At 43.3% G+C, this 144,179-nt stretch overlaps 1 pseudogene; it reads right to left on the bottom strand.

The window, feature by feature from the left end:
• Positions 1 to 52,810: 52,810 nt before the first annotated feature.
• Positions 52,811 to 133,816, bottom strand: LOC126184316 (AP-2 complex subunit mu-like; annotated as a pseudogene).
• Between the last annotated feature and the right edge of the window lie 10,363 nt (positions 133,817 to 144,179).

Genomic DNA, 144,179 nt, shown 5'->3' with positions numbered 1-144,179 from the left:
GCCGTGCAGGTGAGCGCCACAATCAGGACTGCATACGACCGAGGCACACAGGGCCAACACCCGGCATCATGGTGTTGGGAGCGATCTCCTACACTGGCCGAACACCACTGGTGATCGTCGAGGGGACACTGAATAGTGCACGGTACATCCAAACCGTCATCGAACCCATCGTTCTACCATTCCTAGACCGGCAAGGGAACTTGCTGTTCCAACAGGACAATGCACGTCCGCATGTATCCCGTGCCACCCAACGTGCTCTAGAAGGTGTAAGTCAACTACCCTGGCCAGCAAGATCTCCGGATCTGTCCCCCATTGAGCATGTTTGGGACTGGATGAAGCGTCGTCTCACGCAGTCTGCACGTCCAGCACGAACGCTGGTCCAACTGAGGCGCCAGGAGGAAATGGCATGGCAAGCCGTTCCACAGGACTACATCCAGCATCTCTACGATCGTCTCCATGGGAGAATAGCAGCCTGAATTGCTGCGAAAGGTGGATATACACTTACTAGTGCCGACATTGTGCATGCTCTGTTGCCTGTGTCTATGTGGCTGTGGTTCTGTCAGTGTGATCATGTGATGTATCTGACCCCAGGAATGTGTCAATAAAGTTTCCCCTTCCTGGGACAATGAATTCACGGTGTTCTTATTTCAATTTCCAGGAGTGTACTAGGTAATATATACATCACTCCATTGTTAATTTTACTTCTGAAAGCTTTTCTCCCCTGAGAGTGACATGGTGTGTTCCGTTTGTTATAAACTCTGCTATTGAATCACGACGTTGGTCTGATATTCCATAGTTCATTAGGCGTCAGTGTGGAACATCAACAAAAGTAAAATAAAGACAAAGGAATGTAGTCAGATTAATTGAGATGATTGTGTAGGTATTAGATTAGAAAATAAAACACAGAAAGTAGTAGAGGAGTTTTGCTGGGTGGGCAGTAAAGTAACTGACGATGGTCCAAGCAGAGAGGATGAAAAATGTAGACGGGCAATAGCAACAAAACAGTTTGTGAACAAGAGAAATATTTTATCACCTAATATAAATTTGTGTGTTTACAAGTCTTTTCTAAAGGTAATTGGCTGGCGCTTCGCCTCGTATGGAAGTGAAAGGTGGACGATACAGAATTCAGACATGAAGAGAATAGAAGCTTTTGAAATGTGGTACTGTAGAGGAATGCTGAAGATTAGATGGGAAGATCATGTAACTAAAAAGGAGGTACTGAATAGAATTGGGGAGGAAAGAAATTTGTGACAAAACTTCACTGAAATGAAGGATCGATTGATAGGACACGTTCTGAGAATTCAAAGGGTCGCCAATTTAGTACTGGAGGGAAGTGTGATGAGTGAAAATTGTTGATGGAGGCAGAAGTTTGAATTTAGTAAGCTGTTTGAATGGATTTAGGTTGCAGTAGATTTAGATTTGTAAAGACGAATTGACTTGCACAAGAACAAACTAAGGTCTAGATCTACATCAAACCATTCTTCGGACTGAAGACCACAACAACAGATGATTACCTTCGTTTCTTAGAAGGGTCCTAGCAAGTATTATGAGTTTTAACATGAAGACCCACAAGGAACAAAACAACCTTTCCGATGTAAATCCGAATGCGTACTGCGAACAACGATCACATGAAACTCTACTCGCACTCTTCCCAAACGCTATCCTCAGTGCCATGAACTAAGGAAAGGGGGTCGATTTGTTGTTACAACTTCCACTGCTTTGTCGCAAGCTTTTGCCAAACAATCACCGAAGTCTGCACCATCTGAGGCGTCTAGCTCTCTCAAAAATCAGTTTAGACTCGATGTAGTCAATATGTTTCCGTTTTCATTCGTCCTGAGGAATCTGCTCACGATAGGTTATCATACGCAATGGCAGACGCTGAAAGGACAGGTTATGCATCGTATAGCGGTGTTCCAAGTAGAGTAAACAAGCATATTGTTCCAGATCTCGCAGATTGACTATGTCGGGAACATCAGAGAAATTCTAGCTTATAAAGAAACTGAACGTGACAGAAAGGCGCTAACGTTGGTGCGAAGTATCCCGTCACGCACTGTAGAGTAATTCCTCTCGGGCGAGTACTGGTTTAACATGCAAAGGCAAGATATAGATTTCTTTACGGTGAGAAGCAATAATTCATTATAATGAAATATTTCAATCCCCTCCAAGAAAGAAAATCATCTCAAATGTGGACGGTCAAATTGAACCGTATTCGAGTGCATTGTCAGACATTCAATGCCTCAGTTATCAGAGAGCATCTGTATCACTGGTGAATGATCCTACGAGACTCAAAACTCCCTCGCGTCCGTTGCAGAGTACAGGTCTGTTGTGCCACTGACGAGTATGCAAACAACTGTGCACAGCAGCTAAGGTTTACAGGCATGCTAACTTATTGAGTACATACGATATTTTTAGCTTCTACCTTGCGAAAAGTCCCCATGACTACGTGATGTTTCGATGGACGGCGCACGCTTGCGAAATTTCCTGGCTGGACGTCCAACAACGAGCACGGATTCAGGAAAAAACACTCTTGAAGCAGAGTTTGCTTCATTCATGCACGACGTGTTCCATGCGACAGGTAAACGTGAACAAGTAATTTTAGTCTTCAAAGATTTCCAGTTCTGCGCTGAGAGTATTATGAAACCTTGTGGCAGACGCATTATAGGCGTCTCCCTTGATGGAACGACTTACGTCATACGATTCACGAAACACATCTAAACTAAAACTAAACTCCTCGCGAACAAGCCATAAAGGCCCAAATGCACCGACTAGCCCTCAGCCCACAGGCGTCATTGGATGCGGATATGGAGGGGCATGTGGTCAGCACACCGCTCTCCCGGCCGTATGTCAGTTTCCGAGACCGGAGCTGCTAGTTCTCAAACAAGTAGCTCCTCAGTTTGCCTCACAACGGCTGAGTGCACCACGCTTGTCAACAGCGTTTGGCAGACCGGATGGTCACCCATCCAAGTGCTAGCCCAGCCCGACAGCGCTTAACTTCGGTGATATAACGGGAACCGGTGTTACCACTGCAGTAAGGCCGTTGGCCCACGAAACACATCTAGGGGTGACAATTATTGAGCTATATGAAAAAAATACTTAAATTAGTTATGAACTACGGCGTGGACACACATTCTTCAAAAATGGTTCAAATGGATCTGAGCACTATGGGTCTTAACATCTATGGTCATCAGTCCCCTAGAACTTAGAACTACTTAAACCTAACTAACCGAAGGACATCACACAACACCCAGTCATCACCAGGCAGAGAAAATTCCTGACCTCGCCGGGAATCGAACCCGGGAACACATTCTTCGACGTGTAAACGTCACTATAGATATTCGGATTTAGGTTATGACATGTTCGATATATCTGCTATCATTGGCGATGATGTGGCACAGACGAATAGCGAAACACTGCATGACCCGCTAAAGTATCGGAATACCGAATCTGTCGTTGACCTCCCGAATGGCCGTTGTTAACTCAGCAATGTTTTGGGGCTGTTTCTGTACCCCTTGTCTCTAATACAGCCCCACAAAAAGGAGTCGCATGTGTTGAGATCCGGAGAATTTGGCGGCCAATCGAGGCCCATGCCATTTGCCTCTGGGTACCCCTGAGCCGGAATGCGGTCCCCAAAGTGCTCTTCCAGAATATCACTCTCCTGCTTCGATGGGGTCGAGTTCCGTCTTGCGTGATCCACATGTTGTCGAAATCAGGGTCACTTTGGATAACGGTGATTAAATCATCTTCCAAAACCTTCACGTGCCGTTCGGTAGTCACCATGCCATTAAGGAATATCGTACTGATTATTCTGTGACTGGGCACTGCATACCTCAGTCACCAGTTGAGGGTGAAGAGACTTCTCGATGGTGAAATGCAGGTTCTCAGTCCCCCAAATGCGCTAATTTTGATCATTGACGAAGCCATACAAATGAAAGTGGGCTTTGTCGCTAAACCAAACCATACTAATTCCCATCATGTCCCGCGGCCAACTGTGCAGTTTAAACGTCCTTACGCAAACCGTTCAGAAGATATGATGATTTTACTTTATATAGTTCAATAGTTGTCAACATGTAACATGTACCTGAAGATCAGACAGTATTTTCTTGAAATCGACTGTACCCCTCCCACCGGAGGTTCGAGTCCTCCCTCGGACATGTGTGTGTGTGTGTGTGTGTGTGTGTGTGTGTGTGTGTGTGGTGTTCTTAGCATAAGTTAGTTTAAGTAGTGTGTAAGTCTAAGGACTGATGACCTCAGCATTTCGATCCCTTACGAATTCACACACATTTGAACTAAAAAATACAGCTATAAGTAAACTGACTTTCCTTGGAATAAATAAATAATACTTTTGGCAACTTTGTGCTCTCATCAAGAATATTCTTAGCTCAGAAAAGCGCGGTCAGACTGATCAGCGGCGTCAGTTCGGGAACTTCGTGTAGGCTGTTGTTCAGGTCTCTTGAGAGTCTAGCTTTGCCATCCCTGTATTATGTAACTGCCGATATGTTGTAGGAAATTGTAATGTCTATTTTTATAGGAAACAGACAAACATGGTCTGTATCACTTCTTTTATTACTGACTGTCGCTTCCAATTTGCGCTACAGATCATCCTCAGGTCTAGTTGGAACAGGATAAAGAGGCAAGAAAAAAGTGTGACATTCAATCATTACCATCAGAGGCTGCACAATTAACAACAAAATATTGTGAGAACCCACACACATCTGGCGCTGCAAAATTCATTTCGTCAATTAACGTAAAATATGTAGGCCTTTTAGCTTACAGTAATGGTCGTCAGTATATCTGTATACTTCTTCAATGAAATCAAGGCCCATTCTTAAACTTGTATTTTATCGTATGGAAGACTCAAACTACGCTATTTAGACGTTTGTTAATTTGCACTATCTTTTAAAGTAAACTGTGAATTTTCTTTTACTTTTGCTTACATCTGTTTTTATCTTTAAGTGTATGACGTATCACACACATGAAAACGAAAATTCTGTAAGGTTGTTTCTACATGTGTTTTTATTTTTGACTGTATGATGTATCATGCGGAAATCTGTTTCATGATCATGTCTTTTAGTCCTTGATTTCATTATTTATTTTATGATGGAGGAATCTCTTTCACGCTATTCTAAAACACTAGCCTGTAACATGTGCACATGTCATACATGTCATACAAAAAAATTTTTGCTGTGACATACGCACAGGTCACGTGATTATACAAAGTTATTGCCCCACCCACAGTTGTGTAGTAGTAGTATACCTTTATTCATCTGTAGATCTCTTTTTACAAGGATATTAGACATGTCAAAGTATTTAAAAGTTTAGACCAAATTAAAACAAGCTAATTCGTATACACATACATCTACAGACTTCTAGTTAGAGACAATCATTAGATTTACTCCTGGTATACAATACATTTTTAGAAATGACTCATTAAATAACGTAATGGCACACTGTTCACTCATATCTCACTATCAGTCACTGCAACAACTATATACACATTGTGTCACGACACTTCACTCACCTACACGCACGCACGCACGCACGCACGCGCGCGCACGCACACACACACACACACACACACACACACACACACACACACACTGGTGATATCTGGGCCGTCTTCTGTACCGCAACTTCCCATTTTCTATCCAGAAAAACCGATTCTGCCTCCCTCTATAATGAGTGAGATATTGAGCTCAGATAGAGGACGAGATGTTAGTATTGTGCTATGCATAGCTTGGAGGTAAGTTTTTCCATAAAAGGAAAAAAGAAGGAAAAACAGTGTGAAAGTGTTATGTGGCATGTTGGATGTTTTATAATCACTATTATTATTTATTTGTATTACTTTTTTTACCAAACCCCTACTCCGTTCTATCTAAGTAATCCTTCAATGTATAAAATATATTGCATAGCAGGTACTTTTTAGTTGCTTTTTTAAATGAATGTATTTTTGCAATTTCTTTAATCTCTTTTGGTAATTTATTGTGCAGTTTTATTCCTTGGTAGAAAATGTTTGTTTGAGTTTTATGTTTATTTTTTCTTGGTAAATGCAAGTTGAGTCTAGCTCTTGTTCCAAGCTCATGGACAGAACTGTTTGTACAGTAATAACCAATGTTATTTCTGATGTGTACAACTGACTGGTAAATGTATTCACATGGAGCAGTTAAAATCCCCAGTGTTTTGAACAGATCTTTACAAAGATCTCGACTACTATTTTTGGGTATTATTTTTATGGCTTTTTCATGGAGTTTGAAAATTGTGTTCATATTTTGTGCATTTGTTCCCCAAACAAGAGTGCCATAGGTAAGAACTGAGTGTACTTATGAACAGTGTAATGATGGTTCAGTGGTGCCTACGTAGGGCTGAGCAGCCCCAAGAGGGGTTGCCGTCTGCTCATCAGAGAGGCAGAGGCTAGAGGAGCGACTACTCGGGGCCGAGGTCAGAAGCTAAGAGAGCGCGGAGCTGTTTCCAAGCCACCCTCGCCGCTCCAGGCCGCGTCCCCACGTGATCACACGATTAGTCTCTGATTGGAGGGTTGATTCCGGCAACGCGCCTTGCTAGTAGCGTACCCCCGTCAGCGCAACCAACCCGTGGGACTTGAGTCTGACCGAGGAACACGTGGCAGGAATGTGCCGACCATGGTCTTCCGGCCAGCACCTTCCACCACAGTATGCCTAAGCCGGCTACGGCCGAACATTGCGCATTGAAAATTTACTTAATAAAATTTTGTCGGCAATGATCCCTCTTGGAGGGGTCTCCTCCCTGCACAATAGTATGTAACTAAAAGACACTGCATGTTACACACTGATAAGATGCTAAGGGCGTAACATGCTGATGACATTCTGTTTGCAAGTATCTTGTGTGTTCACACCACTACAACTGAGGATCCATATTAATTCCTAGAAATTTTTCATTTGTTACACAGCCTATAGAGGTGCAATCTACATTTTATTTAACATTGTCATTTTCCCTCTTCAAACTGAAATTCATGGCATTAGTTTTCTTTATGTTCAATGTCACTTTACTGCTTGTTGACCAATCGTAAACTTCCTTGAGAGTTTCATTTGCTTTCTCTACAAGGAGTTCTCTTGTTTATATTCCTGTCGTCAGCGAAGAGAATTTTTTCACCATGAGGAACACTCCTGGGAAAGTCATTGATGTATATCAGGAATAGTATTGGTCCTAATATGCTACCTTGCAGAGCCACTATATTAATGTATTTTGGTTCTGATAAGTCTTTTACTAAATGTTTAGATCTATTTGAAGTATTTGGTATCTCTACTCTTTGTTCCATATCTGCTAGATATGATCGAAACCGGTCATTAGTTACCCCACTTATTCCTAATGCTTCTAATTTATGTAATAGAATCTTGTGGTCGACTGTATCACAGGCCTTAGAAAGGTCCAAAAAATGCCTGTGACACACTCGTCTTTGTCAAGAGCATCAAGTACAACTTTTGTGAATCTACTATGGCTGACTACATATTTTTGTCACTTTGGAAACCAAACTGTGATTCGCTTAAAAGATTGTATTTATTCAGGTAATTCATTAACCTGTCTTTCATAATTGCTTCTATAATTTTTGAGAATGGTGACAACATGGAAATGGGCCGGTAATTTTCTATGTCTTCTTTATTACCTTTCTTAAGCAAGGTACAGCTCTTGCCTGTCCTAACTACTCTGGAAATGTCCCTGATGTGAAGGATTCATTTATTATATTTGTTAAGGGGCTTTGTATAATCTCTATGCATTGTTTCAGTATACACATTGGTATTTCATCTAAGACAAGTGACATTATATTTTTTACTTTTTGAACAGTTTTATTGACTTCATTCTCTGTGGTTGGAAGTAACATCATTCATTATATTTAGTGGAACATTGTTTTTAGGAGTTATATTTGTTCTTAGGAATGTTTGCTGTAACTTCTCTGCAGTACTTGAAAAATGCTCGTTTATATAGTTTGCTAAGTGTTATGGATTATTTATTACCTTATCGCCCTCCCATAGCAATATATTATTCTGCGTTTGTTTGCCTCTCCCCGTTTCCTGTTTTATAACATCCCAGACAGCTTTGCTTTTATTCTCTGCATTATATATTATTTTGTCATTAAATGATTTTTTGCAGCAATCAGCACCTTCCTTTAGATCATTTTGTATCTATGATAGAAATTTAAGAATTCTGGATCATTGCGACTCTTTTTCATTGAACTGAGGTATTTAGGTGTTTGGAAGGACTTCTTAATACCTACTGTTATCCAACTGTTTTTGTGAGATGATGATACAGACATGCATACTTTTGGAAATGCCTTTTCAAAGTTCACTTTAAACAATGTGAAGAATTTAGAGAATTTCATATTCACATTGACTTCCTTATGCACTTCATTCCAGATTTGTTTTGCTAGTTCTTTTGAAAAATCTTTTATTGTGATTTCTGATAGATGTCGTATGTAGGCTTGTAATTTAGGGAATGATTTGCTGCCTGATTTTACTGTTATTATTTGATAGAGATGGTCTGATAGCCCAATATCTTTTACAGCTACATCACATTTTTCCCTGTCCATGTTTGTGGCCACATGGTCAATTACTGATGCAGTCATTGTAGTAACCCTTGTTGCACAATTGACCAATAGGGACACGACAAAAGTCTGAATGATATTTATGAGGGTGCTGCTGGATTCACTTATGATATTAGTGTTTTGTACTTGAGACTTTATCTAGAACTTCTTTTAGTTTATTGAAAAAAAGTATCCACACTACCACTGGGAGATCTACAAACACACAAAATAATTAATTTCTTGGTTGTATCAAGCCCTGTTAATTCAATGGGTGATACTTCAAAGTGTTTATCTTCAGTTACGGTACTGAGGTCATGTCTTGATTTGAACTGTGTTCATTTTCTGATATAAATGGATGATCCTCCACCTCTTCAAGCAGTTCTGCAGGAAGGGTTGGCCCTTTCATACAATGATAATACTACATGTTGGATTACTGTGTCTCTACACCAGTGCTCAAAAACACAAACTACTTTGCAGCTCAGACATTGGAGCTCAACTTCTAATTGTTGTATTTTATTTTTTATTGACTGCATGTTTTGATGGAGGGTTGTTAAGTCTTTGAAATGACCCATGTTACTCTTTCTAATGGTTTGTGTATGTTTCTTTGTGACACTGGTATGTGTGATATTTGGAGTGTTAAAACCTGTCTTGTGAGTGATTGTTTCAGTATTTTTTTTAAACTGCTCGAGATGATCTTTAGGCAGGGGAACCTGTCTGGATTTATCCTAAAAAAGACTCACTTTTCCTACCCATGACAACAGGTATTTGACTAAGTGTGGCCCAGTATCCACCTGCTAGTCTTTCATGAATTAGCTGTACCAATATTCCCTTGCAACCCCTGTTTAGGTGTAGGCCATGCCTAGCGAAAACCTATCTGTTGATAGTCCCAACGGGCACCAGAGATACATGAGAAAAGTTGGCTGCCCTCAGAGCCATCCCTAACCCCACACTGAGTATACTCACACCACCATCGAGGTGTGATCGATCATGCCATCGGAACAGCTCAACGAAGTGTACGTTGGTGCCATGAGTCAGGGAAGCTGTATTGTCCAGATCCCAACTATGTCATATGCCCCATCCCTGTCCAAACTGTTTCCCGCCCCACCCACTATCACTACATGGTCCTCTTTTGTAAAGTCCTTACATAAAGACCCTAAGTCCTCTGCCACATGCCTTAGCCCTGTATTTAGCTTGAAGATACTGGTGGCCTTGTAAGCTGCCCTTAAACTTTCCTGTACCTGAGAGCCTACACCTCTCCAATGGCTACTACCTAGCAGCAGCACTTTCTTCTTCTTAACACTTTACACATTCCTAGGCTCCCCGCCCCCCCCCCCCCCCCCCGCATGAACAATGAACCTTGCCGTTGGTGGGGAGGCTTGCGTGCCTAAATGATACAGATAGCTGTACCGTAGGTGCAACCACAACGGAGGGGCATATGTTGAGAGGCCAGACAAACGTGTGGTTCCTGCAGAGGGGCAGCAGCCTTTTCAGTAGTTGCAAGGGCAACAGTGTGGATGATTGACTGATCTGGCCTTGTAACACTAACCAAAATGGCCTTGCTGTTCTGGTACTGCGAACGGCTGAAAGCATGGGCATGCAGCTTTACTGTATGATTAAATGATGATGGCGTCCTCTTGGGTAAAATATTCCGGAAGTAAAATAGTCCTCCATCTCCGGGCGGGGACTACTCAAGAGGACGTCGTTATCAAGAGAAAGAAAACTGGCGTTCTACGGATCGGAGCGTGGAATGTCAGATCCCTTAATCGGGCAGGTAGGTTAGAAAATTTAAAAAGGGAAATGGATAGGTTAAAGTTAGATATAGTGGGAATTAGTGAAGTTTGGTGGCAGGAGGAACAAGACTTTTGGTCAGGTGAATACAGGGTTATAAATACAAAATCAAATAGGGGTGATGCAGGAATAGGTTTAATAATGAATAAAAAAAAATAGGAGTACAGGTAAGCTACTAGAAACAGCATAGTGAACGCATTATTGTGGTCAAGATAGACACGAAGCCCATGCCTACTACAGTAGTGCAAGTTTATATGCCAACTAGCTCTGCAGATGATTAAGAAACTGATGAAATGTATGATGAGATAAAAGAAATTATTCAGGTAGTGAAGGGAGACGAAAATTTAATAGTCATGGTTGACTGGAATTCGAGAGTAGGAAAAGGGAGAGAAGGAAACATAGTAGGTGAATATGGATTGGGGCTAAGAAATGAAAGAGGAAGCCGCCTGGTAGAATTCCGTGCAGAGCATAACTTAATCATAGCAAACACTTGGTTCAAGAATCATGAAAGGTTGTATACATGGAAGAACCCTGGAGATACTAAAAGGTATTAGATAGATTATATAATGGTAAGACAGAGATTTAGGCACTAGGTTTTAAATTGTAAGAAATTTCCAGGTGTAGATGTGGACTCTGACCACAATCTATTGGTTATGAACTGTAGATTAAAACTGAAGAAACTGCAAAACAAGTGGGAATTTAAGGAGATGGGACCTGGATAAACTGAAAGAACCAGAGGTTGTACAGAGTTTCAGGGAGACCATAAGGGAACAATTCACAGGAATGGGGGAAAGAAATACAGTAGAAGAAGAATGGGTAGCTTTGAGGGATGAAGTAGTGAAGGCAGCAGAGGATCAAATAGGTAAAAAGACGAGGGCTAGTAGAAACCCTTGGGTAACAGAAGAAATATTGAATTTAATTGATGAAAGGAGAAAATATAAAAATGCAGGCAAAAAGGAATACAAACGTCTCAAAAATTATATCGACAGGAAGTGCAAAATGGCTAAGCACAGATGGCTAGAGGACAAATGTAAGGATGTAGAGGCTTATCTCACTAGGGGTAAGATATATACTGCCTACAGGAAAATGAAAGAGACCTTTGGAGAAAAGAGAACCACTTGTATGAATATCAAGAGCTCAGATGGAAACCCAGTTCTAAGCAAAGAAGGGAAAGCAGAAAGGTGGAAGGAGTATATAGAGGGTCTATACAAGGGTGATGTACTTGAGGACAATATTATGGAAATGGAAGAGAATGTAGATGAAAATGAAATGGGAGATATGATACTGCGTGAAGAGTTTGACAGAGCACTGAAAGACCTGAGTCGAAACAAGGCCCCGGGAGTAAACAACATTCCATGAGAACTACTGACAGCCTTGGGAGAGCCAGTCCTGACTAAACTCTACCATCTGGTGAGCAAGATGTATGAGACAGGCGAAATACCCTCGGACTTCAAGAAGAATATAACAATTCCAATCCCAAAGAAAGCAGGTGTTGACAGATGTGAAAATTACCGAACAATCAGTTTAATAAGTCACAGCTGCAAAATACTAACGCGAATTCTTTACAGACGAATGGAAGAACTGGTAGAAGCCGACCTCGGGGAAGATCAGTTTGGATTCCGTAGAAGTGTTGGAACATGCGAGGCAATACTGACCCTACGACTGATCTTAGAAGCTAGATTAAGGAAAGGCAAACCTACGTTTCTAGCATTTGTAGACTTAGAGAAAGCTTTTGACAATGTTGACTGGAATACTCTCTTTCAAATTCTGAAGGTGGCAGGGGTAAAATACAGGGAGCGAAAGGCTATTTACAATTTGTACAGAAAACAGATGGCACTTATAAGAGTCAAGAGACATGAAAGGGAAGCAGTGGTTGGGAAGGGAGTGAGACAGGGTCGTAGCCTCTCCCCGATGTTATTCAATCTGTATATTGAGCAAGTAATTAAGGAAACGAAAGGAAAGTTCGGAGTAGGTATTAAAATCCATGGAGAAGAAATAAAAACTCTGCTGTTCGCTGATGACATTGTAATTCTGTCAGAGACAGCAAGGGACTTGGAAGGGCAGTTGAACGGAATGGACAGTGTCTTGAAAGGAGGGTATAAGATGAACATCAACAAAAGCAAAACGAGGATAATGGAATGTAGTCGAATTAAGTCGGGTGATGCTGAGGGAATCAGATCAGGAAATGAGACATTTAAAGTAGTAAAGGAGTTTTGCTATTTGGGGAGCAAAATAACTGATGATGGTCGAAGTAGAGAAGATATAAAACGTAGACTGGCAATGACAAGGAAAGCGTTTCTGAAGAAATGTCAGGAAGTCGTTTCTTAAAGTATTTGTATGGAGTGTAGCCATGTATGGAAGTGAAACGTGGACGACAAATACACTCCTGGAAATTGAAATAAGAACACCGTGAATTCATTGTCCCAGGAAGGGGAAACTTTATTGACACATTCCTGGGGTCAGATACATCACATGATCACACTGACAGAACCACAGGCACATAGACACAGGCAACAGAGCATGCACAATGTCGGCACTAGTACAGTGTATATCCACCTTTTGCAGCAATTCAGGCTGCTATTCTCCCATGGAGACGATCGTAGAGATGCTGGATGTAGTCCTGTGGAACGGCTTGCCATGCCATTTCCTCCTGGCGCCTCAGTTGGACCAGCGTTCGTGCTGGACGTGCAGACCGTGTGAGACGACGCTTCATCCAGTCCCAAACATGCTCAATGGGGGACAGATCCGGAGATCTTGCTGGCCAGGGTAGTTGACTTACACCTTCTAGAGCACGTTGGGTGGCACGGGATACATGCGGACGTGCATTGTCCTGTTGGAACAGCAAGTTCCCTTGCCGGTCTAGGAATGGTAGAACGATGGGTTCGATGACGGTTTGGATGTACCGTGCACTATTCAGTGTCGCCTCGACGATCACCAGTGGTGTACGGCCAGTGTAGGAGATCGCTCCCCACACCATGGTGCCGGGTGTTGGCCCTGTGTGCCTCGGTCGTATGCAGTCCTGATTGTGGCGCTCACCTGCACGGCGCCAAACACGCATACGACCATCATTGGCACCAAGGCAGAAGCGACTCTCATCGCTGAAGACGACACGTCTCCATTCGTCCCTCCATTCACGCCTGTCGCGACACCACTGGAGGCGGGCTGCACGATGTTGGGGCGTGAGCGGAAGACGGCCTAACGGTGTGCGGGACCGTAACCCAGCTTCATGGAGACGGTTGCGAATGGTCCTCGCCGATACCCCAGGAGCAACAGCGTCCCTAATTTGCTGGGAAGTGGCGGTGCGGTCCCCTACGGCACTGCGTAGGATCCTACGGTCTTGGCGTGCATCCGTGCGTCGCTGCGGTCCGGTCCAAGGTCGACGGGCACGTGCACCTTCCGCCGACCACTGGCGACATCATCGACGTACTGTGGAGACCTCACGCCCCACGTGTTGAGCAATTCGGCGGTACGTCCACCCGGCCTCCCGCATGCCCACTATACGCCCTCGCTCAAAGTCCGTCAACTGCACATACGGTTCACGTCCACGCTGTCGCGGCATGCTACCAGTGTTAAAGACTGCGATGGAGCTCCGTATGCCACGGCAAACTGGGTGACACTGACGGCGGCGGTGCACAAATGCTGCGCAGCTAGCGCCATTCGACGGCCAACACCGCGGTTCCTGGTGTGTCCGCTGTGCCGTGCGTGTGATCATTGCTTGTACAGCCCTCTCGCAGTGTCCGGAGCAACTATGGTGGGTCTGACACACCGGTGTCAATGTGTTCTTTTTTCCATTTCCAGGAGTGTAGTTTCGACAAGAAGAGAATAGAAGCTTTCGAAATGTGGTGCTAGAGAAGAATGCTGAAGATTAGATGGGTAGAACACATAACTAATGAGGAGGTATTGAATCGAACTGGGGAGAAGAGGAGCTTGTGGCACAACTTGACTAGAAGAAGGGATCGGTTGGTAGGACATGTTCAGAGACATCGAGGGATCACCAACTTAGTACTGGAGGGCAGCGTGGAGGATAAAAATCGTAGAGGGAGACAGAGATGAATACACTAAGCAGGTTCTGAAGGATGTAATCTGCAGTAGGTACTGGGAGATGAAGAAGCTTGCACAGGATAGAGTAGCATGGAGAGCTGCATCAAACCAGTCTCAGGACTGAAGACCACAACAACAACAAAAACAACAACAACAGGCTTGTTGGCCTTGGTTGAAGTGTGCTGCACATTTCCTCGTTCTACCTGAGATTCTTCTCCACTTAACTCTGGCAGTGGTAGATATCTGTTTTTGGTGTTGATGATAAAACTGTCAGATAGCGTTCTCTTTCTTCCTATCCTACCAGCAGCCTGTTTCCAACCACCCTCCTTCCCCCTATCTCCCTTGATCCTTATCAGTTTTTTCCTTGCTTCCTCCAACTGTGCCTGAAGGACACAGATTTTTCTTTCCTGTTCCCCAATCAAAATGTTCCTACTGCATACTCTACAGTTCCAGGAGAGAACCTCTTCTGTTTTCCCAACATTCTCCCCACTGCATCCCTCCCAGTGGAAATATTTCCTACAAGAATAGCAACAAATCCCTCTATTTACTACCCTATAACAGCTCCCACATTCCTCAGTCATGGTAATTTTCGAAAGAATAATTAAGTTTAAAGAATGTTTTAAATTTTTCAAGGACGTGAGACTGGCTGTATGTAAACAAAAAACGACACAAAGGTCTTATGTGGGGCTGTTGTTTCTGTACGGATTTAGAGATACAATGACGGAAGAATGAATTAGTAATTACTTTGCTTTCAGGGAATTTGCGCGATCATGCGTGTTTGGTCAGGTTTTTAGACGTTTATACCTCGGAAAATTTTGACCTAGAGCGTGTCTATCTAATTAATAAACAATACGAAATGTGTTAGTTAAATACGATTTAGAAACGTTTAATTACACTTTTGTTGTGACAATAGACACTGACAAAACTAGTAGCTGTCTTTTTTAACGAATTATGCTCTATCAAGAAAACTTTAACAGAATTTTGTGTGTTTATGTCACCCAAAATTTCGGGTTATGTCGCGATTATCGGGATTTCAGATAACATGATATTTTCGCAAGAACAAGCTCTGCTGCGACGCTAATACTCAGTTGTGTGACAAGAACGGACAATACAGCAAGTATACGAAACAAAGAAAATTTAAATTTGACACTATTTCCTCTTAAATAAGTTATTTTAACGGACTAAGAAGATACCTGTGATCTCACTTGGCGGCCATCTTGAATATGTCGTAAGTTCTTTTAGCAGACGAAGAAAATAAACACCTGTGGTCTAACTCGGCGGCCATCTTGAATATGCCATCTCGAACATGTATTTTACGACTGCTGACAAACCGCAATTTGAGGTTCCAGTTATGGTGGGTTGTTATAATATTTTATTGTTAATTGTGCAGGCTCTCATGGTACTGTTTGTAATGTCACATTTTTTTGTAATTTGTGTCATTGGTGCCTCTTTTTCCTGTTCCAACGAGACCTGAAGATGATTTGTAGCACAGATTGAAACCGGTAGTCAGTAATAAAAGAAATGATCCAGAGGGTGTTTATTTATTTGTCCCCCCTATTAGTCAACCGTAATATTACTGTAGCTGGGAGCGAGGGCGCTTCGGTCGGCTTATTGTGAGTTTTTAACGTGATATTTCACCAGCAAACGGAGATCTGCGGCATGATTCTCCTTATTGTCTCACGAGCTTTTGGCAGCGTGTGGGGCCGAAACCTGATTTACAGGCTTTTCACGTTGACTTGTCGAGCCACTTGGTGTACCCACTTGCTACGACCTTCATTTTGCGAGCTGGAGATGCCTCCTCAGCGAGTCGCCGTGTGCAGATGTGGTGCCATCTCTTTCCATCTGTCTGCCAACGCCTCATTGCTTCATGCCACGACGCGTCGCCGCTGTCATGTGTGCCAAAGGTTGATCTAACGGCTATTAGGTGGGTAGTTATAATGTTCTGGCTGATCAGTGTATGCACAACTGTCTTGAAACCATTCGCAGTGCGATACATTTTCCTTAGTCACTACTATAGTCGTATACTGTAACGTCTATGTGCATTTACTATAACTTCCACAGCAGGCCAAGTGCTGTTATATCGTGGCCGCGTAGTGCATTTGATGAACTGACTCATTCTGTTGGAGCTAAAATATCCATTGAGTGAGTACTACACAAAGAAACGAAATGCACTTGGATAACACTTCATTAATTATTGTGCGGGAATATGTGCACTATTTAGCAGGATTCATTTTAAATAAGCTTACAGCAGAACTGAAAAAAAAAGAATGATGAACCAAAGCACTCAGAACCAAGTTGCAAGCATTCCTTGTGGCACAATTTCCTCTTACTCCATATGGGAGTTCCTCCTAGCAGTGGTTGAGAACTTCTCTCTCTAATGTGTAATTTATTCGTATACTCTCTTACAATTCTTTACGTATTTTATTAATAGTTTAGTTTATAAATTTTCTAATCAGCGGTCTGTTAACTCTTTACTGACAGTTTTTCTATTCAAGTTGTCATGCAGCCTTCATACAGGTGATGAAGGATGTTTTTATTTTTGTATATAATGAAAAGACTGCTTGTTTATTATGTTTTTTATTTACTGGGATGGTATTGAGCACATTCTCGTCGTCAGCGGTCTTATATTTTACTTTGAAGCCGTCAGACAACGTTATCTGATGTTCTATTGAATTTAAATACTGAATGACCCAGAAGTCCGTTATCATTTGAAAATTCCGTAATTCATACGAAATGTAGGTAGAGGGGCAAAACTTGACACACATGCCTTGAAAGGCATGAGGTTTTATTGAAATGAAAAATGGATACACTTCGATATTTTACTTTCACAATGAGTATAATACTTGTTCCAAACTTATACTCACTGGCAGTAGTGATATAGCTGGTTTTCTCATTCCAGTAATGCAACTGCCATTTTGCAAAGACTGTTCCATACTAGTCTTAACTCACATCATCCATCCAGTTACACATGATCTCTCTAGATGCTTGCATGCTGAGGAGTTTAGCACTCCTTATTGGTGAATAGTAGATATGAGAGTGTTATGGTGATATAACAAATAATTAAGAAGTAGTAGTAGTAGTAGTAGTAGTAGTAGAAGAAGAAGAAGAAACATTTGAGTTGTGCATAATGGAGCTCCAGATGGAAGGAGTTTGAAACAATCTATGTAATTTTTAAATGAACACACCACCATTTGACTGTATCATTGTTTATTTAATTATGATCTAGGTTTTTGCCTTTTATGCCACTTACAAGTGAATGAGTTTTTCATTAACATGTATTGCGAGATATCAAGCTCAAAATTGGCCATAACATAAGAAAAATATTGGCTCTTCACGAAATGCCAGGTGTAGAATCTTCATCTGGTATAAAGATCAGGAAATACTGGAAGCATATCATATTCAGTATGACATTCTCCCACAATTATTTACCGATCTTTTTATAAGATGATGATTTTAAACATCTGGCATTTCGTGGGGATACGATATTTTTTTTATATTTATGATCAGTTTTGAGCTTGATATCAGGCAGTACAAATTGATGACATAAACTCAATCATTTAAAAATGGCATAAAGGGCTGGAATGTAGGTATGTTCACCTAAAAATTATTTTATGAGTGCTACACAGCAACATAAAAAAAATGTTTACTTTACGTAATAGTATGATGTGTTGATTTCATACACTACATCAATTCTCAGAAGGACAGATTATCCCCAGGGGGCCATAAATCAGTTAGTATAGCAATAGGTTAAGGGGAGGTTGTGGGTTCATAAATCAATCAAGTTTGAGCCTGAACGTTTACTTGTCCCTGAACGTATGTAACCCGTACAAACAAAATGGCTCAGAACACCATTTGACCTGCTACTCACCTGGAGTTATGGTCTGCGGTCCAATTTCGTATGACAGCAGAAGCACTTTTGTGGTTATCCCACGCATTCTGACTGCACATCTGTATCCAATCGAACACACATGGCACGTCATCACATGGCAACTCCGGCATAATCCACAGCCAGCATTAACTGTCCCTGCATTGACCAACCAAGATCAACAGACATGAAACTACATACCACAAACAGACATCAGGCACCTGTGCAACATACTGCATGCACATTTGCATGCTTCTGTTCAACATACTGGCGCTTACACCAGTTATAAATATAACAGGATTTCACATTCGCAATGCCTTATATAGCGCTTAAATTAACCTCTGGTCTTGCAATGTTAACCACTTAAATATGTTATCTAGACAAATGTATTCCCGAAATTTTTCCGTCAGTGTAATTTAGGATACACTATGAGCAGCCCTCTCAGATTGTTTGGTGATGATGCTGCCATTTACTGTCTAGTAAATTCATCAAGAGATCAAAGATATTGCAAAACGATTTGGGCAAGATATTTGTATTGGGCGAAAAGTGGCAACTGACTCTAAATAATGAAAAGTGTGACGTAACCCATATGAGTACTTAATGGTACCTATTAAATTTTGGTTACGTGACAAATCCCACGATTATAAGTTGTATGAAATCAACCAAATACCTAGGAACCTACGAAATACTTAAATTGGAACGATTACATAGATAATGTTATGGGGGAGGCGAACCAAAGGCTGCGTTTTATTGACAGAATGCTTAGAGGGTGTAACAAATCCACTAAAGAGAAGGGCAGTTCGTCTGTACTATAGTGAAATAGGGGAGAGACGGTCATGGATATGATACTCGAGTTGGGGAGGCAGTTATTAAAGCAAATACGTTTATCGTTTCGTCGAGATCTTTTCACGAAATTTCAGTCACCAACTTTCGCCTCCGTATGCAAAAATATTTGGTCGGCGCCTACCTAGATAGGGAGAAATAATCGTCGTCGTAAAAAAGAGAAATCAGAGCTCGAATGGAAAGATTTAAGTGATCGTTTTTGCCGTGCAATGTTCGAGAGTGGAACTGTAAAGAAATAATGTGAAAGTGGTTATATGAACCCTCTTTCAGGCATGTAACTGTAGACTTGCAGAGAATGGGCGCTTGGTGCAGGTATTGGCAGTCGGACTTCCCATAAAAAAATGGGACACATTGCACATAAATAAGCAGAAAGATCTATTATTGTATGACTAGCATTGCCTGGGTATGTATATATTCCAGTCTTCTGTTAGTCCATCTCCTCCTTCCCTATCTCCCTGTCCATCTGCTCCTCCCACATCTCACCATCCATCTGCTCCTCCCCCCATCTTTGCCCATCGCCTCCTTCCTCCACTAGTGCATCTCCTCTTCCCCTCTCTAAGTTCATCTCCCCATACCCTCTAAGTCAAATTCCTCCTCCATCCTCTCTCTGTCCAGCTCCCCCTTTCCCTCAGTCCGTCCATCTCATCCTCATTCCTTTCATGCCAATTCCCTATCTATATCTATGCCTATTCCCTATCTATATCTGTCCATCTTCTGTTTCCCTTCTCTCACCATCACCAAGTTATCATCCCGGCACCTATAGAAGGCTCGTCGTTCTTACACGCACAGTATTTCTTTCCAGATGTGTAGTAAGAAATACGTGTACCACACTTGGTTGAAAACGATCGAGGGGTTTAGGAGGAGCTTTTAACCCCCGGATTCGCCAGAGTATGCACATGTCACATGTATGTCACATACAAACTGAAGCGCCAAAGAAGCTGGTGTAGGCATGTTTATTCCAGTACAGATATATGTAAAAAGTTAGAATTCGGCGCTGCGGTCGGCAACGCCTATATTAAACAAGTGTCTGGCGCAGTTGTTAGATCGGTTACTGCTGCTACGGTGGCAGGTTATCAAGATTTAAGTGAGTTTGAACGTGGTGTTATAGTCGGCGAACGAGAGATGGGGCAAAGCACCTAAGAGGTAGCGATGAAGTGGGGATTTTCCTGTACGACCATTTCACGAGTTTACCGTGAATATCAAGAATCCGGTAAAACATCAAATCTTCGACATCGCTGCGGCCGGACAAAGATCCTGCAAGAACTGGACCAACGACGACTGAAGAGAATCATTCAGTGTGACGGAAGTGCAACCCTTCCGCAAATTGCTGCAGATTTCAATGCTCAGCAATCAACAAGAGTCAGCGTGTGAACCATTCAACGCAACATCATCGATATGGGCTTTTGAGCCGAACGCTCACTCGTGTACCCTTGATGACTGCTCGACACAAAGCCTTACGCCTCGCCTGGGCTCGTCAACATTGACATTGGACTGTTCATGACTGGCAACATGTTGCCTGGTCGGACGAGTCTCATTTCAAATTGTATCGAGCGGATGGACATGTACAGGTGTGGAGACAACAGCATGAATTCATGGGCCCAGCATGTCAGCAGGGGACTGTTGAAGCTGGTGGAGGCTCTGTAATGGCGTACGGCGTGTGCATTTGGGGTGATATGGAACCCCTGATACGTCTAGATACGAATCCGACAAGTGACATATATGTAAGCATCCTGTCTGATCACCTATATCCATTCATGTCTTTTGTGCATTCCGACGGACTTGAGCAATTCCAGCAGGACAATGCGGCACCCTACACGTCCAGAATTGCTAAAGAGTGGCTCCAGGAACACTCTTCTGAGCTTAAACACTTCCGCTGACCACCAAACGGCCCAGACATGAACATTATTGAGCATATCTGGGATGCCTTGCAACGTGCTGTTCAAAAGAGATCTCCACCTCATCGTACTCTTATACTCTTATGGATTTATGGACAGCCCTGCAAGATTCATGGTATCAATTCCCTCCAGCACTACTTCAGATATCGGTCGAGTCCATGCCGTGTTATGTTGTGGCAATTCTGCGTGTTCCCGGGAGTCCTACACAAAATTAGACAGGTGAACCAGTTTCTTTGGCTCTTTAGTGTATTTAACATGTTTCACATAAATTTCAACGAGAGAGATGGCGCAGACTGGACTCGCATTCTGGAGGACGGTGGTTAAACCGCGGTTCCGGCCATCCGGATTTAGGTTTAATCGCTTCAGGCAAATTCCGGAATGGTTCCTTTGAAAGAACACGGCCGACTTCTTTTTCCATCCTTCCCTAGTCCGATGGCACCGATGACCTCGTTGTTTGATCTTTCCCCCCAAATGAACCAACCAACCAACCATCACACATTTCACCTGTCTCTGTAGTGAGTTTAGCCCTACATTTTCTTTTCACGCAACTCAATCTATATGACGTCATATCGCCTGAACTAAGTGTTGTACAGCCCGCACCTCGTGGTCGTACGGTAGCGTTCTCGCTTCCCACGCCCGGGTTCCCGGGTTCGATTCCCGGCGGGGTCAGGGTTTTTCTCTGCCTCGTGATGGCTGGGTGTTGTGTGCTGTCCTTAGGTTAGTTAGGTTTAAGTAGTTCTAAGTTCTAGGGGACTGATGACCATAGATGTTAAGTCCCATAGTGCTCAGAGCCATTTGAACCAAGTTTTGTACAACGATATACACTGAGTTGTCAAAATTATGGGATACTGATATGCACATTTACAGATGGCAGTAGTATCGCGTGCACTAGGTATGAAAGGGCCGTGCATTGGCGAAGCTGTCATTTGTACTCAGGTGATTCATGCGAAAAGGTGTCCGTACTTTGTGAAGTAATAGACTCTGAGCGCGGAATGGTAGTTGGGAGCTAGACGCATGGGACATTCAGTTTCGGAAATCTTTAGTTAATTCAATATACCATAATCCACAGTGTCAAGAGTCTGCCGGGAATTCCAAATTTCAGGCATTACGTCTCATCACGGACAACGCAGAGGCCGACGGCCTTCACCTATCGGCCGAGAGTTGTCAGTGCTAACACTGCTTGAAATAACATCAGAAATCAATGTGGGAAGTACGACGAACGTACTCGTTAGGACAGGGTGGCGAATTTTCCGTTCATAGGATATAGTAGCAGACGACCGACACGAATGCATTTGCTAACAGCACGACATCACCTGCAGCGCCTCTGCTGGGCTCATGACCATGTCGGTTGGAGCCAAGACAACTGGAAAACCCTGGCCTGATCAGAGGAGTTCCGTTGGTAAGATTGATGGAAGGGTCCGAGTATAGCACAGATCCTACGGAGCGATGGACCCAAGTTGTCAACAAGGCACTGTGTAAACTGTTGGTGGCTCCGTAATGGTGTGGGCAGTGTTTGCATGGAATGAACGAGCCCTCTGGTCCCACTGAACCCATCATTGACTGGAAATTGTTGTGTTTGCCTCTTTTGACACAATTTGCAGGCATTCGTGGACTGCAAGATCCCAAACAACGACGGAATTTTTATGAATGACAGTGCACCATGTCACTGGTCCATAGCTGTTCTCGATTGGTTTGAAGAAAACTGGAGCGAATGATTTGGCCACTCAGATCGCCCAACATGAATCCCATCGAACATTTATGGGCCATAATCAAGAGGTCAGTTCGTGCACAAAATGCTGCACCGGTGACACCTTCGCAATTGTGGGCGGCTATAAAGGCAGCATTTGTGCAGCGGACTCACAACGACTTGTTGAGTCCATCCCACGTCGAGTTGCTGCACTACTCCAGTCATAAGGAAGTTCGACACGAAATTAGATCGCATCTCGTGACTTTTGTCACCTCAGCGTAATTTTGCATGTGCATTCAGTTGTGCAAGTGATTACTGTCTGCAAAGTGTCTCACGAATACCGTTTGTAGTAAAGAAGTAATAAATTAAAACGTCATACGCAGTGCGGCAAATTTACTGCATGGACAGCGACAGTACAGTAAGAGATATACTTTATTTTCTTTTCAGCGTTTTGTGGCGATTATCAGAGAGAAAAAGTTTCGTAAAGGTTTGAAATCAAGTGTAAAATTTTTTGCAAGTAAGGGGTCTCATTCTCAAATACTTAATGAATAAATTCTGGGAATTTGCAGGTCGAGAGCTACGCTTCTTTTTCACTCCTACTCCCACCTCTTTGAGAGGTTGGTGGTTCTTAAGCCCACAGCGATTCTTGCCAGACAGAAATGATATGTGTATTACTCTAAGTTGAATTCGGTCCAGTGACTTAGGAGATGGGGAACATACATAAAAACATATGTACATTTTAATAATATGTATGGATCACATGCCTGCAGACCAATCAGTTGAAGAATTCATATCCATTACATATCTGAGAGTATGCGCACAGATGCAAGACTGAGATTCATTGGAAGAATGCTCAGGAAGTGTAGTCCATCTATAATGGACCTACACTTCTGGTTAATTAAGTGCACCTAATATTCCCTGTTGTTTGGCAAAGGCATCTTCCGAAGAATATGTAAGTCCAGATAAGTGCAGATACAGTTAAAACTGAATCGTTATCGCGCGTCTACTTTTGCGCAATAACGATCGAAAGAAGTCTTGACAAGAAAGGTAAAAATAACAAACACGTAATGAAATTTGGAGTAAATAAACTAAATCTGTTATAATTTTTGATTGCAAGTTACTAAAGAACGGTAGCCAGCTCACAGTGTTAGTAAAAATTGTTCTATGATTATTGATTGGTTATAGCCTGTAATTACGAACTATTCACTGAATTGTGATCAGGCGGGAACTAAACCAAAAGCATTCAGTCGAGCTCAGTTGTAACAACACAGTTAATACTATTACTTAATCAGTGCACCAGCAAAATAATTTGCACTGAATACACGCATGTAAAGGTTAATTGTTTGGAAAACAGTCCGCATAATGAACACCTTTGCATTACTCACTGTAATGCTAACTGTTACTGGTTCTAGAAATGCAAATGTCGATAAATACTTGTTTGTTATTACAGTAAGTAATTTCAGGAAAGTTCGTAATGTTTCATTTAGCGCAGAATAAGCAGTTTTTCACTACGCTGTTACGTAATTTGCAAATGGGAGCAGAGTTTGCAATGCACACAAAAATATGAAATACATTATTGTGAAGTAATATTTTGTCAACATTCAATTAAGTTACGCTTTTACTCTTTTACTGTTAGTCATTATTCTTTAACTAGTTGTTCTACCAAGGAACAAAGTTCATTACTGTTAAATGAATGTTCTGGGTAGTTCTCAATTTTATAAATTGCACTTCTTTATCTTAGTTACCCAAATTAAATAAACTTATCACTTTCAACATTTTACTATTATTTCAGTGGTGGCATTCTCGGAATAAATAATTGTGATAGTATAGGATCATTTTAGGTATACAATTGAGATAAAGTGCATTTAAACTACATAACAGTTTCTGCACTCTGTTATTCACATAAGAAAAACTACTACGCTGGCTAGCCTCGTACAATCTAAAGATGAAACTGCGTCTTCGTTTGAGCACTTGCCGCTAACAACTCCCTCGGTCGACTAGTTCTGCACGACTACACGCTTATTCGTCCAGCGACAATACTCCTTACTTCAAACGCGTTGTTGGTCACTATACGCCAGCAGGCTTCTCTCACGAGGCTAGCGTTTTTACTACATAATATTTACAATATTCTTTTTTAATTAGTTCATCGGACTTAATTCACTGACATTTAATTATATGACAACATTAATAAAATAAAAAAGGCACATATGACAGAAATTATATCACAGTTCCATTTTGGATACAAAATTATATAGTCGAAAAAATATGTACTTCCTCGATTCACCGGCAGTTGGCCCAATTGAAGGAAGGTAATGTTGACTTCGGTGCTTGTGTTGACATGCGACTCATTGCTCTACAGTACTAGCATCAAGCACATCAGCACGTAGCATCAACAGGTTAGTGTTCATCACGAACGTGGTTTTGCAGTCAGTGCAATGTTTACAAATGCAGAGTTGGCAGATGCCCATTTGATGTATGGATTAGCACGGGGAAATAGCCGTGGCGCGGTACGTTTGTATCGAGACAGATTTCCAGAACGAAGGTGTCCTGACAGGAAGACGTTCGAAGCAAATTGATCGGCGTCTTAGGGAGCACGGAACATTCTAGCCTATGACTCGCGACTGGGGAAGACCTAGAACGACGAGGACATCTGCAATGGATGAGGCAATTCTTCGTGCAGTTGACGATAACCCCAATGTCAGCGTCAGAGAAGTTGCTGCTGTACAAGGTAACGTTGACCACGTCACGATATGGAGAGTGCTACGGGAGAACCAGTTGTTTCCGTACCGTGTACAGCGTGTGCAGGCACTATCAGCAGCTGATTGGCCTCCACGGGTACACTTCTGCGAATGGTTCATTCAACAATGTGTCAATCCTCATTTCAGTGCAAATGTTCTCTTTACGGATGAGGCTTCATTCCAACGTGATCGAACTGTAAATTTTCACAATCAACATGTGTAGGCTGACGAGAATCCACACGCAATTGTGCAATCACGTCATCAACACAGATTTCCTGTGAACGTTTGGGCAGGCATCGTTGGTGATGTCTTGATTGGGCCCCATGTTCTTCCACCTACGCTCAATGGAGCACGTTATCATGATTTCATACGGGATACTCTACCTGTGCTGCTAGAACATGTGCCTTTACAAGTACGACACTACATGTGGTTTATGCACGCTGGAGCTCCTGCACATTTCAGTCGAAGTGTTCGTACGCTTCTCAACAACAGATTCGGTGACCGATGGATTGGTAGAAGCGGACCAATTCCATGGCCTCCACGCTCTCCTGACCTCAACCCTCTTGACTTTCATTTATGGGGGCATTTTAAAGCTCTTGTCTACGCAACCCCGGTACCAAATGTAGACACTCTTCGTGCTCGTATTGTGGACGGCTGTGATACAATACGCCATTCTTCAGGTCTGCATCAGGGCATCAGGGATTCCATGCGACGGAGGGTGGATGCATGTATCCTCACTAACGGAGGACATTTTGAACATTTCCTGTAACAAAGTGTTTGAAGTCACGCTGGTACATTCTGTTGCTGTGTGTTTCCATTCCATATTTAATGTGATTTGAAGAGAAGTAATAAAATGAGCTCTAACATGGAAAGTAAGCGTTTCCGGAGACATGTCCAAATAACATTTTCTTTCTTTGTGTGTGAGGAATATTTCCTGAAAGTTTGGCCGTACCTTTTTGTAACACCCTGTATTGTCAAATATAGACTCAAGGAATCTTCCAAACAAGCAAAAAACACTGACTGAAATGGTTTACTTTACAATGGAATGGAATCAGAAAGCCTGTATAACTTTTCTGCTCTGTTTATGTCACAACCATCATGAAATATTCAGACGAAATTTGTTTGCATTTAAGGAGACATGCTCATGAAAATGATTTCAAAACTGTACAGTTTATGGGCATTATCATTTTCCGTTCATTCTAAAACTGAGGTTGAACGTAATGTTGCACAGAGGCCACGTCCATGTGTCATTTTGAAGTGCGTCAGAATAAGTGCTGCATTATTTTGTTCTTCTGTTCTTTCCGTCGTTAGTTACGGATCGTTAACACAGGTGTATTCTAGAAGACACTGACTGCTGAAACCAAAGTACAGGCATGTCTAGAAGGTTACGTTTCGAATGTCAACAAAGATCTGAGAATATATTATTTCGAAATTTCATACGAATGTGGTTTTGTAGTTGTTGTGTGTTGTTTTGTTTCTGTGTGTGTTTCGTGTGTTACAAATGCCAAGAGTAAAAGAAATTAAGCCCCAAACGAAAGTTTCGCTGCAACTAGTTCCCAACACGACCGAATAATACACATCAGTTGCTTCAAAAGTCACTCGCGGAAGCTGTCTCTCAGCAGTGCTTTTAGACGTAAACTTTCGCTTTCTGAATGTAATAAGAACAAGCCTAGTAGTATTGTGAGCAGCAATAACGACGGAAATGTTATTGTGAACCTAAATATGCTATCAAGACTTTTGAAGAGTGCTGTGAAATGTAAGTACTACAACTGTGAAGATGGTATTGACGTTTCTGAGGACATTTCAGCAAGAAAGGGTCTCTCAGGTCCGTTAGCGATTGCCTGTAACTCGTGTAAGATGCACAGCGATTCTATGACATCGCCAGTAACTGATAGTCGACATTACAGTGTAAATATTCAGCTTCCTTATGCAATGCAATTCATTGAAAGGGGAAGGAGAGCTGCCCAGACATTTTGGGCAGTGACAGATTTGCCTCCACCTGCACTGGAGTTTGACAGATACAATAAATTAATACATAATGCTTTATGTGGTGTATGTGAACATCCAATGAAAAGAGCAGCAGAAGAAGCAGTAGCCTTGTTTGAGAATACAGACATTGTAGCAGCATCTGATGGATCTTGGCAGAAGAGAAGTCATACTTCTCCGAATGGGGTTGTAACTGCCACATTTATTGAAAGTGGTAAGAAACTAGCTTATGAATGTCTAACAAAGCACTGCCAGGGATGCTCAAGTGAATTTATTGGCACCCATATTAGTGTAAAGAGCTTTGATGGCCCAAGTGGAAACATAGAAACGAAAGGAGCTCTAAACATTTTTAGAAGATTAGAGGCCAGTTGTGGTGTGAATACCTTGGAGATGGAGACTGTAAAGGACACACTACTGTTGTTAATGACAGACCATATGGGGCACTCTGACAGAAAAGATTGAATGTGTTGGGCATGTACAAAAGAGAATGGGAGCTCGGCTGAGAAAATTATGTAAAGGCTTTAGTGGAAAAAAGCTGTCAGACGGAAAACACATAGGTGGTCCACTTACAAGAAGTGAAATTGATTCTTTGACTCAATATTATGGACTAGCAATAAGGAGAAATGTAGGAGATTTGGAGAACACGAGACGAGCTGTTTGCCGGCCGGAGTGGCCATGCGGTTCTAGGCGCTACAGTCTGGAGCCGAGCGACCGCGACGGTCGCAGGTTCGAATCCTGCCTCGGGCATGGATGTGTGTGATGTCCTTAGGTTAGTTAGGTTTAATTAGTTCTAAGTTCTAGGCGACTGATGACCTCAGAAGTTAAGTCGCATGGTGCTCAGAGCCATTTGAAGACGAGCTGTTTGGGCAAAAAGGTTTCACAGAGTGTCAACAGATGAAACACAACAGCATGGTTTTTGTCCAAAAGTGTAAGTATTGGTTAAGCATTGCTACAGGCTTACAATATACCCACAAGAATTCCTTACCACTTGCTGTAATGGAGCCAATTAGGTCTATATATAGGGATCTGGCAAATAAAAATCTACTTAGGAAATTTACGCAGGGTTTCTCAGAATGCAAATGAAAGCTTCAACAGCTGTATATGGGAGATAATACCCGAAATTATTTATTAGGCTGACAGTGCTGAAGATTGGTGTAATGGATGAAATAATAACATTCAATGATGGTGCAATTTCAAGGATCAGTGTTATGAAGAAATTGAACATCCAGATGGGAAGGAATATGGCTTCAGCTCTAACTGCTATTGATAAGCGGCGGGTAACCGAAGCAGAGACAGCTGCAGAAGCAGCTACCAAGGAGTCAAGGATAAAGAAAAGAATGAAGTGAAAGAGTGAGGAGGATAAGGAAACAGGAGGACAACTGGAGTATGCAGCTGGAATGTTCTAAACAAGCATAGTGGTAACTTAATAAATCTGTAAGTCCGCTTTTGCGATTTACCTAAAACTTGAATTTTCATCATTCAAGTACACTTTTCTCCTAAATGACTGAAGCTCATCTCACAAAAATTGATACAGATATGTAGAATGACCTCCTCTACCTCCCTTGCCTACTATTTCCTGAAAAATTTATGACATGATGATGATGTTGATATTTGAGCTACATTTTGTAATATTTTTGTTGTAGTACAATAAATTACTTTTCTTTTTCACAGATCAGCACCAGCGAAGGAAACTGGAGGCATAAAACACTTATGTGAATGTTGTGTGTACTCTCCTTTTGCAAGCTGTGCAGTCAGCGGTTCAAAAGAAAATGGTACCACAGTGAAATAGGGCTCCATGTGTTACACTATTATAAATATTGTTATCAGTACCAAAATAAAATAAATATCTCAATGATTTTTGGGAAATGTTTTTACTAATGACCCTAATTGTGTGTAAGAATTTTGAACTATCTCTCATTTATAGATCAGTTGCACTATGAGGGTGAAGATAATGTTAAAAATGCAGCCCGTTCAGGGGCATGTCCCCTTAATATAGCACCCAACAGAAAATATCTTCTCACATAAACAGGCATATACTGAAGTAATATTACTACGTAAGTTATCCTTTAGTTCATCATTCTGTTGCAATTTCTGTTTCCTATCATACTCATCTTCGTTATTTAATTTACCATGAAAGTTAATAAAAGCAAATCAGGAAATTTATTCACACAGCACTGCTTTATCCATGTCCACATAAAAAATTATAATTACTAATGACATTTTTGACATTACATGGTTCACATATATGACATACTCTTTTTATAAACGCTTTCTTACAAATCTCTTTCCCCTGGAAATAGAAAACTGACTAATGGTGCATTACCTGGTACACTTATTCCTCAGCTTTAACTTTTTGCCTGCATGTTAACTATGCCCGGATGCACAGCTCTTCATATCTTGTTTCTTTCATTTTTTTGTTCCTGTTACTAGGTAAAAAACAACCTGTATGTGCCATTGCAAAAGTCCATCTATTTCAGTTTCATCTGCAAGTTAGATGAGAAACCTGAGCTCTTTTAAGTCACTAATTTGTATACAATATATGTTCTAAAAGTAATTGTTGTACGTTTAATGCTCTTGTCTGCTAAAGTAAGAATTTTTTAGTTATTGATCACTTGCAATTATTTACTGGTAGAGTAAACATCAATTGTTTCTCCTCTGGTAAGGTTTCATGTCCACAATGTTATCCATACGTAACCTTTTACCTGAATGAGGGTATGTCAGACAGAAAGCATTAAGGTGAGAAACGCTTTCAATTTTAAATGGTCCATTATAAATAAATTTGAATTTAGTGATTTCATTGTCTATCTAACTGCATTTTTCTTGAGTTTTCACCGGGACACTGTCCCCTATCCTTAATTTCATTGGTTTTAGATTAATATCGTGCCTTTAAATTCGCGCCTCAGTAGGTTTTCTCATATTTTCTCTCAATATCTCTTTTTTTGCACAGCGTCAAAGTCTTGTCGTGGTGTAAAATTAATCAGTCCTATTATACTCTTCGATTTATCACCCAATAATCCTATCAGATGTGAAGTCGGTGCTTTCGTGGGACACAGTGTTCATAATTTTTCCAATGTCAGCTACATATTTGCCTCACGCCCTACGGTTTATATGGCAATATTGCATGAAATATCTGAAATACCTATCCAATTCACGCATGTAAGGTTCTGAAGGGTTACTCGACAGGTAGTATGCCGATAAGTGAATAACCTTTCTGTTATTAATCAAAATATTATACGACTCCTCCTGTTCAGGAGATATACCCTAAACATTTTCCACTATAGTTGCAAATTAATCATAGGAGCGAGATATCATGTTGCTATTTCTAACATGATAACACTCGGACCCTTCATTTAACCCTTCATAAATAGCTAACGTAATTACACTTACCTTGTATCTTGAACATCAAACCTCCTACCAACATTATCAAAGCTTATTTCTGATTTACTTGCTCCCACAGAACATGCCATTATCTCTATCAATAATCACCTTCTGTTTCATCATCCAATCCATACCCACAGTACTTTCGGTACTCATTTGATACACCACCAAAAATTCATGCTCAGACGAAATGTTTTAATAGAAAATTGTATCAAGACTTAAAAGAGTCTTGATTGGTTTACTACAGACACCAGTATAGACACCAGAGATAGGATACTAATCCGTGTGCGACTATCGGTTAACACCTGAGTCTCTATTCCGTGTACTCCAATAGGTATCATACTCGTAATTTGTGCGCATCACTTCGATTCGCTACCTTTTTCTTGCCATTAAAGGTCTTGGTTCACTTCCAAATTACTCCACGAAACGTCATCTCGTCCAAACACGTTATCTGTTTTTTCTTTCAACCTTTCGCTGTTCCCTTCCTCCTTTTGATACCAAACATATTTTAATTTCGACGTAATTACCTATTGGTAGGTTCACTCCCCTCATCACTGTGCTGTGAGCGGACTATAGCTACCTTGACTTTGTATACATTGCAATCACTCGCGTCGCCCCCTAATTTCATTCGGCTGTCAGAAGCTATATATTCTTGCCGTAAGTTACTTTTTCGGGTGTCCGTTGAAATCGGCAGATTTCGAATGAATCGGTAATAGCACCAACAAAACTTCTCACCTGCACTTCACGTGTCCCATCCTCCTCATTATGTTCATGAATCTCACCAACATTACTGGGTATACACTCCTTAACTTCATCTACACTCCTGGAAATGGAAAAAAGAACACATTGACACCGGTGTGTCAGACCCACCATACTTGCTCCGGGGCGTGAGGTCTCCACAGTACATCGATGTTGTCGCCAGTGGTCGGCGGAAGGTGCACGTGCCCGTCGACCTGGGACCGGACCGCAGCGACGCACGGATGCACGCCAAGACCGTAGGATCCTACGCAGTGCCGTAGGGGACCGCACCGCCACTTCCCAGCAAATTAGGGACACTGTTGCTCCTGGGGTATCGGCGAGGACCATTCGCAACCGTCTCCATGAAGCTGGGCTACGGTCCCGCACACCGTTAGGCCGTCTTCCGCTCACGCCCCAACATCGTGCAGCCCGCCACCAGTGGTGTCGCGAAAGGCGTGAATGGAGGGACGAATGGAGACGTGTCGTCTTCAGCGATGAGAGTCGCTTCTGCCTTGGTGCCAATGATGGTCGTATGCGTGTTTGGCGCCGTGCAGGCGAGCGCCACAATCAGGACTGCATACGACCGAGGCACACAGGGCCAACACCCGGCATCATGGTGTGGGGAGCGATCTCCTACACTGGCCGTACACCACTGGTGATCGTCGAGGGGACACTGAATAGTGCACGGTACATCCAAACCGTCATCGAACCCATCGTTCTACCATTCCTAGACCGGCAAGGGAACTTGCTGTTCCAACAGGACAATGCACGTCCGCATGTATCCCGTGCCACCCAACGTGCTCTAGAAGGTGTAAGTCAACTACCCTGGCCAGCAAGATCTCCGGATCTGTCCCCCATTGAGCATGTTTGGGACTGGATGAAGCGTCGTCTCATGCGGTCTGCACGTCCAGCACAAACGCTGGTCCAACTGAGGCGCCAGGTGGAAATGGCATGGCAAGCCGTTCCACAGGACTACATCCAGCATCTCTACGATCGTCTCCATGGGAGAATAGCAGCCTGCATTGCTGCGAAAGGTGGATATACACTGTACTAGTGCCGACATTGTGCATGCTCTGTTGCCTGTGTCTATGTGCCTGTGGTTCTGTCAGTGTGATCATGTGATGTATCTGACCCCAGGAATGTGTCAATAAAGTTTCCCCTTCCTGGGACAATGAATTCACGGTGTTCTTATTTCAATTTCCAGGAGTGTATATTGCGCAACATATCTCAGGTTGCTCGTCTCCTTCGTCTCACACGCTTTATAACCCTCATTACTCTTCGCATTCTATATTCTCTTCCCATTCTCTTGATTACAATGTACTGTGCCCATTTGCAAACAAATAATATGCCTGGCCATATAATAAAAATGTTGCTGTTTATTCCTTACATTCTTGCCCACCGTTCTTCACATAATCACTTGTCGCTAACTACTCTCTCCGTTGGGTTGTTTTGGGGTAGGTGACCAGACAGTGAGGTCATCGGTCTCATCGGATTAGGGAAGGACGGGGAAGGAAATCAACCTTGCCCTTTCAAAGTAACCATCGCGGTACTTGCCTGGAGCGATTTAGGGAAATCACGGAAAACCTAAATGACTCTCTCCGTCGACTACTTCTTCCCAAGTACGCGCTTACGCGCCCAGCGATAATACTGCTTATTTCAAATGTGCTCTTTATCTGTATGCAATAGAAAACTTTTCTGATTATGCCATCGTTTTCATTACATCATAATTATAACATTTTTTAATTAGTTCTTTGGAATTAACTTTTTTAAATTTAATAATACGACAACATTAATAAAATAATAAAAGGTACATGTGACAGAAGTTACATAACAGTTCCATTATTATGTGAAAGCGAAACCCTCATTTTACGTATACTTGAGTATATCTTGTCAGTATGGGATCCGTACTAGATAGGATTGATAAAAGAAACAGAGACGATCGTAAGAAGAACAGCAGTTTTGGTCACAAGTCCGTTTAGTAAACGCAAAAGTGTCACAGATATACTCACCTAATTCCACTGGCAGACACTATAAGAGAGCCGTGAGTGTCATGATGTAGTTGCTTATAAAATTCCGAGAGCGTACGTTTCTAGAAGAGTCTACTGATTTATTGCTTTCTCCTATGTATATCTCGCTGGAAGACTAGGAATGTAAACTTAGAGAGACTCAAGCGCAGGCGGCGGATTACCAGGAATAGTTCTTTACGCTACTGGAACAGGAGAGGAGGGAGGAGACAGTGGTACACAAATTACGTTCCGTCACACGCCATAAGGCGGCTTACGGCGTATAGATGTAGATGTAGATGCCAAAATATTTTGTTACCTTCCAGTTACAGAGGCAGGAATCAACAACGAGATAAAGTAAAGAAAATGAGAGCGTCTACGTGTTTCACGAGAGAGAAACGGCAGGCTTATACCTTCAAAGTTATGTCCTGTAGCTTCTGCTAAGCACTCGCAGAGCAATTTCTTTGTGTATGGGTCCACAGCCTCAGTGTATTGTCTAAATGACGGAATCACTTTGCCACCGTAGGCTGTCAGTTTTATTCCTTTAACGCATGTGAGTTACGTTACTTGCCAGCTTCGGCCTTAGGCCATTACGAGATGTGTGCAATATAATACGTCAAGTACAGTGGATAACATTAGCCTTGCATATTACAACTGCTGTTTAAGTCACTCTCATGGCCTTGGTCGTATGCATGTCAACTTAATTTCTTTTTCTTTTTCCGTGACTCATCATATAACGAGAAAAAATTTTTTTTCTTAAGTTGAGACGCACATCACCAATACGATGTAAGTAATTTTAAAAACAATTGTCTTATACAAATACAAATTTATCCTCTAATATGTCTTACCTATTTACTGTACTTCTGGTGCTATATTGCAGTAATTTGGTAGTGGCTTAAGGTTCAAAGTGTTCAGTAATGTAATTTATATGAACGGTACATTTAAGGGATAAAACTGAGAACCTACATTAGTTAAATTGGTTACTTAATTGAGATTTGCCGACTAAATGTTTAGAAATAAAAAAGACATAGAAAGACATATGAGACTCTAGTGTTATAAAGTTTTTTCCGTTCTCTTTCAAATTCTAAAGGTGGCAGGGGTAAAATACAGGGAGCGAAAGGCTATTTACAATTTATACAGAAACCAGATGGCAGTTATAAAAGTCAAGGGACATGAAAGGGAAGTAGTGGTTGGGAAGGAAGTAAGACAGGTTTGTAGCCTCTCCCCGATGTTATTCAATCTGTATATTGAGCAAGCAGTAAAGGAAACAAAAGAAAAATTCGGAGTAGGTATTAAAATCCATGGGGAAGAAATAAAAACTTTGAGGTTCGTCGATGACATTGTAATTCTGTCAGAGACAGCAAAGGACTTGGAAGAGCAGCTGAACGGAATGGATGGTGTCTTGAAGGGAGGATATAAGATGAACATCAACGAAAGCAAAACGAGGATAATGGAATGTAGTCGAATTAAGTCGGGTGATGTTGAGGGTATTAGATTAGGAAATGAGACACTTAAAGTAGTAAAGGAGTTTTGCTATTTGGGGAGCAAAATAACTGATGATGGTCGAAGTAGAGAGGATATAAAATGTAGACTGGCAATGGCAAGGAAAGCGTTTCTGAAGAAGAGAAATTTGTTAACATCGAGTATAGATTTCAGATGTATGGAAGTGAAACATGGACGGTAAATAGTTTGGACAAGAAGAGAATAGAAGCTTTCGAAATGTGGTGCTACAGAAGAATGCTGAAGATTAGATGGGTAGATCACATAACTAATGAGGAAGCATTGAATAGGATTGGGGAGAAGAGAAGTTTGTGGCACAACTTTACCAGAAGAAGGGATCGGTTGGTAGGACATGTTCTGAGGCATCAAGGGATCACCAATTTAGTATTGGAGGGCAGCTTGGAGGGTAAAAATCGTAGAGGGAGACCAAGAGATGAATACACTAAGCAGATTCAGAAAGATGTAGGTTGCAGTAGGTACTGGGAGATGAAGAAGCTTGCACAGGATAGAGTAGCATGGAGAGCTGCATCAAACCAGTCTCAGGACTGAAGACCACAACAACAACAACATATACGTTTTATAAACAGATGCACTGCCAGCAAACTAGATGAGAGCTCTCAACATCTCTCTCATTGATGAGTTACGAGCATTGTGTTGCTCGGTAAAACTACCACAGTTTATCAGGTGCGGAGCCTGTTTTTGTTTCTTTGTAATGTGTTGTGGTCAACGACATACAGGCAATGCTGGGACGGAAATTTCCTTCTGCTGGAAGCAGTTAAGCAGCGAAGCACCGAAATTAGTTTCGCTTACAGCCATGCCATTAGTGACGTGACGCATTCATTCGTAATGGAAAAGTAGACGGAATTATCCAGTGCGCCGCGGGCTTGACGCAAAGCAGGAGCGAAAATTCCCTCTATTGCAGTTGGTAGCGACGTGGCAACGCATCACATCTACTGAAACGTCAGTCTATAGCTTCCATCCAAGATTTTGTGTTTTTTATGTTTCTTTACATTATTGTGTCCGAAACGCTTTCTTTAATTTGTACAATAAAGCGTTCCCCGTCAATATTTCTTATTTCTCGCCTTAAATAGTGTCAGACAATTGTTTTTATTGCCCAAGCGTAATACATCCCCGGGTGCTTTATTTTTAATTTGCTTTTACTCTTTAAGGTAAATCCATTGGCGAAAAAATTGTCGTATCTCATCGTAGTTGCTCACATTTGTCTCGTTGCTTCGTTTAGTGAACATTGTCAGTTTAATATTTTTGTACTGTTTTTTTCTGTTTGTTTGTTTAAACGAAGAAACGTCTAATTTTGAAGAGCAAACAGGTTGCCTTTCACCCCTCTGCTTGAAAAACACCTGTAGATGAGAAAAAAACAAAGTACGTAAATATTCTTGTAGCAGGTTCGTTTAGTAAACGCAAAAGTATCACAGGGATGCTCACCTCAAATCCAGCAGCAGATGCTGCAAGAGAGGCGTTGTGTATCACGATGCGGTTACTTATAAAGTTCCGAGAGCGTATACGAGGAGAGTCAACTGATATATTGCTCCCTCCTATGTTTACCTTGCGGAAAGACTAGGAATAAAAACTTAGAGACATTCAAGTTAATGCGGAGGCTTACCATCATCGTTCTTTACGCGAGTGGAACAGGAAAGTGGGAACTGACAGTCGTACACTCAGTACACTTCGCCACACAACGTAAGGTGGACTGAGAAGTCTAGACATAAACGTAGATGCCAAAATATTTTGTTACCTTCCAGTTACAGAGGCAGGAATGAACATCGAGATAAAGTAAGGAAAAAGAGAGACTCTACCGTGCTATTCGAGAGGGAAACGGTCGAGTTCTAATTTGAAAGCTCGCAATCGGACGAGAGTAAGCTTTAAATATAACGACGGACTTTGACAGACTTCTTTGTATACTTCTTCTGACTGCAAGCTTTTCCGTATGATAGCCGATTTTTTGTTAAACTGCTTCAAATTTTTGACGTAACAATGAACATTACTCTTCTGGTACGAAGGCATAATTATTTGCCAGCCAGTCGCGCTTTTCTAGGTATAAAGAATAGGAAAACTTTATTTTACATGTACTTAGAGTGAACTACTATACTATGACGAAAAAATATCCTTGGTGAGATACTAACGTCGTAATGGACTTCATTACAATAATAGTGAAGCGCATCGAGATAACAGTTGGCAAAGTACATTCTAAAACCACCAAATCAAATCTCATTACGGCTTTCACTAGCTTTTTACGGGGAGGGGAGGGGGTGGGGGTGGTCGGAAGAGATCATCTCGCAAACCAAGAGGACAAACCGTGCAACATATGATTACGGGAGAGCAGTTAAAAGATGTTAAACTTTTTCATGTAAGCTACAGAGCTCTGTGCGGCAATCCGCAATGTTATTCTCGCAGAACCTTCAGTGATATAATAGAAACAGTGGCACTAATGTCTCTTCTGCTGAAGGAGCGACTGCCTGATCCTGACTTATATTACAATCAGCTCGAACATTATGACCACCTACGTAATAGCCGGTGTGTCCACCTTTGGCACGGATAACAGGGGCAATCCGTCGTGGCATGGAAGCAATGAGGCCTTGGTAAGTCACTGGAGGGAGTCGGTACCACATCTGCACACTCACGTCACCTAATTCCCGTAAATTCCGGGGAGTGGGGCGATGAGCTCTGACGTCAAGATCAATCACACCACAAATGTGTTCGATTGGGTTCAGATATGATGAGTTGGAGGGGCAGCATATCAACTGGAACTCACCACTGTGTTCCTCGAACAACTCCGTCACACTTGTGGCCTTGTAACGTGATGAATTATCTTGTTGAAAGATGTCACTGCCGTCGGGAAACGAGATCTTCAAGAAAGGATGTACGTGAGCTGCAACCAGTGTACGATACCCCTTGGCCATTATGGTGCCTTGTATGAGCTCCACAGGAACCATGGATGACCACGTGAATGTTCCCCAGATCATAATGGACCCGCAGCCAGCCTGTCTCCGTCCCGCAGTACAGGTGTCAAGGAGTTGTTGCCTTGGATGACGACAGATTCGCGACCTCCCATCGGCATGATGAAGAAGCTATCGGGATACATCAGACGATGCAATGCTCTGACACTGCGCCAACGTCCAGTGCCGAGGGTCACGTTCCCATTTCAGTCGTAGGAGTTATATCGTGGGGTTCACATTGGCACATGCGGAGGTTAGTCGTTAGGAGTGTTTGGGGCACTGTGTGCTCAGACACACTTGTACTCCGCCCATCATTAAAGTCTGATGTTAATTTCGCCGCAATTCACCATCTGTTCTGTTTTACCAGTCTGCCCAGCGTACGACGTCCGACATCTGTAATGAGGGATGGCCGCCCAACCATACGACGTTGGGCCTTGTCTCACTTTGGTTTCTCCACGTGATGAAGACACGCGAAACAACATTCCTCGGAAACACGAGAAGTCGTATAGTTTCCGAAATGCTCGTGCCGAGCTTCTGGGCCATCAGAATCTGCCCTCAGTCAAACTCAGATAAATTGCGCGCCTTCCCTAGTCTACACATGGACAGCTACAAGCACTGGGTGTGTGTCTAACAGTCATTCCTCGCCAGGTGACGCTGCTATCGCCTGGACGGGTTTATATCGATAGTAGGTCGGTGATCATTATATTCTGGCCAGTGAAAGTAGTGGTACATAAATAAATGTTGTATTTATATTGATTACCAGTTTTCTAAGTTTATCACATGAAATTTACTCAATCTAAACCGTATTTAAGCCACGTGTTACCCAGAAAACGTGTTAGCTACAAATCAACTCATTCTGTCTAATCATTTCCCAAAGCTTAACATTTTTGTAATTCAGTTTGCACACCATTTCTGATTTTCTGCCTGAAATACTTATTCGAAAATATAAAAAATTACATTTCTGGGTTTCACTGTTTCAAGTTTTTAAAAAAGTTGGAAGATAAGCTTTTCAATTACGCAGGACTATCACCTGCTCCCTCCACTGATAAATTAGCCCGTTATTGACATGGAGGTACCATCCGTTGCTAGCAATTTGCAGCCGTCGGTACTGGAATCTGTCACAGACATTCAGAACCAATGTTCTAATCGAAATTACCATAAAAAAGTTTAGAGGGGTAGATTCTTGTTTTGGTGTTTCGACTGTGTTGCTCTTTAGGCACTTCCTCTGTTGGTGTAGTGCTGTCGCCGTACTGTAAACGCTGCCAAGTTGTATCATCAGCGGCCGGCCGGTGTGGCCGAGCGGTTCTAGGCGCTTCAGTCTGGAACCGCGCAACCGCTACGGTTGCAGGTTCGAATCCTGCCTCGAGCATGTATGTGTTAGGTTAGGTTAGTTAGGTTTAAGTAGTTCTAAGTTCTATGGGACTGATGACGCCGGCCGAAGTGGCCGTGCGGTTCTAGGCGCTGCAGTCTGGAACCGCGAGACCACTACGGTCGCAGGTTCGAATCCTGCCTCGGGCATGGATGTGTGTGTTGTCCTTAGGTTAGTCTAGTTCTAAGTTCTAGGGGACTAATAACCTCAGAAGTTGAGTCCCATAATGCTCAGAGCCATTTGAACCATTTTTTTGGGACTGATGACCTCAGATGTTAAGTCCCATAGTCCTCAGAGCCATTTGTACCATTTTTGTACCGTCAGCTAGCAATAATGCGCATATACCCACATACATGGGCTGGACAAAATATAAAAACAACGCGGAAGCTAATATTCTAGCCAATCTTGTGGATTCTACTGTTGTATTTGAATACGAACGGCATTTGTGCAAAGTTCTCAAGCCTTTGGAAGTGTCAGCCGTGGTCAGAACAGTGTTCAGTATACTTGTGGGTGCATGGCACTAAGGTGACAAAAGCCATGGGATAGGGATATGCACACATAAAGATGGCGGTGGTATTCCATACACAAGGTATACAAGAGCAGCGCACTGGCGGAGCTGTCATTTGTTCTCAGATGTGTCTTCTGGAAAGGTTTTCGACGAGATTGCGGTCGCATGATGGGAATTAACAGACTTTGAACGCGGTAAGGTAGATGTAGCTAGACGCCTGGGACATCCCATTTCGAAAGTCGTTAGGGAATTCAATATTCTGAGAACCACAGTGTCAAGAGCGTACCGAGAATACCAAATTTCAGGTATTACTTCTCACCACAGACAACGCAGTGACCGACGACCTTCACTGAAGACCGAGGCCAGCGGCGTTTGCGTAGAATTGTCTGTGTTAACAGACTAGCGACACTTCGTGAAATAACCGCAGGAATCTATGTGGGACGTACGACGAACATATCCGTTAGGACGGTGAGGGGGGGGGGATATGGGTTTAATGGTCTATGGCAGCAGACGACCGACGCGAGTGCCTTTACTACCAGCACATCGCCTGCAGCGCCTCTCTCGGGCTCGTAACCATATCGGTTGGTTCCTAGACGACTGGAAAACCGTCGCCTGGTCAAATGCGTCCCGATTACAGTTGGTAAAAGCTGATGTTAGGGTTAAAGTGTTGCGCAGACCTCACGAAGCCATGGACCCAAGTTGTCAACAAGGCACTGTACAGGCTGGTGAAGGCTCCGTAACGGTGAATGCTGTGTTTACATAGAATGTCCTATGCTCCAACTGAACTTATCACTGACTGGAAATGTGAGGCATCATGGCTCAGAATTTCTGCAGGGGATTTCCAACGACTTTTTGAGTCCATGCCACGTCGAATTGCTGTTCTATACCGGTCAAAAGAGGTCCGACATGATCTTTGGAGGTACCCCATGAGTTTTGTCACTTCAGTGTATGTCGAAGCTAAATGAATTCGAAAAAGGACAAATTTTCGGTGGTCGTATGGTGGATGCTTCACAAATAAGGGAATCGAAGATTTCGATCATTCAAGAGATTTACACCACATATAGGGAAAGAGAAAAACATCATCCGCTTGAAGGCAATGAAGCGTGTTGAGCAATCGTGACAGACGATCGTTGGAGATGATTGCGACAAAAACAAGAGGATGACAGCTGAAAAAGACACAGCAGAACTGGGGAAACACACAGCACGAGAAGAGCTACAAAAGCAGGCAATTGCGTTGTGAGGTGGAATTCCAAAACCACTCATCAGTGATGCAGATATCCGTAACTGAAAAACGTGGTGACGAAGCCATAAAAACAAGTACGGAGGAATGGAAGAAAGTCATTTGTTCATATGAGTCTTGTATCACACTGTTTCCAACTTCTGGCCGAATTTCAAAAATGGCTCTGAGCACTATGGGACTTAACATCTATGGTCATCAGTCCCCTAGAACGTAGAACTACTTAAACCTAACTAACCTAAGGACAGCACACAACACCCAGTCATCACGTCTGGCCGAATTTACGTCCCTAGGGTGAAACATGGTGAGGATTCCGTTATGATTTTGGTAGCCATATCGTGGTATTCCATGCGCCTCATAGTTACTCTGCATCCATTTACTGCCAAGAACTATGTAACCATTTTGGCTGATCAGGTCAATTCCATTGTAGGATGTTCGTTTCTCAATGGTGATGCTGTGTTGCAAGACGAGAGTGCCCAGTTCAAACAGATCCCATCGCCCATTGCTGATTTTGTGAGCGCTAGGGTGGATTGCCGCATCTTCTCTGGCCACAGCGGTCACCAGCTCTCAACATTGAGATTTTGTGGGCTACTTTGGAGAGAAGGTTGCGTGTTCGCTGTACGTGTCCACTATCGTTACCTGAAGCTTTCACTATTTTTCAGGAAGAATAATACCAGGGTTGGAGCTTTAATCGTGGCAACTATTTATTTACAGCTCTTACAAAATACATACGTGTTTCAAAGTTTTACTGACCTTCAAAGTAGTCACCAGCATTGCGTATAACCCGTTGCTAGCGATGTGGAAGTCGTAGGATACTCCCAACAGTGCCAGTTGTGTTGACAGTTCGAGAGGCGCGGTCTATTGCCCGACGAAATTGTAGCAGTTATGAAGCGAATTTCGTGAAGTGTCTCCTTCAGTTTAGAAATCGAGTTGAACTCACGAGGGCTTAGGTCAGGGGAGTGCAGCACTTAACAGCCCCATCAGTCAAACAAATCAGTAACAGCTTGCACTGTACGTGCTTGAGCATTGTCCTGCAAAATGATGGTCAGGTCCCGCAGAAAGTGTCATCACTTTTGTCTCTATGCTGTTCATTTTTGGAACACAACCTACGACCAGCTTAGAGACAGAAGTGATGACACTTTCTGCAGGACCTGACCATCATTTTGCAGGACAATGCTCAAGCACGTACAGTGCAAGCTGTTACTGATTTGTTTGACCGATGGGGATGCTACGTGCTATACCACCTACGGAACTCCCCTGACTTAAGCCCTCGTGAGTTCAACTCGATTTCTAAACTGAAGGAGACACTTCACGGCATTCGCTTCAGATCTGCTAGAAATTCGTCGGGCAATAGACCGCGCCGTTCGAACTGTCAACACAACTGGCACTGCTAAGAGTATGCTACGACTTCCACATCGCTCGCAACGGGTTGTACACAATGCTGGTGACTACTCTGAAGGTCAGTAAAACTTTGAAACACGTATCTATTTTGTACGAGCTGTAAATAAATAGTTGCCACTATTAAAGTTCCAACCAAATGGCTATGAACACTATGGGACGCAACATCTGAGGTCATTAGTCCCGTAGACTTAGAACTACTTAAACCTAACTAACCTGAGGACATCACACACATCCATGCCCAAGGCAGTATTCGAACCTGCGACCGTAGCAGCAGTGCAATTCCTGACTGAAGCTCCTATAACCGCTCGGCCACAACATCCGGATAAAGTTCCAACCCGCGTATATTATTCCTTTGAAAACCGTACAGGACCTCTACTTGTATTGTCGATTTTGAAGTGACTGGAAGCTGTTTTGAATGCCAACGTGTTTTCTGCAGCGTATTAGACACGCCAATGTGTTTTTGGTGTTTCCATATTTTTGTCCAACCCTTGTTAATTAGAAATTACATATATTGTTACTCATTATCTGAGCACCTGCCGGTAGACACAGCTACGGTTCTGCATCGTCACTTACTGAACGAAAAACGAGCGTACTGAGTACTGCAACAGCTGCTTCACTCGATTCTGGGCTTCCTAGCTGACAGAACTCAGTAAGTGAAGACCTTCAGATTTAAAAGTAATTTTGCTTCTACTTCAATGTAGCGTTACAGCGTCGTCAAGATTTGCACAAATGATGTAATGGATAACCGTGGCTCTTAGCGGGAGGATTTACGTTTATGGCGCATGTCGCCAGACTGTTAGATCACGGAGCAACTGCGTGCCGGAAGATAACCTGAGAATCGCAAACTGTCTCTGCAGACATCATAAACAAAAAATCGAGAAAGTGGATGTGTTATGAACAAAGTGATCCCTTCGAACAGGCCTCGGAGGACCCAACGGTACCCACCGACCGCCGTGTCATCATCAGCGGATAGACGTCACTGGATGCGGATGTGGACGGACTCGGGGTCAACACACCGCTCTCCCGATCGGTGTCAGTTTTCGCGAATGGAGTTGCTGCTTTTTAATGAAGCAGCTCCTTAAAAAGCCCCACAAGGGCCGAGTGCAGCCCGCTTGCCAACAGCGCTTAGCAAACCCAGACGGTCTCCCAGCCAAATACTAGCGCAGCCCGTCAGTACTTAACATCGGTGATCTAAGGGGAAAGGGTGTCACCAAGCCGTTGGCGATGAATAATATACACCAACGTAAAATAAAAGCAACCGATGAAAAATCACAACTAATTTTTTAACAGAAATAACGTATACGCCGCATTACGAATTAGTTTGAGTATGCGAGGGGCATAAAACAGGTTCTGCGAATACTAAATTTCGACGCATTTAATCCTTTTCATGTTTCATTCCATCAAGTACTTCATGGAAATGACTTTCAAAACAGATTATAGTTCTGCGAATGGCGTCTACGAAAGGCGCAAACTCGTGCTTCGTTCCTGTGAAAGACTTTGTTTGCAGATGATGGATCGTTGAAAAACTACGTGGAAAATATATCATCGTCGTATCCACAACGGGTCAGTTAAAAATCCACACTGGATGATAAAAGTGGATAAACAACGACCTAGGTCTGCCTAGATGTATTGCGGGTTTTTCAAGAATCGCACCGTTGAACTCTATTTTATTGATCTACAGTTCCTGGCAGGTATGCTACTCCAATTATTGGAAGACGTCCCAGAAAACTAGGAGATAGAGTTGGATCGATCGTTCGCAAAAGTCAGAGGCTTGCACGTCCACCACACTTAACACGTCTGATCTTTTATCTGAGGGAAAAATTAAAACAAGAGGTCTACAGGGAAACACCGACTGCTCCTAAAGACATGGAATGTTTTTAAATGCGAACACTTTATCTCAGGGTGTACCGCGGCTGTTATTGATATCGAATGAAACAACAAGTTTACTGCTACTAGTCACAGTTTATTTGTTTCCACAACAGCTTTTCCAAGGTTTGAACCTCCATCATTAGCTCTATTTATGCATAATATCGCAAGTGTGTTGTGTAATGACTTTGGCGTAACCTGTGGCACTGTCCAGTAAAGTAAGAGCGAAACACTATTTCAGAATATAGTTCTGTGGAGTTTTTTCACTAAGGAATAAACGTAAATGTAAATGTAAAAGTTAACTAAGTTAACTAAAATAGCGCCTTCAGTGGTCACACGTTTTTTCTCTGTAGTAACACATCTTATATAATTTAATTACGTATCAGTATGTTACTTCAAAATTTGCTTATTTATAACGTGTAATAGATGTAAGTTTAAAAAACCTAAAGCTCTGGCATAATCAAAATTTTACTCTTCTTCTGTCACTCCTTTCATCCTCTGTGTCTAAATCTCAACCTAACTGTTATTTACGTGCAAATATGACCAGTGTTGACAACGTAATCATTACATTTAATGTTTTCAACATTTCAGCTAATTACATAAATGGGTGCAAATTGAAAGTAATATAAAATTGAAGAAAGGATTTGTGTACCACAGGAAATATTCACACTAACATGCCTATTCATCTGTAGAACCAAAGATCTTCACAGTGTTTTAAGACCTGCTCCAAAATAATATTTTCGTTTTGCTATATGGTCTTCGAACTTTGAAATAGTGTTTACGACGTGTTGTGTGTTCTTTATATCTGTTAGCTTCTAGACGCCCTGTTTGTTTACGAATTTTGACGGTTTATGTATGATGCATTACTAGAGAGAAAGCAGCCTGTGACCACTGGAGAGACTATATTTTAGTTAATTTACTTTCAGATATACATTTACGTTCAGTCCTTAGTCAGAGACCTATACATAGCCATGTTGTGTTTTGTTTTTTTCTCTACTAAACAACACCAGAGTTTACCCCAAATTCTTAATACCCAATAAACTTGTTTCATTGGACATGAAATGACTTCTAACACGGGGCTTTGCCGCGGTATTGTCTGTGCAGAATCGCTTTATAGCATGTATCAGTGGGCAAAGTAAACATTTGATTACATATGGCACAATAGCGCTGAAGTTTCTGGGACCACTTGCATTGACGGCGGGACAGTGGTTTTTGACGCTGATACGAGGGGCGTTCAGTACGTAATGCAACACACCTTTTTCCCGGCCAGTTTCGGTTCAAAAATGCGGAATTCTTGTGGAACATCGCGGAATATTCTCGCTTCAGCCCAATAGTTTCATGAAGTTCCGATCTGTGGCGGAGCTATACGTAGCCTTCAGAATGGTGTCTGTAATGGAGGAGCGTTCCAAGCAGAGAGCTGTCATTGAGTCTCTTTTGGCGGAAAAAGAGAGTATCACAGATATTCATAGGCTCTTGAAGAATGTCTACGGAGACCTGGCAGTGAACTAAGGCTCGGTGAGCCGTTGGTCTAGGCGTCAACTGTGCCTCTAACAATGTTGGAACGTGCGGACCCTCTCATTAGAGGTGATTGACAGGTCACAGTCAAACGCCTCGCTAAGTAACTGGACGTCTCTGTTGGTAGTGCTGACACATTCATCCAGCAGTTAGGTATTCAAAGGTGTGTACTCGCTGGGTTCCTCGTCGTCAAACAGAAGACCATAAAGACCAACGAAGGACCATCTGTGCGGATTTGCTTGCGCGTTGCAAGGCTGATCGTGACAATTTTTTGTCGAACATCGTCACAGGCGATGGAATATGGGTTCATCACTTCCAGCCGGAAACAAAACAGCATCCGTGGAGTGGCGCCACACCACCTCTCCTTCGATGAAACAGTTCAAACCCTCAACCTCAGTCTGTAAAGTCACAGTGACTGTCTTCTGGGAGTCTGGAGGGGTTATTCTGTTTGATATCCTTCCTCCTGATGCAACGATCAACTCTGAGTATATTGTGATACCCTCAGAAAATTGAAGAAACGACTCCAGCATGTGCGTCGCCACAAAAACACACACCGACTTCTCCTTCATCATGACAACGCAAGGTGTCACAAATCTGCGCCCCCGAGAGGAGCTCACAAAATTTCGTTGGACGGTTCTCCATTATCCACCCTACAGCCCGAATCTCGCATCTTCTGACTTTCATCTGGTTGGCCTAATGAAGGATGTACTCTGCAGGAAGCAGTACACGGATGATGGTGAGATTATTGATGCAGCAGGACGGTGGCTCCGATGTCGACCTCTAGTGTGGTACCACGCTCTCACACAAGCCCTCCCATTAAGATGGTGAAGGGCCGTCGCACTGAATGGGGATTATGCTGAAAAATAGGTTTTGGTAGCCAAAAGAGTGCGGTGTAATATGGTGAACTGGAAACCTAAAGAAAACCAACCCGCTTTCAGAAAAAAAAGCTGCATTACTTTTTTAACAACCCCGAATCTTGATACTACACTGGCGTGCGAAACATAAGGATGAAAGGAGTCATCGTATGAATTTTCACTGCCAAGTAACATAGTTCGATGATACTTGGATCATACATAGAAGAAACTGCTACAGTGCAGTACAGAGGGTAACTGAAAGAAATACGCACGGATACGTAAACAAACGACACTTTTATTCAAAGACATAATTACACTGAAGTCACCGTTATTCGTGGTGGTCCCATGGACGTTACAAAAAGCGGGACCTTGCTGTAAATAGGGCGTGTGATACCACAGACAGCAATTCACGCTCAGTAACGTGCTCCCATACTGGCCACAAGGTTGGTAACGATTTCTGGTGGATGGACGTTCCATTCCTCCGACAGCGCAGTTAACGTCCGCTGGATGGTCGTTAGTACATGTAGACGTGCTGCAATACGTCTGCCGAAAGTACCCCAAACGTGCTTGACAAGATTCAGGTCGGGGGGAACGGGCAGGCCAGTTCATTCGCCGAATATCCTCTCGTTCAAGACCTCCAACAGCGCTATTCGATGCGGTCGCATATTAACATCCATAAAAATGAAGTCAGAAACGAATGCACCCCTCAATGAGTACAGATTCACAACAATTTTGACAAGTGAGTGCGTGATGTTCGAAGATCTGGAGGTCAGTAAGCCTATACAACATCATGCCTCCACAACCCTTAACACCTGTTTCACCAAAACGGTCATGTTCGACAATGTTCCTTGCCGCATCAAGTGTTCGTCCTGCGTTGCCGAACATGACTGTTTCGTTGGTCAAAGTGTTACGGTGTGTGGAGGCATAACGTTGCGTGGACATCTTCGAATACGGTACACTCACTGGTCACGTTATTGTGACACTGTTTCCCAATGAGCATCTTTTCAGGAATGCATTAAACCCTGACTTATTTTTAGGCTCTGTACCTCATTCGGTGAAACCGAAACCCTTATAAGATCACTTTGTTGTCTGTCTGTCTGTTCGATTGTTAAGACCTATTTTTCTCAGGAATGGGCAGAGCCGTCAAGTTGAAGTTTATGTCTAATACTAGGGTCTACGGCGCCTTGGCAGACCAAAAATATAAGCTTCTGAGTCAATGCAAACAAAATACACTGAAGCGGCAAAGAAACTGGTATAGGTATTCAGATACATAGATATGAAAACAGGCAGAATATGGCACTGCGGTCGACGACGACTATATGAGCCGACAAGTATCTGGCGCAGTTTTATTGCTGCTACAATGGCAGATTATCAAGATTTAAGCGAGTTTGATCGTGGTGTTATAGTCGGCGCACGAGCGATAGGATACAACATATTCAAGGTAGAGATGAAGTCGGAATTTTCCCGTACAACCATTTGACGAGTGTACCGTGAATATAAGGAATCAGGTAAAACATCAAATCTCCGACATCACTGCGGCCGGGAAACGATCCTTCAAGAACGGAACCAATGACGACTGAAAAGAATCATTCAACGTGACAGAAGTGCAGCCTTCCCGCAAATTGCTGCAGATTTCAGTGCGGGGCCATCAACAAATGTCGGCGTGCGACCCGTTCAACGAAACACCATCGATCTGGACCTTCGGAGCCGAAGGCCCACTCGTGAACCGTTGATGATTGCACGACACAAAGCTATACGCCTCGCTTGGGCCCTTTAATACCGACGTTGGACTGTTGATGACTGGAAACACGTTGCCCGGTCGGACGAGTCTCGTTTCAAATTGTATCGAGCGGATAGACTTGTACGGGTATGGAGACAACTTCATGAATCCATGTACCCAGCATGTCAGCAGGGACTATTCAAGATGGTGGAGGCTCTGTAATGTTGTGGGGGGGGGGGGTGCATTTGTAGTGATATGGGGCCCCTGATACGTCTAGATGGGCCTCTGACGGGTGACACGTATGTAAGCATCCTGTCTGATCAGCTGCATCCATTGGTGTCCATTGTGCACTCCGACGGACTTGAGCAATTCTAGCAGGACAATGCGGCATCTTACACGTCCAGAATTGCTACAGAGTGGTTCCAGGAACACTCTTCTGAGTTTAAACACTTCCGCTGGCCGCCAAACTGCCCAGACATGAACATTATTGAGCATATCTGGGATGCCTTGCAACGGGCTGTTCAGAAGAGATCTCTACCCCGACGTATTCTTACGTATTTATGGAGAGACCTGCAGGATTCATGGTGTCATTTTCCTCCAGCACTACTTCAGACATCAGTCGAGTCCATGCCACGTTGTGTTGCGGTACTTCTACGTGCTCGCGGGGGCCCACACTGGAACACCTGCCTTTTTGTACCAGTTTCTTTGGCTCTTCAGTGTATATGCCCATATATATTACATACACTGACGAGAGAAAAAAGCGCAATACTAAGGAGGAGCTGTGCGACATAAATAAAAGTTGGTAGGCGTGTTTCTATATCTGAAAGAGATGTCTATACAGACTTCGGACTAGTTGCATAGGAGTCGCGTTAGTAGTGCCACTATGCGAATAAAAATCAGGTTTTCGTTAAATAAATCCCATAGCGGATGTGAGCGTTAGTTACCTTTGAGACTGGACGTGGTGAGTTGATATTAGCTAAGAGCTCCTTTAAGGCTACAAAGACGCCATTATCAACATCTCACTGAGTTTGAACGAGGTCGTGTAACAGGGCTACGAGAAGCTGGATGTTGCTTATGCGATACAGCAGAAAGACTTCAAAGGAATGTAGTCACTGTGCAAAATAGCTGGCATCGGCGGCCACGAGGACATGCGGTCGCAAGACGACCAGACTCCAGACAGCGATTCACCATGTACATATCAGAGGTTATTATTTTGTGGAAAAAGAACTGTTTAATAATTCATACTGTACTGAGTGGACACAAAACAGCTGTCTCACATCAAGCTGATGCTCTTGATATAACTCATGAGGATTTTCAGAACTTCAATGTCGTTTCTTCTACGAGTTCACGTGCCTTAATAAATACAGCTAAGCTTCAGTTGAAAAAAGTGGTAAATAGTGAAACGAATGTCTCTAACTTCTCGTCATGGGCTCTCCTAATTCATGTAAAACTGATACGCCATGTGCCACAGCACAGTCCGAGGAGCTAGCCAGAGCATATATGATGAGACCCTGCCTTCCCGCTGGCCGGAGTGGCCTAGCTGTTCTAGGCGCTTCAGTCTGGAACCGCGCGACCACTACGGTCGCAGGTTCGAATCCTGCCTCGGGCATGGATGTGTGTGATGTTCTTAGGTTAGTTAGGTTTAAGTAGTTCTAAGTTCTAGGGGACTGATGACCTCAGAATTGGAGTCCCATAGTGCTCAGAGCCAGCTCTACAACGTACTCCCATGCTGGTCATTAGATTGGTAAGTAAGGTGTCAGGTCAGAGCGGTTTTCTGAACACAATTTCGACACTAAGCAGCTCAATAAGCTCAATAGGCTGTGGAGTGGAAGGGGTAGGCTAGAAATAGAACAGTGCATCACCATTGACTAACCCCTCATTTATTGAACACATAAGTCAGGTATTACCCAAAAGGAACAATCATTACAAATAATATTCTTTTCCTTTAAGTCACTCAAGCATTTAAACAGGCAAATAGCAATCATTTAACTGAAAGCCTTTTAAGAAAGCAAGACTAGAAATTTTGAACGATAAGTTAAAATTATAATTAAATAGGCTCTCACCGAGCACATGTTTTAAAACGAAATACTTTCTTTAAGGAACCAGCGATTAAAATTAATTACATAATCCTCAACAACCATATTACATCCAAGACATTTAAGATTAAACAGTAATATATAACATCAGAGAGCTGCAGTCCCAAGTTTTAAGCAGCACGTTTCAGGTGGACTGCACTGCAACAATACAATACAAGTCCCTCAGAGGATCTCCCCACACAGGAAGTTATTGCCGCGATCGACAAAATATCAACATCATTCCATGTACAGACCCAAAACAAACTAAAAGCTCTCTTAAATTTGGTACAGTTAATTCCCTTTCAACGTAACGTACATCACAAGTCTAGCCCTAGGACGGCCCCGACACCCCGCAATTTAGCACGCGAAAAACTACAGCGATGCACTCATCACGTATCCTTACAAAATCCAAGAACAGAGAGCCGGTTCCCCAATAGCGGAACATTTAACCACGCACAGCGTGCGGGTTTGCGGGATGCTGATCTCGTCCTTAACCTCAACACCAGTTCAAATTCTAGTCAGCCTACAATCTTGAACCACCATACACATTCCTTCAGTTACTTCATAGAAAGCCAATGTGATAGGCAAACAGACCATCATATGATAAAAGCTTAAGCAATTTCCTTACTAGACAACCCTTATGAATAGTAGCCGTAATTTTTTTTTAAACGTGAGCACACCCACAATCAAAAGACAAACAACGCCAATCATAAGGACAGCAGCACGTAAGCAAGTAGCAATGGTAACGTCTGCTTAGATTGGCTACAAATCAGCGCGTGATTTAACACACCAGGTAACAGTCTTTACAACATAACCATCAATACAATAGCAAATTACTCACACGTGTACTCCCCCCACGATTTCGATTCGCAAAGATATAGACAAAACGTGGAGAACTTATCAGTTAGACGAGCATAATGGTGCTCCCTCAGTTACCCCAAATAACTGACTCCCTTAGTTGCACAGCAAAGAACCAGACCTAATGAAACCACCACAGTTTTCGCCTCTAAATTGTCACTGTAGAAGTGAGACTCAATCACAAATGTAATTTTACATCACCAGTTCCCGTATAGTCAATACAAGCGCCTGATTTTCACCCGTTTATAACGGCAGTCAGCAACATCATACGGGAAAGAGCGTAGACACAAGCGCTTACCAATTCTCTTCTCCGTAAGCAGCCACCGCAACTCTCGGGAACCACTGGGACATCCAATGCAAAAAGCGTTACTCCTTCACACAAATTACAGGACGCCCGCTTCCCGCTGCTTGCTACGGCGCCTTCCGTTCAGAGCCAACTTGCATATCTCCATGCGATAGGTCCGGTCCCACACTTCCCACACTTGCTGCGTCAACCCGACAACCGTCTTCCACCACGTCCCGGAGCACCCCCCCCCCCCCCCCAGGACCACGCCTCGTTACTCCTCGCGTAGGCCCCAGAGGGCGCTGCTTACCGCCCTGACTGTGGCAGGAAAGAAACCACCAGACTGCCACTATCGATATGAGCCGCCACGGCTCAGTAAGGATTTCTTGTGACACGGCTTTCCGTTTCTCCACCAGTGCGGCGGACGGCTGTTGAATGGTCGTTGGTGCATATGAAAGTGCCTCAATACGTGTCCCTAACGCATTTAACAGGTGGTCGATAGGAATTAAATCAAGGGGACGGGAGGCCAGTCCATTTGTCGAAAACCTCTCGTTCCAAGAGCTCTTCCACCTGTGCAGTTTGATGCAGTCACGCATTGCTATCCATATGGAAACCGCCCAAGTGCGAGCAGAACTTGTGCTCTAAGGGTTCCGTACCAACATTATTATGAATATAGACAGTAATAATAATTTCGTGTCGTTCAATGGTCTGGTGCAAGTCTTTCTATTTGACGCCATTGAGGTGACCCGTGTATCCATAACCTACACTAGTTATCCAAACTGGGGAAAGGTATCGCTCATTTTAACGTGCAATAAGCAGTTTGAGTATTTATTGCAGTCCATCCAAGCTACTTATACAATTTTCTTTCATTACTGTTTCTGAACATTTACCCCACAACAAGCATTCTGAATTCATTAAACCATAGGTTTAGGTGCTAAAACATGTATGATATAACAATTACAGACCATATACGATGTTTAATCTTAGAACAGAACCAACGTTTATACATCTTACTGGTACCGGTACTTCATAAAATTCAGCTTTTTATGTTCTTTAGACGTAACATGTTTCAGAATGGGATGTATAATGTATTAAATTCATGCCACTTATTATTTGAGATATTTAATGAGAATTTTAGCGCCATGTTTCATACTACTTCATCTGTATCTAACCTATTTTATAACACTGTGATCTGAATAATTCAGCTATGGTTCAAACACTTTCAAATACAGAGCTCTGAAGCCAGAGGGAATGAACGGAACCTCAAAATTCAAGGATATAGGCCGTCATGACCATTTCCTGTTTGTATCAATTTCAAGAAGTTTTGTTTATGCCGATAATTGTGTTTCTTTCATAGCTGCCATTGTCTTGAACTGGCACACAATTGCATTTTTTGATGTCTTTTTACTCTGCCGTCCCTTCGAGGCAAATTAACTATAAATCTAATGTATTTAGGGATATTAGAATTTTAACTACCATCATCTGACTCAGAAGAGTAGGTCAGAGTTTTGATTTCAGAACAATTTTCTCCTCCATCCTGGTTCGTCCTGCTTCAATACAAGAGCAATAGCTCTAAATGACAATGAGATATTGTCCGTCGTACGGTACCTCATTATCTCCAGTTCTCCATGAGGTGGAATGACGCTGATGGAAGGTTCCGTTTCAGATTCTGATTACTAAGCACACTGATTAAACCTGACAGTCATCTGTGACAACTACAGGCTTTCCCCAACGTGTTGGGTCGTTACCACCTGCAGTCAGACCTTTTCCTTTGGCCTCCGTGACAATTTTATCGTTGATACTAAGTTTACATTCTGGCATACCTAACAGGCCAGATTTCATGAGTACTTTGCCAGCAACTTGTACCAACACTACCAGACCTTGTGATGACATCGGAAGAATAACTTATTAAGACACATCTAGGAACAGTTCATTCCTTCTATATATTATACCATCTCGGCACCTTCCAATCTGCAAGGAATTTATCTCTGCTTGTTCTTCCTTAGCCCTAGGTTTTACTCTTTATTGTGTAATGAATGTTTTCAGAACACCAGCATATGGCGATAATAGGTCAACCGTGAATTTACTTTCAAAATCTTTTCTTAAAGAATTTACTTTATTTACTAGCGATTCATCAAGAACATTAACACATTTAATCACACTAGGTGAGCGTGGAAGTAGTTGTGAAACGTCCCCTTTTGAAAAATTATACACGACTGTGCTTAAACTGACACATAATATTTTTTAGCGCAACGCAATCTGACTTTCAAAAATCCCTACAAAAGAATGGCCCTGACTAACATTAACCTATACCTTTCACAACTCACCAAAAATCTTCGTTACTCCAACTACTGCAATACAGTGAGCGCCACTACGGCCAGCTAAATAAAAGATTCAAACTACTGAAGGCACTAACTACTGATAGGCATAGTTAGCAAATGAAAGATTTTGATAGAGAACAAACAATGTATTTACCTTAATAGTATTGAAAAATCATAATATACATAGCAGTTCATGACATCCAGTCTTACAAATTTCACAACTCCGCCACCTCTCTCCCCACATCCGCCACTGCTGGCGGCTCACCTCCAACTGCGCAACGCTACACGCTGTTAACATCCAGCTGCCCAACACTACAATGGCGAGTATTACAACAATGCCAACCAGCCACTGACTACACACAGCACAGCCAGTGATTTTCATACAGAGCGCTACGTGGCGTTACCAATAACAAAACCCAAACAGCCTACTTACATAGCCCCCATGCTCCCCAAAAAAATTTTACAAATTGTTTTGGGCAGTGGCCAATAATGATTTGATAAAATTTTTCATAATTACAATAACAAAGATATCAAATGCACACACTTATTGATACAATGTTGGTCAAAAGCTAAAATTTTCTCACAGTCCGTAAAGACAGTCCTGATCATTCATCACAGTAGTAAGTACAGTTTTTTTCACAAAGTCTCATTAGTAAAAGAAAATACACATGGAAGTAGTGGATTTCCATGTAGTCTTGAAGAAGTAGTGTTGTCCTTCCAATGGAAAGACAGTGCTGACTCTTGACATGCAAACAGGTAATGGGCCACAACTGAGCAAACCCACAGCAGAGTCAGTCAAAGTTTTGAAGAATATTGGTAGGTAGGTCATCACAGAGTAGACCCACTGTAGTCCTGGTAGAGATTGTGGTATTGGTGGGCCACCAGAGGTGCAGACCCACTGCAGTCCTTGTAGAAATAATGGTATTGGTGAGTCAGCAAAGGTGTAGACCCACTGTAGTCCTTGTAGAAATAATGGTATTGGTGGGTCATCAAAGATGCAGACCCACTGTAGTCCTTGTAGAAATAATGGTACTGGTGGGCCATCAAAGATGCAGACCCACTGTACTCCTTGTAGGGATGGCCAGCAGCCATCTATTTGACTGTGCAGGTGCACAATCACCATTGAAGAAGAGTCTTTCGGATAATATAGCAAGTCCATGAACCACCACTTGTGCACTCACAAAATCTTTTTTCAAATGTCCTTCGAACCAGCAATGCTGTTATCCAGTCCCTTGCTGAATTATTAACACACGTGCAAACACTATCAGTCCCTACTTCTCACATATTGTCCATATACTATGACCAACAGCAACGTGTGCAGTGAAATGGAACTTACAAGTTAATAATGTGATGAACTGGTGTCAATTACAATTTTATAACATAAAAATACAATAACAAAGGTACAAAATACATCATTAAAAACATAATAATACAGATAACATTTGTAGTAATAGGGGCTTTACAAAAGAATAGAAATAAACATATAGATCAGTGTTACAGGAATTATGACATAAGTAAATACATAAAAGATCAGAATAATTATTGAAACATCAACTTCACACATGAGCATTAAAACAGAACAGAATTAATAATGTCTAACATCTTTACAAGGTAAATAACATATTATTAATGCAAATTATATTTGGGGATAACAGTGTTCCTCATCATAGCCATGAAGCTGAGTATTAGAAAAATTCTACAACATAAGTCTTATCAGATAAACATATAAAGACAGGAAGAACATAAATATACAAGGGTACACAAACACATAGTGGGATAACACAAGGAAAGGACAGGGTTTGTTTTTCTGCAGTATTTTGCAAACAAAACTTTCTTTACTTCTTGGAGATCTCCCATCATTCTTCATTATTTCCAAAAAGTCATATATATACCTGCTTACTGTACTTTTCTCGTATAACCTCAGTGCATTTCTTCAAATTCATCGCAACTCATTCTCTTATAGGCTACCCCCTCTTAAGCTAACTTAAATCTACTGAGCTCAGATGCACAAACTAAGGGACAAGGCAATGCAGCAGCGCAAAACAATTAACACAAACAGTAATGATAAAAATTCAAAGTGGCAAAGCAATTGCAATATTACAACTAATATAAGGCACTGTGCAGCAAACAAGAAAAATAAATCCGTAGTAAAACTGGCTTAACAGCGTAATACAAAGTCAAATTCAGTAACATTATGCCTGGCAAATAGCAGCAGCAAATGAAATAACTTATATCTAAACATGACATAGCTCAAGCAGAAAAAAATATTACACTAAAGACAATAATGCAGACAAGGGAAATGCATATTCACATCTTAATGTCTATGTAATTAAAGTGGTGCACCACAAGAAGTTATTCTACCAAAAAAATTACCAAGTAGTTGAAAAGAAAATTCCGTATGCAATTCCTGTGAAGGGAAATGTCTTTTTATGCTCCTTCGTTTTTTTGAATAGATCATAAATTTATAATTGACTGGATCTGTAGGCATAAAATAACTATATTAGTACATCTATTAAATTTTATTTTAACCAATGCTGCAGTGCAGCTAGAAACTAGATATTAAACGAAATGAGCAAATATGTACAAAGGAAGGCATGAAACATCATTCATTAGCCATATGGCATTTCATAAGGTAGTAAAAAAATCTCTGAACTAGAAAGACAGCAGTCAATCAGGTGTATAACATAAAATATTTCTCGTCATTTCATTAGACATTTCAGTAAATATAATAAATTAAGAGCTCCACAGTGTTATCACATGTTTTCAAGTTTGAGCGTGTCGTATTTGCGATGCTTTCTACAAAGGAATGTCAATAGCGAGGATAATGGCCTCCCTTTTTTTTCTACCTGTGCCTCTGAAAGGCACACACTAATGGTTTTTTTCCAGGCGTCTTTCGCGCAGCTGGGTGCCCACGGCGCATTACATGAAGGTGGTCACTTAACTTTCTTACCGAAATATTTACGACAGCAGTTTCCGCTACAGTGACAGTCTCATATACAAAATTTCACAGGTCGAGAATTTGCGTTGCAAATGTGTAGAAACAAAATCTTATGAATATAAGAGTGTCTAAAAAATGTTCACCGGCATTGTGATACATTCACGCATTTACACACATTTCATAACTCTTAATGTACGATTCTTGGTTTCCAACAACCTTTTTCACAAGTCAGAGTCCCTAACTACTATTCATTACTCCTTACCTTATTACACATATATATATTCGTCGAAATGTCAATCTTGCGACGACACTTCAATATTTCATCATAATAAATACATAGCATAATCAAATTCCTGATATAGCACCAGCTTATTGATCATAAACATACCACAACAGCATAATATACATAGTCATCGTAATAATAACATCATAACACCTCAGTCAACTCTCAAAATCGTCGTAGCTTCCTCCAATATTTTCAAAACCTAAAAAAATTCTCTGCTCATGTCAAAAGTGTCATCTGCCTCAAACGTACTTTAAAAATCGTGATCCCATACCAAATATATCATTCAAAGCTCTCATAATATCACAATGGGTCCGAAAAAATATGAACAGTTCACAAAGTACAGACAAAATAAAGTTTCATAAGTGTGAAGTTATCCAACTGTGTAATTGTGTAAACATGTGTCACTGATGTAGTAAAAAAAATGTTTATCTCTCAGTTAAATGATCAGATAGCTGTGTAATTTGTGTGTTAGAGAAATATGGTACCGATGTGTGAAGTTGTATCAGGAAATCCCATATTAGCTAGGGCTCCTTGTGCTTGCCAAACACATGGTACACAAAGTAGGCGTGTACCCCCCTGAGGATTAATGTAATTATACCTTCAGGTGTTACAGATTACAGCAATGGAATGAAATGTATCACGGAAAACCTTAGTATCATTGTACTTCAAATATCTTTAAAAATAAATGTTTTAAGTACAAAATTAATCACTCAAATACGTGTACTGTAGCGCTAAATGTGCGTCTTGCTGTAAGATAATCTGTGTGGAAGTGTCGTAGTTATTGTCCTCTGAAAGCTAAGTTCTGCAGAAGCCAATGTACTTACCTCATGATAAACAAAAGTGAAATGCTTTGCGTATAGATGTCTTAGTTATTACGCTTATTGCCGTGATGAAGAAAGTAATGTGCTGTAACATATTGTTGTGCTACGGAAAAGACAGTCTCATTGTAGCTATACCACAAAAGTTACTACTAAAACATGTTTTACTTTCCAGAATAATTCAGAAAAACTGTGCAGATATGAAACAGAAACACTGCAAAAGCAACATTGTAAATTGTCACTCATTAGTAGCGTCGTGATAAAATCGTGTAGCTGTCACATAAACTAACCACTGTGTCATCTGGTATCTCACTGAAAGTACTTTAAATCCAGAATGTATTTTCAAGTAAACCAAAATGTTGCATTAAAATCTCATTAGCAGTACCTGTATATGTTCTAAGTATATGAGCCTTATAGTCATTACGTGATCGTGCAACTAACAAGCAAGAATGTACAAATAACAACACTGTGTCGTCTGTTCACTATAACAATGCTTTCATAATTTCTGTTTAAATAAGTTCTCTTGGTTCTTGACTAGATATTTAACTTCAAACATTGTTGCATGGTAACAGTTTCTAAGTCTGACAATGCATACTAGAAATGTGAAGTCAAAAGTTTTATGGCAAAGACAAAGTTAAAAAGCAGATTATCTTTCAATAAACGGTTTTACATGTGAAATGTGGTGTGAACCTTTACTCTTCCTAGTACGCAGAGTTTCAACTTCAACACAATTATCATGTGGTATACGTCGGATTCTGTAAGGTCCATTGTAAACTAGAAAGAATTTGTGACTCAAGTGTTTCTTCTTATGTGACAATGAATGAGCTTTAATGAGAACTTTCTGACCAATATATAATTTCTTTGCATTTGCTTTACCGTGTAGTTTTCACCTTTTGTCTGCTGCAGATTTTATATTTTTAATAGCCAAATCAATTATGTCTTTGTGTCGAAGTTTACGTGTATTCGGGAAAGGTACAAGCTCTCTGATTCTGTTCGGTGGTTCTTCATTCTTTAGTACAAGAGTAGGTGGTAAAGCAGTGGAATCATGAGGCATTTCATTCAGCACATTTTGAAATAAGTGTAAATGTCTGTCCCAATGCTGATGCTTTCTGTGACAATAAAGTCTGCAAAGCTTATTGATTTCTTTCACAATCCGTTCAGACGGGTTGCAATGTGGTGAGTACAATGAAATAAAAACAGGTTTGATTTTATGATTCCGAAGCATGCGTGACCAAACAGCAGATCTGAATTGCGGTCCGTTATCTGAAATGACTTTAGCAACGTGGCCAACTTCACGTAAGAAATTTTTAACAAAGGCGTTGGATACAGACCGTCCAGTGGCTTTACGTAACGGAGTGAAAGAAACAAATTTTGAAGTAAGTTCAACAGCGACTAGAACGTACGAAAATCCATTCGATGTTCTGACAAGGGGTCCCAAGAGATCAACAGCAGCAAATTCTTTTAATTTAGAAGGAATAATAGGAAACAACGGAGCACGATGTGAGATAGTAGATGGTTTCGCCTTTTGACAAAGTTTACAAATAGACAAGACTCTTCGAATTCTCCTTTCCATATTGTTAAAAAAACAAGTCGTTCGAAGAATATGATAACATTTTCGTGGACCAAAATGTGCGTAGCTGAAATGAGTGTACCAAATGAGCTTATTAACAAAATCGTCTGGAATGCAAAGTACCCATAGCTTGTCATCAACTGTGCAGCGTTTGAAGAGTATGTTGTTTCTAACCAGATAATAATGCCGAATCTGAGTGTGTGTCTTTTCATGCCATTTACTTTAGATGTCTTTCCAAATCGGATCTTCATCTTGTTCGTGAGCAATGTCCTTTAAAGATGTGGTGATGAAGTTTTCAAAGGCGACTTTCTGAATGTAAAGAATACTGAAATTTTTCTCGAGGTTGCCTTCTGTGTTATTTTTCTCAAGCCCAGCCGGTGCGCGTGACAGTGCGTCCGCAACAATGTTGTCCTTGCCGGGAATGTAGACTACTGTGAAGTGGAATTCTTGCAGAAACAATGCCCAACGTTTTAACCTGTCATGATTTAATTTTGAAGACATAAGAAATTGTAATGCACGATGATCACTGTATACTTTTACGTGCTTACCGGAAAGAAAGAAACGGAATTTGTTAAATGCCCAAACGATAGCTAAAGCTTCTAATTCAGTAACGGAATAATTTTTTTTCAGATTTTGTTAGCCCTCGGCTAGCAAAAGCAATGGTTTTCTGACTGGTAGTGTCAGTTTCTATGGTTTTTTGAAATAAATAGGCACCAAGACCGACTTTAGAGGAATCCGTGCTAAGGCAGAAATCTTGTGACAGATCTGGATGAGCTAGTATTGGCGCTTTAAGTAGCGATTCTTTCAAAGAATTGAATTCCAACTGTGCTTGTTCGTCCCAGTTCCAAATAATATTTTTTTCCAGTGAGAGAACAAAGTTTTGGTGTAACAAGAATTTGCATATTCAGAAAACGACGGTAAAAATTTACGAGACCTAGAAAACTGCGGACTTTTTTTTGTGGATGGAACTGGAATGGCTCTGATAGCTTCTAACTTTTCAGGATCCGGCTGAATGCCTTCAGAAGAAATAATATGTCCCAAAAACCTCACCTTTGACCTACCGAATTCAGACTTTTCCAAGTTAACTGTAATTTCAGATTCTGAAAAAATACGTAACAAACTGTTGAGGATGCGATTATGTTGTTTCCATGAAGCTTCTGCTATTAGAATATCGTCCACATATAAGGTGATGTGACGTTTTAAGAACTCAGGTAATATGGAATTTAGCCCGCGAATGAAAGCTGCCAAAGAAATGTTTAAACCAAAAGGAAGTTTCCGAAACTGATAAACGCCGAAACAAAGGAAAGCTGTGTATTTTCTACATTCTGGATGAAGTTCCGTCTGATAAAAGCTGGATCTGAGATCAATAGAAGACAACACTTTTACACCATTAAAATTTTGAAGAAGTTCTTCTAGCGTTTGCGGCCTGTCTGTTTCAGGAATGATGATAGTATTGATTTGTCTCGAATCTAAGACAAGCCTGATCGATTCATTTTTCTTCTCAACAACATGTAATGGATTGTTGTAAGAGCTTACTGCAGGCTCAATAATGCCCTCGTCAAGCATAGATTGTATTTCTGTTCTAACACGGTCCCTATAATGCGCCGGAATTACGTATGGTCTAACACAAAATTTAGTATGCTCACGAACACGAAATTGGTATTGAAATCCCTTGATTGTTCCTGTTTTGTGAGTAAAAACTGTGGAATATGCTTGTAAAATCTCAAAAAGGTCCTCCCTATCAGTGTCATTACAATTCTCAATTGTTTGAATTTTATTCTGAATTAACTCATTAGTATCAAATGCGCCGTCGATATCATCCCTGTCAGTACTTGCAGAGTGATTGTTATTGTCTAGTTCCGTAGAAAATTCCAAACTGTTGTCTAACAGAAGGTAAAGCCGATTAATTTCCTCGTCATAGTTTGAGAGCCAATCTTCAAATTTCAAAGCTATTGACTTACCTTCTTTCTCTAAACTTATTTCAGCATCGTGAAAGTTTAAGATTGCTTTGTATTCATTCAAAAAGTCTACTCCCAATATAATTTCCGTCGACAATAATGGAACAATAAGAAAGCTCATAGAGAAGCTGTGGCTTTGACAAAAGAATACTAAGTTGGTTTGTTGGCGTACATCTACACTTTTTCCAAATATTGCACCTTGTAATTTAATCTTACGTAACGGAAGCGTGGGACAATCGTTCGATTTGTTGCATTTGCTAAAGGCTGTTTCACTAATTACTGAAATGGGACTGCCAGAGTCAAGTACTGCCGTAAATTTTACGTCATTTACAGTAATGTGAATCACAGGATATGCAATGTTGTTATGCTTTACGTCGTGTTCTTGGAGTAAGATGTCCCTAATGTCTTCCATTTTTACGTAATTACTAGCTACGGCAGCTGTGTCGTTAGTGTCATACATACGATTCGTGGCTGCCAGCGGTATGAGTCATTGCGTATTGTCTCTTTGTTGGCGCGCGTCGTTATTGGGGTTTGGAGACCTAACTTCTACAAATTCACCTTGCCGAGAGGGCCCTGCCCTGTTTAAATCCCTCCAGTTCTGATGCAATTCAGGTCTGTCGTTACGATCACATCGTCTGTCGTCATATCGGTAGTTCCTGTAGTTTCTTTCTTGTCGGTTAAGTGGTGGAGAATTTCTCCCAGAATCGTAACTGCGCGCTGGACCGTTGCGTCTAAAGTTATTCTGTCTCCCGTAATAATAATTGTTTTGGTTCCCATATTGTCTGTTTCTCTGATTGTCTCTGTGATAGTCATTACCACGGAGAGGTGATCTTTCCCTGTAATTATTACTACTCTGCCAACGGTTGTCATACGGGTGGTGTCTGTTTTGGTCACGATTTGTGTTGTGAGAATAGCCTTGTCGCGTCCAGTTATTATTTCTGTCAACAAGGAATTGTGACGGATGTGACCAGTAATTGTTGTGCTCCTGTTTTCGCGTTCCGCGATTGTCAGTGTCAATTTCCAGTTCTTGTAAGAGCCCCTGAAAAGCTTCAATGTCGTCTTTGCAACGTCCTGCCAAAATAATATGTCGTAAATGTTCAGGTAATTTGATTAAGCAAATGCGGATGAGTTCTGAGGGGCTGTATGGGTTTGACAGGTACTGATTCTTGTGCAACATGTCTTCAAAATATTTGACAAGACTGGAAAATTCAGATTGTTCGAAACGTTTCATCATTATGATGCTATTTTTTACTCGGTCTTGTGTAGCTTGAGACCAATACGCTGAGAGGAAGGCATGATAAAATTCTCCTTCACTGTGACACTCGTGAATGACCGATCGCATTCTTACAGCTGGTTCATTCTCCAAGTAGCCACACATAAATTCTAACCTGTGCTCCAATGACCAGTTGGGAGAAAAACAATGAGAGAATTGATGAAGCCATGCTTGTGGATGAATGTCGTTGTCAGAATTCTTAAATGTTTTGAATTTACGTGTAGTAATGAACAGCTTGTAGTCAAAATCATCGTGTCGGCGAGTAGCATATCGGTCATTGTTACGTCGTGTCGGCGGTTCCATCTCAAAATTCGGTGCGCCTTGCCAATTTCTTTCATAATTTCCGAAGTGTCCTGTGTTATTATTTTGTGGTTGTTCCGTATTTCTAAGTCCCTCTTCCCGTGTTGGAGCGCGAGTGTCCTCTGAAATATGTAATTTTTGTATTACTTGTGCCAACTGATCTTGTACTTCCCGAATTTCTCTTTTGTGTTGCGTATTAATTTGATTCTGATTTTGTTTGAATTTCTTAATTTGTTCATACTCTTCTGTGTCAGTGATGGCTACAGATCTTGTGTCATTCAGATCATCATCTACCTTTGTAGATAAGTTAGTGAACTGATCTGAAAGTTCGGCTACTTTATCCGTTAGTGAAATTATTTTATCTGTGTGTTTTTCTGAACCAAGTTTCAGAGTGTCCATTTGTGTTGAAATCGTATCTACTGTGTCCTTTAAGTTTTCCTGAGTTTTTGCAAGTTGCGTAACCGAATCGGTAGATGCAACTGAGTCAATTTTAGCTTGCAAGATGTCGTGATTTTCATGAATAGTTTGCAGTTCTTTTATGGCTGCTTCGTGATTCTGTAATGCATTTTCATGGCGCGAAAAAATAGGTTGGAAATGCTCACAAATTTGTGCTTTTACGTCATTACAGACTTTGACATTTCGATTCAATGTTATGTAACTCAGTAGTTGAATCTTCACGTGTTTGTTCAAGTGTGGTGTCTAACTTCCGAAGATTTGGTTCCATTGTGTCTAACTTTTGAAGATTTTGTTCCATTGTTTCTAACTTTTGAAGATTTTGTTCCATTGTGTCTAACTTTTGAAGCTTTTGGTTCAAATGGCTCTGAGCACTATGGGACTTAACAGCTATGGTCATCAGTCCCCTAGAACTTAGAACTACTTAAACCTAACTAACCTAAGGACAGCACACAACACCCAGCCATCACGAGGCAGAGAAAATCCCTGACCCCGCCGGGAATCGAACCCGGGAACCCCGGCGTGGGAAGCGGGAACGCTACCGCACGACCACGGGATGCGGGCTTTTGAAGCTTTAATCCCATTTGTTGCATTAATTGTAATAACAATGCACTGGTGTCTGAAACATGTTCCTCAGTGCTTTTCGGCAGTGAATTTGCACCGGCAACATTCACATTTTGACAAGCGGAAAATGTGTCTTGACTCATTTGAGAAAACTGTGAGAACCCAAAACCTGAGTCTACAGTATTTGCAATATTGCGTTCTGTCATTCCCGATTCCTGAGGCGAGCTGTTGCCGACCGATCGATCGATAATGCTTCCCTGTTCACTACCTGTTTCACTGTCTACACCATTATTTGACGCCCGCTCCATTTCCCTATGCACAGTTACGAACTTACTACTTTGAATATTAGTTAATTCATTACATGGTGGCGTTAACACACTGCTTTCGTCTTCACTGTCATTTCTCAGTTTACTTTGGAGCCTAGTATTACGTTTTTCACACGCCATTATTGTCACAATATTTCACACGACAACACAGAAAAACACAATTTGAAGAGCAACAATAAGAGAACACATTAACATAGCACTGAAAATAATATCTCGTTAATTGCAAGCGCAGCTGCGAAATACTTGGTGCAAATCTACATGCATGCCACAACCGTTTTACTGTACAACAATGAAAGGCTGCAACTACAAAGGAGATTCTCTCTACAATTACGCGCTAGCAATAAACTAAATCTACACTAATTACACAAACTACAAGAAAAAATCAGAAGATTCCAGTGAGGTATCCTCGGCTAAGGGTCGACATATGAAACGTCCCCTTTTGAAAAATTATACATGACTGTGCTTAAACTGACACACAATATTTTTTAGCGCAACGCAATCTGACTTTCAAAAATCCCTACAAAAGAATGGCCCTGACTAACATTAACCTATACCTTTCACAACTCACCAAAAATCTTTGTTACTGCAACTACTGCAATACAGTGAGCGCCACTACTGCCAGCTAAATAAAAGATTCAAACTACAGAAGGCACTAACTACTGATAGGCATAGTTAGCAAATGAAAGATTTTGATAGAGAACAAACAATGTATTTACCTTAATAGTGTTGAAAAATCATAATATACATAGCAGTTCATGACATCCAGTCTTACAAATTTCACAACTCCGCCATCTCTCTCCCCACATCCACCACTGCTGGCGGCTCACCTCCAACTGCGCAACGCTACAATGGCGAGTATTACAACAATGCCAACCAGCCACTGACTGCACACAGCACAGCCAGTGATTTTCATACAGGGCGCTACGTGGCGTTACCAATAACAAAACCTAAACAGCCTACTTACAGTTGCCAAGGAGTAACTGATGAAAATGAAATTACCTTTAACAAATGGGAATTTTATTCATAAAAGCCTTTTTCAAGAACAGATTTAAAATTTATAAGCAGAAAAGCGCCCTCGAAATATCAAGTTACAATTTTATTTAGAGGCAATAAGAACAATATTGACAGTATGAGCCTTCGGGCTGAGAAGCTTGCCGCTCCCTTTCAACACGGCCGTAGTCACGACCGCTCACAACAACCTCTGAAATACTACACTGGTGCAAATCTGCAACACAGCAGATTACTTTAAACTAAAAATTTTGACAACTCACACAAGCACCTTAACTATGCACCCCGTAAGAGGGATGAAAATGGTACAAACACTCACACTAAAAAATTATTTGCCACCGAAAGTGCAACTTGTTTTTAAAAGGACTCTTACGATGGAGGGGTGTCAATTTTCTAAAAATGACTATTTAAATAAAACCCATGAAATTCAGACTTACGTAAAACGTACAAGTTGCTCTACATTACACATATACTGCCTCGCAAGATGATAGACAAGATAAAAACATTTCAGGAATTCGGCCTTTACCTTTAAGCAATAAATTCGTTAACACCGAATGAGACAAACATGACAGAAGCAGCTATTAACGTACGGCAGACCGACAGACAGACACTAACTGCCTAACAAATGCGGACGATAGACAGACGAGTAAGCTGGGGACGAGATACTGACCACGACAACAAGTAGAATTTAACAAGTAAATGAAACAACATATGACGAATCACTTAACTTCTAAAAACTGCGATTTCTGGCGACGACCTGGCGCAGCACTCCCAAAACGCTCTCCCGAACGGTCCGCTGCCAGCCGCTTCAACGGACGCAGGAAGGCGCGCCAATCTCCCGTCTCTCGGCGTCGCATCTCGCCCCGGCCAGACCGACGTCGTGGGTTGACTCCTGTTGCTCTCGTGTCGGCCGCGAAGTCAGTATCCCACGCTATACGGCGCGGCCCACTGGACTCACGTGGCGACCTCACATGCGCCGACGCTCAAGGCGGACAAATCTTGTGTCTCAGTGCGCGACCGACCAACCGGTCGATCGATCCAACCGTCAATGACCGTCGCCCGAGCAACTCGAGCAGACAGGCGGCCTAAGACACAGTAGCACTCCGTACGACAGGCAGACACTGACTGCCCCACACTGACCCGGCTGACCAACTGACCAGACTCCCGAGACTGACAGACTCAGACTGCCTCCTTGGCTCCAACTGACTTCTAGGCGAGTTTTTTTTTCCTTTATTGTAATTTTAATCACCTGATACAGGCGGGCTGGCAGCAGCATGGTACGCTGCTCTTCAGCCTTAAGTGGAACAATAACATGACATATAGGTGACACAGACAAGACAGTAAAAACGGCGGGCAAAAAAAGGAGATACAAAAAAACAATAAACAAGAAGCCGTTCACGCTGGACGCGAAAAAACAGTAACACTTGGGGACACGGCGCACAGAACACGGATGACGGCGACGGCACACGTGAACAGTTCAGGCGTGACGGTGACAGAACACTAAACACAAATCGAGGCACACACACAACACACAGATGGCGATGATCTCCGGCGCGCGAAAGTCCACTGAGCGTGTACAAGTCCGGGGACCTGCCAAGAGTGGAGGAGGAGGAGGAGGAGGAGGAGGAGGAGGAGGAGGGGAATGGGAGAGGGGAGAGAAGAGAGAAGAGATGCCATGGGCAGAGGAGAGAGGGGGAGGGAGGAAGGGGAAGCTGGGGGGAAGAGGGGAGGAGGAAGGGGGGAGAGGAAAGAGAAGGGAAGGGAAGGGAGGGAGGGAGGGTGCCTAAAGGAAAGGACACCGGAAGTGGGGGGGAGGGTCAAAGGTGATAGGAGGGGTAGATGGAGGGGAGGAGGACATCATCAGGGAGGGGGAGCTGGCGGAAGCCACCTTGGGAGAGGGTAAGGAGGGTGGAGAGATAGAGACCGGGTGGGACGTGGGAATACAGGCGCGGCAGCGGGCGGGGGTGGGAGAGGATCGGGTAGACGAGCGGGTGAGGAGGATCAAGTTTACGGGAGGTGTACAGGATCCGTATCCTTTCAAGGAAAAGGAGGAGGTGGGGGAAGGGGAGGAGATCATACAGGATCCGCGTGGGGGAGGAGAGACGGATGCGATAGGCAAGGCGGAGAACATGGCGTTCAAGCATTTGGAGGGATTTATAAAAGGTAGGGGGGGGCGGAGATCCAGGCTGGATGGGTGTAACAAAGGATAGGGCGGATGAGGGATTTATAGGTGTGGAGGATTGTGGAGGGGTCCAGACCCCACATACGGCCGGAAAGGAGCTTGAGGAGACGGAGGCGGGAACGTGCCTTGGCTTGGATTGTCCGGAGATGGGGAGTCCAGGAGAGGCGACGGTCGAGGGTGGGAGTGAGGGCGATAGGACGGCCATAGACGGTAAGATAGAATTCTTGGCGAGCTTACAGTGGCCCTTAAATACACGTGAACAGGCAACCTTTTCCCTTTTCCATCAGAAGGAGACACCAAAGCTGCGATAGCCACAGCGGCGCCACCGCCAGAAACGGAGGGTGACTGCTTTACACTACGCGCTGCGGCGCGCTCTTCAAAACAGCAATTTTTACCACGGCTCAATAGGAGTCCAAGATTTCATAAAGTAATTCATAAATGAGCAAAATGTTGTTCTTAATATTTTCGTTTGTAATCTTTCCAAAATGTAGCTCCATAACATCCGTTATCTTCAAGAGAAATTAGAACACCATAGAATCATTCACATTCTCACATTCTGCTTTTTTACAAGTGCAAGAGATGTTTTTTCTCGCTTAATGTGAAAGAACGATTTTCTTGAGCACTGTATTAGCCACCGGTGATCTGACTTGATGCCTGTTATGTATAAAACTGAGGCGCAAAGCATTTACAGCATTTCGTCCAACGTCATTCTATTCACTCTACAGATCTGTACTTCACCTTTATGGTTACACACAAATAGCCCACCAGTGTGTGGCCAGAGATACCAGCTTCATCGCTCTAAAAGTGCAGTCTGACCACCTTGCGTTACTACTCCATCACTATTCAAATATGCTGCCCCCCCTCCACCGTCCCCCCCCCCCCCCAATCACCAGGTTCGACATATATAGTGTTAGTTCATCTATAGTTTTTGATTGACTGAGTTTCCGAGTTTAAAATACACTGACAGAAAGAAATCGCAACACCAAAATGTAATTAAGGCAGAGTTAATGTAACCGCGAGATAAGACATTGCAAGTGTGAAATCCTGTTACATTAGTAACCAGTGTAAGAGCCAGAATGTCTAATGCAAACATGGAAATGTGCATGCATTGTGTTGTACAGGTGCCGGATGTCATTTTGTTAGATAGAGGTCTACATCTACATCTACATCTACATCCATACTCCGCAAGCCACCTAACGGTGTGTGGCGGAGGGTACCCTGAGTACCTCTATCGGTTCTCCCTTCTATTCCAGTCTCGTATTGTTCGTGGAAAGAAGGATTGTCGGTATGCTTCTGTGTGGGCTCTAATCTCTCTGATTTTATCCTCATGGTCTCTTCGCGAGATATACGTAGGAGGGAGCAATATACTGCTTGACTCTTCGGTTAAGGTATGTTCTCGAAACTTTAACAAAAGCCCGTACCGAGCTACTGAGCGTCTCTCCTGCAGAGTCTTCCACTGGAATTTATCTATCATCTCCGTAAGGCTTTCGCGATTACTAAATGATCCCGTAACGAAGCGCGCTGCTCTCCGTTGGATCTTCTCTATCTCTTCTATCAACCCTATCTGGTACGGATCCCACACAGGTGAGCAATATTCAAGCAGTGGGCGAACAAGTGTACTGTAACCTACTTCCTTTGCTTTCGGATTGCATTTCCTTAGGATTCTTCGAATGAAGCTCAGTCTGGCATCCGCTTTACCGACGAACAACTTTATATGATCATTCCATTTTAAATCACTCCTAATGCGTACTCCCAGATAATTTATGGAATTAACTGCTTCCAGTTGCTGACCTGCTATTTTGTAGCTAAATGATAAGGAATCTATCTTTCTATGTATTCGCAGCGCATTACACTTGTCTACATTGAGATTCAATTGCCATTCCCTGCACCATGCGTCAATTCGCTGCAGATCCTCCTGCATTTCAGTACAATTTTCCATTGTTACAACCTCTCGATACACCGCAGCATCATCTGCAAAAAGCCTCAGTGAACGTCCGATGTCATCCGCCAGGTCATTTATGTATATTGTCAATAGCAACGGTCCTATGACACTCCCCTGCGGCACACCTGAAATCACTCTTACTTCGGAAGACTTCTCTCCATTGAGAATGACATGCTGCGTTCTGTTATCTAGGAACTCTTCAATCAAATCACACAATTGGTCTGATAGTCCATATGCTCTTACTTTGTTTATTAAACGACTATGGGGAACTGTATCGAACGCCTTGCGGAAGTCAAGAAACACGGCATCTACCTGTGAACCCGTGTCTATGGCCCTCTGAGTCTCGTGGACGAATAGCGCAAGCTGGGTTTCACACGACCGTCTTTTTCGAAACCCATGCTGATTCCTACAGAGTAGATTTCTAGTCTCCAGAAAAGTCATTATTCTCGAACATAATACGTGTTCCAAAATTCTACACCTGATCGACGTTAGAGATATAGGTCTATAGTTCTGCACATCCGTTCGACGTCCCTTCTTGGAAACCGGGATGACCTGTGCCCTTTCCCAATCCTTTGGAACGCTACGCTCTTCTAGAGACCTACAGTACACCGCTGCCAGAAGGGGGGCAAGTTCCTTCGCGTACTCTGTGTAAAATCGAACTGGTATCCCATCAGGTCCAGCGGCCTTTCCTCTTTTGAGCGATTTTAATTGTTTCTCTATCCCTCTGTCGTCTGCCGGCCGGAGTGGCCGAGCGGTTAAAGGCGCTACAGTCTGGAACCGCATGACCGTTACGGTCGCAGGTTCGACTCCTGCCTCGGGCATGGATGTGTGTGATGTCCTTAGGTTAGTTAGGTTTAAGTAGTTCTAAGTTCTAGGGGACTTATGACCACAGCAGTTGAGTCCCATAGTGCTCAGAGCCATTTGAACCATTTGAAACTCTGTCGTCTATTTCGATATCTACCATTTTGTCATCTGTACGACAATCTAGAGAAGGAACTACAGTGCAGTCTTCCTCTGTGAAACAGCTTTGGAAAAAGGAATTTAGTATTTCGGCCTTTAGTCTGTCATCCTCTGTTTCAGTACCCTGTTGGTCCAGAGTGTCTGGACATTTTGTTTTGATCCACCTACCGCTTTGACATAAGACCAAAATTTCTTAGGATTTTCTGCCAAGTCAGTACAAAGAACTTTACTTTCGAATTCATTGAACGCCTGTCGCATAGCCCTCCTCACACTAAATTTCCCTTCGCGAAATTTGTGTTTGTCTCCAAGGCTTTGGCTATGTTTATGTTTGCTATGAAGTTCCCTTTGCTTCCGCAGCAGTTTTTTAACTCGGTTGTTGTACCACAGTGGCTCTTTTCCATCTCTTACGATCTTGCTTGGCACATACTCATCTAACGCATATTGTACGATGGTTTTGAACTTTGTCCACTGATCCTTAACACTATCTGTACTTGAGACAAAACTTTTGTGTTGAGCCGTCAGGAACTCTGTAATCTGCTTTTTGTTACTTTTGCTAAGCAGAAAAATCTTCCTACCTTTTTTAATATTTCTATTTACGGCTGAAATCATCGATGCCGTAACCGCTTTATGATCGTTGATTCCCTGTTCTGCGTTAACTGTTTCGAATAGTTCGGGTCTGTTTGTCACCAGAAGGTCTAATATGTTATCGCCACGAGTCGGTTCTCTGTTTAACTGCTCAAGGTAGTTTTCAGATAAAGCACTTTAAAAAATTTCACTGGATTCTTTGTCTCTGCCACGCGTTATGAACGTTTGAGTCTCCCAGTCTATATCCGGCAAATTAAAATCTCCACCCAGAACTATAACATGGTGGGGAAATCTACTCGAAATATTTTCCAAATTATCCTTCAGGTGCTCAGCCAGAACAGCTGCTGAACCAGGGGGCCTATAGAGAGACATCTAATTACCATGTCTGAGCCTGCCTTAACCGTGACCTTCACCCAAATTATTTCAAATTTCGGATCTCCGTCAATTTCCTTCGATACTATTGCACTTCTTATCGCTACAAACACGCCTCCCCCTTCATTGTCCAGCCTGTCTCTGCGGTATACATTCCAATCTGAGTTTTGGATTTCATTACTGTTTACGTCTGGTTTCAGCCAACTTTCTGTCCCTAGTACTATATGGGCGTTTATGACCGTTTCTTAATGAGAGCAGTTCTGGGGCCTTTCTATAGACGCTCCTGCAGTTTACTATTAGCACGTTAATATTGTTATTCCCTGTTGCATTTTGCCTACTCCTACCTTGCCGCGTCTCAGGAGGCGTCTTGTCGGGCCCAGGGAGGGAATTCTCTAACCTAAAAAACCCCCATATGCACTGCACACGTACTCCGCTACCCTTGTAGCCGCTTCCGGCGTGTAGTGCACGCCTGACTTATTCAGGGGGACCCTACATTTCTCCACCCGGTAGCGGAGGTAGAGAAATTTGCACCCCAGATCTCCGCAGAATCGTCTGAGCCTCTGGTTTAAGCCTTCCATTCGGCTCCAAACCAGAGGACCGCGATCGGTTCTGGGAACGATACTACAAATAGTTAGCTCTGATTCCACCCCACGAGCGAGGCTTTCCGCCTTCACCAATTCCGCCAATCGCCTGTACGAATTGAGGATGACCTCTGAACCCAGACGGCAGGAGTCATTGGTGCCGACATGAGCAACAATATGCAGTCGGGTGCACCCAGTGCTCTCTATCGCCGCCGGCAGGGCCTCCTCCACATCTCGGATGAGACCCCCCGGCAAGCAGACAGAGTGAACACTGGCCTTCTTCCCCGACGTTTCCTCTATTTCCCTAAGGGGCTCCATCACCCGCCTAACGTTGGAGCTCCCAATAACTAATAAACCCCTCCCCTTGTGTGCCTGCTCGGACCTTGCTGAAGGGCAGCCACATGTCCACTCACAGGCAGAGCGGGCGATGCCACACGGCCAGCCTCCACATTTACCCTCCGCCTCGTGCGCCGCGAACGACGCTGAACCCGCCACTCCCCTTGGGGAGAGGGTGGCCCAACCGCGCCCGGTACCCGCGAAGATGTCTCGACAGCAGGGACAGTGGGTGAAGCATGTAACACCTGGGGTGTACCATGCGACGCACCAGACTCCCCACTGCCGCTACACTCCGAGGCAGCAGCCTGAAGTCTTTGGACCGCGGCCATCAACACGCTCCGCTGTTCGCGAACAGTGGCCAGCTCCTCCTGCGTCCGTACACAGCAGTCACACATCCTATCCATCCTAAGAAATCAATTTACTGTAGAGAGTTAATCAACTTTTAACTAGACTGCTAATTCACTAAACCCGGCTGATTGTTGAATAAACTGTGATTGCTAGCCACTTCTTGTAGATAACAATAGAAAATAGCACTACCTGTCTCTGGACTGTATTGAAAACAAACACTAGCACTACTGGCACTATGGTTGACTAAAGGGACGCTCTCTGACTGTATTCAAAACAAACACGAAATCTATGGAACACTATTACTAGCACTCGACAATTAAAGATCCTAAAAGCAAAAACACACGGAAGAAGAAGTGACAAGTTAGAAAAATACAGTTAATACTTCAATTAAGGCAGCTCGCTGCACAGCAGACGTGAAGCAGGCGGCAGGTCCATGCCTGTTGCACTTGGTCTGTCAGTACAGTGACAGTTAATCCTGTTTGTGGATGATGCTGGAGTTTTCGTCCGATGACGTCCCATATGCGCTCGACTGGAGACGGATCTGGTAATCGAGCAGGCCAAGGCAACATGTCGACACTCTGTAGGGCCTGTTGGGTTACAACCGCGGTATGTTGGCGGGCGTTATCCATTGGAAAGCACCCCCTGGAATGCTGTTCATGAATGGCAGCACAACAGGTCGAATCATGAGGTTTACGTACAAATCTGTAGTCAACGTAGGTGCGATAACCACGAGATTGCCCGCGCTGTCATACTAAACGGCACCCTAGACCATAACTCCAGGTTGCAGGTCCAGCCTGTCTACATGCTAGGCCTTCAGTTGGCTTCCTTCTAACCAACATGCGGCCATCACGGCGCCAAAGCTGAACCAGCTTTCGTCAGAAAACACAACAGACCTCCACCCTGCCCTCCAATGAGCTCTCTCTTAATACCATTGAAGCTGCAAATCGCAGTGATTTGGGGTCCTTGGAATGAAGCTACAGGGCGTCTGGCTCAGAGCTGTCCTTGAAGTAACCGATTTGTGACAGTCCATTGTGTAACTGTGGTGCCAACTGCTGCAGATGCAGTACAATGAGTCAGACCCATACCCCGAATACAATGGTCTTCCCTCATTGTACTGCCATGTGACCGTCAGAAGCCCGGTTTCTTGCGATCGTACATTATTGTGACCACCGCTGCCAGCAGTCACATACAGTGGCTTCATTCCTGCCAAGTCTTTCTCCATTAGTACAGAAGAAACGTCCAGCTTTTTGTAGCCCTATTACACGACCTCGTTCAAACTCAGTGACGTGTTGATGGCGGATTTGTCAGAAATGACATCACCTCAACACTGTCAGTATCAAAGGTAACTAATGATCACGACCGCTACAGTGTGTATTTGAAGCGAACCTGTTTTGCATTCTCATAGTGGTGCTACTAACGCCACTCTTATGCGACTGGCGCGAAATCTGAATAGACATCAAGTTTCATATGTACGCTGAAGCGTCACATAAACTGGTATCGGCACTCGTATTCACATGCAGAGATATATGAACAGGCAGAATACGGCACTACGGTCGGCAATGCCTGTATAAGACAAGAAGTGTCTGGTGCAGTTGTCAGTTCAGTCGATAGCGCGATGTCAACGCGAGCAAACCGTGCAGCGCGCACGCCGGAGGGGGTCGATCGCCGGCCGGCGGGATCTGCCCGCCGCAGGCCCCATCGGCCATCCCACTTACGGTGACTTCGGCACCGGCAGATGGACATCGGAGGGAGACGACACAGGCTATGGACATGGTTTATGAGAGTTCAACGTTTCACTCGGGCGGAGCTGTGCAACCCCCTGGCGCCGCAGCGACGACAGAACAACACGTCCAACTGACACCAACAGCCGCTTCTACCGTTAAACAAGAGCGTTCGTGGAAGACGTCGGTAGCGCGCAAAATTGATACCCTCACGGACGAAGAAAACTCATACCCTCCGCGTGGTAGCGTCCTTCATGACGAACCTGATGTGGACCAGGACAGGACAACACAGCTGGAATTCGGCAAGAACACGGAACTGATGGACCAAAAACCACCGGAACGAGATGATGATGATGTTTGGTTTTGTGGGGCGCTCAACTGCGTGGTTATCAGCGCCCGTACAATTACCCAATCTTTGCTCAGTCCAACTTCGCCACTTTCCTGGATGATGATGAAATGATGAGGACAACACAAACACCCAGTCATCTCGAGGCAGGTGAAAATCCCTGACCCCGCCGGGAATCGAACCCGGGACCACCGGAACGAGACAACAGCTTTGCAGAAACGTATGATTTCGTCCTAGTTCGACACAAACGGCACTATCGGAGAAACTCGAAAGAAGACGCGAAGCCTCAGAACGGACGAGCTGAGACAATTAAGACTACCAACAGGTTCACACCTATTACCCACAGAGATAACAACAGGGACGACTCCACGCAGACACGAAACCTCGATCTAGTAACGTTGGAACAACAAGCCGCTTTTGCATCTGACGCAGAGAAACAAAAACGTGTTCCACCAGTGACGATTTATGATAATGGCCAGTATGTGGAACTGATAAATGCGCTACAACAACAACTCTCCGGAACCCTGAAGGCCATCTTCCAGAAGGAGCAGATTAAATACCATTTCGAGTCCTTTGAGGATCAAAGAGAGGCTCGGAAATTTTTTGAGACCTACGACTTGCCACACTTCAAACATCAACCACTGGAGGAAAAGGAACTTAAGGTGGTGATCAAACGACTGCCTGCGCAGGTCACAGAACCTCAACTCCAGGAAGCATTCAGTGAAAAAGGATTCCCCCACGCCAAGATACATCAGTATAAAAGGAGAGAAGGAGGTCAATTCATTGGTGAGTTTTGCAAAAACAGACATAATGTCTTACGGGATATCCGCAATCAGTGATTTTATAATGTTACTTAAAATCCGTCTTGATTGCAAATTTTTTATTATTCATATGACCGGTTTCGGTTCATTCAGAACCATCTTCAGATCTGTAAAAATAATTACGCTAATTTACTATTTCACGAAAGCAAATCTTTTTCATCCTATTTAGTCAACATCAAATGTACCAGAACGTACCTGATATTTCAGTTACAGGAGTAACCCGTCCAAATCCAGCAACTTTCACATGCTACGTCACATAAAATTGGTTGGCAAAGTGCACGTCATTTATATTAAATATAACACTATTACCGACAGGTGGCGTCTGGTACATTTGTTACATTCCATTTGCACATACTGTATTCAGTAGATCTTTTTTATATTAAAATATTTTAATTAAAATATGTAGATGTCAAAGCTAAAATCTGTACTTGTCAGGATTAAAAAACAGTAAAATTATCGTTTTTATACGATCTAAAAGGCATAGGGCGATTTATATATCTATGGTGCTGGTGTGAACTTGTTTTCTTCTACGGTCTGCTTCCGTGGTAGAAGTCAAGAAAGATCCAACCAAGAAATTTCAAACAGAAATAAGGAAACAAATAGATAACAGTGTGTTTCTATTCACAGAGGAGGAAAAGTTTAAACTGAAAGTAATGAATCCACGAATACCCGAATTACGATCACAAATAAAGCTCCATAAAGTTGAAAAATCGATTCGCCCAATCGTTAATAACACTAGCAGCCCAAGTTATAAATTAAATAAAGAGCTAAATAACAGATTGAAGGCGGCATATACATATCGTCGGACTTTCAACATTAGCAACAGCTACGAATTTGCCGAACAAATTAAAGACGTACTTATACCTCAGAATGCGTCACTAGCTTCATTGGATGTCACCAATCTGTACACAAACATTCCCGTAAAAGAAACGATCGAGATCATTAAGAACAATCTCCTCACTCATGGTAAATTGGCACTGGGGGAAGTGATTGAACTAGTGGAAATGTTGGAACAAGTCTTGTCGTTCAATTACTTTACTTTCAATGGTAAAATTTATCAACAGAAAGACGGGCTGGCAATGGGGAACAGTTTAGCTGGGACGCTGGCTGACATTTTTGTAAATCACTTGGAAAACAAATTCTTTGATGAAAATCCTAATATCGCTGAGAAAATTGTATATTACAGAAGATATGTGGACGACTCCATTTTATTATACAAAGGAGATAAAAATGATATCGAAAACTTAGCACAAAAAATGAGCTCTCAACATCCGAAAATTAGATTCACCATGGAATTTGAGGAAAACAACCGTATAGATTACTTAGATTTAACACTAATAAAGAAAAATGGGAAGCATGAATTTAGCATATTCAGAAAACCTACGTGTACAGATCTAGTTATCAATGAGCGCTCTTGTCACCCACCGCGATACAAATGGGCATATTTTACTTCGATGGTATACAGGCTACTAAGATTGCCACTAAGCCAACACGAAGTAGAAAAGGAGTTAAGTATTTTAAAACAAGTGGCCGTAGCGAACGGATATACGTGTAAGCAGGTGATGAATATTTATAGGAAGATAAAGAAGAAGCAAATGGAACAAACAGAAGGAAGTCAAGTAGCAGTTAAGAGGAACAACAAGAAAAAATATGTAGCTTTCACTTACAATGGAAGAATTGCAGACAAAATTGAAAGATGCTTTCGCAAATCCGACGTTAAAATAGGGTTCCGAACAAATAACACGTTACAATTGAAGCTCCGGCATAGAATATGTAATAGTAGGAATAAATTTCAGGATTCAGGTGTATATAAAATCAAATGTAATGACTGCTGTAAACAATATATAGGGCAGACTGGTAGGAACTTTGAAACCAGATTCAGGGAGCACACCTACTCTCAAAACAATACAGCTTTTGGGGCGCATATGGCTGCGACAAACCACTCAGTCACGAATATTGAAAACAACTTAGACATCCTGCATAGAGCTCACAAGGGACGGTTTCTTAACATTTTAGAAGAGATCGAAATATACACCCACAAAAATAAAGATCCTGATTTAATCCTCAACGAACAAAGCGAATTCAATCATAACGCCTATTTTAGCATTTATGACGACCTACTAAGATGACAACTGTTGCGTATGGAGATCCAGGCCGAGGGATGAAATACGGTGCGCGGTGGAGAAGCCGGAAGACGCGTGCAACGCCTGGCGTCGTTGACAGGGCCCTCCTGTGCGGCCCTCTTGCCCGCGGCGATGGACAGCAGACGACTGAGCGGACCGCGGCACAACACCAAAGTGGCGGGAACCACGGAAGCAGACCGTAGAAGAAAACAAGTTCACACCAGCACCATAGATATATAAATCGCCCTATGCCTTTTAGATCGTATAAAAACGATAATTTTACTGTTTTTTAATCCTGACAAGTACAGATTTTAGCTTTGACATCTACATATTTTAATTAAAATATTTTAATATAAAAAAGATCTACTGAATACAGTATGTGCAAATGGAATGTAACAAATGTACCAGACGCCACCTGTCGGTAATAGTGTTATATTTAATATAAATGACGTGCACTTTGCCAACCAATTTTATGTGACGTAGCATGTGAAAGTTGCTGGATTTGGACGGGTTACTCCTGTAACTGAAATATCAGGTACGTTCTGGTACATTTGATGTTGACTAAATAGGATGAAAAAGATTTGCTTTCGTGAAATAGTAAATTAGCGTAATTATTTTTACAGATCTGAAGATGGTTCTGAATGAACCGAAACCGGTCATATGAATAATAAAAAATTTGCAATCAAGACGGATTTTAAGTAATATCATTGGTGAGTAATTTAGGCTGCCCCCGTACTGTGTCAGCCTTCCTCAGACAACCATAAAATCTACGACATCCGGTATCTTCTCTATACGAGAGTGCGCATTGAAGATTATCAGTCCAAGGATGGGGCGAAACAGTGCAAAAACTGTCAACGCTTCGAGCATACGGCAAATTATTGCCGGATGCCACCCCGATGCGTAAAGTGCCCTGGAGACCATCAAACCAAAGACTACCGCCTGCCCTGCACCTCCAAAGCAAAATGTGCTAACTTTGACAAAGACCACTGCGCCTCGTGGCGCGGCTGAGAAAAATACCAGGCACTCCTCCGGAAATATAAAAGTCCAGGTGCAACAGCAGGCCAAGAACCCGAAGGTGAAGATCGTTCACCAATCGACAACGCCAGCGACGACTAGCAAGATGGACTGTGAGGTATCAGAACAACAGCCATCCGGATAGCCCCAAATATCAGCTACCCTACAGAGGACTCTGAGGCGACGGATTTCACGACCCTATATAGACACACTGTCGTCTAGGAGAGATCAACCTGCAATATCTGCGTCTACTACAGCCACCCTAGGCACCTTGACACCAGCCGTACTGGACATCGCAGCCCTCCTCGTACAACTTCAACAAAAACTGACAGGAATCCTCACGCTGGTGGAAGGAATAATCTTAAGCGTTCACCGCTCCTTAAGGAATGGATAACGGCCGCAGAACAAGACACCTCCGACTCTGCATTTGGAATGCCAACGGAGCAAGATGTAAACAAACTGAACTGAACGGATTTGTTAGTCGGCACAGGTTGGACATAGTTCTGATATCGGCAACGCACCTGACGGAGATGTTGACGCTGCACAGCCTTCGCGGTACCCACAAGACAAAGGGCTAGCGGCTTATGTTAACAGACGGCGCGCGTGGTTTCTCATGACACGGTCGTTACTCTGGGTGTCGTTTGCGTTTCCTTTCCATGGCGCAACAAAGGTTTGACGTAACTACAGCATGGACGTACTGTTATGTTTTCTCCTTTACTCCTTCGTGTTAAAGCAGATGACGCGCGATTGAATTTCAATAGCCTCTCTGCATAATCGAGTATGGTAACTGCCGACTTCAGTCGCATCGTGGGTGTTATTGAACTTGACGATACTATAGCCACCGGCTAATGTTTGTCAACGGCATATTAAGCACCTGCTGTGTTGTACAGAGTAAATTTAAATACAGAAGAGGGTACAGCGAATAGATAGATATATTAAGTTACGCGAAAGGCAGATTAGAGTTTAATCTCCCTTCGACGACGAGATCATCAGGGACGAAGAAGAGGCTAGGACAGGACAAGGTTGAATAACGTTATCAGGATTGTAGTTTTAATGGAATACATCCGTCCAGGAACAAAACTGGTCCAATATTCCGTAGATTCATAAGTTCAACGGACAAAATATTTGCAACCCACAGGAGATTTCACTTTGGCACCGCGTATCTCCACCGCTGGAATTGATATCGGCCTCACTTCGGTGAGTAAAATAGTCCATATGCTTTTTCAGGTATAATATGCCCAGACGACGCCAGTCGTTGTTGATTACATCTGTTTAGACTTAAACTGTGCGAATGTTGGTTGTTTCGAACTTCCTGGCGGCTTACAGCAGAAGAAGGACTTATCCTCCAGGACAGCTGTTCAACGAAGATACAGAGAATAGCTACGGCATCCTGTGCAAATTAGGGGCGATACTGGTGGAAGCAAAGCTGTGAAGTTCGGCCTTGAGTTGTGCCTGGATAGCTCCGTCGATAAGAGCACTGTCCGCGAAAGGCGAGGTTCCGGGTTCGAGACAAATCCCACACGCAGTTTTAAGTTCCCAGGAAGTTTCAGAGCCAGACATTTTACTAACATTGGGTGAGATAGCGAACCAGACGATGAGCAATAAGGTGCCTGAGTGTTCGTCACACCAGGGACGGACGTCGGGAGCGCTGTGAGTACAGGTGTTATCATCTTGGAAGGCGGGAATATCCACAACCTATTCATTGTAAAGATATAGAAGTTGTTGTTTTATGGTCTTGAATCCGAGGAGTGGTTTGACGCAGCTCTCCATTCTACTCTATACTGTGCAGACCTCTTCATCTCCGAATAACTACTGCTAGCTACATCCTTCGGAATTTGCTTACTGTATTCATCCCTTCGAATCCCTCTACGATTTTTACCCCCCTCACTTCCCTCCAGTACTAAACTGGTGACCCCTTCGTGTCTCAGAATGTGTCCAATAAACCGATCCTTTCTTCTAGTTAGGTTGCGCCACAAATTTCTTTTTTCTTCTGTAGCACCACACTTCAAAAACTTCTAATCTCTTCTTGTCTAAAGTGTTTATCGTCCATGTTTCACTTCTATACATGACTACACTTCACGCAAATAATTTCAGTAAAGACTTCCTGATACCTAAGTCTATATTCGATGTTAACAAACTTCTCTTCTTCAGAAACGGTTTCCTGGCTGTTGCCACTCTACATTTTATATCCTCTCCACTTCGGCCTTCATCAGTTATTTTTCTGCCCAAATAGCAAAACTCATCTACCACTTTAACTTTCTCGTTTTCTAATCTACATAATTCCCTCGGCATGACCTGATTTAATTCGACTACATCCCATTGTCCTTGTTCTGTTTTTGTTAATGTTCACCTTATATCTTCCCTTTAAGACTTTGTCCATTCCGTTCAACTGCTCTTCCAAGTTCTTTGCTGTCTTTGAGAGAATTACAATGTCATGGGAAACCTGAAAGACTTTCCAGAATGAGATTTTCACTCTGTAGCCGAGTGTGCGCTGATATGAAACTTTCTGACAGATTAAAACTGTGTGCCAGACTGTGACACGAACTCGGGACCTTTGCCTTTCGCCTGAAAGTGCTCTACCACTGAGCTACCCAAGCATGACTCACGACCCGCCTGCTCTAAAAGTATTTATTTCTCCTCCAAGGACTTTAATTTCTTCTTTAAAGTTTTCTTTGGTTTCCTTTATTGCTTGCTCAGTGTACAGATTGAAGAATATCGGTGATAGGCTAAGATCCTGTCCCACTCCATTATCAATCCCTGCTTCCCTTTCATGCCCCCTCCCCCGACTCTTATAATTGCCGTCTGATTTCTATAAAAGTTGCAAGTAACCAGTCACTCCCTGTACTTTCCACTGCTCCTTCAGGATTTCAAAGAGAGTATTTCAGTCAACATTGTAAAAAGCTTATTCTAAGTCAATAAATGCTATAAACGTAGCTTTTCCTTTCCTAAACCTGTCTTGTAAGATAAGTAGTTGGTTCAAGTTCCGTAGGACCAAAATGAGGAGCAAATCTCCAAGGTCACGGAACGTGTCAGTACATGAAATTACAACATAAAAGTAATAACAGATAAGAAATAAAATGCTCTAACAGTCCACGGGTGTACTGCCGGTCCTTAGTGTCCAACTGGCACTATGGACACTATGGACCGGCAGTACACTCGTGGACTGTTCGAGCAAGAAATACGCCGGGAGAAACTGAAGAATCACAAGAAATAAAATGTTTATGAACCCCAAAAAAGTCAATCTATAAGTTTCAGTAAACGCAGTCAACAGTATAACATAAGAATCAGCTTAATTTGTGAAGGAATTCCTCAACAGAATATAAGGAGTGACGCATGAGGAATCTCTTAAGTTTCGATTTGAAAGTGCGCGGATTACTGCTAAGATTTTTGAATTCTTGTGGTAGCTTATTGAAAATGGTTGCAGCAGTATACTGCACACCTTTCTGCACAAGTTAAGGAAGTCCGATCCAAATGCAGGTTGGATTTCTACCGAGTATTAACTGAGTGAAAGTCGCTTATTCTTGGGAATAGGTTGATATTGTTAACAAGAAAGGACAGTAAAGAATATATATATATATATATATATTGAGAGGCTGATGTCAAAATACCCAGATTAGTGAACAGGGGTTGACAAGAGGTTCGAGAAAACACACAACTTATTGCGCAAACCGCCCGTTTGTGAGCCAAAAATATCCTTTTAGAATGGGAAGAGTTATCCCAAAATACAATACCAGCGAATAAAAATAAGCAAAATAGACTAATTTTCGTGTGGAACGATCACTTACTTCAGATACCGTTCCAATAGTAAAAATGACAGCATTAAGTCTTTGAACAAGATCTTGAACGTGGGTTTTCCATGACAGTTTACTGTCTATCTGAACACCTAGAAATGTGAACTGTTCAGTTTCACTAATTCTGTGAATTGTTGATTTATGTGTTAATAAATTGTAAAAACTGCGTCCTACTGTGATTTATTGTTAGTTTATTTTCTAGCCTTTTAATGTTAAAATTTGTGTGTCATGGTCTGAAAGAATGCCCGTCTAGTAATGAAGAATGAAGAGAAATATTGTCTATGGCTGTGGTACTCACCCTAGTTGGAAAAAACAATCTGCATCAGGTCATATGAATTTGGGAGATCTACCAACATCCTGATCTTTCATTAAGTCGGTTTCTATCAGTTTTTTCCATTATTCTGTAAAGATATTCGAGAGAGGTCAACAGTGTTAAAATAAACATTACTAATCATGCTCACGGTAATCTGAATAAGTGTACCCAAGTCATGTTACGAAAAACATCTTCAAAACATGACAGCATCATCTGCACTATATCCTCCCACCCATTGCGGGTTAAACGCCTCATTGAGCCGCCGGTACACTCAACGAGTGTCAAAATCCTAAAAGAGGCACAATTGCGATTCGTCAGACCACACTCACGCCTTCAGTCTGCTACTATTCAGTTTCAGTACCGTCTGGGAAACTGAACATGTGCGTCTTTATACACCACTGTCAGCAATGACCATTTGGATTGCATTCGATCCAAACGTACGTTGCATGGAGGCTCCCTTCCTAAGCAGCGTCTGTAGAGAAAATAGTAAATAATGTTTTTTTGAAGTTACTAATTGGCTTTATACAAAAGAGCTACATTTAAGCACTGCAGGAAAAGGAAAAGGTAAGGTGCGCACATCGATGAAAACTTGAACTGGAAAACCATCTAATACACTAGCTAAAACGTTTAGGTCAGGCTATTTTTGAAGTAGGAATAATTGCCTGTTCTGGAGATACTGAAGTCAACAGGTCAACATATTTTACGTTTTTTCGTTTACTGGTGTCGTATGGGAAAATATTCTGAGGTAGCTCCTAAGTATACGCAAGAATTATTCCTTGTACAGAAGGAAGTAATTATAATTAAGTGAAAGATTGGCACACGTATATCTTGCAGGCATCTCTTTAAACAGCTAGGTACATTAAGCACAGTCTGTGGTACAGTTACTTATTAATGAAATTCATTATGAACAATACATCTCTAACAGAGATTAACAGAGTAAATTCACAAGTACAGCGCTAGAAGGAAATAAAAATGATGTGCATTATCCTTTCAAGAGTCTAGCTTTGGTACAGAAAGGAGGAAATAGTCATCTATATAACTCTCTGGAGAAAGAAAACTGGCCTTCTACGGATCGGAGCGTGGAATGTCAGATCCCTTAATCGGGCAGGTAGGTTAGAAAATTTAAAAAGGGAAATGGATAGTTTAAAGTTAGATATAGTGGGAATTAGTGAAGTTCGGTGGCAGGAGGAACAAGACTTCTGGTCAGGTGACTACAGGGTTATAAACACAAAGTCAAATAGGGGTAATGCAGCAGTAGGTTTAATAATGAATAGGAAAATAGGAATGCGGGTAAGCTACTACAAACAGCATAGTGAACGCATTATTGTGGACAAGATAGATACGAAGCCCACACCTACTACAGTAGTACTAGTTTATATGCCAACTAGCTCTGCAGATGACGAAGAAATTGAAGAAATGTATGATGAAATAAAAGAAATTATTCAGATAGTGAAGGGAGACGAAAATTTAATAGTCATGGGTGACTGGAATTCGAGTGTAGGAAAAAAGAGAGAAGGAAACGTAGTAGGTGAATATGGATTGGGGCTAAGAAATGAAAGAGGAAGCCGCCTGGTAGAATTTTGCACAGAGCACAACTTAATCATAGCTAACACTTGGTTTAAGAATCATGATAGAACGTTGTATACATGGAAGAACCCTGGAGATACTAAAAGGTATCAGATACATTATATAATGGTAAGACAGAGATTTAGAAACCAGGTTTTAAATTGTAAGACATTTCCAGCGGCAGATGTGGACTCTGACCTGTAGATTAAAACTGAAGAAACTGCAAAAAAGTGGGAATTTAAGGAGATTGGACGTGGATAAACTGAAAGAACCAGACGTTGTACAGAGTTTCAGGGAGAGCATAAGGGAACAATTGACAGGAATGGGGGAAAGAAATACAGTAGAAGAAGAATGGGTAGCTTTGAGAGATGAAGTAGTGAAGGCAGCAGAGGATCAAGTAGGTAAAAAGACGAGGGCTAGTAGAAATCCTTGGGTAACAGAAGAAATATTGAATTTAATTGATGAAAGGAGAAAATATAAAAATGCAGTAAATGAAGCAGGCAAAGAGGAATACAAACGTCTCAAAAATGAGATCGACAGGAAGTGAAAAATGGCTATGCAGGGATGGCTAGAGGACAAATGTAAGGATGTAGAGGCTTATTTCACTAGGGGTAAGATAGATACTGCCTACAGGAAAATTAAAGAGACCTTTGGAGATAAGAGAACCGCTTGTATGAACATCAAGAGCTCAGATGGAAACCCAGTTCTAAGCAAAGAAGGGAAAGCAGAAACGTGGAAGGAGTGAGTATATAGAGGGTCTATACAGGGGCGATGTACTTGAGGACAATATTATGGAAATGGAAGAGGAGGTAGATGAAGATGAAATGGGAGATACGATATTGCGTGAAGAGTTTGACAGAGCACTGAAAGACCTGAGCCGAAACAAGGCCCCCGGAGTAGACAACATTCCACTGGAACTACTGACGGCCTTGGGAGAGCCAGTCCTGACAAAACTCTACCATCTGGTGAGCAAGATGTATGAAACAGGCGAAATACCCTCAGACTTCAAGAAGAATATAATAATTCCAATCCCAAAGAAAGCAGGTGTTGACAGATGTGAAAATTACCGAACAATCAGTTTAATAAGCCACAGCTGCAAAATACTATCACGAATTCTTTACAGACGATGGAAAAATTAGTAGAAGCCGACCTCGGGGAAGATCAGTTTGGATTCCGTAGAAATACTGGAACACGTGAGGCAATACTGACCTTACGACTCATCTTAGAAGAAAGATTAAGGAAAGGCAAACTTACGTTTCTAGCATTTGTAGACTTAGAGAAAGCTTTTGACAATGTTGACTGGAATACTCTCTTTCAAATTCTAAAGGTGGCAGGGGTAAAATACAGGGAGCGAAAGGCTATTTACAATTTGTACAGAAACCAGATGGCAGTTATAAGAGTCGAGGGACATGAAAGGGAAGCAGTGGTTGGGAAGGGAGTAAGACAGGGTTGTAGCCTCTCCCCGATGTTATTCAATCTGTATATTGAGCAAGCAGTAAAGGAAAGAAAAGAAAAATTCGGAGTAGGTATTAAAATCCATGGAGAAGAAATAAAAACTTTGAGGTTCGCCGATGACATTGTAATTCTGTCAGAGACAGCAAAGGACTTGGAAGAGCAGTTGAACGGAATGGATGGTGTCTTGAAGGGAGGATATAGGATGAACATCAACAAAAGCAAAACGAGGATAATGGAATGTAGTCGAATTAAGTCGGGTGATGTTGAGGGTATTAGATTAGGAAATGAGACACTTAAAGTAGTAAAGGAGTTTTGCTATTTGGGGAGCAAAATAACTGATGATGGTCGAAGTAGAGAGGATATAAAATGTAGACTGGCAATGGCAAGGAAAGCGTTTCTGAAGAAGAGAAATTTGTTTACATCGAGTAATGATTTAAGTGTCAGGAAGTCATTTCTGAAAGTATTTGTATGGAGTGTAGCCATGTATGGAAGTGAAACGTGGACGGTAAATAGTTTGGACAAGAAGAGAATAGAAGCTTTCGAAATGTGGTGCTACAGAAGAATGCTGAAGATTAGATGGGTAGATCACATAACTAATGAGGAGGTATTGAATAGGATTGGGGAGAAGAGGAGTTTGTGGCACAACTTGACCAGAAGAAGGGATCGGTTGGTAGGACATGTTCTGAGGCATCAAGGGATCACCAATTTAGTATTGTAGGGCAGCGTGGAGGGTAAAAATCGTAGGGGGAGACCAAGAGATGAATACACTAAGCAGATTCAGAAGGATATAGGTTGCAGTAGGTACTGGGAGATGAAGAAGCTTGCACAGGATAGAGTAGCATGGAGAGCTGCATCAAACCAGTCTCAGGACTGAAGACCAGAACAACAACAACAACAACATAACTCTCTGACAATCTACCTACGGAAATAAAAGGACTGGCAGATAGCAGAAGTGTCTTCAAATGTAGATTGAAGACCTTTCTTATCGACAATTTCTTGTATACGTAGAGCAGTTCTTGAATAGAAGTAATTAGTTATATTTACATAAAAAGCCGGTACATGGCTTGCATGTAGCCAAATAAATATTTATTCGTCTTTTTATAAGTATGTAAGTGTGGGTATGTTCAAGGTTTGTTCTGTTAACACGTTCCACAACACAATGGTTCAAATGGCTCTAAGCACTATGGGACTAAACATCTGAGATCATCAGTCCCATAGACTTAGAACTACTTAAACCTAACTAACCTAAAGACATCACATACATCCATGCCCGAGGCAGGATTCGAGCCTGCGACCGTAGGAGCAGCGCGGTTCCGGACTGAAGCGCCTAGAACCGCTTGGCCACAGCTGCAGGCCACATCATAATGTTTATCGTGAATATGACCTATGTAACAAGTAATTGTGTTCATCTGGAGATATGTTGAGGTGGACATGAATTCACTGACAGCAGCAATTGCTGCCTACTTGAAACCAGTAGTCATTAACAAGGAGTGATAACACTATCGAACCATTGTCGGTTATGATGATTGTACGACCACTCTTCTTACGCCGTCTTTACATGCCTACGAGCGGTACACTAAATCTTGTGGACACAGTGGACAGTCCACCTTGATGTACCAACAAATCGGGCAAGTTCATCTACTGTGTGATACTGGGCACGTCCAAACACGATAGCTGCTATCTGCCATTTGGTCACGTCGCCGCGTTGATCCACCGTACTGTGTTTATTCCATACAACCGACTGGCACATACACACATCTTCACTGTTGTGATTTACGCCAGCAGGGCAGGGTCATTTATCAGCCTGCTAGCAGTTCTACGCCAAATAATAGCGCTCCACAGCGGCCAGTGTTCTCTTTTAATGGGAGATAAAAATTAATATATTGTCACAGAGCTTATTTTGTTCTCTAACGGAGAGTACGGAACTGTAAAGAGTGCATTTAGGAAGTTCAGGAACACCGTATCAATCTGTGCGCCGTTAATACCGCCTTTTGGATCTTATGGATGAAAAAACGGAACTGAATTTCAGAATATGGCTATGTGAAAAATTCATATTGGTTTTACAGAGGTCATTTCCACGGTCCAAGATAAAAGTAGTGCATAATTCTACAGGGTGTTTCACAATTCATGTTACACACTTCTAGAGGTTGCAGAGGGACTTAGTAGAGCAAGTTTTACACAGGGACCCATGTCCGGAAACGTCATACAACGACCCTTCAGAGTGTCAAACTTATAGGCGACAGCGCTTGTAAATGTATCTACACTGAAGAGCCAAAAAAACTGGTACACCTACCTAATATCGTGTAGGGCCCCCACGAGCACGCAGAAGTGCCGCAACACGACGTCGCATGGACTCGACTAATGTTAGAAGTAGTGCTGGAGGGAATGATACCATCAATCATGCACGGCTGTCCATAAATTCGTAAGAGTAAGGGGGAGCTCTTATGAACAGCACATTGCAAAGCATCCCAAACATGCTCAATAATGTCCGTGTCTGGGGAGTCTGGTGGCTAGCGGAAGTGTTCAAACTCAGAAGAGTGTACCTGGAGCCACTCTGTAGCAAATCTGGTCGTATGGGGTGTCGCATTGTCCTGCTGGAATTGCCCAAGTCCGTCGGAATGCATAACGGACATGAATGGATGAAGGTGATAAGATAGGATGATTGAGTACTGTACGTGTCACCTGTCAGAGTCGTATCTGTACATATCAGGGGTGTCATATCACTCCGACTGTACACGCCCCACACCATTACAGAGCCTCCACCAGCTTGAATAGTTCCCTGCTGACCTGCAGGGTCCATGGATTCATGAGGTTGTCTCCATACCCGTACACGTCCATCCGTTCGATACAATTTGAAGCGAGACTCGTCCGAACAGGGAACATTTTTCCAGTCATCAACAGTCCAACGTCGGTGTTGACGGGTCGGGAGAGGTGTGAAACTTTGTGTCGTGCAGTCATCGAGGGTACACAAATGGGCCTTCGTCTCCGAAAGCTCATATCGATGATATTTTGTTGAATGGTTCGCTCTCTGACACTTGTTGATGGCACAGCACTGAAATCTGCAGCAGTTTGCAGAAGGGTTGCACTTCTGTCACTTTGAACGATTCTCTTCAGTTTTCATTGGTCCCATTCTTGCAGGATCTTGTCCTTGTTGTAGCGATTTCAGAGATTTGATTTTTTACCGGATTCCTGATATTCACTGTGAACTCGTGTAACGGATGTACGGGAAAATCCCCACTTCATCTCTAGCTCGGAGATGCTGCGTCCCATCGCAAGTGAGGCGACTATAACACCCCGTTCAAATTCACTGAAATCTTGATAACCTGCCGTTGTAGCAACAGTAACGGATCTAAAAACTCCGCCACACATGTCTTATATAGGCGTTGGCGACCGCAGCGCCGCATTCTGCCTATTTACATATCTCTTTATTTGTTGTTGTCGGCCATTTTAATTCCGATGGGTTCGTCAACAAGAAAAATTGACGCTTTTTTGGGGACTGAGAATCCGCATTTCGCGACGTCTCTTCACCCTTGTTGTTGAAGAACTGCATCTCTTCCCATACAAAATTCAAACTCATCAACCATTCAGCCCCAGGGCCATGGAACAGCAGTTGTGTTTCGCCAACACTATTGTCCACAGAAATGACGAACAGAACTGTGATGTGAACATGGTTTGCTTTAACGCCGAAGCCCACTTTCATTTGGCTGAGTTCGTCAATAACCAAAATTGGCGTATATGGGTGCTGAGAATCCGCATTCCGCGATGGAGTAGTTTCTTCACTCTCAGCAGGTGACTGTGTGGTGTGCAGTTTCCAGTCACGGAATAATTGGTGCGATGTTGCTTGATAGCACGGTGACAACCGAATGGTACGTGAAAGTTTTGGAAGATGATTTCATCCCCATTATCCAAAATTACCCTGATTTCGACAAGATGTGGTTCATGAAAGACGGAGCTCGACCCCATCGAAGGAGGAGGAACATTTTGGGGACCACATTCTGGCTTTGAAGTACCCAGAGGCCACTGGTATGGGCCTCGATTGGCCGCCATATTCTCCGTATCTTAACAAATGCGACTTTTTGTGGGGCTATATTAAAGACAAGGTGCACAGAAATAACGCCAAAAGCATTGTTGAGATTAAAACAGCATTCAGGAGGTCATCGTCAGCATCGATGTTCCGACACTTCAGCGGGACATGCAGAATTTCGCTATTCGTCCGCGCCACATCATCGCAAACGGCGGCAGTCATACCAAACATGTCATAACCTAAAGCCGAAAATCTGTATTCACGTTTACATGTTGAATAAAGCGTGTGCACGCCGTAATTTGTAACTAATTTACGTTTTTTATCATATATTTCAATACTTGTCACTCTTTACCTCTGACAGTGGAATACACGTACCGGCATTGCTATTGCTAAGACTGTAGGATAGGCAGCTTTCAGATGCGGTAGTATGGACCAAGACATGAAAAAAGATCTAGTAAACTTGGGTTTTTTACCTCTTTAAGATATATGAGCACTTGTTCAATAGAGGAGATTTGTGAGCAAGTGCTCATACCTCCTCAGCTATGCATTTTAGAGTCCATGTTTTCTAGACATTTGTTCTCGTCTTGGTCCACATTACCATCTCTGAATGTACCCTACATTCTCAGCAACAACAGTACCAGTACGTATATTCTACTGTCGGAGTTATCAGAATAACTTTCAAAGCGTTCGTTTTACGAACCAGAGACCCTAATCTTAAATTGATACATTGATCCATCTTCGTTATTCTTGAAAGTTTATAACATCATCGTGGCATCATCCATTATTTACTTACATTTACAGGTGCCAGCGCCTGTAACTTTGACGCTCTGTAGCGTTGTTGGGTGATATTACTGGACACGGGTTCCTACATAAATCTTGATCCACTAAGTCCCCTCTACAACCTTTAGAAGTGTGTAACATGAATTGTGAACCATCCTGTACAAGAGATCGACGTCAGCGATTTAGAACTGTAGTTGTGCGCGTCCTTCTGATGATTCTCCTTGACCAGATAAGTAGTCTACATCTTGTTCCAGTCACGTGTTACGCATCGTTTTCTAACGATATGCGACAGAAGGGGAATAATTTCTTTTCCATAATCTACATGCATCCTATCAGATCCACTTGTCTTTCTTGTGTTAGTATACTATTCCACTATCTCTCATCTCAACATCTGTCATTCCGGCACTTTTGTACGTTTGAAAGGAGGAACCGCTGTAAGATATTCATCTATGAAACGATTTGGGAAAGCAGGAGTCAGTGTTCCAGGTTTCTCTGTTTCGATTCCAAAGTATGATTCCTGATCTCCGATAGAGCACTTTGAGTCTTTTACTGACTTTACACGAGACCAAAAGTCTTAGCAGTTACCATAAGATCTACACACAGAATTTTTCTTTAGAATTTACCGAACTTGTTAGGGTAACTCGTGCAGTTGTGGAAAGCCACTCGGCCACGGTGGTGGAGTAGTTAGTACATCTGCCCCTTCAACAAAAATGAATTTTCTGCGGTTTGTCGGTTCTACCTAAGGACTCAAGAATGGTGTCCGACTTGTTGTTGGGAGCATGTGCAGTCAGTCTAGAGTGGTATCTCAGCCGGGGCGTGATCAGCCAGCAAGCACATCCATGTGGGTTAGCCCGCAAGCGAGCAACTGAAAAGTGTGGTGTGTTGAACATAGCTCGTAATTTTCGAAAACTGCTAGCCATTTTTAGACGGTTTTCATCTACATCCATGTCTACATCTATACTCCACAAGCCACCTTGTGTTGTATTTGGGAAGGTAGTTCTGGTACCAATATCAGTTGCCCCCTTTCCTGCTCCATCCACGAATGGCGCGTTAAAGGAATGATTGTCGGCAAGCCCTCGAATTAGCTCTAAATTTGCAAATTTTCTCGTTGTGGTTATTTCAATAGACGTATGTGGGTGGAAACGTTGCCCGAATCTTCTCCAACGTACTCTCTATAACTCAATAGTAAACCTCTCCGTGATGCATCAACGTCTCTCTTGTAATGTTTTCCACTATAGCTTGATCTGCAACTCCGTAAAGCCCTCGCGCTGTCTTAACGACGACCCTGAAACAAAAAGTTCGCTCTTCGTTGGATCTTGTCAATCTCTTCTAAGGTAGGGGAGGGGGAGTGGGGGCAGGGTAGGACGTCAAACGCGCCGACTTGGAGCGGGAGAGGCACCACAGGACATTTTAATTTCCACTGTCTATACCTTTACAAATAAATTTATAAAACTTTCTCAGAATGACCAGGAAGGATTCAGGATTCACACTCAGCGCAATGGGAGTTCAAAAACAACAAAATAAATTTTTTTTACATGTGAAATTTCATCATTTTTTCACTTACTATTGGCTGCATTTGTTGCTACAGGTACACATTTCTTTATAAGTAAGAGAGATTCTTCGATGAATTTTGCACAGCATACAAACCATACTTATAGGAGTATGAAACTCTAGAATTTATTTAATTTATGAAAAAATTAACGAGCTGATACATTTTAAACTTCATGTTCAGAAAAAACTCAAATTTTACAGTTAATTATCTCAATTTTTACCACAGTTATTAATAAATTTGGAAAATTCTAGAGTTTCATATACCTGTCACGTGTGAGTATGGTTTGCATGCAGTGGGAAATTCGTAGAGAAATCTCCGTTTCTTATGAAGAAAAGTATACTTATAGCAACAAATGCAGCCAATTGTAAGTGAAACAATGATGAAATTTCACATGTAAAAAAATTATTTTGTTATGTTTTTGAGCTTCCACTGCTATGAGTGTGAATCTTGAATCCTTCCTGGTCATGCTCACAAAGTTTTATCAATTTTTTTGTAAGAGTATAGACAGTGGAAATTAAAATATCCTGTGGTGCCTCTTCTGCTCCAAGTCGGCGCCTTTGACATCCTACACTCCGTAAACCAACCTGTTAAGGATCCCAGACGGATGAGCAGTAATCAAGAATAGATCGACCAAGTTTCAAAACACTTCATTAGTGAACGAATCACATTCACTCTGAAACGTCCCGAAACGTCCCCTTTGAAAAATTTATACAGGACTGTGCTTAAACTGACACACAATATTTTTAGCGCAACGCTATCTGACTTTCAAAAATCTAGTTAATTGCAAGCGCAGCTGCGAAATACTTGGTGCAAATCTACCTGCATGCCACAACTGTTTTACTGTACAACAATGAAAGACTGCAACTACAAAGGAGATTCTCTCTGCAATTACGCGCTAGCAATAAACAATAGCTACACTAATTACACAAACTACAAGAAAAAAATCAGAAGATTCCAGTGAGGTATCCTCGGATAAGGGTCGACATATGAAACGTCCCCTCTGAAAAATTTATACAGGACTGTGCTTAAACTGACACACAATATTTTTAGCGCAACGCTATCTGACTTTCAAAATGGTTCAAATGGCTCTGAGCACTATGGGAGTCAACAGCTTAGGTCATAAGTCCCCTAGAACTTAGAACTACTTAAACCTAACTAACCTAAGGACATCACACACACCCATGCCCGAGGCAGGATTCGAACCTGCGACCGTAGCAGCCTCGCGGTTCCGGACTGCAGCGCCAGAACCGCACGGCCATCGCGGCCGGCTATCTGACTTTCAAAAATCCCTACAAACGAATGACCCTGACTAACATTAACCTATACGTTTCACAAATCACTTACCTCACAAAAATCTTGGTTACTCGAACTACTGCAATACAGCGAGCGCCACTACTGCCAGCTAAATAAAAGATTCAAACTACGGAAGGCACTAACTACTGATAGGCATAGTTAGCAAATGAAAGATTTTGATAGAGAACAAACAATGTATTTACCTTAATAGTCATCAAAAGTCAATATATATACAGCAGTTCATGACATCCATTTTTACAAATTTCAAAACTCCGCCATTTCTCTCCCCACATCCACCACTGCTGGCGGCTCACCTCCAACTGCGCAACGCTACGCGCTGTTAACATCCAGCTGCCCAACACTACAATGGCGAGTATTACAACAATGCCAACCAGCCACTGACTGCACACAGCACAGCCAGTGATTTTCATCAGAGCGCTACGTGGCGTTACCAATATAAGAAACCTAAACAGCCTACTTACAACTCATTCCTATGAATAGCAGCCTGGCATCTACATTTCCTGTTGTTTGTTTCATGCGGTCATTACAGTTCAGATCACTCTAAATAGTTACTCACATGTATTTCACGGTAGTTACCATTTTCAGTGAAATGTCACAATAATGTGATCGTATAGTCGCGGGTTTATTATTTACGCGCAATATACGACATTTACTTTCGTTCAGTGTCAACAGCCAGTCCCTGCACAAATTATCAATACTCTACAGCTCCTCCTGCAGTTTGCTACAATTGTCTGGCGTTGCTACATTCTCATAGATCACCGCATTATCTACGAACCGTCTCATGAAATTTCCGATATTACCTAGTAAATCGTTTATATACACTGGAAGCAATAACTAGCCTGTGAGATTCGATTGGGGTGCTCCTTAAGTTATCTCTCCATCTGTCAAATTTGCTCCGTAAAGAGCGACGTGTTAACTTCTGTCTACAAGGAAGTCTTGAATACAGATACAAATCTGGTCCGATACTCGTTAAGGTGGTGTATTGTTCACTAAACGACTGTGCAGAACTCTATCATATCCCATTCAGACCGAGTGGTTCTAGGCGCTTCAGTCGGGAACTGCGCTGCTGCTACAGTCGGAGGTTCGAATCCTGCCTCGAGCATGGATGTGTGTGATGTCCTGAGGTCAGTTAGGTTTAAGTGGTTCTAAGTCTAGGGGACTGATGACCTCAGATGTTAAGTCCCATAGTGCTTAGAGCCATTTGAACCATATCATATGCCTTCCGGTAGGCAAGGGAAACGGCATGAAACTGGGTGCCGATGTCTAGGGGACAGTGGATCTCATGGACAAACAGAGTGAGCTGAGGTTCACAAGATCTCTGTTTGCGTAATCCATGTGAGATTTTATACATGAGGTTTTCAATCTCTAAGTGCGACATCCCAGATGTGTTCGATTGGGTTCAGATCTGGTGAGTTGTGGGGGTGGGGAGAGGGGGGAGGTGAAGGAGGGACGTGGCAGCAGTACATCTACTGGATCTTGCAACTGCGTTCCTCGAACCACTCCATCACACTCCTGATTTTGTGACTTGCTAGATGAAAGATGCCACTGCCGTCGGGAAACACGGTTGTCATGAAGGGGCGCACGTGTTCTGCAACCAGTGTATGATACTCCTTGGCCGTCATGGTGCCTTCCACGAGCTGCACTGGACCCACGGACGCCCCACGTGGATGTTCCCCAGAGAATAATGGAACCACCGCCTGCTTGTCTCCGTCCCGCAGTACAGGTGTAAAGAAGCTGTTCCCCTGGAAAACGACGGATTCGTGACCTCCCATCGGCATGATGAAGACGGCATCGGGATTCATCAGACCATCAAACGCTCTGCCACTGCGTCAACGTCCAGTGCCGATGGTGACGTACCCATTTCAGTCGTAGCTGCCGATGTCGTGGTGTTAACATTGGCACATGTATGAGCCATCGGATGCTGAGGTCAATCATTAGAAGTTTTCGGTGCACTGTGTGTTCAGACGCACTTTTACCCTGTCCAGCATTAAAGTCCGATGTTAGTTCAGCCACAGCTCGCCTCCTGTACTGTTTTATCAGTCTGCCCAGCCTACGACTTCCGACATCTGTAATGAGGGGTGGCCGCCCAACTCCGTCCGGACGTGGTTACACCTTAGTTTCACCAAGTGTTGAAGACTCTCACCACAGCACCCGTAGAACACCAGACGAGTTGTGCAATTTTTGAAATGCTCCTGCCGAGCCTCCGGCCCATCACAATCTGCCCTCGGTAAACCACAGATAGACCGCACGTATTCTTTATGCTGTACACGGGCAGCACGCTATCTGATCCTATACGCATCGGGCGTGTGTCTAACGAGCAGTCATTCCTCGCCAGGTGACGCTGCTATCGCCTGGACTGGTGTATATCGATTGAATGTCGGTGGTCATAATGTCCTGGCTGATCAGTGTATAATTATGCCCATCTGTTGTGAAGTAGTTGGCTGGCTCTGAGCACTGTGGGACTTAACAGCTATGGTCATCAGTCCCCTAGAACTTAGAACTACTTAAACCTAACTAACCTAAGGACAGCACACAACACCCAGTCATCACGAGGCAGAGAAAATCCCTGACCCCGCCGGGAATCGGACCCGGGAACCCGGGCGTGGGAAGCGAGAACGCTACCGCACGACCACGAGCTGCAGACTGTGAAGTAGTTCTTGTAAAAGGGAATGAACGGTACTTTTTTATCCAGTCGCTAGGTACCATTCGTTGCTCCAGGGCCATACGTTAACCTGTTGCTAGAAGGACAGAGGGAGGGGCGGGCAAGTTGTTATGCACAATCTCTGTAGAATCTTACTTGTGTCACATGTGGACTACATGCCTTTCCATTGTCTTGCTACTTGGATCTTCGCCTGACAATGGCTGACTCACGTGTTTACGTGATATGAGGTGTATTTTAAGTGCGGGATTGTTTCCTACGGAGATCAGACAGCACTGGTCAGTTACGGCCAGAAGTGCCCTGTTTTTTGCGTATGACTGCATTTATTATCAAGTAGCCTTCTTACAACACAGCTCTAAACAGCTGCAAAGAAATTTTTTATGTGCATTTGAAGGCTGGAGCCGGTCACTGACAAAGGAAATAATGAACGAGCGATATGTATAGTGAATGCATTGTCGTACAATAGGAAAGGTGTAAAACGAATAATGGAGTGCATGTTTCAAGAATAGGTCAGACGCCAATCGTGGCGGCGTTTTTTTTTTGCCATAAAGAGCTCAATGACATGGTGTTACTGCAGATTCCGAATGTGAAACCGCATAGTTGAAGATATCTATGAAATCATAGTAAGTGGATGTTTTGTAGACAACATACCTCAGGAACTGTAACGACTGAACACGTCAGATACAACTGGAAGAATTTTCTTGATCATGACGGATGGACCAAATTAAAAGACTGAGAGACAGCCGTTTAGAATAAGCCCTTACGTATATCGCAAGAGTACTCCGCCGTCGATGCAAGTCATTCGTTTTCATCACAGACGTTCAGTCACACGTCGCCTTCTTCTGCAGGTACGAGGTATCATTGCCAAAGCGACGAATTGCAGGACTTTCTTAGCAGGAACTAAGGATTTTGACCGGTTTCAGCCAATGAAAGCGCTGCACCTGAATTCGTGTTCTTTTCGGTCGCGTTTTCGGGAGACATAATTTACTTAGATCCTTTTAGTATGGTATAGAAAGTACTCTTGCGGGCATTTTGTCTAGTTTTAATGTGAGGGCATTTGACGAGCAAATATCGAACGTGTGGTAAGATCGTAGCCTACCGCCGGCCCTGCAGACCCTTTCAATTAATTGGGAATTATGTTAAAAGTCAGGTTAAGTGAAGTCGTATAGTATTCGTGAGCTTTTGTGTGCAAATATCATACGCAGACTATCTTAGCCTTGTTCACATTCGTCTTGTTTCAGAACACAACGTGACGTGAATCTGTCTCCTTAGTAGGCATCTGCAAACCAAAGTGACTTGCAAGCAGACATTTACACTCATTCACAAATTTACAGGCGATCTATAATAATTTCTTTTGTGGATGTGAGATATTGCTTCGGATGAAATGTTAACTACGCTTACTCGACGCTTCTTTATCGCCACTATGGTGAAAAATCTGTAGTTTGTCTACCGATGAATTATATGATTTATATATTGTATCTAGACCTCGTGTATTCATTAACTTACACCTTTTCCCTGTAATATAAATTTCCACCATCTATATTTGCGTCCATACTGGAATATTAATGTACTTTCATGGGGTGGTATGCTTCTTGCTTCCACTTGAACTTCTGTTCAGGGCTACCTTGCACAGGTGTTTCCTATTAAGATTTTATGTGGCAAAAGATTTTCAGCAAACTGCGTAGGATGTAGCTGATGCTGTTGCACCGAGGTCTTCGAATCCCGAGGCTACGTGTTTGCGGATCATTGTACTCACCACACAGGTTAACTTTCTAAGACTCTGAGCAAAGTAATTAAGAGCTGACAAAGACATTTGTCATGAAATGTATTCGAAAACTACGAATACGGTACTACAACACCTATGCAATTTACTGGAAACAGCTGAAAATTTGTGCCGGACCGGGACTCGAACCCGTATTTACCACTTGTCACAGAGGTCGCGTTAACTACTTTCTTTAAAAAAAATCTTAAATATCACAAATACGAAAATATCACAATAATCACAAGGTGGAAAATGTATTGTACAGCGTGGTTATAATTAAACGTTTTCTATTTAACACGTTATAACACGGAAACTAATAACCGCACCTGGTCGCATTAATGTCAAGGACATGGTCAAGAGAAATAATGCAGAATCAATTCAACTGAAACACTTTTAATGTGCCGTTATGGTACATAATACCATTACATACCGGTACCGTTACTGCTACAAAAGGGGCTCAGTATGGTCCAGATCAGTGTCCAGGAGAGTCTGCAAGCGCAGGATTGCTTCTTCACAGCACAACAAAACATGTCCGTAGATATGCTGACTATCTCTCTTGATATGCTGCGCTTCAGATCAGCACATGTGTGAATATTCCCCTGGTAAATCCTACCCAGACAGCCTCACAAGCAGAAATCACAGGGAGTTAGATCAGGTAATCGTGCCGGCCAAGCATTTGGAAACGGTCACCTGATAATTCTATTGTGTACAAATGCGTTTCGGAGAAGCAGGTGAACTTCACGAGCGATGGGCGGTGGGGTCCTATCTTACATGAAAACTGTTGAGTTTAAAGCGTTTCTCTCATGCAGAGCGGATATGACATGCTGGCGAAGCATATCGCAATAACGTTCGCCAGTCACATTGCACAAGTGTGGTCCTTGAGCGCCAACCTGTTTAAAAAAGAATGGGCCAATGATGAATGTAGCCGTGAAGCCACACCATACTGTGACACGTTCACCATACAGAGGAACTTAATGCACAGTGACTGGAGGTGAGCCGCGCGGGATTAGCCGAGCGGTCGAGGGCGCTGCAGTCATGGACTGTGCGGCTGGTCCCGGCGGAGGTTCGAGTCCTCCCTCGGGCAAGGGTGTGTGCGTTTGGGGGTCTTGGAGTTGGGCGGCCACCCCTCATTACAGATGTCGGAAGTCGTAGGCTGGGCCGGTTTAGGTTAAGTAGTGTGTAAGCTTAGGGACTGATGACCTTAGCAGTTAAGTCCCATAATATTTCACACACATCTGAACATCTGACTGGAGCTGAAAATCTCCACACTCGGCAATTCTGTATGTTCACCTCACCTGTTAGACAAAAATGAGCTTCGTGTGTCCATAGGATGGTCCAGGGCCAGCCCTTGTCAACTTCATCCCTCGCTGGAAAGTGGAGAGCGAAGTCAACGCGTCGTTGAGTGTCCTGTGGTGCAAGCTGCTGTAAGATATCGATTTTGTACGGATGCGATTTGAGAATGGTTCGAAGCACTTTCCATACAGTACACCACGGAATGTCCAACAGTCGTGACACAGCACGCTCTCTGCCTGACGGTTGGGTATTGCGCTCAGAGTTGTCTGCCGATTTCATCAACCACCTGTGGTGCAACCGGTCGTCGGCCTCTTCCCGCAGCGACACCAGTTCTCCAGTTGATTCAAACATCTCCATCATGTTCTGCACTGCAGGTGGAGAAAGAGGATACTTCCCCGATCCTTTCAGCCGTCTATATTGTCGAAGTGCAACTGCATCATTGCTGTTGTTTTCATAATAGAGGTTCACCAATAATGACCTGCTCCTTTTGTCCAAGCTCATGTTGACAAGTCAGCAAGTGCACAGCGACTGGTCAGATGTGTGGGAGTATGAATCAGGATGACTGAACACGACACCTCGTGGCCATAGTTGGAACTAGACGGTGGCGCTATGACACACGGAAATCATGCACCCTATACTCTGGACATTAATGCTACCAAGTTTTATACTCTTACGATAATTAGTTTCCGTGCTATAACGTGACAAATAGGGAAAGTTTAATTATAACAGCTCTGGACAATTCGAGCAAAAAAAATTTCACTGTAGGTTTTCCTCTTGCGGCGCTAACTTAGTGGTATTATTATCATTATTTTATTTTAAGACCACTGGCCAATGCACTCACATGGTCTGAGCAATAGTGAAAACAGTTAAAGTATAATGCAAAATGAAACTTGCATGACAGCGTAGTATAAGTGAGGCTACTCTTCCGATAGTGCAACATAAGAGCGGCGACCTCTCGAAACATCAGAAATAAACGCTGTCCAGTCTCAACTGTCCATAGCGGTGACCCGAGCAGCTCTTCTTGGAGTACATTTTTGTTTAATGGTCCATCACTAGATGTAAATCAGTGTCCACCAGAATCAACTTCTCTTACTCGGTTCAGCCCAGCTGTGTGGGAGATCGCTGAATACACTGCATAAGTAATTATCAAAAAATCTGGCGATATCTGGAAGTGTACTGCACTTTATCATGTCTTTCCTGTAGGAAAGGCCAAAAGTCATGCACATCTTTGAGACTATCTCGAAAGAGCTAGTACACAGAAAGTCCTTTAATCAAGTACTTTGCACGTGTCTTTGACTGGGGAAAGTAGGTCTCAACCGGACGAAGGAGCATTCCAGGCTCTGTCGTTTGGGGCGGATATACAGTAGAAGGCAAGTATCTTCCGAAATAGAAGCTACGCATCCACTGAAGGTCCGAATTCTAGGCGATGTTCATCCATGCCGGTCGCATACGCATTAGGGATTCGGCCGGAGCAATGTCATGCAGTCCATGTCTTGTCCGAAAATTTTCGGTAACAATGAGGTAACAGGTGGCGCGGGTTCCCATCGCGAAATATGTTTGGTGAATCGCTCGCCACACCGCAGGCCACACCACTCCTTGGTGGCGTCTCTCAACTACATCCCGTACGTGATTCTTCATCAACAGGCCGTACACGTCACGCGCCTTAGGTGCCCTGGTAGGGGAGAAGTTCGTGAGCACATAGCTATAATCGAGGATGAATCTTTTGATGTGGGAGAGAGCAGGGAAGATGTGAGCAAGTGCAACAAGGAGCAGGCATGACGGAGGCGCCAGTTCACCATCGAGGAGACCGGTGAAATTCTGTCGTCGATGGGTCCACATCTTAGGCATGGTGTTGATATAAAGGGCCGCCGCATGCGAGCTAACGTTGATAAATGGCAGTCCTCCGCTACGAGGGGGGAAGATGAAGGTATCGTATCGCATGTTGAAGATAAGCACGTTACTAAGTAAGTATCCAAAGGTAGCCCGAGTCCGCTGTGCCATCACTGGTGTCACTGGTAGGATCTGCGCCAAATGTGATATCAGGGACGTTATATGGGTGTTAATGAAAGCGCCCCTTTGGACTATGTCTAACTCTCGGAGGAACTGGCTTCGGACGTCCGTGCGAGACCTTATAGGATGGGCCGTCGTACAGCGGACATCTCTCATAAATACGATGACCGAACACCGATGTGTATCCATTGTCCGCAGGACGGCCCCACTCCCATCCCGAAGCCCTTTGCCGAATTCCATGACACATGACTTGTCTATGTTCATGTTGCTGCCTGCCGCTTTCCATACTGCTCGATACATCCTAACGTCATGTGGGTCTTCTCCTCAGAACGGGCGAAAAAGACTAGATCATCCACGTAAGCACGGCATTGGAAATTGTGTCCTCTCAGTGTGATCCCCAAAAGATGTTCCAGCTCACTTAGAAGTGGGTCTGTCGCTACAACATACAGTATCATTGAGAACAGGACAGTCCTGCCAGGCTGAACGTAAGATTGGATTTGTCTTTCCACCCTACATTTAATCATCACCCTCGACGAGGAACCATGGAGAATGTGCATGATTACGCGGTTGAAGGTGGCAGCGAAGGCCATACGATCCATCATGGCAGACAAATGGTTCAAATGGCTCTGAGTACTATGGGACTTATCTTCTTAGGTCATCAGTCCCCTAGAACTTAGAACTACTTAAACCTAACTAACCTAAGGACGTCACAAACATCCATGCCCGAGGCAGGATTCGAACCTGCGACCGCAGCGGTCGCGCGGTTCCAGACTGTAGCGCCTAGAAGACACGAAAGAATGGCTCACTTTATCAAACGCGCAATCGAAGCCCATGGAGACTAAGGCACAACGCAACCAGACGTAAGGGCGATCACATCGTGATAGTCGCTACCACTTCGGCTACTCGAGGTCGCTTTCAGGACCGACCCAAATCTCCAGACTGTCTGCTCCCAAGGCGACATTTATTTTTCTCGACAGGTTCTCTTGGATGTGGCATGTAATACATTAGTAAAATGTCTGTATTTGATAGTGTCTATATAGTTCGACGAATATGGGTTTGATGGAGATTTGGTTCAGTCCTGGAAGCATGTTCGGATTACTGAAGTGGTTAAGCTGGACCGTTCGCGACAGGTGGGAAATCTGGGTTCGAGTCCCAGTCCAGCACAAATTTTCATGTGTTTACAATACATTGTACAGCTGTTGTGCAACCTTATCAGCAATTTGCGAATGTATTTCTTTATTTAATACGACTATCGGTCGTCAGCAGAAATTGTTCCTTCGGACAGACATTTGCATGTTGCCTACAAACAAAATAATATAAATACAATATACGACAACATATAAAATAAAATATTTATATACGTTTACCGCTTTTAAAACATTTGCAAGTTTAATTTATAATAACAACATGAAGAAATATGGTTTACGAAACATATTTTGAGATTTAAGGACAATATACACTCCTGGAAATTGAAATAAGAACACCGTGAATTCATTGTCCCAGGAAGGGGAAACTTTATTGACACATTGCTGGGGTCAGATACATCACATGATCACACTGACAGAACCACAGGCACATAGACACAGGCAACAGAGCATGTACAATGTCGGCACTAGTACAGTGTATATCCACCTTTCGCAGCAATGCAGGCTACTATTCTCCCATGGAGACGATCGTAGAGATGCTGGATGTAGTCCTGTGGAACGGCTTGCCATGCCATTTCCACCTGGCGCCTCAGTTGGACCAGCGTTCGTGCTGGACGTGCAGACCGCGTGAGACGACGCTTCATCCAGTCCCAAACATGCTCAATGGGGGACAGATCCGGAGATCTTGCTGGCCAGGGTAGTTGACTTACACCTTCTAGAGTACGTTGGGTGGCACGGGATACATGCGGACGTGCATTGTCCTATTGGAACAGCAAGTTCCCTTGCCGGTCTAGGAATGGTAGAACGATGGGTTCGATGACGGTTTGGATGTACCGTGCACTATTCAGTGTCCCCTCGACGATCACCAGTGGTGTACGGCCAGTGTAGGAGATCGCTCCCCACACCATGATGCCGGGTGTTGGCCCTGTGTGCCTCGGTCGTATGCAGTCCTGATTGTGGCGCTCACCTGCACGGCGCCAAACACGCATATGACCATCATTGGCACCAAGGCAGAAGCGACTCTCATCGCTGAAGACGACACGTCTCCATTCGTCCCTCCATTCACGCCTGTCGCGACACCACTGGAAGCGGGCTGCATGATGTTGGGGCGTGAGCGGAAGACGGCCTAACGGTGTGCGGGACCGTAGCCCAGCTTCATGGAGACGGTTGCGAATGGTCCTCGCCGATACCCCAGGAGCAACAGTGTCCCTAATTTGCTGGGAAGTGGCGGTGCGGTCCCCTACGGCACTGCGTAGGATCCTACGGTCTTGGCGTGCATCCGTGCGTCTCTGCGGTCCGGTCCCAGGTCGACGGGCACGTGCACCTTCCGCCGACCACTGGCGACAACATCGATGTACTGTGGAGACCTCACGCCCCACGTGTTGAGCAATTCGACGGTACGTCCACCCGGCCTCCCGCATGCCCACTATACGCCCTCGCTCAAAGTCCGTCAACTGCACATACGGTTCACGTCCACGCTGTCGCGGCATGCTACCAGTGTTAAAGACTGCGATGGAGCTCCGTATGCCACGGCAAACTGGCTGACACTGACGGCGGCGGTGCACAAATGCTGCGCAGCTAGCGCCATTCGACGGCCAACACCGCGGTTCCTGGTGTGTCCGCTGTGCCGTGCGTGTGATCATTGCTTGTACAGCCCTCTCGCAGTGTCCGGAGCAAGTATGGTGGGTCTGACACACCGGTGTCAAAGTGTTCTTTTTTCCATTTCCAGGAGTGTATATCGGTAGTACTGGAATTTTTGCTGCGTTATTTATCGCTGTTGACGTAGCGTAAGCCATTCCATGAATTCTACCGAGCGAGGTGGCGCAGTGGTTAGCACACTGGACTAGCATTCGGGGGCCGACAGTTCAAACCTGCGTCCGGCTGCTCACATTTAGGTTTTCCGTGATTTCCCTAAATCGCTCAAGGCAAATGCCGGGATGGTTCCGTTGAAAGGGCACTACCGATTTCCTTCCCCATCTTTGACATCTTCTGTACTTGTGCTCCGTGTCTAATGGCCTCGATGTAGACGGGGGTGTTAAACCCAATCTTCCTTCCCTCCTTCCATGAACTCTCAAGTCTTTTCTATCAGCCGTTTTCTTCCTAACAGTATTACATTTTGTGTTGAGGTCCATCTTAATGCAATAAGCCAATAAATAAAGAACTAAAGCACGTGAATGTATATGTTCATTGGTAAGGCAGAGGGAACAGACACTAACGACCTGTGTAGATGGCACTTGTATCAGGTCTCCATGGAAAGTGTTATGGAGGTACTCCAGGTACTATCCTTGGACAAGCGCCGGCCGCTGTGGCCGAGTGGTTCTAGGCGCTTCAGCCTGGAACCGTACGACTGCTACGGTCGCAGGTTCGAATCCTGCCTCGGGCATGGATGTGTGTGATGTCCTTAGGTTAGTTAGGTTTAAGTAGTTCTAAGTTCTAGGGGACTGATCACTTCAGAAGTTAAGTCCCATAGTGCTCAGAGCCATTTGAACCTTTTTTTTTTCTTGACACGCCATTCAAGTAAATGAGAATGGCCTGGCACTTGCATTGTTTCCTACAATATTAGTATCAGTACATAGAACGATTTCAGTGCGAAATCTGAATATGAGGTATCCTGGTACTTATATCGTTTCCCATTGCCGTCCTTCCATTGCATTCAGCAGTTATACACGAGGTGAATATTCGCCACCTCTTCATCACTATGCCTATCTATACTGTTGTGTATCACTGCTAACTTCCAACTACCACCACTGTAAAATAAATCGGAGACAAGAGGCGTGCATTGCGGGTTGCAGCCCACAGTAACACAGCTCAGTCGGGCTGGTCCGCATAGCCGGGAGGTGCTGAGTCAGGCCAGGTGTCGCCACGTCCTACACTACCCAGGCTGGCCTGACGGGCTCCGGTCTACCTGATTGTCTCGCACAGGCTGAACTTGACTAGCGACTCGTTAGGCTACAGAGCAAACACCATACGTCATCCCGAGATGAGGAGATCCTTAATATATACATTAGCTTGAAGTGTCAATGACTTAGGCAAAACTGAGAATAAATAGTTGGCCGAAAAAATAAATAGGTGATCGAAAACTAAGTTTTTCTTTGTTATGGTAAACTGTTATTACAAATTTTTGTCAGTTCTTTATCAGACAGGAGTTATGGCAATACGAAGGGTATTTCTTTTTATTTGTTGTCTCTAAGTGAAGCAGTCACACCAAGAACAATATGCTATTGTCTGGTAAATACAGTTGTTAAGGAAGTCCAAATTAGTTGTTTGAAAAATAAACTAATGTATGTCGTAAACATATTTTGCGTGGCGCCATTTTGGATAGCAGAAATGACAAGGAGAACATCTTGGACCTTGGAGATGAAACTGCTAATTTGTCCAACATGGTAGCAGAGTTCTCCAACGATCAGCCTAGGAAGTTGGTGAAAATGGTATGTTCTGAACTATTGAGGAAACAGTGCGTGCACAGAGTGTTAATGTGTGTCAGATAAAAAATCTGATCGATAAGCTAAAGAATAACTACCATTACAGTTATTTATGTAGTATCACAGAACGAAGGGAACCGATAGTCGTGCGTTACACAATTGGTACTGTTAAAGTTGATCAAGTTTGACGTGGTCGTGAACTGGCGAGTGCGTCTGCAATCGCCAAGTGGTAATGTATGAACCCTGTGAAAACGCTCATGGGTCAAATAAAATAATGGAAAGTTACTGAGTGTATCTTAGAGTGTCAAGTGCATTTTTGGCAATAACACACAACCGCCCGCTCGACGACAAATCCGTATCTAGATACTGTAATGTTGCATAGCTCACGCCAATACACAAGGAATGAAATAGAAGTAATCCACTGAAATACAGATTCATGTGATAGATATCGATTTGTAGCAGGATTTCGGGACATACACTGTATTCCAACATTATGAAATACCTCGAAGATAACAATCTATTGACACATATCTAGTACAAATTCTGGAAGTATCGTTCTTGTGAAACACAACTGGCTCTCTATTCACTCGAAGTAATGATGATAACAACAGGGAATCTCAAGTTGACAAATATTTCTGAATTTTCTCACAAGCAGCTTCTAATCCAATTGCATGTCTATGAGGTATCGGCACAGCCGTGCTGTTGGTGATTTCCTTCAGGAAGATAACAGTTCGTACTAACTGACAGGAAATCTTCTAGCGGAACGAAAGTGATATCTGATGTTCACCAAGGAAATGTTATAGGCCCTCTGCTGTTTCCGATCTATATAACGATTTAGGAGACTGTCTTAGCAGTCCTCTTAGATTATTTGCAGACGGTACAGACGTTTACCGCCTAGTAGTCCGCGCCCCGGTAGCTGAGTGGTCAGTGCGACAGAATGTCAATCCTCAGTGCCCGGGTTCGATTCCCGGCTGGGTTGGAGATGTTCTCCGCTCAGGGACTGGGTGTTGTGTTGTCCTAATCATCATCATTTCATCCCCATTGACGCGCAAGTCGCCGAAGTGGCGTCAAATGGAAAGGCTTGGACTCGGCGAACGGTCTACCCGACGGTAGGCCCTAGTCACACGACACACAACCGCCTAGTAAAGTTAGCCGAAGATCAAATCCAATTAGAAAATGATTTGTACAAGATATCTGCGAAGCGCAAAAAATGACGATTGAACCTAAACCATAAAAGGTTTGAGGTCATTTATATGAGTACTAAAAAATTACGTTAATTTCGGTTACGCGATACGTTACACAAATTTAAAGGTTGTCGATTTAGTTACTTAGCAAGTGATTACAATTACAACAATTTAAATTGGAAACATCACATAGAAAATGTTGTGGGGAAGGCGAACCAAAGAGTGCGTTTTATTGGCAGAACATTTAGAAATTATAACAAGCCTGGTTGTCCGTCTTATTCTGGGGTATTGCTACACGGTATGGGATCCTTGCCTGATAGTAATGACGGAGGACATATAGAGATAGAAAGGAGGACAGTTCGCTATTTACTATCGACAAACAGAGGAAGGATTGTCACTGAAGATCACTGAAGATCACTGAAGATATAAGAGTTGGTGTGGCAGTCATTAAAAGAAAGGCATATTACGTTGTGACGAAATATTTTCACGAAATTCCTCTCACCAACTTTCTTCTCCGAATACAAAATACACTCCTGGAAATGGAAAAAAGAACACATTGACACCGGTGTGTCAGACCCACCATACTTGCTCGGGACACTGCGAGAGGGCTATACAAGCAATGATCACACGCACGGCACAGCGGTCACACCAGGAACCGCGGTGTTGGCCGTCGAATGGCGCTAGCTGCGCAGCATTTGTGCACCGCCGCCGTCAGTGTCAGCCAGTTTGCCGTGGCATACGGAGCTCCATCGCAGTCTTTAACACTGGTAGCATGCCGCAACAGCGTGGACGTGAACCGTATGTGCAGTTGACGGACTTTGAGCGAGGGCGTATAGTGGGCATGCGGGAGCCCGGGTGGACGTACCGCCGAATTGCTCAACACGTGCGGCGTGAGGTCTCCACAGTACATCGATGTTGTCGCCAGTGGTCGGCGGTAGGTGCACGTGCCCGTCGACCTGGGACCGGACCGCAGCGACGCACGGATGCACGCCAAGACCGTAGGATCCTACGCAGTGCCGTAGGGGACCGCACCGCCACTTCCCAGCAAATTAGGGACACTGTTGCTCCTGGGGTATCGGCGAGGACCATTCGCAACCGTCTCCATGAAGCTGGGCTACGGTCCCGCACACTGTTAGGCCGTCTTCCGCTCACGCCCCAACATCGTGCAGCCCGCCTCCAGTGGTGTCGCGACAGGCGTGAATGGAGGGACGAATGGAGACGTGTCGTCTTCAGCGATGAGAGTCGCTTCTGCCTTGGTGCCAATGATGGTCGTATGCGTGTTTGGCGCCGTGCAGGTGAGCGCCACAATCAGGACTGCATACGACCGAGGCACACAGGGCCAACACCCGGCATCATGGTGTGGGGAGCGATCTCCTACACTGGCCGTACACCACTGGTGATCGTCGAGGGGACACTGAATAGTGCACGGTACATCCAAACCGTCATCGAACCCATCGTTCTACCATTCCTAGACCGGCAAGGGAACTTGCTGTTCCAACAGGACAATGCACGTCCGCATGTATCCCGTGCCACCCAACGTGCTCTAGAAGGTGTAAGTCAACTACCCTGGCCAGCAAGATCTCCGGATCTGTCCCCCATTGAGCATGTTTGGGACTGGATGAAGCGTCGTCTCACGCGGTCTGCACGTCCAGCACGAACGCTGGTCCAACTGAGGCGCCAGGTGGTAATGGCATGGCAAGCCGTTCCACAGGACTACATCCAGCATCTCTACGATCGTCTCCATGGGAGAATAGCAGCCTGCATTGCTGCGAAAGGTGGATATACACTGTACTAGTGCCGACATTGTGCATGCTCTGTTGACTGTGTCTATGTGCCTGTGGTTCTGTCAGTGTGATCATGTGATGTATCTGACCCCAGGAATGTGTCAATAAAGTTTCCCCTTCCTGGGACAATGAATTCACGGTGTTCTTATTTCAATTTCCAGGAGTGTATGTTGTTGACTCCCACCTCCATAGGGATAAATAACCATCGTAATAACGTAAGACAAATCAGAGATCTCACAGAAAGATTTGGGGGTTCATTTTTTTTCCAAATGGCATTCGAAAGTGGAATGCTCGATAAATAATCTCAGAGTGGTTGTATGAACCCTCTACGAACCACTTAAGTGAGAATTGCAGAGTAATTGTGCTGCTATATGTGAGGTTCTCACAGGTGGCGGCGCTAACCTCCAAAATAGCGTTTCTGATGGAGGTGCGTTCCAAGAAGAGAACTGCCCCTTAGTTTCTTTTAGCGAAAAACCGGAGCATCGCAGATATTCATAGGCGCTTGCAGAATGTCTATGGCGATCTGGCAGTGAACAAAAGCACGGTGAGTAATGGGGTGAGGCGTTTGATAGCACTGATACACTCGTCCACAAGTTGGGGTACTCTAAAGAATGTTCCTGCTGGGTTCCTCGCCGCCTGACAGAAGGCCATAAAGAGCAACGAAGGACCATTCGTGCAAAATATCTTGCGCGTTCCGAGGCTGATCGTGAAATTTTTTTATCCGACATCGTTTCAGGCGATCAAACACGAGTTCATCACTTTGAACCAGAAACAAAACGCCAATCATGGTGTGGTGCCATACCACCTTTCTTCCAATTAAAACATTCAAAGCCGCACCCTCTGCCAGTAGTCATGACGACGGTCTTTTGGAACTCTGAAGAGATTATTCTGTTGGATGTCCTCCCTCATGAAATGTACTGCACTACCCTCATGAAATTGAAGAAACTACATGAGTGTGTTCGTCGCCACAAAAGTGCAAACGAACTTCTCTTTCTCCATGACAATTCAAGGCCTCACTCAAGTCTGCGCATACGAGAGGAGTTCAAAAAACGTCACTGAACTGTTCTTCCTTATCCACACTACAGCCGAAATCTCACGCCTTCCGAATTCCATCTGTTTGGCCCAATGAAGAATGCACTCTGCGGGATGCAGTATGTGGATGATGGACGGGTTATTTATGGGGCAATACGTTGGCTCCGACGTTGTCCAGTAGAGTGGTACCATATGGGCACGGTAACGTGGCGTAAGGCTGGCGCATTATCAAATATATTTTTTGCCAAAAGGGTAGGGAATAGTACGGTGCGTTGGAATCCTGAATAAAACGAACCTGCTTTTAAAAAATTGAGTTGCATTACTTACTGAACGCCGGATGTACACAAATCAAAAAAGTTTTGCATCAGCCCGGTTCCCAGAACTCCTGAAGATAGACGTTGACCGTGGATATTGTATAACAGACACAGCCCCTTTGACTGTTCAGAGATGCACTAAACCTGCCCCAAGATGTAAAAAACAAAGCTTGAGCATCGCCTATTAGACGGAGGGATTCAGACAGCCGATCAGTTCTAGTCATTCCACCAGGAAGCAGGTACACGGCTCGTGTTGTCTGTAGTTCAACCGTGCCTAGACGTTCAATACAGCGCTTCGATCGCGTCCGCATTGTTATTCTGTGCCAGGAAGGGTTCTCAACAAGGGAAGTGTGCAGGCGTCTCGAAGTGAACCAAAGCGAGGTTGTTCGGATATTGAGGAGATACAGCGAGACAGGAACTGTCGATGACATGCCTCACTTAGGCCGCACAAGAGCTACTACTGCAGCGGATGATCGCTACTTACGGATTATGGCTCGGAGGAACCCTGACAGCAACGCCACCATGTTGAATAATGCTTTTCGTGCACCCAAAGGACGTCGTGTTACGACTCAAAGTGTGCGCAATAGGCTGCATGATGTGCAACTTTAATCCGACGTCCATGGCGAGGTCCATCTTTGCAACCACGACAACATGCAGCACGGTACAGATGGGCTCAACAACATGCCAAATGGACCGCTCAGGATTGGCATCACGTTCTCTTCACCGATGAGTGTTGCATATGCCTTCAACCAGACAATCGTCAGAGACGTGTTTGGAGGCAATCCGGTCAGGCTGAACGCCTTAGACACACTCTCCAGCGAGTGCAGCGAGGTGGAGGTTCCCTGCTGTTTTGGGGTGGGATGTGGGACCACGTACACCACTGATTGTCATGGAAGACGCCGTAACGGCTGTACGATACGTAAATGCCATCCTCCAACCAACAGTGCAACCATCTCGGCAGCATGTTGGCGAGGAATTTGTCTTCATGGACGACAGTTCGCGCTCCCATTGTGCACATCTTGTGAATGACTTCCTTCAGGATAACGACATCGCTCGAATAGAGTGACTAGCATGTTCTCCGGACATGAACCCCATAGAAAATGCCTGGGGTAGACTGAAAAGGGCTGTTTCTGGACAACGTTACCCACCAACCACTCTGACGGATCTACGCCGAATCGGCGTTGCGAAGTGGTACAATCTAGACCAACAGTGCCTTGATGAACTTGTGGATAGTATACGACAACGAATACAGGCATGCATCAATGCAAGAGGACGTGCTATTGGGTATTAGAGGTACCGGTGTATACAGCGATCTGGACCACCACCTGTGAAGGTCTCGCTGTATGGTGCTGCAACATGCAATGTCTGGTTTTCACGAGCAATAAAAAGGGTGGAAATGATGTTTATGTTGATCTCTATTCCAATTTTCTGTACAGGTTCTGGAACTCTCGGAACCGAGGTAACGCAAAACTTTTTTTTATATGTGTGTCTTAAATGGAAATGTAAAAGTAACTGCAACTGCGTATGCTGTAGCCAAGTAGCCCTTGCAACTTCCGTTTACCCTACACACTTGGGTAGATTACGTGAAACATTACGACGCTACAAGATGTATAGGTAATGAGTGCTGTAGTGTACACGTGGCGAGCGTGGCAGCCTGGGCTCACGAACTGCGGGCCGTCCGTGTTGGGCAGGATGACTGTAGCTGGCCTGCTGGCAGGTTGGCGAGTCAGTGGCTAGATTAATCCAGCACAGCTGCAGTGGGCTAGCAGTCGGCATTTCATAGCTCTGCGGGAGACAGTACCAAACAGAACTGAATAAAAGGATGAGGGCGAAGAGTAAAGTCGGCATTATTGTTGTCAACATTAAGTATTACTTGACAAAGCGCTCCGTATGCCCACGCATGGCAGAAACTTACTTCACGACGTGACTATGTATACCCACGTCCATGTCAAAGAAGTTCACATTGTAACCTAGCAATGCAAGCAAATGTCTGTACTGTACGCTGCCTTGGCTTGCTGTTAAAATAATTACACAGCGTTGTCAGGAACAGTCTGAAGAGCTTGTATGGGTGTTGCAGGGTAGGTTGGGCTGAGAAATAATTGATAAGAAAAAATTCGATACGTTAAGCCATTTCTGAGTTAACAGCCATTGAATTTAGCTAATGAAGCCATTTCACGTGCAAATTCAAGCAGCAAGCCAGGTAAAATTAGTGTCAGTTGTTCTCATAGAGTAAATATTAGTGCACGAGACTGCTAGGTCTTTGTCTTGCGTTCGATACTTTCTACCGTCGCTCTTTTGCTCAGTTTTAGGAAACCAAACGAAGAACTCGTTTGGCGACACCGTCTTTGGCAGGCCACTTGGATTTGTGCTCACAACGACCTGATTTACTAACTTCATTTCTCAGTACAACCTACCTTGCAACACCCTTATAAGGTATCTTGGTTTTTTCTGACCACCTTGTCTTTGTTGAAGACGCGAAAGGAAAAAGGGCGTCAGTGTTGAGAGAATAGCTGACAAAACGTGCAAGCAAAATGTTTGTTGATAGTGTGCAAATTGCAGCAGGAAGGACACCATGCTGACTGTAGTGGGATTCAGAAAGTATTAAATACCCCATTGACAGTTTTAATCAATTTATTAATATCCACGCAACGGCCTTGCCGCAGTGGCTACACCGGATCCCGTCAGGTCACCGAAGTTAAGCGCGGCAAAGAAATATTGAAGGAAATTGTCTTTAAAACATAAGAATCAACGAGTCATAGAGTGTGTGAAAGAGAGGACACAGTTTTGAAAAAGTGGCACTTTACACGACATATTTACTGAAAATGGAGCACCATAATTAAAGCAGCCCATGGTTATTAATCCGAAATAGATAAAAGTGACGCTATGGGAGAAGTATATTCAAAAGAAGTGCTATGTCTTTACTGCACTTGGCTGGGTAATACCGTGAGTGAATGGAACAATTTGCTTCCAAACATGGCACAGAAGGCATTCCATTGCAGTTTATACTTCTTTGCAGATATTTTTAGAGCAATACAGATACAAAGATAAATGTGGGTAAGAGATGGAACGAACCACAGGAGAACGCTGCTGCCTTATATCACAATTTCCCTGAACAACCTTCAAAATTTTGTCAGTGGAGTTCGCTTTCACCCTATATTTAGCGCAACGTAGTTTCCGAAGCGGCTACAGTACTGTCACTTCGTCATTTGCGGCCATCTCCGCACGACATGATCGAGTAGGTTCTGATAATTTATGCGCCTTGTTGATCGTTATGTCGGTGCTCTGCCTTCACAATTTGTTTCACAATTTAATCCAGATATTTTAAAACAGTGCTCTTCAGTTTCATATGAAATTTTTTTCGCCTTATGCAATTGGGTTATTAATAATATTGTTTTCTAGAGAATCTCTGCTGATTGTAGGTAACAAATTCGAAATACAGCTACACAAGCTCAGATGACGTACCGTAGAAACGGGTGCAAGTTCCTTTTCGTGTTATAACAAGTAATAAAACGTACATGGCTGAATGTTGAATAGCATATGGTGCCGTTACGGTTACCTGACATAACAAGTACAGCTTATAAACGGTGCAAGGGTCTAATAAATAATCATTATAGAGTCGGTAAGACCGCAAAAGGGGAACTCCACTGACATAAGCGACTTCGGCAAAGGGGAGTTTGTTATGGAATTTCAATCACCAGCTTACCCCTCAGAGTGTGCAAATATTTTGTGCCCACCTAAATAGGGAGGTATGATCATCGCAATAAAATAAGAGAAATCAGAGCTCGCACGGAAAGATTTAAGTGTCCGCTTTTCCTTCAAGTTGTTCGAGAGTGGAGCTGTAGAGAAGTAGCTTGAAGGTGGTTCGATGAACCCTCTGCTAGACACTTAATTGTGAATTGCAGAGTAATCATACAGATGTAGATGGCCGGGCGCCTGAGGACTAGCACCTCGAAAACGGTGAAGCTGGTTGGCTGTTAACATGCTACTGTCCTGAACACCTATTGAAAGTGATTTAAGGATGTTGAAAGATTTCAGGACCAGAACAAAATGAACTTTTCTGAACTTGTGCGACAAACAGTGCCATTTTTGCGGTATCATTTCAAAACTCTTCTGTAGTTTGGACCTTGACAGGCTAATGAGAAAACTGATTACGCTTTATTTCACTTACGCCTTATTCGTATTCTAATGAAGTAAAACATTATAACCACTGGCAACTGCGAAACTAATTGCCACCAAATGACGATGCGGCTATATGATATCGTAATGAAAATATATAAGCGGAACGAGGACGAGTGGGGGATCGTTTTAATGATTATATAGCCCACAAATATGGAAATCGACTGGCTTAAGCAACTTTGACAAAGGACAGGTTGTTACGGTCCAGTGCCCGGAGCTTGGGAGAAATTACGTCGGAAACGGCGAAGCTGGTCGTCTGTTTGCGTGCTACTGTTCGTGAGGCTCTATTAAATGTGGTTGAAAGACAGTGAAACCACAGGTGGGCAACAAGATGTTGGACGTCCATGACAGTAGTATGGTAGAGTTCAGTCTAGAAACCCAAACGCTTCAGCAGTGTTCAAGAAAGGGTCACTGATAAGATAAGAACTTCCAGTCGTAAGATAATGCTGTGATTGATAAGCAGTAGTTATGCACTACAGGTAAGGGTCCAGGTAACCATCTTACTTAAAGATCGCTGCTAAGAACTTCCAGTATTGGGCCCCACACTAAGACAACTGGGCGAGATCACCCGCACGTCCCCTCTTCCCACTTCTTTCCCTGGGGAACCACTGTCCTGACCACGCACCTTAAACCATTGTGTGAGAGGTGTTGAAAGTCATGACATAATCTGATACTGGGCACTTGTGTGATACAAAATTGGCAGGCAAACCCTACCATCCCCCTATCTCTCTCAACTTGTGGGAGCACAATAACTCGTTTAACTGCACTGACCTCTTCATTCGAGGTCTGAGCATACTAGGGAGTGGTTCAGGTTCGTCAAAAGGAAGTTATTATTAACAGCAATTTTTCTGTATGATTCAATAGCGAAACAGTCAGGAAATAGTAACAATCATGGAACAGATTAATATGTGGTTTATTATTAACCATTTTTGGCAATACCTTTTGTTAAGAGTAATTCTCGATCAAGCGAAACAACAAGTTTACTGTTACCAGTTACTACTTATTTATATACACAACATGTTTCAAAGGTTTAAACCTCCATCATCAGATGAATTTACATTTGCTAGTATGACATATGTGTGTGTTGTGTTACGATTTTTTGGAGGAATTTATTGCACTGTCTAGTGGAGAAACAAAACTCTATTTCAGAACGTGGATTTGGCTTTTTTTCTTTTTGACAAAAACTAAACAAATTCGAAACATTGGTAATAATAACATAAGTAAGATAGAGTCACAGGTTCCTTTCACTTTCATGACACATGACCTGTATACTGTCATATTTTGTAAGGAAATTTGGCGAGAGAAGACAAGTTACTCTCTCACCTATTTTCCACATACGGAAAATTATGAATGATTTTGTTACAACCTGATGCACCTTGAGTGAGACTCTAGAAAGTTAACGGCCTGAGCAGACGTTAAGAGAGCCTGATAGGACGCTAAAAGCATGAGGTATTTTTATGGTTCTTAGCTCGTACAAACGGCATTTTGGGAGTTAGAAGCAATTTTCGGTGAGCCCATCCCTCAGTAAATCTTGCCTGAAAGGCCCACAGCCGTATAAGGCACACAGGGCATCCTCTTGTTGAGACAGCTCTCCAGTAGAACAATGCTGAGCTACCTGCCGCAGTGTCAGCTGAAGCCTGGGCTGGGGGCAATGGACTGAAGGAACGCGTCTTCACAGTGGAGTCGTAAATTGGGCATTGTGCACAGAGCTACACATAATAAAAATTCACCTGTTTTCGTGTTTGCCAATGGTGCAAGTGGGCCAGTGAATCACTTCCCTAGCCACCTCGGCTGTATAAGAAAAATCCAGCATCTGAGAAACATTTGGAGATAGAATCTTTATTACACCTCATAGCAAGGACTAACAAGCTCGAAGGCACAGGTGATAGCGATAAATATCTATAAGATTGTATCTGTTCGGTTGTTGCCATGGGAAGCGACACAACTTCAAAGAAAATCATCTTCCCCCTCCACGAAAACTTAAAAAAAGCCATTAATTGGTGATTTCCTTTCTTTCCAAAGATGCAGGTTTCATAACTCTTTTCCTGGTTTGACATGAGTTAGTGCTGTTATGTGGGAGGGGAGATTTAGCGCCTCTAGAGCCCTGTGATTGGCTCAAGATGGCGTGAAGGCGGTGAAGTTCGTACACTTTGCGGTAAAACGGTATTTTTTTCTGGAGAGGTGCGAAGCACTCAGGTGCTGGACTTTGGTCTGGTAAGAGGAATTCTGGTCAATGCTCTGGCAGGTGTGGTCGATACTTGGCACCTGTCCTGAGACTGACTTCACTTGCAAGTAGTTTACACTGGGGAGCCTGTGGTGAAGTTCTTACTGTGCCGACAGTGTGACTTCAAACATCCCGGACTACTCGTTTGCCAACAGCACACTTATTCGTTTTTGCTTTACCTGTCTTGGTTGTTTGGTATCCTTGTGCACTCTGTCGTTTAAGTGAGCCTAATTGATCCTTGGTACGACCAGCGAATGGGTGTGTCACACACTATAATCTACCGTGATTTCTGGGCTCTGGTAGAGAGTAAATTGCGATCCATCTGCCTGATCGCTAGACCGTGAGATTTTTGCTTTTATTTCGTGGCCGCGATCGATTCACGGGTGCTGTCTCACGTCTCACCTCCACTGCATACATGTCGCCAGCTGCAAGTTACATCGTCACACGAAGCAAACAGGGTAATGTACTGCCGCTCCAGCATTGTCAGGGCGTACAGATCTCAATCGCCACTTGCTCTTAGCTGTAAACATGTAGAGAAACTACAGTAGATTTGACTATTCGAAGTCTGCTCACCGTCAGATCAGTTCAGATTGCGTTATCCACATTTTTATGGCCAGAGTAGTTGACTCACTTCTGCCACCCAGGATCCTTGTCCATTGTACTCTTAAACCACTTGTAAGTTGTTTATGGTATTCATCCAATAACATGTTTGGCATAATTTACGTCTGGTTTGATAAAATAAATGTTGTTAGTAAATATTACTTCATTCTCAATCATTTATATTAGTCCCCACAGGGTTAACTTTCATTAGCGTCTGTAAATTATTAAGTGTAGGAACCATACAGTAAAAGAGAAACATAATCACGAAGTATAAAGGATATTCATCATTACAACATTTTTACAGAATAAGTTTTGAAGGATTTGGAGATCGTTTTTGAGGTTTTAATACATGTGTTGGAATGAATATTTCAGGTGGTACATAAATCCGATTATGTCAAGTTTATGTAGCTTAAACTTCATACCCGTTTACATAATGATGTGTTGCAAATTTTAAGTATAATAATTATGTTGACTAGAGAGGTAAAATATGCATAAATAACATTTTTGGTTTGGATTCACAGACATAAATGTAAGGCTGTAGGTAGAGGGAGAGGAAGAGAAAGAGAAGGTGAGAGGGAGAGAGAGGGTGGAAGGAGTGATTGGATGAGAGAAAACTTTCCAAAGCAGGGTTCCTAAGATGATATCTGTTACTTGTAATAACTCACTAAAGGTTGGGGTAGTACATTGGTTAATGCTTTATAATATGCAAACAGATGCACAATTTGTGCCATTAGTTTATGTACATATAGTTTCAAGCTGTCAGGGATCCAAGCTGTTGGTGTGATGGTATATTTGTAAATGACGTCAATCTCTTGTACATTTGAGGGATGTCATGGCAGCATAGCTACAGATTTATGGTAAATATTAAGGTGTATGTGTGTGTGTGTGTGTGTGTGAGTGAGTGTGTGTGTGTGTGTGTGTGTGTGTGTGTGTGTGTGTGCATTGCAAATTTAATAACGTAGGCAGTTGCTGAAAAGAGAGATGATATTATTGTCATTTTTGTCATTTAAGTGGATTCAATTTGGTTTGTTTGGTGTTTGTATATTTGGAGTGTTTCAAGGAAGTCTGGTTTTTTGTCTTTAGGTTGGAAGCGTAGGATGCTGATGCTTGTTTTGTTAACAAGGTGTTTTGTTTCATGCAGTTGGGTGGCTATTCCTGATGTGTGGTATTTTTTGTTTTGTTTTTTAGTGCTGCCATGTGTTCTTTGAATCTAATCTCAAATGATCTACCTGTCTGACCCATGTAGAAGCAATCAGAGTTCATTGCATTCAGTTCTGTACACTTATTGTATCGCTGTTGTGAGGTGATTTCTGTCCAATCTTTTTGCCTATGGTAAAGGATATGTATATAGCTTTTTGTTTGAAGACATTGGCAATCTGATATGAAATATTACTTAGAAATGGGACTGTATGGGGATATTTTCTTTTTTGTGTGATGTGTTTGGTTTGCCACTATTGAGTATTTTAGGGTGTTAACTATGGAGGTGTTATAAACATTTGCATAATTTAAACCATACAGGCTTTCAGGTACCTCAATTTACCTTCCAAATTCTTTTTTTAAATATTTCCAGTAAAGTCTTGCATTACATTCCCATCCATAGGGTTATAATCCCCTCAATGCAATGCATTGAACACTGACCAACAGTATATCTATAGGTTCTGTTAATTACTTTAAATGGTTTCCCGTGCTTCCGTGCCGAAATTTTGTAGGGAAATTTGTCACTTTCGTGTCTGAAATCAACAAACAAAATAGTGTAATTGAGCCGTGTTTGTTTACAAAGAAGATTAATTCAGTTCCTCGAAAATTGAAACTTCCTGGCAGATTAAAACTGTGTGCCGGACCGAGACTGGAACTCGGGACCTTTGCCCTTCGCGGGCAAGTGCTCTACTATCTGAGCAACCACAGCACGACTAAACCCCTCCTCACGGCTGTACTTCTGCCAGTATCTCGTCTCCTACCTTCCAAGCTTTACAGAAGCTCTCTTGCGAACCTCCTCGAAAATTACTATTTCCATGTGTTAGATACATCCTGAACCAAAGCTTTATACCTGCAGCAGATTGGTGTTCCGTGTCATCAAGATAGCAGAAAAGTGTAAGTTAGCATCATCGTCGTTAAGTGGTCATGAAGTTAGATCTTTGTACGCATAAATCGGAATTTAAGATAGTTGAAGTGAACATACCTGTCTATGATGCGCTAACTAACCTTTCAGCGTAACCGTCGTCCACCACAATTTGTGTGCTTTAGTGCATATGTAGGGGATGGATTTTGATAGCTTGCACGTGTGTTTACAGGACCTTTTCGAGGCAGACATTTCGGAAAAAGTTTACTTTGTAGGTACTATGACTGGGTGGTGAATCATAGTTAGATGATAAAGATAGCAGCCCACACTAGCTTATAAGCTCACCAGAAAAAAAAATAGTCACCCCTAGAGAAACCATTACAAGAATTACTTAACACCGGGTAATATCGCCCCTGGACTTGATTACCGACTGGATTCAGTTAGGAAGTGAGTCCACAAGGTTGTGCAGGTAAATCATATCCAGAATTTCATAGCGCATTTCTACCAAATTGATGGGATGCTGCTGTTCCAACATGTCCCACAGATTTTCTGTGGGTTTCAACCTAGGTGACTCTGCAGGTCAATCGAGATGTAGGAGGATTCAGAACATCAATCACATATTCTTCCAGCCAATGGCCTCTTGTGAGATGGCCGACTCCATGTATTCACTGCACGCAGATCCCGTTGCAATGTTCTCTTGGTGAGCGGTTGCGTTGGATCTTTGTTTACGGTGTGCAGCGATATCTTTCGGGTTTGGAAGCGATTTTCACTCACAAGCAGTGAAACGCGTCTCCTGTCCCTCTCAATCAGCATCTCTTTCCGACCAGAATTCCGGTACAATGTTCGTTTGAAACATGAATGTCTCACTGATCGCTGGTCACGCAGAGGCAGTGGGTGCTCGGCTCGGAACGTCATCTGAAAATCCTTACCGATTCGTGTGTGCGTGCGCATAGGAGTGACTAACCTTTTGTTCAGTGAGCTTATATTAATAACACAGAACACAGTACAACTACGGCTGTCTAAGCTTAGCATATATTCTAAAGATACAAGATGGAAACAATGTTCGGAACACTGATCAACTGCCGCTATCACATAGGTACGATATGGATCATGAAGTGATTTCCGTACTTTGATTTACTGCTTATGCCTAAAATTTCCACTATTCCCTCTGTATAAATACAAATATTCTGTATTACCATTTGTTGTCCATATTTTTCTGGATTTTTCCATATTTTTCCGTTATTATCACATTTTTGAATATTTTACTATATTTTCCACATATTTCCACTTTTCCGTTTTTCCATATTTTTCCATTTTCTTTATTTTCCACATTCTGTATACAAATGTACAAGTGTATACACACATAAAAAATAGTTCTGCATCACCTCGGTTCCGAGAGTTTCGGAACCTGTACAGAAAATTGGAAGAGAGATCAACATAAACATCATTTCCACCCTTTTTATTGCTAATGAAAACCACACATTGCATGTTGTACCAACATACAGCGAGACCTTCAGAGGTGGTGGACCAGACTGCTGTACACACCAGTACCTCAAATACACAGTTGCCTCTTGCATTGATACATGCCAGTATTCGTTGTGGCATACTATCCACAAGTTCATCAAGGCACTGTTGGTCCAGATCGTCCCAATTCTCAATGGCGATTCGCCGTAGACCCCTCAGAGTGATTTGTGGGTCACTTCATCCAGAAACAGCCCTTTTCAATCTATCTCAGGCGTGTTCGATAGGGTTCATGTCTGGAGAACATGCTGGCCACTCTAGTCGAGCGATGTCGTTATCTTGAAGGAAGTCATTCGTAAGATGTGCACGATGGGAGCGCGAATTGTCGTCCATGAAGACGAAGGCCTCGCCAATGTGGTTGCACTATCGGTCGGAGGATGCCATTCAAGTATTGTACAGTCGTTACGGCGCCTTCCAGGACCACCAACGGCGTTCGTCGGCCCCACATTATGCCACCCTTAAACAGCACGGAACCTCCACCTCGCTGCAATTGCTGGTCAGTGTGTCTAAAGCGTTCAGCCCGACCGGATTGCCTCCAAACACGTCTCCGACGTTTGTCTGGCTGAAGGCATATGCGACACTCATCGGTAAAGAGAACGTGATGCCAATCCTGAGCAGTCCATTCGGCATGTTGTTGGGCCCATCTGTACCGCACTGCATGGTGTCGTGGTTGTAAAGATGGACCTCGCCACGGACGTCGGGAGTGAAGTCACACATCATGCAGCCTATTGCACACACTTTGAGTCGTAACACAACCTCCTGTGGCTGCACGAAAAGCATTATTCAACATGGTGGCGTTGCTGTCAGGGTTCCTCCGAGCCATAATCCGTAGGTAGCGGTCATCCACTGTAATAATAGCCTTTGGGTGGCCTGAGTGGGGCATATCATCGACAGTTCCTGTCTCTCTCTGTATCTCCTCTATGTCTGAACAACATCGCTTTGGTTCAATCCGAGACACCTAGAGACTTCCCTTGTTGAGAGCCCTTCCTGGCACAAAGTAATAATGCGGACGCCATCGAAGGGCGGTATTGACCGTCTAGGCATGGTTGAACTACAGACAACACGAGCTGTGTACCTCCTTCCTGATCGGCTGTCGGACCCCCTCCGTCAAATAGGTGTGCTGCTCATGCATGGTTGTTTAAATGTTTGGGTGGGTTTAGTGACATCTCTGAACAGTCAAAGGGACTGTGTCTGTGATACAATATCCACAGTGAACGTCTATCTTCAGGTGGTCTGGGAACCGGGGTGATGCAAAACGTTTTTTGATGTGTGTATATTCCCTTAGTACTTAAATTACCTGGTGTGGGTTGCTATTTTTACCATCCAACTGTAATGCAGAGTCCCAACCAAACCAGAGTATCTTCAAACTATACTTTATCCAAATGTCAATAATGACAATACTAACTTCCAAAAGCAACACTTATACAAGTATGTGCTGAAAAGTAATGCCTACGAATTTTTTATGTGGAAACTCTTAAGGCTTTTTAAATGAGGTAAAAGTTATTAACATTCTACATTTTTTATCTTCACGTCCACGTATTTGTATCTCAACACAGGCGACAAATAAATTCTCCCAACGAGATACCATTTTGTTGATACCACCACTGTAGAGTGTTTGACTTTGTTCGTGGAACCTTGATCTCACCTCTGCTCGTACCACTTCATCACTATAAAGTGAAGTTCTTGAAGGTGTTATTAAGTTTTGGAAACAGCGAAAAGTGGATGGGGCGCCTTCCGGATTGTATGGGGTATGATCGTTTTCTGTGAACCCAAGGCGTTGGATTGTTGCAGATGTCGCAGCACTTGTATGGGGTCGGGCATTGTCGTGCTGAAGAGAGGGTGCTCCATGTATGGATGACCTCTTTGAATCAGGGCTTTCAGTTTTCTGAAGGAGCACAGCACGCTGTTCCTCCCACAGAGGTATAAATACATTACACATTGTCGCGCTCCACACTATCATTTAAAGACCTCTTGTAGAAGAGTGTTGTAACTTGTGTCAGCGAGCCGGCCGCTGTAGTCGAGCGGGTCTAGGCGCTTCAGTCCGGAACCGCGAAGCTGCTACGGTCGCAGGCTCGGATCTTGCCTCGGGCATGGCTGTATGTGATGTCCTTAGGTTAGTTAGGTTTAAGTAGTTCTAAGTCTAGGAGACGGATGACCTGAGATGTTAAGTCCCATAGTGCTTAGAGCCATTTGAACCATTTGTCAGCGAAGTGGGAAAATCAACCACGTAATATACAGGGTGTCCCAGCTATCTTGTCCACCCAAAATATCACTGGAACAATAACAGCTATTGGAAAACGACTTTCACCGGTATCAATGTAGGGCTGGGGCCCATGAATGTACATATTTGGAAACATTCTAAAACGAAAGCATATGTGTTTTTTAACGCAAACTTACGTTTTTTTTAAATGGATCTCCTTCATTTTTTCTTCAGCAATCCATAGCATGACAAAGCACATACACAATGGCGTTGATTGCATCGCAATATTCCCATTACATCCCGAGATATTAAGACGCGAAGTTGACGCTTGAAACACCCGACACGCGCTGCTAACGCACATCCTGAGGCTCAGGCATGAACCCCATGCTGCCCGTAGTCGCGATGTGACTGACATGCGTAATCACACTTCCATACTTATCAAGAGGTCCGAAACGAATAATACGGTCTGCTGCCATCCTGCATTAACGTCGTACATTCCAGCAGGTATTTATCCCATAGGCTAGGGGTGATGCGGTTCTGTAACATATCTGTGTACCGCAACGTTAGTCACAAAGTTAACTTCGCTTATCGTTAATCCGTTACTAAAAAGGTAATGCCGTCCAACGTTAAAACTTTACTTTACTGTAGATCTAGCGCAAGTGACAGTTAATCATTCACTCGTAATAGTAAAATTCATGTTGATGGTTTTAGTGAAACGAGCAAGTGGACTAAAATTTTTACCGTTGTTTAGGTAAAAATGTTTTGATTTGGGAAGTTCAGGTAGGACATAGAAGATGAATGTAAACATGTTTAACCAATTAGTTTTACTATCACATAATTATCAATGTTATGTTTATCTAATGCGTTAAATGACAAATTGTTGCAAACAAATGTTTCTTAACATCACTGGGTAAAATGGCCCTTTGTAGAAACTTCCACTGTGATACCAGCACTACATACTAAACATAGCGTTCACATCTCATGCTCAAAGTGATTCCCATTGGCTTGCATACATAAGGTCACTCTGCGGATGAAGGATGCCCTACTTCGTGCTCTTTGATGGTTGAACAAGCATCAATAATGCGTTGCTTCATGTCCTCTGGTGTTGTTGGTTCATGTTGGTAAACAACATCCTTCACTGCTCCCCAAAGAAAATAATCCAGCGGTGTAAGTTCCGGAGATCGGGCAGGCCACCTAACTGGGCCACCTCGTCCAATCCACCTACCAGGGAACTTACGGTTCAGAAGTCGTCGTGCTCGTAACGCGTTATGCGCAGGGCATCCGTCATACTGATACCACATGACCATTCTCCGGTTCAGAGGTACGGTGTCCAAGAGAACAGGAAGATTGTCTCGTATAAATCTGGAGTATTGTCTGCCATTATAAAGAAAGGTCCGATAATGGTATCTCCAATAATCCCACACCAAACATTAACTATCCACGGACGTTGATGCTCTACCTGACGGAGCGATTTTGGATTGTGTGCGGACCAATAATGCATATTCCTCATATTGACAATTCCTTTGTTGGAGAATGATGCCTCGTCGGTAAAGAGAACATCTGCAAAAAAATTTGGATTAGTAAGAAGTTTTTGCTGAGCCCACCGACAAAATGTTACACTATTGCGGAAGTCATTTCCATGAAGATCCTGGTGTAAATGAACATGGTAAGGATGAAATTTATGACGTTTAAGAATACACTGTGCACTTGATTTCGACACACCAACTTCACGTTCAATTTGAGGTGTGCTGATATGAGGATTCACAGCTACGGTAGCGAGCACAGTAACTTCAGCACGTTCATCTGTGCGTGTTCTAGGACGATGTCGAGGTCTTGGATTTAAGCTTCCCGTTTCACGTAGACGAGATGTGAGACGACCAAACATCCGGCGCGAAGGCGATGGCTTGTCAGGGAATCGTCTTCTGTACAGTCGTTCTGCCTGAACAGTATTTCGTCCACCTACAACAGGGTACACTACAGGTATGTAGAGTAGGGCAGAAAACAGACATATTAACTTAATAATCATAATGTTCGCTAACAGTACTATCAACAAACAAGCAATCTCATAACGTATTTCCCGTCAACGTACATTCTCCATAGATCAGTGGCATTTCTACCACATCTTCATGTGTGTACATTATACTGTACAGTATAAGTTCCACAACACAACGTTCATTCACAATGTGTACTACCTCCGTGCCGTCACTAGATTACTGTGATGCACGACTACACTTGCAAGCGGTGTACTGCACGGCAAATCAACAACAAATGCGATGCTCGGAGGGTGGTGGAGTACAGGCGTTTGCATGGGTCGTAAATCATAAACAAGGCGAAGTGGTAACTGTGGCAATAGTGGGAACTACGTTGTACACTTGACTAGGTAGAGCCAGGCCCTGCGCGACAGGCACAATGGGTCATATAACGCATTAGATAAACCTTATTTTGGGTGTGCAGGATGAATAAGACAACCTGACGAGTGTACACCGATCGGTACTGGTTCATATTGTGTACGTAGATACGTAAAACGTGCAAGAGGGTAACCATTATGTGCTTATGAGAGTTGATGGCAGCAGACCGTATTATTCGTTTCGGACCTCTTGATAAGTATGGAGGTGTGATTGCACATGTCAATCACATCGCGACTACGGGCAGCATGGGGTTCACGCCTGAGCCTCAGGACGTGCGCTAGCAGCGCGTGTTGGGTGTTTCAAGCGTCAACTTCGCGTCTCAATATCTCGGGATGTAATGGGAATATTGCGGTGCAATCAACGCCATTGTGTTTGTGCTTCCTCACGCTATGGATTGCTGAAGAAAAAATGAAGGAGATCCATTTAAAAAAAACATAAGTTTGTGTTAAAAAACACATATGCTTTCGTTTTAGAATGTTTCCAAATATGTACATTCATGGGCCCCAGCCCTACATTGATACCGGTGAAAGTCGTTTTCCAATAGCTGTTATTGTTTCAGAGATATTTTGGGTGGACAAGATAGCTGGGACATCCTGCATATGACATGTAATACCTCAACTAACATTGTGAACAGAATAAAAAATTCGGCGGAACTACTTTTCAGCACGTCCTCTTATATACACCAAAACACACACACACACACACACACACAGAGAGAGAGAGAGAGAGAGAGAGAGAGATACTGCAAGTGGTTCCACCTTCGGATGGTAAACCCAGACTTAAAGTGGGTGGATCCATCTTCAGATGCTATCTCAGACATAGTGCAAGAGTAACCACCCTGAACAATATCCTGGGCGAAATTCCAGTGGATCCACCTTCAGACAACTTCTGAACCCAATCCCAAACCTATTCCAGAAATATTGTAATTAGACTGATGTGTATGTGTCATCAAAAACTTCTAAAGATATACATTTGAAATTTATTGTACATAAGTCGTCATAAACAAATGGCTTTGTAAATAAATGAGAAGAAGGATTGTAAAAGAAAATGTTGATAAGAAATCTAATAACCCTGTTAACAAATTGTATCGTCAAAAATGGATAATAGTAAACAACAAACTTATATGCTAAATCATTGTTATTATCTCCTGACCCTTTCACTACTGAACTATAAAGAAAAATTAATGATAGTAATAACTTGTTTATAACAAACCTGAATCCCTCCCTATGACGCACTAACATCGTATGAAGGGGTTCATGCAATTGAACTAATGCTAAAAGGAGGAAGAGGATGTTCTCACCATTTTAATGTGATCCCTTTCGTCGAGAGGGATAAATGGAGGTGAGGGGTTTCCCATAGTTTTAATGTGTTCCCATTGGCTGAGAGAGACAGGGTAATGGGAGGGGTTTCCCGCCGATTTTACATCACACAAGTGCTTGGAGGCCATGTGACCAATATCAGGTTATGTTGTGACCTTCAGTATACCTCCCATAATTGTCTAATGTGTGTAGGCAGGACGGTGGTTCCCTAGGGAGAAGGAAGTGGATGTCACCTTACCCAATTGTCAGTAGGTAACCTGACACTGGAACCTCTTATCAGTGACCTTGAGATAAGATCGTTATTTCCGCCTCTGTCTGCAGTAAACAACTACTGCTTATCAGTTACAGCGTCATCGTACCACCGAAAGTCATTGTCTTACCAGTGACCCTTTCTTGAGTACTGCCAGTGTGTTTGGGTATCCAGAATGAACACTACTATGCTACTCACGCCTCATCACAGAATGTGGAGATTGGATCCTTGCCCAGTATGTAAGGCAAGATGAGCGACGATCTGTGGTAAAAATGACATCAGAGTACAATGACGGTCCAGCATAAGGGTTTCAGAGCACATCGTTCATCGTATATTGTTGAAAATACGGCTCTGCGGTAGACATTCTTACGTGCTCTTATGTTGACCGAATGACATCGTCAATTACGATTTAATAGGCACAAAATCATCAACATTGTACCACGGGTCAATGGAAACGTCTCTTCCGGTTGGATGAGGCACATTTCTTGTTACACCAGGCCGATCTTCATGTCTGGATATTCCGTCATCTCAGCGAACAGCTTTTGGAAACATACACTGCACCACGGATGCACGTCAGTCGAGGCTATATTATGCTGTTGAGGACATTGACCTGGTCTTCGATGGGATCCGTGACAGTAATCGAAGGCACCATGACAGATGTGGACTTCGTAAACATTATTACGGGCCCTAAGCATCCTTTTACGCTTTCTGTAATCCCCGATAGTGATGGCAACTTCATTCAGGATAGCTGTCCGTGCCCAAGGCTATAATCGGGCTATAGTGGTTTGATGGCCATGATAGCGAACTCATGTCGATGTCTTGATCTTCAGCTTCTCCTGATCTGAAACCCATGGAATACATTTGGATTGCTATCGAACGCCATAAAACACAATTTACGGGAGTTGCGTGGCCTGCGTGCAGACGTCTGATGAATTTGTAAATTCGAGGTAAGTGCCAATGGGACCAAATTGTTGAGGTCATCGGTCCCTAGCCATACACGCTACTTACTCTAACTTAAACTAACTTGTGCTAAGGACAACACACACACCCATGCCTGAGGGAGGACTCGAACCTCCGAAGTGGAGAGCCGCCCGAACCATGGCAAGGCGCCCTAGACCGTACGCCTACACCAGGCGGCCTGACGTGTGGTGCTACATACCAAGGACTTGCCGAGTCCATGCCACGTAAACTCGCTGCTGTGTTGCATTCCAAAGGCGGACCAACACGCTATTAAGCAGGTCATAATGTTTTGGCTCATCAGAATATAATGTCTGTTTGTCGGGAGGCAGGGAGAGAAGAATGGTGGTTAAAATAGTGAAATACAGTATAAGATTAGAAAAACGAATAATCCGAATTGGACGGAAATCGGTAGATGTGGTGAATATGTACAGACGAATAAATGATTACCATTTCAGAAAAAATTGATGATTTATTCAAGACAAAGAGCTTCACAAATTGAGCAAATCAGTAACGTATTGCTCCACCTCTGACCGTAATACAGCCAGTTACTCGGCTTGACATTGATTGATAGAGTCGATATCCTTCTGAGGGATATAATACCTAATTCCGTCCAATTGACGGTTTAGATCGTCAAAACACCAAGCTAGTTACAGGGCCCTGCCCATAATGCTACAGATGTTCTCAATTGGGATCCGGCGACCTTGCTGACCAAGGCAGGGTTTGGCACGCACGAAGAAAAGCAGGAGAAACTCTCGCCGAGAGCGGGTACGCGTTATCTTGCTGAAACGTAAGCCCAGGATGGCTTGCCATGAAGGGCAAAAAAACGAGACGTAGAACGCCGTCCAAGTACCGCAGTGCTGCTATGAAAAGAAATGGCATCCCAGGTCATCAGTCCTACTTGTTGGGCCGTATGGCGGGCGAAAGCTTGGTGTCCCACCACTGTCTGGTGTGTCTCCAGACACGTCTTCGCTAGTCATCGGGACTCTATTCGAAGCGGGACATCACTGAAGACAATTCCACTCCAGTCAGTGAGATTCCATGCGGAAAGACATGTCTGGAAATTTCTCAGCGATTGCAATCAATTGTTTTTCTGTAAATATACATCTCATCTACCGATTTCCGTCTCATTCGGGCAATTCCTTCGTGGTGTGTCCTTTTCTGTCTTATAGTCAATAAATCATTGTCAGAAGAAAAAAAATTTGCTTAAGACAGTCATGTAAGTGGCCAAACATTTTGACATTTTTACATTGAGTAGTTTATTACGTCTGTAAACTTCCTTCGTGGTGTGTCCTTTTCTGTCTTAGAGTCAATAAATCATTGTCAGAAGAAAAAAAATTTGCTTAAGTCAGTCATGTAAGTGGTCAAACATTTTGACATATTTTACACTGAGTAGTTTATTACGTTTGTAAACTTTGTTCTTCCACATCATATTTAGAGGGAGCAACTAACTAACAAGGAAAGGAGAACTTGAATACCTAAGAACTGAAGGAGTTATTAGAAGAAATAACCGACATCTATATGTCACAATGTGAAACGTGTAATGTGGTGATAACTATCGCAACAAGAACTGCTTGTAGCACTTTGTAATTGCTGCTCCTGGGAATTAACGACTAAAGCGTCGGAACGTGACTCATCCTGCTCACCTTGGTGGGTGCGTTGCCTACCACCACATTCCGACCAGTATATCAGAAACCCGATGAATGCCGTCGCTGCTGTAGCAATATAGCCGACTCACATTTTGATTGCTACTTAACTGTGAGTTCGTACAGTCATGTTATAACGGGACACGCTATAACTCTTAAAAACAGAAACCGATTGAGGTCGTGCAGCGGTAAGACACTCCACTTGTACTCGGAAATAAGGCAAGTCACATCCTCTCCCAGTCGTACGGATTTATGTTTGACGTGATTTCCCTGAACCATTTAAGGCGAATGCCGGGATCGTTCCGCTGACAGAGAACGGCCGATTTCCTTTCGCAGCCTCCCCCAATACGAGTGTATACCCCGTCTCTGATGACCTCGTGTGGATAGGATTTTATACTCTTAATTTGCAGCCTGTCTTTCTAATCAGAAACGCTTCATCTAGGCCCAGTTTGCATGAATATTAGCATATTTTTCTATATTACGCAAGTAACCCCAACGGCATACAAAATGACACTACATAAAGTTATACCCTCTGCTCAAAAGTACCCAAAAACCACTGTGTACCGCGGGATTGGCGACTAGATGTCACAAAATACGGACGCGCCAGCATAGAAGGAGGTGAGGGGTATTTAGTCAGTAGAGAAGCAGCAGCAGTGGAATGGGTCAGTCACGAGGTCTCAGTCATCTCGGACGGGGAACAGTCGTTGGATGCCACCTCAGTAACATATCCGTGAGGGACATTTCAATCGTTCTAAACTTGTCCAATTCGACTGTTGGTGATGTGGTTGTAAAGTGGAAACGCGAAGGAACAATAGCTAAATGAATACCAGCTATATCTTCTATACAGACGGACAGAGGCCGTAAAAAAGATCAGACGATATAAGTAGAAGGACTCACTCGAGGGTTCCAGCTAGCACAATTATGCGGATCGAGTTGATATCAATGAGGTACAATGGTCGAGCAACTCCTCATGGGGTATATATTTCTGTAGTCAACGTGACGGTTGATATTGCGTAAAGAGCGACGCATCTGGACAGTGAATGACTGGAATGAGTGGTGAATAACGCTTTTCCTTACAACATCTGATGAAGGGTTCGAGTTTGGTGGACGGCTGTCATTATAGTGCCGCCTACGTATGAGGTTGGAATTCGTGGTTAGGGTGTGGTCGCTTACGGCGCTTAAGAAGACGCGAAATGATGAAGGATGTGAACATATTTTAGAGCAATTTGTACTGTGTACAGTAGAGAAACAGTTCGGAGACGATAATTGTCTAGCCGCGCAGAGCGACCGCGCGGTTTAAGACGCCATGTCACGGATTTCGCGGCCCCTCCCGCCGGAGGTTTGGGTCCTCCCTCGGGCTTGGGTGGGTGTGTTCTTCTTAGCATAAGTTAGTTTAAGTAGTTTGTAAGTATAGAGACCGATGACCTTCGCAGTTTGCTCCCTTACGAATTCACACACATTTGAACATTTTGATGATTGCTTGTATCAGTATGACAATTCCCATTCTCATAAAGTAGCATCTGTGAGGCAATGGCTTGTGGATAATGACATTCCTGAAATGGACTGGTCTGCTCGGAGTCTCAACCTGAGCATGTTGGAAGACCTTTGGGATGACTTAGAATGTCAACTTTGCTCCAGATTCCAGCGTCCAACGTCAGTACTTCCTTTGGCCTCCGCTCTTGAGGACTAAAGGGTTACCATTCCTCCACAGACTTTCACAAACCTCACTGAAAATGTCCGCAACAGAGTTCAAGCAGCCTGGAGAATTTTGGCCACACGCCATGGAAATGTCCAATAACGGGAGTCCAGATACATTTGATAAGATAGTGTACTTACGCAGTACAGGAGAAGAGGACATGCTGTTGACGATACTCAGAGCATACTGAAACAAGTGTAGCCATCTGAAGACGGATATAACAGCCCGAACCAAATGGTTCAAATGGCTCTGAGCAGTATGGGACTTAACATCTGAGGTCATCAGTCCCCTAGAACTTAGAACTAACTAACCTAAGGACATCACACACATCCATGCCCGAAGCAGGATTCGAACTTGCGACCGTAGTGGTCGCGTGGTTCCAGAATGAAGCGCCTACAACCGCTCGGCCACAGCCTGAACCGGCTATAGAAGTAAAATAAAGATTCGTGGAGATATATGTGGCTCGTTCTTTTCTCCTTCAACAAAACTAAAATAAATCCATTTATTACATCCTAGAAGCAGCAATTTATTGATTCTAGTCTAAAACTGGCAGATAAATTCTACACTGAAGGAAGCAAGTTCGCTCAGGAGAGCCACATGGGTCAATCCTGTACCCGAAATAGTTCTCACAGTGTATCAAAAACGTTCAGCTGCAGCTCTCTTGCAAATATGACTTCTATATACTGGTTTACAATGGTTCAAATTTGTAAACATCAGTTTTCCATAGTCCACATGAATTCTGAATACTCTTGAGTTCAAACAATCTCAAAACCTGGGCCTACACCTAGACTCAGATGAATCTCAACAAATTCTAATATCTCATCACGACTTCCTCAGTAACGAATACTGAAAATACTCGACTCGCACTGTTCTTGGCAGTACCCCAATACAGTACCAAAAAACTGTGAAAAGAATGGGTGTATTCCAATGAATTTGAAAAATGACAGGACTCAATCACCCTACTGCCCAGGCTCTACGACACTGAAGAGCCAAAAAACTGGTACACCTGCCTAATATCGTGCAACCGACGTGCCATAGGGTCTACTAATTTCTGAAGTAGTGCTGAAGAGAACTGATACCATGCATCCTGCTGGGCTGTCAATAAATCCCTAAGAGTACGAGGGGATGGAGACCACTTCTGAACTGTACGTAGAAAGATATTCCGGATATGCTCAATAATGTTGATGTTTCGGGAGTTTGGTGGCCAGCTCAGAAGAGTGCTCCTGGATCCACTCTGTAGCAATTCTGGACGTGTGGGGTGTCTCATTGTCGTGTTGGAATTGCCCAAGTCCATCGGAATGCACAATGGATATGAATGTATGCAGGTGATCAGAGAGGAATTCTAAGTACGTGTCACCTGTCAGAGTCATATCTAGACTATCAGGGGTCGAATATCTCTCCAACTGCGCACGCCCCACATCATTACAGAGCCGCCACCAGGTTGAACAGTCCCCTGCTAACATGCAGGGTCATGGGTTCATGAGGTTGTCTCCATACCCGTACACGTCCATCCGTTCGATACAATTTGGAACGAGACTCGCCCGACTAGGCAACATGTTTCCAGTCATCAACAGTCCAATGTCGGTGTTAACCGGCCCAGGCGAGACGTAAAGCTTTGTGTCGTGCAGTCGTCAAGGGTACAAGACTGGGCGTTCGGCTCCGAAAGCCCATAGCGATGATGTTTCATTGAATGGTTCGCACGCTGACACTTTTTGATTGCTGAGCATTGAAATCTGCAGCAATTTGCGGAAGGGCTGCACTCCTGTCACACTGAACGATTCTCTTCAGTCGTCGTTGGTCCCGTTCTTGCAGGATCCTTTTCCGGCCGCAGCGAAGTCGGAGATTTGATGTTGTACCGGATTCCTGATATTCACGGTACGCTCGTGGAGGCATCGTATGGGAAAATCCGCACTTCATCGCTACCTCGGAGATGCCGTGTCCCATCGCTAGTGCGCCAACTATAACACCGCTTTCAAACTCACTTAAATCTTGATAACCTGCCATTGTAGCAGCAGTAACCGATCTACCAACTGCGCCAGACACTTTTTGTCTTATATTGGTGTTGCCGACAGCAGCACCGTATTCTGCCTGTTTACATATCTCTGTATTTAAATACACATACCTATACCAGTTTGTTTGGCGCTTCATGGTATTTTCGATGCATTACATCATGGCAGGAATACTGGAAACCTTACGTGATTAAAACTAACTACAAATCTTTTACTTCTTAAGTCCTCAATGTCCTTCTCTTCGACCGCGCTAGTGCTACATGATGGTTAGCCCTTTCATCGGCTCTTCAGTGTAAATTCAAATACTACCTTACATCACATGTCATATACCTAACTCCGCATCACATTCGCAACGAAAAGTTTCACGTATCTAGCGTCCTAGCTGCTCCCAATATAAAAACGTTCACAAACCCCTTCTTCGTTGCAGCTGTTTGCCCCTGGATCATACCTGGTTTCAGTTATACGATCTTTGCCGATGTTTTTAATCCCGAAGATTACATGCCACTTTACTCTTGCCAAGTGCTTTGCCACGTTGTCTATTGTGGGGTGCATGTTTCTCAGTTTGTCATACATCTGATTAATAATCTCACAAAATACCATACATCAGGATGGTCCGTTTCTGACAGAAAATGGTTGTTTAATATAGTGACAATACCGCTGTGTGCAGACCATGAAAGAGAACAAGTCACTCTCTTACTTATTTTCATATGCAAGACTATTCTTTAATGTTGTTATTACACCCTAGGCATCACTTTTTGTGAGACAACAGGAAGTCATCAACATGAGGAGGCACTGATGGGAGCATGCACATTGATAATGCATGAGGGATCTTTATGGTAGCTCTCCTTTGAATAGTATTTTCTGGAGATGAGAATAGTAAATCCTACAGTGGACATTTGGGGCTTGGAAGCCACCTGCAGCTGTTAGAGAGAGGAGCACTTCAAAGCACTTAGCGGGGGCAGAATGCTGGTCCCAGACATTTCTTGTATCGGTATGCAAACAATGCTTTTGGCCTAAGAGGCGAAAAACTGCCTGCTTGGATATAGCGGCTAGGCGTTTCTGGCCACAGCAGGACCAGGGCGCAGGAGGTAAAGTGGATCGCCCAGCAAAGGCATTTAGACGATGTCGTAAATGCCCATTGTGTAAAGAGCTGGCGTCCATAAAAATCCATGAGTTTCCATGTTGGCCTTGGACCGGATGCTATAGATGGAGCCATCAGATGGTGTTGTCCGTCTGCCTGCCGAGTTTTTTGGGAAATCTTGGGTCTTCAGAAGAATTTTAGGATGGAACACAACATTTATGGTGGCTTTGAAACGGTCCACGTTGGAACACAAAAGCCCTACTCTTATTTTAGCTGAGGCCCCTGCTCGGAAATGCTATAACATTCAGCCTGTCTAGATAAGATCTCTGTGATAAATGTGTTGTTAGCTTTAGGCCTAAATGAAAACTCTCAAAACACGCTGCCGTAAGTGGGCGTGGGAAACACAGTTCGGGAGCGTAACGTCTTCTCCTCCCTCTGTGGAAATTTACGAGTCAGGGATCGACTGCTTCTCCAGCAGGGAAATGAATATTATTAACTTTGGTTATAATTTGCTGGGAGGTAGATCAGATGAGCTAGACAGGAGATGTGGCACATGTGCTCCAAAGCAGTGAGAAAATTCGAATCTCATCACAAATGGACCAATGTCAGACTGATAGCATTGATAAAGAGAACGTTGCGGAGAATTCTCAGTCGAATGTAGTAGCTGACCTTATGGATATATCGAACACAGAATTTTCTGATTATAACGAGATAATTCAGTCAGACAACGAGAGCAAATGTGAAACTGCAGTAGAGCTCCATGTAGACTCTGCAGGCATGGGAAGACGTACTCTTAGTGAGAGTGGCAAATCAGACTCACGAAAAAAACATCACAGAGCGATGAATCAATAGCACTCCAGCCCTTCCTTAAGCTTCTCTATCTCTGTCTCTCCCATCTTTTCCTTCAAGTACATTGTTCCCACAATCCATAGCTTGAAAATTCTCTCTTATTACGTCGCCCTCTTCACATAAGTCCAAAAGTGTTCTACTTTAATAAAGCTGCTACTTATTTTACTGTTTATGTCCTAACTTATATCTCAGTTATAGATTCCATTCAACGTATAAGGTTTGCTGTAGCACTTGAGTCATAGTTAATGTAATGACGTAATTTGAAGAATGTCTAGTGAAGAATAGTAGACGACCTTATATTTCTAATCTGTCAGACTCCACACATATTAAAAATATATAAGCATGTATGTCTGTATGTATGTGTGTATATATGAATGTGTATATGTTCCACTTCTCCTAAACCACTGAACCTATTTCAACCAAACTTAGTATACATAACAATGTCTGCGAGAAATCGCTTTGGGGGCAAGAACCACTTACCTATCAAAGGGGTGAGGGTGAAAAAGCTGTGTAACCCATGACGCGTGAGTAGGCAGACTTTGTATATCCAGTATATCATAATGAGGGCATTTAGTGACATGCAACAAACTTTACACATAATTTAAAACCTTCACGAAACTTTTTCTTCTTGACAAGTCTGACGGACTAATTAAAATAAAAATGTTTATCGCTTACTACATTTTCACTGTTCATGCAGTAAAACTGCATGACGATTAAATTTATTGCATCTTTGCTATATATATATATATATATATATATATATATATATATATATATATAGGGTGAGTCACCTAACGTTACCGCTGGATATATTTCGTAAACCACATCAAATACTGACGAATCGTTTCCACAGACCGAATGTGAGGAGAGGGGCTAGTGTAATTGGTTAATACAAACCATAAAAAAATGCACGGAAGTGTGTTTTTTAACACAAACCTACGTTTTTTTAAATGGAATCCCGTTAGTTTTGTTAGCACATCTGAACATATAAACAAATACGTAATCAGTGCCGTTTGTTGCATTGTAAAATGTTAATTACATCCGGAGATATTGTAACCTAAAGTTGACGCTTGACTACCACTCCTCCGCTGTTCGATCGTGTGTATCGGAGAGCACCAAATTACGTAGGGATCCAAAGGGAACGGTGATAGACCTTAGGTACAGAAGAGACTGGAACAGCACATTACGTCCACATGCTAACACCTTTTTATTTGTCTTTTTCGCTGACCAATCATTGTACGACACATAATTCAGGAGGTATGACTTCATAAACACTGAGCTGTGTGGAAACGAATCTGCAAGACGAAGTCCGCAGCTCGTGGTCGTGCGGTAGCGTTCTCGCTTCCCACGCCCGGGTTCCCGGGTTCGATTCCCGTCGGGGTCAGGGATTTTCTCTGCCTCGTGATGAGTGGGTGTTGTGTGCTGTCCTTAGGTTAGTTAGGTTTAAGTAGTTCTAAGATCTAGGGGACTGATGACCCTAGCTGTTAAGTCCCATAGTGCTCAGAGCGATTTTTGCAAGACGAAATTCGCTATACAGGTGAAATATGTGTACAAATATGTGTGAAATATATTAAATATATGTGAAATAAACGAGTATGTGACATGTGTGTATGGGAACAAAGCTGTGGATAAAAAACTCCTTCTAACCTCCTCGATCGATTTCAGACAAACTTGGTACACATATTACTTACTATCTGGTAAAAAACAGTGTGGGGGTAAGAACCAGGAATCTCCTATTGTGGTAGGAGTCATAACGTGGAGAAACAACAGAGGGAGGAAGAGATGGACACAGATATGGGGGAGGATGAGATGGGCAGAGAGAGGGGAAGGGAAATGGACAAAGAAACGGAGGAGGAGTAGATGGGCAGTTAGAATGTGGAGGAGGCCCGAAGAAGGAAAGAGGGAGAGATGGACAGGGAGAGGAGGGAGGTGGAGATGGACAGTGAGATGAAGAGGAGAAAGAGTGGAGGAGGAGATGGATTGAGAGAGGGGAGGGGGAGATGAATAAAGAGAGGAGGAAGAAGTGATACAAGGGGAAGGGGAAATCCTTTCCCCTTCACGCCGTGTTGGTACAGTAAGCAGTATGCAGAATGTGGTGAGAGAAACAGTCTTTGTTGCTGAATTAATTTTATTGCCTTATTTATTCACGACGAGCGTTTCACATAATACAAGACAACTTCATATTGACCAGTATGATGTTGGTAGGTGGGTTTTGGGTGCCACAAATAGGGGACAGGCAAAAATAGACTGCCCTTGTCATTCAGAGCTCAGTATAGCGCATCAGACCAGAGAACGACCGAACGAGGTGGCGCAGTGGTTCGCACACTGGACTCGCATTCGGGAGGACTGCGGTTCAATCCCGCGTCCGGCCATCCTGATTTAGGTTTTCCGTGATTTCCCTAAATCGCTCCAGGCAAATGCCGACATGGTTCCTTTGAAAAGGCACGGCCGACTTCCTTCCCTAATCCGATGAGACCAATGACCTCGCTGTTTGAACTCTTCCCCCAAACAACCCAACCCAACCAGAGAACGAAGAACGGTGCCTCCAGCATATTTATCATGCTACGAACTATGTGCAGGCCTGATTCTGCCTTGTATCCACTGGTATATGCTACACAGACCTGCAAGGTTAACAAGCGTTACGCTTTTAACATATGACGTGAGCGAATACTTGCTTAGATTTATTTTGCTATATATGACAAGTGCAGTCTATTTTTGCCGATGCCCTAGTCGTGGCAACCAAAACCCACTTACCAACACTATAGTCGTCAATCTGATGATACCCTGTATTATGCGAAACACTCGTCATGAATAAATATAGCAATAAAATCAATTCTGCAACCAAGACTGTTGTTTTCACCACGTGATTTTGGGGGTGGGGGGATGAAGAGGAGGTAGAGGGAGCAGGAGGAAATTGGCTTAGATGGGGTAGGAGGAGAGAGACGGAGGAGGGAGACGGAGGAGAGAAGGAGTAGATGGATGCAGAAGGGAGGAACAGATAGACAGTCTGGGGAGTAATACATGGGCAGACAGAGGGGGGAAATAGGAGGTGGTCTAATAGGACTGGAATAAATGTATACCCTAGCCATGACGGGTACTCACTTAGTAAATAAATAAATAGTTGCTATTTGGTGTTCAGTTGTACGTTTCATAACAGACTGCCAATGTCACACGCCATGACTACGTAATGACACGCATTATTACTTGGATTAATACACTGACGGAAATGGAAAGTGTTATTAACACCTTGCCGAAAGCTACCAAACTCACATTCCCGCACTTCCACGCTTGAGGGATATGGCGATAAAATTTTCAAACACTATGAAACCTTACTTTTCGGTACAGAGAAAAGCTATTTCTACAAATGAAGAGGGTGTGAATACCTGATGACTATTGTGTGTATTTAAGATTACTGGAACTTTTCAGATGATCATTACACGGTTTGCTCAGAAGACGTGTTGGTGCAGCTTATCACTGAACTTTTTACATGCTTGCGGTGTATGGCGGATGGTACTCTGTGTTCCACTATCACTTCTTCGTTTTCTTGTTCCAATCGCGAAAGTTCGCTGTCTATGAATTCACAATACGCCACATTTGTTTATTTTGAATATCAGTTGCCACTCCAGGCACCAAGTGTCGATCCTCTGCAGATCTTCCTGCATTTCACGACAATTTTCTAGCGTCGCGACTGTTAGGCATACAACAACATCATCCGCGAAATGCCTCGTCGAACTCTCGACGTTATCTACTAGGTCATTTCTATATATTGTTAAATCTGTAACACTCCCCTGGGGCACACCGGACGTTACTTTTACTTCTGAAGATTTATCTCCTTTCAGAATGACATGTTGTGTTCTGTTTGCTATAAACCTTTCAGTACAGTCCCACAGTTGGTCTGATATTCCATACGCTAGTATTTTGATCATTAGGCAGCATTGCGGAACTGTATCGAGTATCAAAGCACACGGCATGTACCTGGCCGCCTGTGTCTATTGCTTTCTGGGTCTCGTGGACGAAGAGAGTGAGCTGACTTTCACGCGATCGTTGTTTTCGAAACACATGTTGCTTAATAATTTTAAAACCCACTACGTGACGAAAAACTCCAAAAGGCTTGGTAATTATAGGGCCTATTCTACATTTACGTCGGTGTGTTTTCGAGTTATTACTGCAAAATAGTTTTTTTTAATTTTATTTTATTTTTTATATTTTTTTTTAACTGTGGTACGCCATCTCAACATTGGAAATGTTACACAACAATTTGTTTTTAACGATTCAGAGTATACATCTGTTTAAGTCGTACGCTGGTGCGAGTCTACGTGGGCTTAACAAGAGGCAAATGCCGACATAAAACACATTTTCACATCTACACTATAATGAAACTAGTAATGTTGCACGAGTTGGGGAACACGGTTAGAGCTCGTCAGCGTGGCGTAACCGCTTATATGTCTGTCAAGATAAGGAGTGTTACATGCATCACTGAAGCTGTTTAATTACCACAAACAGGATGTTGTGAAGAATAAGTCGGCGCTGATACGTTATCAGGCGGTAATTATAGGTGAACAGCAACTGGCAGTGCCTACATTCTTCAGAAAAACAAAATTTAATTGGTCATAATCTTATAGGCATCAAGAGTAAAAGATAAGACGTTTTCTTTGGAGCTATACTTCCCACATTACGAAAGGCAAGAAAAAAATCATATGATGCACAGAACACAAAAAATTCCGTCACTTATAAAATCTGTCATATATAAAACCTGTCATATATAAAATCTTTCATATAAATCACCAAATCATTCTGGGAATCCAAAATATACTAGTCAAAATCAAATGCCTTACGATACTTATTTATTAATTTAATGAACGTTTAGTTAAAGAAGGTATCTGTTAACGAAAGTATGAGCATATTGAATAGATTCCCAGATACACTCCTGGAAATGGAAAAAAGAACACATTGACACCGGTGTGTCAGACCCACCATACTTGCTCCGGACACTGAGAGAGGGCTGTACAAGCAATGATCACACGCACGGCACAGCGGACACACCAGGAACCGCGGTGTTGGCCGTCGAATGGCGCTAGCTGCGCAGCATTTGTGCACCGCCGCCGTCAGTGTCAGCCAGTTTGCCGTGGCATACGGAGCTCCATCGCAGTCTTTAACACTGGTAGCATGCCGCGACAGCGTGGACGTGAACCGTATGTTCAGTTGACGGACTTTGAGCGAGGGCGTATAGTGGGCATGCGGGAGGCCGGGTGGACGTACCGCCGAATTGCTCAACACGTGGGGCGTGAGGTCTCCACAGTACATCGATGTTGTCGCCAGTGGTCGGCGGAAGGTGCACGTGCCCGTCGACCTGGGACCGGACCGCAGCGACGCACGGATGCACGCCAAGACCGTAGGATCCTACGCAGTGCCGTAGGGGACCGCACCGCCACTTCCCAGCAAATTAGGGACACTGTTGCTCCTGGGGTATCGGCGAGGACCATTCGCAACCGTCTCCATGAAGCTGGGCTACGGTCCCGCACACCGTTAGGCCGTCTTCCACTCACGCCCCAACATCGTGCAGCCCGCCTCCAGTGGTGTCGCGACAGGCGTGAATGGAGGGACGAATGGAGACGTGTCGTCTTCAGCGATGAGAGTCGCTTCTGCCTTGGTGCCAATGATGGTCGTATGCGTGTTTGGCGCCGTGCAGGTGAGCGCCACAATCAGGACTGCATACGACCGAGGCACACAGGGCCAACACCCGGCATCATTGTGTGGGGAACGATCTCCTACACTGGCCGTACACCACTGGTGATCGTCGAGGGGACACTGAATAGTGCACGGTACATCCAAACCGTCATCGAACCCATCGTTCTACCATTCCTAGACCGGCAAGGGAACTTGCTGTTCCAACAGGACAATGCACGTCCGCATGTATCCCGTGTCACCCAACGTGCTCTAGAAGGTGTAAGTCAACTACCCTGGCCAGCAAGATCTCCGGATCTGTCCCCCATTGAGCATGTTTGGGACTGGATGAAGCGTCGTCTCACGCGGTCTGCACGTCCAGCACGAACGCTGGTCCAACTGAGGCGCCAGGTGGAAATGGCATGGCAAGCCGTTCCACAGGACTACATCCAGCATCTCTACGATCGTCTCCATGGGAGAATAGCAGCCTGCATTGCTGCGAAAGGTGGATATACACTGTACTATTGCCGACATTGTGCATGCTCTGTTGCCTGTGTCTATGTGCCTGTGGTTCTGTCAGTGTGATCATGTGATGTATCTGACCCCAGGAATGTGTCAATAAAGTTTCCCCTTCCTGGGACAATGAATTCACGGTGTTCTTATTTCAATTTCCAGGAGTGTATGTGTGTGATTCGGAGACTTCTTAAGTAATAGGAACCAGTACGTTGTCCTCGGCGGCGAGCATTCATCAGAGACAAGGGTATCGTCAACAGTGCTCCGAGGAAGTGTGGTGGAACCACTATTATATTATTATATTAAATGATCAGGAGAAAGGGTGGGCAGCAATCTACGGTTGTTTGCTGATGATTTTGTGGTGTACAGGAAAGTGTCGTCGTTGAGTGACTGTAGGGGGATACAAGATGACAGAAAAAATTACTACTTGCTGTGGTGAATAGCAGCTAACTCTAAATGTAGAAAAATGTAACTTAATGTAGATGAATAGGAAAAACAAACGTGTAATGTTTGACATTTGTAGTGTGCTGCTTGACACAATCACATGGTTTAAATATCTGTGCATAACGTTGAAATGAAGCGAGCATGCGAGAGCCGGCCGAGCGGTTCTAGGAGCTTCAGTCTGGATCCGCGCGGCCACAGGTTCGAATCCTGCCTCGGGCATGGATTTGTGTGATGTTCTTAGGTTAGTTAGGTTTAAGTAGTTCTAAGTCTAGGGGACTGATGACCTCAGATGTTAAGTCCCATAGTGCTAAGAGCCATTTGAACCATTTTTGAGCATGCCAGGATGGCGCCCGATAAACCGAAGTCCGGTTTATTGGGAGATTTTGGGAAAGTGTGGTTCATCTGTAAAGGAAACCGCATATAGGACGTTAGTGTGGCCTGTTCTTGAGTATTGCTCAAGTGTTTGGGACCCGCACCTGGTCGGATTAAAAAAAACGTCGAAGCAGTTTAGTAGTGGGCTGCTAGATTTGTTAGCGATACGTTCGACAAACACGCAGAGAGCTACAGACATGCTTCGGGAACTCAAATGGGAATCCCTGGAGGGAAGGAGATGTTCTTTTCGAAGAACATTATTGAGAAAATTTAGAGAACCGACATTTGAAGGTTACTGCAGAACAATTCTACATACATTTCACGCTAGGACCACAAACATAAGATGAGAGAAATTAGGGCTCATGCAGAGTTATTTTGACACTCGTTTTTCCCTCGCTCTATTTGCTAGTGGAACAGGAAAGAAAATGACTGGTTGTGGCACAGAGTACCCTCCGCTATGCATCTTAAGATGGCTCTCGCTCTCTGATTTGCGTATGCAGTGATGACGTCCGACAGCGACCGAGATGTGTTCAATAGGATTTACACCAAGCGAATTTAGTCGTTAAGACTTGTATGTGAGTTCACTATGTAAGACGTCGTGGTCTCCTGACCTTCATTGCTTACATGTTATGCCCTCACAATCATATTCCACACATCAAGACGATTCATTCGAACCCAAACTCGATAAGATAAAGTCAATGTTGTATGAATTCACGTAAACGATACGCAAATAACAAGTGCACAGCGGGGTTGAGATACTCGAGGCTGGCATACACACACACATTCAAGACACGACGGTCACAAGAGCTTTTAGTTCGGGAGAGGCGGACCGCACGTCGAGAGGCCGGTCCCTTCAGAGGATGATTCAGCCTATCTACATCGGGCGGCGACTGCCTGTGGAGCAGACAGCATTTGCCCGAGTGAAAGGGGAGAACGACCCTGTGTTCGGCTTAAAAGGAAATTCCACTACATTGTGTGGGAGCGCCCAGCCTACGCATTCTTTAAAAACATAGCATGCAGTTTGAGAGGTTTTCACAGGGAGACAGCAAACGACAAACGCCGATGCTACAGATTTCCGGATTGGTCGCCTTAAACGAAACGTCATTCTCCCGTTTTAGAAGAGCAATGCTGATTGGCAGACGATATTCCTGACACCTTGAGCTGAAGGGGTAATGGAAGAGACCAAAAGATATACCCCTGCACGTCTGGCATGGAGAGGAGCTGTTCCGTTGTCGCTCTTGGAACGAGAACACATAACGAGAGCGTGTGCGCTCGTACGTGTACCCAAAGAGCGAGGAACAAGTCTCTCCTCAGTACTTCACTGGGAGAGCATCTCTGTCGAGAGCGAATTGGAGTGCAGCTCTATATTGAGTCGTTGCGATTAATCGTTGATCACTGTGTTGGCTACCACACTTATTGTGCGGTGTGAATGGACAGAGTTATAGTTAAATGCCTGCGAGCGAATTTTTGAGTGGCATCGTGGTGGACTGGTTATCTGATCGGTGTACCATGCCAATAGTTAGACTAGAGGCGAATAGGAGTCCTTGACTTCATCAAGGCGTAGGGAGAGTTTGATTGGCGAAGGTCAATCCAGATAGAACAAGAGTTATCTTATTTGTCAGCAGCGAGCGGCGCAGACAGCAGTCATCACAACTTATGGTATTGTACGCTACAGCCCTTGCGAGCCCCATATTTCCTCCACAACAATACACTTCACTGCATTCCAAACGCGACAGCCTTGACCGTACCTTGCAACGTTCTAACGGATAATTATTCAAGTTGAGTAGTCGCGGCTCTCAGCCATTCTGCCAAGTCAATAACAATCTTAAACTTTGTATAGAAATTTCATTAGCGAATCCTATCCTTAAGAGATAACTTCACATTCCAAAAAGAACCTGGAAATAACTTGTTCAGTTTATAACTAAAAGTGCCGTGGTGATTTCTCAGAATTTTTGCAAAATAAATAATAATTTTCGTTAGTTTCATGTTTTT

This window comes from Schistocerca cancellata, chromosome 4, assembly GCF_023864275.1.
Source record: "Schistocerca cancellata isolate TAMUIC-IGC-003103 chromosome 4, iqSchCanc2.1, whole genome shotgun sequence".
NCBI lineage: Eukaryota > Metazoa > Arthropoda > Insecta > Orthoptera > Acrididae > Schistocerca > Schistocerca cancellata.
This window is presented reverse-complemented; position numbering and strand designations above follow the sequence as displayed.